This window comes from Talpa europaea (genome assembly GCF_964194135.1).
Source record: "Talpa europaea genome assembly, chromosome: 7".
Lineage (NCBI taxonomy): Eukaryota > Metazoa > Chordata > Mammalia > Eulipotyphla > Talpidae > Talpa > Talpa europaea.
Window position 1 is genome coordinate 96,621,626 of NC_140074.1, and position 144,179 is coordinate 96,765,804.

Genomic DNA, 144,179 nt, shown 5'->3' on the forward strand with positions numbered 1-144,179 from the left:
CCTGTGGTCGATTATAAACAAAAGGGAAGGTCTGTGATAGGGAGAGTCTAGGGCGAGGACCACCATCTCAGGTCTGAGCATAGGAGGGGCATAAAGACTCCTATTGTTTACAGTGGGCCTCTCTGATGCCTAGTCAGGAAGCCCCCTTCACAAACAGAGTCGCCTCTGCCAGCCCTTGGGGACCCAGGGAATACGTTCACCCGGTCTTTGGTCTCTGTGTTTAGACTCCTGCCACACCGAATTTCATCTGGGAGGAAAAGCTGTTTCAGATGACCATGAATAGCAGCTTTCATCAGCTGTCACTTCCCATTACAGCTAGCATGACATGGAAATGTACTGGAGGCTGCGAGAGTCCTGGAACGGGAGCAGCTCTTTCTTTTCTAAACATTTATTGACTTCATTTATCCTTTTTTAAAAAGTTAATCAGTTCATTTGGCTTCCCCTCCCCCACCAGCTCCTGTTCATCTGACTCTTTCAATCAGAAAAATTGAGTACTTTAGGCCAGCTCTAGGTGGAAGTGAGATACCAGTCTGGATTATTTCTGGAGCTCCAGTCAGTGTTTCTTCCCTTGATTCAATCAGCTGTGTGTCTCACTTTCCTCATATGGACTTGACCTCAGAGACACAGGTTATATTTTCTGTACGAGGAGAAATGAAATACCTCTGGGCAGATACTGTGTCTTCTATTTGCTGTTAGTGGTAGTGATGGGCTTACCAGCAAACCAGAGTGGTAAACCAGCTCTAAAAAAAGAGATAAATAAATACACAAACATAGGCCTGATTTCTAGTGTTTGCCAGTTTCTAGTGGAAATTCCCACTGTGTTCAATTTCAGGCTATCAGGCCATCACTGAACATGGAGTCCCAATCCTGAATGGATCATTTTGCCAATGAATGGTACCCCTATTGGGAGGTGGTTGGCCCCAAGCTTAGGCTTGGTCATTCTAAGGAGAAATGTACATCTTATTAATTCAGTCTTGAAAGAAATCGCCAGGTTCTATTGTGCTGGGCAGACAGGAGAAGGAATATAACGACCTCGGAAGTAAAATGATCCTCACTAGTCATTTCCTGTATAAACTGCTATGTCAAAGAAGACTCATTTGAAGCCCCCTGGACTCTTCTCCCCACCACTGACAGGCTTAAGGATTAGTGTTTGAATCAGGGCAACTCTATATGGATGCCAATGGTCTTTGGTTTGATGTGGGCCAAGCACCTCCCAGTAGCGGTAGCGCTTGGTGACAAAATGATCTGTTCAGGTTCGGGAAAATGTAACTGTAAACACAGAAGAATTGGGTTTGTCCACAGTCTGTTCTCTGTAAAGTGTGAGAAGCTGCTTTTCTGGTTCTTTGTGAAATGCAAGACATACCCAGAGCCCTAAAAGTGGGCCCCCGCTCTCCTTGCCCAAGTCCCACCCCACATTGTGATCCCTATGTCTGTGTCCATTTCTATCTCAGCATAAAAAAAAAAAAAAAAAAACACACACACACCCTTCCTGCACTCAAGAAAATTGCAATCTAGGAATAGAAGGAATATTTGCATATAAATAACTGGTACCTAAATAACAACGTGGAAATTGGCAAGTGTTACGAATGGGCTCTGACAAAGGACTCTGAGAAGGGAGAGAGTCCACGCTGTGGAGTGATTGTGGGGGGCAGCATGAATCACACTGCGTGGCAACTGAGCCTTGGAGGGTTCAGAGTGTGAAGACCTATGGAGAAGTTAGCATGTGGGGATAATGGAAGAACATTCCAGATAGTATGAGCCAGTGTATCAGAGTCAGGCAGGTATGGGCTGCAGAACGGGAAATAGGAAAGGAAGAAAAACAACATCAGAAAAAAAATTCAGATTAAACCTTGGGAAGGTTTTTTTTACTGGTTGATTGAGGGGCTGACTATGAGGTAGAAATAATAAGCTAATGAAAATTTTTGACCAGAAGGGAGACTCTCTTAGAATTTCTGGAAGATTACTCTGGTGATAGTGTGAAGTCAGGAACACAAAAGAAGCCAGATCCTATTTCACTGGTCCATCCAGAATAAATCCGACACTGAAACTCTTTTTGATCAGGGTGCCATTTGTATTAAAAGATGACAACTGATAAGATAGCTGGCATCAAGGAAAAGGATACAAGAGACTTGCAACACTAGCTCTGAAGTAAGTTAAGTCCGCCTGGAAGTCCTGCCAGGACTTGGGCAGCTGCCACAGGAAAGGTGGTTCCGACCCAGACTAACAACATTCATTCATACAACCGTGCAAATGAGATATGAATGACCAAAGAAAGCAGAGATAATAGGATTCATTCATTACACTTTTCTTTTGGTTTTTCTATCTAAAAGTGCAGTCTCTAGAAAAAAAAAAACAAAAACAATATCACTTGTAATTACAAACCCATTCTCCCGAGAACAAGGTTAGAAAGAAATGAAATAGATTCATCACAGGGTTGTTACAAAAAAAATAATATAAAACCATCTAGCAGCATGCTTAACACACAGGAACTGCTTGAAAATGTTTCCTGAATTTGACTCACTTGACTTTGAAATTCTCAAGTACAAAGTCCTGTGTGATGAGTGTCTGTCGTTCGCCAGCCGTGGTGGAGGAGCAGATGGGGGGCACTGGCTCCAGAGCCAGCCTGTCTAGTGTGTAATCTGCCCTCAGTCACTGGCCTCCCCTGGAAATGGAATGAAGCATTTAGCTACCCAGTGCCTCTGTTTCCTTTTCTATTAACGGATGTTGAGGTTGCTGGGGACAGCATGTGAACTTGGCTTAGTACTGAACATACTATAAGCACTTGGTGGATATTAGCCAGGAATACCTATCAGCTTCTCTTTGCGGAATGTTTACCTGCTTTTTGATCAGATGCAAGTTTGTTAACATCCTGTGACACAGAGAACAGAGTCTGGAGGTATCCGTGCTTCTGGAATCAACCTGCAGTAATGCATTCCTTGCTGCTTGTCAGAGAAATTGTCTCAACCAGTCCATGTTAGCCTGTGGATAGTAGGATTTTTTTTTAAATGTTTATTTATTTATTTATACAAGCACTGGGTAGAGTCAGAAGTGTGGGAGGGTGAGAGAATTCACCAGAGCCAGAGCGGAGAACAGAACAGGCAGACTGACGAAATACACTGCTGAGGGGAGCAGCGGGCATGGCAGGAGAGGTCTGCGCACCATGTGGGGCCGGGGATTGAACTGGCGCTGCAGAGGCTGCAGGCAGCTTTGCAGCCCAGCGCTCAACCACTGCGCCACTGGGGAGGCCCGGATAGTAGGATTTTAAAAAGCTCTCTATCAAAACCCTTGCACAACTTTCCAGAAACGTTATCTCCCGTAAGGTCTTCTGAATGCGCTGGTCTTCCTGGCATGCCCTTTCTTCCTCCCCATCCTGCGCTTGGTCAGAGTCTGCCCCTGGGGGATAGGAAGATGGAATGGGATTGCAGTTGGTGGTGCATTATTTAACGAGAGCATCTAAAATTCCCAAGTCTTTACTTCTTTTCTCCTAGGACACATTTCTTTCATTGTTGAAAACCTTTTAATGCAGCCATTTATCCTTCTAGAGTGTTCTGTTCTTGACTTTTTCTGTATACCTACCACCTCAGTCCAGCTTTCTTCCAAAGTGACATTCTCCCAGTTATAAGATAAATAAGTTCTGGGAATTAAATTTACCACACAGTAACTAAAGTTCACAATATCATACTGTATACTTGCAAGTTGCTAAGAGGCTAGGTTTTAAAAGTTTTCATCACAAGGAAAGACTTTGTAACTATGTGAGGTGATGGATGTGTGCAGTAATTACTTCACAATTTGTACATATATCAAATTATTATGTTATATACCTTAAACTAACAGAGTGTTACATGTCAATTATATATCAGTAAAATTGAAAGAAAACTAAATGCCACCCTCCCATCATAGGGAGAATAAGGTTGAGAATATCTTCTTTGTGAAATCCCTCTTAATCCAAAGTTAGTATTTTGGGGAAAAAAAAAAAAACAGTTAACAAATCCCTTTTCTCATATGGCCTCCAAAACATTTTATAGAAGACCAAGTCAATCTTTCATACTAAATTCACAAGAGGGTGGGAAGCAGGCTTGTGTCTATAGAATGCAGAAGCAAAGAGTTTCAGGGGTTCTCTTCTCCCCCTTACCCCTCCCTACCCCATGCAGGCAGCATTTCCAAAGAATTCAGAATTTTTGAGTTCTCCCTCTCAAATCCTCTCTGCATTCATTTGGCAGTTGTCCCTGGCAATTCATAGTGATGTGGATTCTTCACTATTGCAAGGTCTCACCATGGTCTCACACAACCACCACAGAATTGTTCCAGAAGCTGCCCCTCTTTGCCTTCTGTGGAGTTTAGACGGCCTTTCTGATTTCTATTATTACCCTTTGAAAAGTTCACTGGGGACTGGATGATATTTTCTAATGAATTAGATTCATGGTTATAAGCCAATTCTTGGGATGGGGCAGGAAGAGAAGGGAGGATTGTTTTTTCAAAGTTAGATCGAGGTTTTCCCAGGTTGAGAATAAGATGGGGATGCCGGGGGGAGGGGAAGAGTTGCTAGACAAGGGTTCAAGGACCCAGAAGCAGGGCACATCCAAAGAATGTTGACGGGAACAGGGAACATTTCCCTGTTCAAGTAGGGAGAGGCCCCCATAAATAGGGAGAGTAAACCCCACAGAGGTTTGCCTCCCCTAGCAGTGCAAGGGTATTGAGAGCTGAGCCATTGCTCAGAGATTGTTCCATGTACATTGAACACTGAGTAGAAAGTTGCATTGTATGCAGATTATGGTATGAGTAGTTCAATTTTACATTGTAGGAAAAAAGGGATTTAAAAGACTAACATCCAAAATTCAGGGAAGTTTCAATAAGAACCACAACCTTTCAAGTGATCACATGTGTTGTCACTTCCATCAAGTAGCAGTCTTACTTCTGCAAGCAGACATTCTTGACACCTTTTATCTATGCTGTTTAGAGTGTGGAGACTTGTGAGGTGATAGTGGTGAACTCTGTGCTACTGCTTTGCCTTCACAGCGAATATCATTTGAAATCCCTTTTATCTCAAGCGCTGTCATCCATGTGTTCATCACGTGGTGGTTCTCTTTCTGTACCAGAAATTGCACTTCAAATGCAGTAAGTTGGTGCACTGCTCTGATGAGTCCTAGGATACATCAGACAGTTCTTTAGAAAGAGAACTCTGCAAAATAGCAAAGACGTTACTGAAGGGAAAAAGCATTGAAACAAAATTGTTCTTTGAGAGCACAGATTTGTGGAGTCCAGAAATGTATCCCTCCTGCTTGTATGTGGTTTTAAAAACATGGTTTTTAAAAATGTTCTCCAAAAACGTGTCCTTTGTATCAAATACGGCTTCCTTGGATGAAACCTGAAATTTCTCATCCTGTCACTTCTCCACAAAAGGAACATTTACTAAACTCTAAGGCCTTTGCTTCATCCCTGGCTCCTCCTCATTCTTGCAATGTCCCATAACAACCACCAGCCCAAAGATTAGAGGGCCCTGGACACTGGAGGGAGGGAGGGTAATGGAAGTGCAGAAACCTTTCTCATGCACGCTTTGGTGGGAAAGGGCATTGAAGTGAACCATTTCAGAACCCCAAGTCTGCTGGTGGTTGTTAATAACTCTTCTCTACGCTGATGATAATAAAGGAATCAGTTCCATTTCTTCCTTCTTCCACTGTGATTGGGCCTCCCCTGGTGGCACAGCAGTTGAGCGCTGGGCTGTGAAGCTGCCCGCAGCCTCTGCAGCGCCGGTTCGATCCCCGGCTGCCAGCCAGGGTCCCACATGGCATGCAGACCTCTCCTGTCGTGCCCGCTGCTCCCCTCATCAGCGTATTTAGTCAGTCTGCCTGTTCTGATCCCCGCTCTGGCTCTTGTGAATTTACTCACCCTCCCACCCTTCTGACTGTACCCAGTGCTTGTATAAATAAATAAATAAATAAATCTTTAAAAAAACAAAAAACAAAAAACACTGTGATTGAGTTAGTTGAATTAAAAGTGTATCATTGCAAATCAAAGATAGGAATAAGTCTTCAAATTAAGATACTAACCAGAATGAAGATTAAGTCATCATACTGGAGAATGTGTTTGGCCATGTGGGAAAGCAAATGTGAAAAATCAGATACTGTGTCATCTCCCAAAAGATTTGCTGGTATTTTTCCATACAGTTTTCTGTGACATAGTAACTTGGGATTGAAGGTTTACATAAAGCAGTAGAGGTGGGATAGGCAAGTCACATTCCCTGGAACTGGAACACAGCCTCCTAGGCCTGTATCTGAGATGATAGCAGCCACCACCAAAGAGTGGCAGCCTTTCGGATAGGTGTCCCTTAGGCTGGCTTGAGCACAGAGCATGGACTGGAGCCAGAGATAAACCACTGAAGACTCACAGATAAAACAGGCATGTATCCACCAGGGCCAGAACTTGAGAGTACTAAAGAAAAGGATCAGGTTGGTAAATTGTTAATAGTCTCCCATCTACCAGGAAATACTGCCATTTGGAATACTTGTGTAGCTACATGAGAAAAAAATAATGCAACGCCATAATTTTCTCACTTATAGAATATTGTCCATGGATGACATTTTGCAGAGACTCTTCATCATTCTATTGACCAGGGACTCCCAGGATTGAGTGATATCCTTTGAATGGAGAGGATACCCTTGTGGTATAAACCAGGAGTTGAGGATTTGAGCCTTTCGCTGATCAGATTAGCTCACACCTCACAACCTCGACTTTCTCATCTCTTCCCAGACCCCTTTCGGCAGTGCTCTTTTTATAATTTCTGGTCTCCTTTTGTTCTTCGCTATTTCCCCTGACCCATGCCATCCCTCCAGCAGAGTGAGTTTGCCATGCAGTACGTTCTTTAAGCCTCTTAACTGCTATAACTAGGACTTTATTTGTACTGAATTCTGGCTCTCTGAATTGGATCAGACTCCTTTCTGTCCTCGCGCTCCCTGTGTTTGCAGTACTACCAGAAAGAGTGTCGCATGCCAACCCTTGCTAGAGCCCAGCATGCGACACCACACACGGTGTTCATTTCTTCCCCGACTCTGAAGCCCCAGTTTTTGCATGTGAATTTCCTGATGCTCTCTGTACCCAGGTAAGTGAGAAGAACAAACCTGGAACTAGGTAATTTGGCCTCTGGCTATAGGGGTTGTGATGAGGAGCACAGTCTGCTAGGATATGGGATAAAGAGGGGAAGGCGAGATGAGTCAGGAGCTGAAACCCAATAATGTTATTTTGGCAAATGAATAGGGTCCACAAAGGCAGGTCTAAAGTGACATCCAGGGTATAACTGAAGTATGGGATTTGTAGTGGCAACCAACAACTTCTAGTGAAAGTACTAGAGCCTTCCCTTATCATCTCAAGGGAATTGTATCAGTGTGCTCTCAGATGGTGTTTGAACTTGCAGAGATAAAGTTAAGATCTTTTCCCATTTAGGGCCGGTCTAGGAGCTCTCTTTGTTTCTGAGAGTAAGCAGAGTAAGAGGGGTTGGACGGGGTCTCCTCTTCAGTTCCCTTAGAATGTCAAGAAATCAGAATGTGACCTCCGGAGAAAAGCACTCAGGTGACCACTGGGGGCTTTGTCTGGGTTTCAAGGAAGCTGGAATGGTTTATGCCAAAGACCTCTTTGAATTCCAAGATTAAATTTAATGGAAAATTAACTAAGATTTTCTGCACAGCATTTGACATTTCACTGACAGTCCTGCGCGTTTGTTTATGCCCCTGGCCAATCATATTGAATTCTTGCATTTCGGTCCAGGGAATTGAGAAAGGATCAAATTGCCTTGCTGTCTTTTAACTCCTAGGTTGTTAGAAAACTTTTAAAACAAACGCATTTTCTATTTTTCATGAAAGGGTAATGTAGGCTGAGGATATAATTAGGTTTGAAACAAAACAATTTTAGTGGTATTATTTGAATCACTGATTTCATTGAGGAGTTGTTTTTTTTTTTTTTCTCATTCCTTTAAAAAAAAATATATATATATATTGGCTTGGCGCGTGGGGGGTAAAAAAGATCCTGTGATTTGCCAAATTCTTTAATACCATCCACCTTCCCTATTACAGCCCTTCAGAGTGCTGCAGTAGAGCGCCCAGGGGCACAGGGAGGAGGAAATGAGGTACATGGCAGGTCTGGGGTGGAGGTGGTAATCTCAGAACATTTTGTAAAATCGGGGAGCGCTTCCTGTGCCTATTGGCAAGCCCCTGGCCTCTGCCTCCTGGGTCAGGTGGACTAGCATCTTTTCACTGACTATCTCAGACACAAACTATGACCCAACGTCCAATGAGGAGGTCCCTCAGAGCCAGCAGCCTCCACCAGTCATTGCTCTATTGAAACAATGTCAGTGTGCTCATCCATTCTTTTTATTTTTACGTAGTAAAATAGAGACACAGAGAAGTGAAAAGGTTGCCACAAGGATCATCCTTAACTGCAACCTGAAAATGTGATAGAAACCCATGACCCGTTTTCGCTTCAAGGCTACAGCTTTCCCACTGAAATTGCTTTTATCACCCGAAGTGTGATGACAAAATCACTTTTCTTAATTGCTCTTGAATGTAATGAAGCAAAAAGGCGAAGGCAGGTCTTTCGATTCCTAGCCTCATCAGTAGCTAATGAATCAAGCATTCCATCCCTGGATACCACAGGTCTTAACAAGCAATAGGTGCAGGATTTATTGGGGCAGATGGCGATGATATAGGATGCTGGTAGAGGAACAATCCCCTGGAGCTGAGGGCCGTGTACCCACTGGGGCAGCCTAGTGCTGCGGAACAGATGTATTTCCTGCCCTGGATACTTCACTTGGGTTCTGTAACTAAAGAGGTCCCCCATGACAAATTCCTCCAACACTTTTAAAACCGCATTTCCCACGAAGGTCTTTCTGAGGTGAAGTGAAAGTTAACGGGAAGCACAGTGAGGGGCCGGGGTCAGGTTGCATTTGGGAAGTTTATTATGATTCACACAACACTGTGGACCCCGCAGACATATCCACTCTGCTGTGACATGGTAGATCTAGAGGAAAGTGAGTTTGCCAGTTTCTTCCCAGAGCCTGTCTCGGGAGCAGAGGGCAGAATCCTATTCAGCCCACACAGGCAAGGCTGTGTTGGTGGTAAAAGGTGTCTCCCAAGCCTCACCAAGAGGGTGACTGCTTGGGAGTCCTAACTAACATTAATATCCACGCTCACTAAAATTTATTGTGTACTTAGTGCATCCCAAGTACTATTCTAAGGACCTGCGGTCCATAATCTTATTGAATCTGTACAAACCTCTGAATTTGAGTCCACTATTATCTCTGTTTTATAAATGAAAATGAAGCAAACTGGAAACACAATAATCTGGTCTGTGATCTTAGCAAACCCAGATATCTTTGGGCACCTGTATTTCAGAGGAAAGACTAGGAAGTTGAAATGCAACAAAGTTGTTTAACTTTACTCTTAAAAGAGTAAGCTGTCATTGTGATCCCAGTGATCTTGTCCATTTTCCTTTCCAAGCCTCTTTTCCCAGTTTATCCTTTCATGTGCCCTGAACTCTAGGTCTCGTCCATCCCCACGGTGGGGCCAGTGTACCTCTGTCCCTCCTTCAGCAGTGATGTGAGGCAGTACATTCATTCATTAATTTCTGTATTCTCAGAAGCTTCTTTGTGCTGGCACGGTGCCCTCTCCTGCCACCACACCACCCCCAACAATACCACCCATCCTGTGCAGCTGTGGTCAAACACAGCCATGCTGAGCAATGTCTTCACTGTTATGAGGCTGGAGATTCAAATAAGGGTTTCAATGGATATTGACACACCAGTTAGAATTACTTTAATTGAATCCCAATATTGTTATACCCCAGGCTTGATCTTGCCGGGGGTAGGTAGAGTGAGGAGTGGAGTGTAGGGCAGGCTGAGGTGGAAAGAGGATACTGGTTGGCAGGGCTTTAGGACCTGCCCAGGAATTAGAGAACCCAGTGTCACAGGGACGGGGCCAGCAAGGGGAGGAGGAAGCCTAAACATGGGTATGGACAAGTGTGGGGTAGGGAAAAATGTCAGGCTTTTCTGCCCTCCCGCCATCAGGATAGATGAGGGAACCCTGTGATCCTGAATGCATGCCTGATGGCGGGCACCTGGAGTGGGTACACCTGGGCTAAGACTGTGCTTTTAAGGGTGGTGTCACGGGGATGCCAGAAGAAGCCGAAAGAGAAGAAGCCCGAAGCAGAAGCAGAGAAGGCCAGAGAGCCCAGATAGAGTGAGGATTTGCTGGGGCCTGGGAGGCCTGCCAGCCTCCCAGCCCCCCAGCACCCCTGCCTGCCACATACCCGCTGAACCCCCAAAAAAGACCTGCAAAAAACCACTGAGAACTCTGACTCCTCCTTTACCCGGTCTGTATGGGATCAGAAAACCTGCCCTGTGTCCAGTCCTGCCACTTACAACAAGCAATCAATAGTAGCTCATCAGGTAACTCTTCTCTCCTGAAGAGTGTCAATTTTACTGTAAATGATGCCAGGAAACGGCTGGAGGGCCATTGCTAGAAGCATAAAGGCTAGAACAGGAGGAAAAGGGGAATCCCCTGCAGGGATGCAGGAAATAGCAACAGAAACTTCACAGTCTTGTGTGCATTTTTTTTTTTTTTTATTTTGCTGTTGTTCTTTTAATTCTCTCCTTGTGGCGAAGTCAGTGTTGGTTGTAGGGTGACCAGGCTGAAGAAGAGAGAGGAAAGGAGGAAAGAAAAGAGAGGTGGTAAACAAGAGAATAGTGGGACAAGGACTATGAAACACGGTCTTCTAAATCTGATAAAAGCACCCAAGGAAATACAATAGGATGGGAAGCTTCTTTAGCAATTTAAGTAATAGTTCTATAATTCACCTTCTTGGAAGCAAAGGGTTTGATATCTTTAGAATAGCAGAGAAAGTGTTATTCTTCAAGAGACCAAACAAGAAAATAGATAAAGAAAAAAACAAATCAAGAGGGCTAAAATTCAAGTTATTCTACCCGGTCAAAGGAAAGTGAAGGCCTTGCTCTATGCAGGAATTAAAAGTCATTTAAAATTGATTAAAGAGTCTTCCTATGAGTGCTTACTAGTCTCAGCAAAGATGGAAGATAAGCATGAGTCTTTTAATTGATAAAAATATCGATAATATTACTGAAAGACTTTGTTCTTGCATGTTAACAATGGGATATGGATGCAGGGAGGGGTTGCCTGTAGATGTAAACTTGGAGGTAAAGGATCACCCTAGACACTGAAAGTCAGTGTGAAGGGGACTTTAGTGAGCACCTACTGTAGAACCCTCATTCATCAGGTGTGGAAACGTGGCAGAAAGAAGAAACTAAGCCCCCCTATATCCCTGCTTCCTGGTGTACATGCCTCTGTGTGACTGTGGTGGCAGGATTTGCTTATGATCAACAGAGTATGGCAAAGGTTATGAATGTCACTCCCATGTTACATGATGTAAAACCTCATCTTGCTGGCAGGCTTGTTCTAGACAATTTCTTTGCTGACTTAATGAAGTAAGTAGGTGTGTTAAAGAAATCTACAAGGCAAGGGACTGTCATGGCCTTCAGGAACTGCAGGCAACCTCTAGTTGCTGACAGCAGCCTCTGAAAGCTGAGAGTGGCTCCAAAGAACTGGCTCTTTAGTCTTTTAGCCTCAAAAAAAAACAAACAAACAAAAAAAAAAAACTGCCAACAACCTTGGAGGCAGATTCTTTCCCAGATAAGCCTCCAGATGAGAATGCAGCCTGATCAATTGCAGCTTTATGAGACCCTGATCTGGAGACCCAGCTAAGCTGTGCCGGGACTCCTGACCCACAGAAACTGTGAGATAATAAATTTTTGGCAATTTTTTTCTGCAGCAATAAATAACACAGACATGAAATTCAGGAAGGAGAAATAATTTGTCTATGGTGAATTAAGTGTAACTCAGTAAATGTTTATTTTATGCCTTCTGAGTTTAGGGTATACTGCTTGGGATTGAATTGTTTCCCTCTAAAAAGGATCCATTGAATTCCTAACACCATTTACCTGTGAATGTAACCCTATTTGGTCTTTGTAGATGTAATTAAGTTAAAGTAATATTAAATTAGGGTGCCCCCAAATCTAATAGGATTGGAAAGAGATTTGGAGACAGAGAGAATACAGACACACACGGAGGGAAAACGGTCATATGAAGACAAAGGCAGAAATTTTAGTTGTAAGTCAAGGAATGCCAAGGATTCTGGCAAACATCAGAAGCTAGGAGGAAGGCATGGAACAAATTCTTCCTCAGTCTAAAGAAGGAACCAACCTTGCTGATACCTGCATTTCAGACTTTTAGATCTAGGGGCTGTGAGAAAATAATTTTTTTAAAAGATTCATTTATTTATGCATACAAGAGCTGGGATACAGCCCAGAGATGCAGGGGATGAAAGGATTCACCAGAGACAGAGTGGGGAACAGATCAGGCAGATTGACTGAAATACACTGCTGAGGGCAGCAGCGGGCAAGACAGGAGAGGTCTGCTGCGCCATGTGGGTTTCTCTCTGGCTGGCCAGGGATCAAACTCGGGCTGCAGAAGGCTCCATAGTGTGGTGCTTAACCCCTTGTGCTACCAGGGAGGCCCAGAAAATAAATTTTTGTTTTAAGTCATATGATAATTTGTTAGAGTGGCTATAAGAAACTAAATATAGGTACCTTGGATAGTAAGTTTAGTGATAAAAATTCTCATATCTCCTAAATCTGAGTTCTTTAATGTAGTGAGTTAATAAAAGAGTTAGAAGTGTACAAGGCCAAACAAGAGCAGCAGAGAAAAAAAAGTGTGTGTGTGTGTGTTTGTGCATGTGTACATGCTCTTCAAGCCACATAGACCAACCATAACAATAAACAGGTAAGAGGTAGAATTTAATGCTTGGTGTTATTAGTGGAAGAAACAGTCTTTTTGTTTTTGTCATGGAACCATAAAGATTAGATATTGAGACAATCCCTTTTCCTTGGAACTTCATACAAAAACACAGAACTCAAATTTCAAAAACCCATTTTGATAGGCCAATGAAGATATACAGCAGAATCATCAGAAAGTCAATTAATCCAAAGAAGGGCATAAATAAAGAAATAATGAAGAGATGGACCAAACAGAAAACAAATGTCAAAATGGATTTAAAATTATATGTCCATATTCTTGATAAATGTAAATGGTCTAAATACCTAAATTAAAATGCAGAGGTTATCAACACAAAAGATAGGAAAGCAAATACATGCTGCTTTTAAGAGAAGAATTTCAAATATAAAGACAAAGTGGATTAAAAGTAAAAGGATGGAGTGCAAAGACTTATGCTAACTAAAGCTTGAATAACTCTTAATTCTAGAGAAAGCAGATTTCTGAGAAAAGGATATTACTAAAGATAAAGAAAACTCATAATGTTAAAGAGGTCAGTTTATCAAGGGCACATGATATTTCTAAGTGTGTATGTACCTAAAATATATGAAGCAAAACCTGTAAGAAATGGAAACCTTTTGGGGTATTTGGCACATTTGCTATTTGGAATATGGTGATGGTTTAATGGGTTTTTACATATATCAGACCTTATCAAGCCAGGTACTTTAAACATTTACAGTTTATTACATTCAATTGTATGTCAGTAGAGCAGTTTATAAAACTATATTGGAAATCCCAAAGAGGAAAATGAACAAACTGTTTAAATATTAAGTACGCTACCATTAATTTTTACTTTCTCAGAAAACCAAAATCTCTCCATATATTGCATATGGACCAAAAATAGTTTGGTAGAGTTGATCTTAAGAAAGAAAAAAAAAAATATGCAAGTTTAAAGTTTTGATAATTTTCATTTTAAAGAATAGAGGACTTTTATGTTGAAATACTGTTTATACCATCAGTAATAGGTCTCAGAGGATTATTTTTTACTAAAAAAGGTGTTAGTATATCACAGTAATTCATCCTATATTATATAAATGGGTTTCTTTTATTAATTTGACTTTAAAACACAAGCAAAATTAATAGTTTTAAACTGAAATAATGCTGAAGGGAAAATGTCCAGCATAAATTATGTGAAGACATATTTTAAATTCTTTAAGTCTTTATCAGAGAAAACACATATTTTCTGTTACATAGAAAGAGACCCAAAAAACCTGGGCTAATGACAGAATTTAACAGATACATTTTAAAATAGAATTTTCAAATTTTAAGTTAAAAACTTTATTTACTATTACTGTTTATAATTTTCCTGATAGTTTTGTCACAGGGAACTCACATTTACTAAACAACTTCCAGTTTAAATTACTATAGCAGAAGACTGAGAGAATTAAGAAATTCTCAGAGAAGCATTTTAAATGAAAGATCTTAGTAACTTTCGTTAGAAATAATAAAATCAACAGACAGAAAACAGAAGATGAAATTACATTTCTTCAGACAGAAAAACTGGTGAGTTCTCTCAGATGGGGAAAATTTGGGAAACTATGAATTCTAAGACTTGCAGCACATAAAATCTACTTTTTTGATGACTTATAGAAAAATAAGGGGAGTTTTGAAAGACTTTTTTTTTAATGTTGTGATCATCAAATATGGCCCCCAAACTTGGAACTTCAAGTGGAGTGCCTCTTTAATATAGCATAGATGTATATATAATCACCACCTCAGCAAAAATGAGAAAACAAATTGCGTCAAATCAACATCCCCACCTCGAATGCTTTCCATTTAGTTTGCTTTCCACTATAGTCAGAAAATAATAAGCAAGAATATACAATCAGATTACCTGAACCAAATATCAAAGGAAAGTATCAACTTGCCTGTTTTTTATAAACCTTAGTATATCTACAAAAATTGCTAGGAAGATCAGATTTAACTTTGAAAAATTACAACCTTTAAGAAAAAGGGAAGCTAAAACTGTTAACCAATTTGATAGACATTTAAAATGCTAATTATCTCAGTTTATAAAGCCAGGAGTCTTGTAAAGTTTCATTTCATAGCACAAAAGTCCTATTTCAGGGTAAATATCTTCATTTTATGGAACTGCTGCCAAACACCATATTCATCATGTTGAGGTTTGGTAACTACAAGCATGAATTAATTTTATGACTTCAAACATTCTGATAAACAAACTTCCCAGTTAGACTAACCTTTATTTATAGTTGTTGAGTTTGAACAACACTCTTGCCAATATATAAGTCATCTCTCATGACATTTTTTTTCCCTAAAACTTATCACTTGAAAAGTTGACGTATTTTTTTTAACTACCATGTCATCACCTTTCTTCCTCTTCTAATGAAAATATAAAATGTGAACATAAGTTGTATCTATACTAGGTGCTTGCAGAAGTCGTGGGGGTGGAGGGGTGATAGATTCCTTAATCTGCCCAATCACTGTGCCCCTCGTAGGGATTTCTTAATAAAGAAAATACTCTACCTTGTTGTTGCGAAGGTATTTCTGAGGAAGTGGCATTGAACTTAGATACTTTTAGGAGTGTTAAGTGAGGACCATGGAAATATCCATCTTTAGGGGTGCTGTTGGAAAAAGTTTTCTGTGGTATCAGAAGATTTGTGCAAACCATATAGTGTTCTACAGTGAGAAGTGCCATCACTAGGATTTATCAAGCAAAGCGTTTGATGAAACTTGCATTCATATTTTTTAGAGCTGATAAGAAGTTTTTGCCTACTCCCTGTTAAACATCCTGAGATTCATGAGAGCCACTCAAGATTTGGTCACAAGATAGTGGCAGGGTCAAATTCCAGATCCTACACTGTTAGGCACTGCTCCTTACAGACTCTTGCAGCCCTGCAAAGGGGGGGCCAAGGGCCACTTTACCAAGTGCCCTCAAGTGTGCACTTTTCAGTACATGACTTATGAAGAGGAAGCCTTGGTGTTCTCCCCCTTGACCATCCCTTGTTTCTTCAAAATAGGGAGATGTAACTATAACAAACACTGACTCCATTGGTGGGTTTAAATTATATTATTCCTATTTTGACTTACCTGGTAGAGAAGTTAGGGTTTGGAAACTTCCAGTGTGTAATTGAGTAGTCTTCTAATTTCAAGGTGAAACAATCTAAAATGGAATGCAGTTATCCCAATTGCATCATCTCGGTGCTAAAATGCCTGGATATACATAGTGTGAATCAAAAAATAAAAAAAAGAAAAGAAAAGAAAAAAGAGAGATAAAAGAAAATGCTATATTTTGCTCTTCTGGAGAAACCTGGGGTCAGAAACAAAGAGAACATCCAAAAAGCCACAGTCTGAGTCCACCCTACCATATTTACACGTTGCTGGGAGAAGGAGCATGATATAACAGCTGCACTCCCATAGGGGTCTACTCTAGAATAAGAGATTGAAATAACCTCGGACTGGGCCTCCCCTGGTGGCACAACGGTAGAGCGCTGGGCTGTGAAGCTGCCTGCAGCCTCTGCAGCACCGGTTCAATCCCCGGCCGCTGGTGAGGGTCCCACATGGCGCAGCAGACCTCTCCTGCTGCGCCCGCTGCTCCCCTCAGCAGTGTATTTCGTCGGTCTGCCTGTTCTGTTCCCCGCTCTGGCTCTGGTGAATCCTCTCACCCTCCTGCACTTCTGACTGTACCCTGGTTCTTGTATAAATAAATCTTTAAAAAAAAAAAAAAGAAAGAATCTTGGACCTTACATCTTCCCCTGCTGATAGCTCTGATTATGTTAATAAGCGATCACTTTGAAACTATAAATGGTGCTTCTTTTTAATCAGTAACTAAAAATATTCATCATTCATCAAAGAGGACCTAACCTCTTTTAGTTTACCTAAAATGTTAGAAGTTAACTAGATGTCTTCTTTTCTTTTTTTTTAAAGAATTATTTGTTTATACAAGAACTGGGGTACAGGCCAGAGGTGCGGGAGGGTGAGTCCTCACCAGAGACAGCAGAGATAGAGCAGGGAACAGAACAGCCAGACGGAACGAAGACACTGCTGAGGGGAGCAGTGGATGAGGCAGGAGAAGTCTGCCATGCCATGTGGTTTCTCTCCGGTCAGCCAGGAATCGAACCAGCACTTCAAAGGCTGCAGACAGATTCACGGTGCTGCACTCAACCCGCTGAGCCACTGGGGAGACCCTAGATGTCTTCTTTTCTAAAGAACAATTGTGTGTACTTTCTGTACATATAACCTATATAAACTGAGACCAAACCTATGAAGGCAGGTCAGGTTCTCAAAGAACTCTCTTAACTGTTCTCAGCACCTGGGTCCTCATCTTGGCTGAATAATCTCTTTAATAAACTCCTCTTTTAAACCTTGACTTTACTTCACAGTGGGGGTTATTTCAGTGGACAGTAGGAGGAGAGGGAGGCTACTGATATTTGGCAAAACCAACGGGTAGCCAAGGACCCCAGACTCATTGCCCAGTGTAAAGATTCATGCCATCCACACGCATCAGAGGAACATCATCATACCTTAAGGTGATCAAAGATTTTTAATCAGTGAGAACTTCAAAGGGCATAGCGAGAAAGGAGAGGAAGGGCTTCGTTACATGGGCTCCAGATCAAACTCTGAAATCATCCACCCCCTCATGGGCAGACACCCAGCCAAATAAGCTGGACCCAAAGCTGGGCACCCACGGCCCAGATGCAAAGCTGTCAGGAGGAGGGGCCTCCCTGGTGGCACAAGGGGTTAAGCAGCACACTGTGAAGCAGTCTGCAGCCTCTGCAGCAGGAGTTCGATCCCCGGCTGGCCAGAAAGCAATCCACATGGTGTAGCAGACCTCTCCTGCCTCGCCCGCTGCTCCCCTCAGCAGTGTGTTTCAGTCAATCTGCCTGTTCTGTTCCTCACTCTGTCTCTGCTGGATCCTCTCAGCCCTCCCACTCTGGCCTGTACCCCAGCTCTTGTATGCATAAATAAAAATCTTTAAAAAAAAGCTGTCAGAAAGAGGAGCCCAGTGCACCTTGCAGCAAGAAGGTTAAGCAGAGTCCTGTAGGCTGTGTCAGGAGAGGCAAAAGGGACCCCTGCACATACACGCTAAATTCGCCAGAGGACCAGGCAGTCATAGTTTCTGAAGAGAAGCAGGTCCAAAGAACTAAGGCAGCGTAAGAGCAAAGCCCAGGAGAACCCTGCCCAGGAGGCTTCCATGCCTCTTCCCATTCAGCAAGGCCTCGCAGCTGCAGCTCCTTCCTCCATCACCCGGCCCCTCCCCCCACTCATGAAGTCAGGGTCATACTAGTGGGGCATCTTGGTGCAAGGCCTGGAGGCAAAGAGGTGGTGGTGGAGCCCCTAGTGTCACTCACTGGCTAAGATTGTCAAGCCCTACTTCCCTCTCATATCACTGTTCTTTGTGTAGGTTTGGTCTCCCCAAAAAGGGTCAGGTGGTCTTTTCCCCATGTGTCCAGAGTAGGCATTTTCTACTGTATCACCTTGGTATACTTGGTGAAATTAAGGCCCTGTGAGCCTTGGGAGAAACTGTTATTTTTACTTAAAAAAAGGGCAGATTAGCCAGATTCAAGGATATATCCAGAAACAACCATTTTAGCAGAGAAACACTTTTTTTTTTTTTCAAAAGACAAACATCTAGAGCCAAGCTTATGTCATGTGAAGCCACCCCTTCCTCATCAGGGGCAACCCTCTCCTCTCTACTTGACATGCCAGGCCCCTTAGCACAGGATACAAACTCTAGGTTGTCCTATTAATTACTTTCGTGTTTATAAGCCACATAAATTCTCCACACTTGTATTATTAAATTTGGTCTTTTTCTCTTACTAACCTGTCTGATGATAATTGTTTTGTTTATCCAATCTGGAGAAAAGTCAGAGGGGTGAGAGAATTTTCTTCTGTACCTAACTTTCAAGTAAAGCTGAGAGAGCCGTCTCCCCTTCACTGCTTTGTCACTGCCTCTTACTCAGTGGGATCCATGCACCTTTCTGTGAGTTACAGCCATCAGCCATGCTGTCAGCAAATGATGAGGAGGAAGCAGCAGTGGAGCCTATAACTGAGGACTTGAGGAAGGATGGAATTTGGGATGTCCTCATCAACAAGCGATGAAAGGGGAAGAAACCACATGCTGCTGGTGTGGTCAATGTGCCTCCCCCAGAATACTCAGGCAGAAGGGAAAAAAAGGCTTAAGGGGCCTGAAGCTCAGACAAGATGAGGGGCTTCTTTATGAAAGGAGGACAAAGCTGCAAATGTGAGATGTGAAGGACCCTGGAAGGGGCTTGTGCCAATGAATTACCTGAAGTTTGAACTTTATTCCTTCCATTGTAATCCACCTGTTCGGGGGCAAAGGCAGGAGAGGATAGAAAGAACCCCTGCTAATGTTGTCACTGGGGAAGGCTGTAAGCCACTGTGTGTGGGGCCTTGTGTGTTTGATGCCCTGGCCATGTGCTGCCTGTGAGGAGAGGGGAGAAAATACAGATTGGTCAATGTCAGGAGTCTAAAGGGAAAAGCCAGGCTTTGGGCAAATCTAAATCCAACCAGAAGAAGCCGTGCATGCTCTTGGGATGGACCATGAGTGGGCTTCTAAGGTGTGGGAAGTTTGAAAGAAGACAAAGAAAGAAAAGAAGGAAGAGGTCTAGCTGGAAAGGAAAAAGCTGATTTCACCTCAGAAAGAGAGGGGAGAATAGAGGACAGGAAAAGGCAAGGAAAATAGAAAGCAAATCTGTATATTATTATTTTTTTAAAGTTTTAAGGAGAATTACAAGAAGATGGGAAAAGGCAGTCAGAAACAAAGACTTTGAGTTAAGGAATAAAAAAGGAAAAAAAAGCCCCCCTTTTTTTCCTACCTATTAAATGGGACAGCTATTGTTTAAAAGAGAATTGAAGAGAAAAGGAACAAAATACAAAGAAGAAGAAATAGAGAAATGTATTGCCACTGTAGGAAACTAACCATTCTTCAAAAGTTAAGCTTAGAATCCCATATGATCCAGAAATTTCATTTGAGGGTAAATACCCCCAAAAAATGAAAGCAAAGACTCTAACAGATATTTGTACACTGTGTCCATAGCAGCATTGTTCACATTAGCCAAGGTGAAAGCAACCCAGCATCCACAGACAGATGAATGTATGAACACACAATGGAATATTATTCAGCGATAAAAATGAGGGCTACTCTGACGTATGCACAACATCGATGATCCTTACAAACGCAAGTAAGTGAAATAATCCAGACACAAGAGGGCAAATACTCTATGATTTCACTTATATGAGATCCCTAGAGGAGGGAAGCATAAACACAGGAAGTAGAATAGAGGTTACCTGGGGCTGAAGGAGCAGGGAATGGGGAGCTTTAATGTGCCCTTTTCTGTTTAGGAGGATGAAAAAGTTCTGGAAATGGTTACTGGTGATGGTTGCAGAACAATAGTGTCATGCACTTAATGTCAATGAATTTTATACTTAGTGGTTAAGATGGTAAATTTTATGTGTACTTTATCAGAGATTTTAAAAGGACACTATATAAAAAGGGCATTCAAAGACACTTTGGAAACTAAGTAAACTTCCGCAAATCAAAGCTAGATTTAGTTGTAGGGACTATAGAGGCAAGGACACAAAGCAAGAAATAATGCCTTTTCTGATCATTAACAATAATCTTTCAGCAGTCTCTAAACTCGGATGGCACTGATATGGTTGATCAAGATACAAGAATGGTGATGAAGAGGTTATAAATTATACATTCTCTTGGTAGTAAAGGACTCAAAGAGTGAGGTCCCTACCTCCTTCTTTTGCAAAAACAGGGAGTCATACCAGAGGTAGGAAAAACCACAGTAAGAATATTCACAGGAAATGGCATATCTCAAAGGGAAAATATGGACTGTCTGGCCACAGATCAAAGCAGTGATGGAAGCAATGTTTAACAGAACAAGGAGTGAGTGTCTTTGTAGCTGTATTTAAGTGGTCAGCGTGAGGGGTAGTCTTTAAATTAAAGGGTCAGAAATGGAAGGTTCAAGATAGCTTCAATTTGGAAATTTATTAAGTTTGAAAAAATAACAGAATTTTTTTTTAATCCAGAAATGATAGGACCTCAGAGTCAAGGTAGAGGGGTGCACTCAGGGATTCAAGGGCAGTCACTACTTGGGCATTGACAAGTGAGACTGAATTATAAGGGAAGGAAAGGATTGATGACCAGATAGGACTGATTCTTATTAATAACAGCGAATTCTGATCATAACTTTCACTGTCCTATGAGAACTAGGTAAAGTGATTGATTTAAGATAATCACTGTAAGAGACACATGAAAATTAATTATTAGTGACAACCCCAATCATAGAAAGTTTCCAGACATTTCAATTGAAATGAGTTGGATAACACCATTTATCCTTTGCATTTTTTTTAATAAATGAGAAAACTGCAGTTCAGTGCTATTGAATAATGCATGCAAGATTTCCTCATTGGTGTTCAAATCAAGAGGGTGCACAAAATTTTCTACAAGACGTGGAGTTTTGTTGTTAAGATTAAGAACTGATGAAGCGATGTCATTTTTTTTTTCTTTTTTAAGGGAAGAGAGGTCGAGAAAATGGTTGGATTGGATCATGACTTCCTTTCAAGTTTTATGTAGGGATAAAGTACCAGGTAAGTCTAGTGACTGTGAAATCACATGAATCATGAGTATGGCTATGTCCCTGAGCTCAAGCAGTAAGTGGAGAGAGGCTTTAAATAATGTAAGAAATGAAGGAAGGCTGTTCATGAAGATGATCGAGTGTAAGGGAAAGAGACACTCAGCATAGTTTGGGATACCCAGAAATATATCAACTTGGCAACAGTAAACATGACAAAGATCAGGCTGGAGAAACTGGAACGAGGGTCAATTAAATAATGAAACCATCATAGGAGCAGACTGGTGAGAAACCTAGGGACAAACATTGAAGGATGGATGAGTTAAGACTGCTCTAGGCATTGTTACCATGTGGGAGATTTGCAACTTAAGTTAAAAAACAGAATGAAGCTGGTAAAAAAAAAATTGAGATCTGCTTTCAATTTTTCTCTGTATTCATTAAATATGGCTTGGGCTCGTAGAGTTTATCAGGCTGTTGATACAGAATTCTTATTAATGGCCTCCTCAAATAGCAGGGGCTGAAGAGTCTGAAAGGAGCTCATTATTTATGGCTAGATGGAAGAAGAGCGAGACGTGTTCAACAGGGAATCATTTTACAGTGGAAGCCAATGCCATTTGGTACTTCTGCATTTTAGTGGGTAAGAAGGGATAAGAAAGCTACATCCCCAAGAAAGTTTCAAATGCCATATGCTGGAAGACTTGTGGGAGTGGGATTTTTCTCTGAACTTTCCCTAAAATGGAAAAGCATGATCTGAGAAAAGGTAGAAAAGATCAAAGAAGATAGCATAGAGGTTAAATTTTGAAATGAAAAATAAGGTATAATGCTAGAGCCAGATGGTTACAAAAAGGAAACAGTAGGAACAATCTCATTGGGGAAAAAAAAGGGAGTAAAAATTTTAAAGATACAAGATGACTTTTAGCATAAGGATTATGATTCAGGAAAATAATAAAGGATAAAAGTTCACTCAGGAAAGAAATGATATGGAAGTTAGAAGGTAGAATAAGAGGTTTAAAGGATGCTTGCAGGAGGTCATTCAGTTGTGGGGAACCAGGTGGAGTTTGTTGCAAATGAGAAAGAGCTGGAATAGACCACATACTATTTACCTAAAGAGAGCAGAAAAAGGAAAAAATACCATTTAGGCCTAAATAGGGTGTAAAATTGTTTTCATTCATTCTATATAAATTTAGGTAAGTTATTATTGTGGAATATTTCCTTGGACATTATTATGAAATATTTATTTTTGAACAAAGAACAACTGATCTGGATTATTTAAAGAGTAAGATCAAGTAGTCTGAAGGATTTGGTTTGACTCTAATGGTATCAGTTGATGATAACTAATCAAGAACTCTTGTTCCCTCTGAAAAATTGCAGTGAAATAGCTCTAAGGTTGTCTTGCTTCCTACTGTTTCTGGTTGACCAGCTGTTGTAGTCTTGAAATAACGAAATTTGAGCTTAGATAAGGCTTTATGGGAAAACAGGTGGGAGAAACATGCCTGCCCAGACCAGAGGCAGATGACCTTTCAGAAGTGGAATGCCAAGTTGCTAGGCCAGGTTCTCAGGTCAGCGGCGAGGGGTGGGGCACTGCAAACCTGGTAAGTGCCTTCCAGCACCACCTCCATCTCTTGGCAAAATGGGCCCCCATTCTTCTGTATTCTGTTTCATCCATTTTCCTTCAGACCCTTTTTTTCCTAATGTAATACTTTTGGGGAAAGTTAAACCCACCTGCTCTTCATCTGTCTGGGTATCTACATAGATAATTGAATTGCTTTCCCTAGAGCTGAGGCAGAAAGGAGCATACCAGACTTTGAGGTTTCTCCCAGCAATCTGAAATAGGAAGCGAACACCGTGGAGTATGGCACATTTGAAGAGAGGGCAAAACTTAGGCCAGTAGAGACGGCGATATCAGGATTGCTGCACAGTCAGGGCACAGGGAGAGAAGGAGCTGGAAATGAGTAAAGAACCATGGAGGTAGGTGGTGGGTGGGGAAATGACTTATCAGTCTTTGCAATGAAGTCAAAACCCAGGGGTGGTAAACCCTTTAGGTTTAACATAAAATACCTGAAACACATGGACCATAGTTTGCCTGACAAGTACCCTAAAGCCCTCTTAGGCATTATCAGCTGACAACAGCTAGAGCTGGAGCGTAATCACACATCAGCCAGGCAGAGCTGATAACGGATGTTATCAATATTTCACATCGTATCTGATCCTTTGAGTGCACTGAAATATCAGACCCAGCAATTTTAGATTGAAAAGGAATACGACAGAAAAGGCATGTTCCCTATTTGTTGTTTCCTTTTGTTATCCAAAGGCAAAGGGAACTTGAACTTGAAAATTGGGGCCTTTGCCTGAAACACACGAACATTCCCCAAATATCCCACAGTGTATCCGTATGTTTCAGGAAGTTTCTCATTCCAGTTTTATTTCCTCCTGGCATAACTAAAATCTATTGTTTTATTACTCTGTGTATAAAGTTGCACTGTCTTGTAATTTTCCCCAAATTCACCCTTTTTTCAAGCTTGCAAGGGAAGATCAGCCTTTCCACCATCCCATGATCTGACAAACTTATTTCCCTATCTGTGTTCTCCATCCATAGAATTGAGACTCTGAACACAAAGCTGTTTGTATGTAGATGATGCTATTTCAAGGACCACGATTTTATAGTAACACTGATATTTCCATATCAGGGGTTGCGGTGTGGGATGAAGTCCCATTTTTCTTCAGGATTCAGTAGGATTCAGTAGGAAAGGTAGGTCTTTTTTATTCCTCCATGAACACTTTCGGTGGACTGATTCTCAGCCACACTGTTATAGTTGGGTAAATGAGTTACACAGCTGGCCTCTGTGGCTATCACTGATGGCCTTGAATGCAGAAGGCTCTTGGGAGCCTGGGCTCTGGTACGCAGGCCTGATGGTGAATACCTGGGGTATGGTGTGGGCATGCACAAGTGAGTACTCTTGTTCCTAGGAGGTCAGGGCTATAAGGGTGGCAGAGGGTGGCAAAAGGTGGCAGAGGAATGGCTATGAGAAGAAGCGACCACAAGAGAACGCCAGAGAGCCCAGAGAGAGTAAAGATTCACTGGGGACTGGGAGGGCTGACAGCCTCCAGGCCCTCTGGCCTCCCTGCCTGCTGGCACCTGGTTGCCTCTCTACAAATGGTGTAGAAAGATCATTAAAAGCCTGGAAAAGGCCACTGAGGAGCTCCAGTACTCTCATTTACCCATCTGCCCTGATCATAGAAAACTTGGTCTGTGCCTTGCTGGCACTACAGTAACTATATACTCTTCTCATCCCAAAGTTCTGGGATTTCTAGATAATCTAGCTGCAAGAATTTACCTTTCTTTGCTATTAGTCAGCAACTTGGGGACATTTGTAAACCGTGGCACATCCATCTGAATTTAGCTGTTGAACAAAAGAGGAGCCATTTACTGCTCTCTCTTGACACTTTGGTTGTGACAGGTGGCAAGAAATACTGTCACAGCACTGTTGTGGAGGCAAATTGAAACTGTAGGCTTGAACTTGAAAAAGCCTTTAGAAATGTTTTATTGAAAGGTTATTTTTCCACCTGAAGCTGATTGATTTCACTTCCCAAGTGCAATTATCCATTTGTTACAAGCTGCTCCCGTGTCTCAATAGTAAAAACTCAGTTGGGCGATGTTTCCCTTTAGTCTCCTCTTGGCAAAGCGCAGCATTTGATCTTACTATAATAGAGTCACTTCACAGAGTTAAAGAGAGAAAGAAAGGTTTTCTAGAGAAAAACTTAGTGGTAAGTGAAAGAAACACCAGTGAAGCATTCATTAGCATCTGGCTTTTAGGACTGGTGCAGACACACACTGGCTATGAATGGTTTGCTTTTTTTAAACCAGGAGCTTCAGCATTTACTGACATTTTGGGTGAGATGATTCTTTGTAAGTAGACTCTCCTGTGCCTTACATTTCACAGCAGCCCTGGCATCTACCCATTTGAAGCATCCCTTGTTCCACCATCCTTGGGACAGTCAAAATGCCCTCCAGACAGCCCCGGGAAGCAAAATCATCTTTTGTTAAGCACTGTCTTCCTAAGTGTTAGCTTCCTCATCTGTAAAGCAGAACTAAGGAGAGTGGAGACCTGCTGTTGGCTTAAGGTGAAATGATTCATTTGAAATGCTAATAGGCTACATGAATACAAACTATTGTTCTTTTGTAGACATATTTATTTATTCACACATTAAAATTTAGAGATCTTCCTATGTAACAACTTTGGCAGGTCACAGTGGACAGAATAGGATGGATGTGTTCAGGAGAAATTCTTTACAATTGCAGAATCAGGAGTTAGTATTTATAGGCACATCAGTGTTTTGAACATCAGCATAACCAGCTAAACAGTTTCAAGTGCCAAATGGGGATTTGATATAAATTTCCATTGAGGGTTATTCTAATTTGAAGATCTTTGACAATAAGGACATTGTAATGGGATTAATACTCCTAGAATCATAAATATCCATTTCCTAGAAGCTTATTAATTTCCAGTTATTGATTAATTAATTTCCCTTCATGTTTGTTAAGTTGCTGGAAATGTCAGACACAGTAGGCAAGACCTCAAAAGCATGCTGCTCAGAATGAAGCTGTAGACCTCTGGTAGGTCTTCTGGTAGAATTTTCCACCTATAAAAAGAGTTAAGGAGGTCAGAAGACATGGCTGTAGAGCAAACAGCCTAGAGGGAAGGATGGCTAAGGTGTTCAAATCAAGAGCAAAATCTATTTGGTATTGTTGAAAGGACAAAAGGAATCTCAGGTCAAGTCCATGCATAGCAGGAGCAAGTATGACACAGAGGCAGGAATGGAAAATTTCTGGAGGAAACCTAGAGTATCCTGATTTTTATGTATTTTGCTGGGATCTAGAACTCCTAACATGCTCATGAGATCTTAACAGCTAGAAGGTCTTCCTGGTGTACTCTTTATTCCTTCATTTTTTAAATAATGTGACCCCCCCCAAAAAAAATCATGCAAGAAGAGGTCCTTTGCACATAATTCTTTTTTATTTCCTAACACAAAAAGAAGGCTGCTGAATACAACTGTTAGGTGCATCTGTCTCCTTGTGCAAGCCACGGTTGCATAATGCCAAGCAAATGCTTATAAAAGAATCAGAAGCACAAACAAAATGAATTTTAAAAAGATGAAAAGAGTATAAGTATCTTGTTACTGGTAGTGACAACTCAAATAGACCAAAAACATGAGGTAACACTGGAAAACTGAGGGCACAGAAGTAAAGACAATCACCAGAAATGGGGACCTGGATTTGGGGTTTATTTAGTTCCCATAATAGGAGTTTAAAATATACAAATCCATAAATTTGGAGCAGTGGTGGAATATCTAAACTGAAATGATTTTTTTTCCTCCTCATTTAAATCCTGTATTATGCTTCTCAAGAAATACTTACTTCACCTGATGTAGCTTCTATAGCAAATGTGCAATTGTACTGTATATTTTAAAACAACTGTAGTGGTTTTTTTTTTTTTTTTTTTGATTGACAATATTGGAGAAGAAAAAGGATATTGCTTTAGAATCTGAGACTGTCTGGGACTTTAAATTTTAGCAGATAGAGAAAACTTCCGTGTGATAGGGGACATTTTCCTCTTGGGTTTAAACCTGTAATAAAATGTTGCTGACAGACTAATTATAAGTGTTTTATATATTTCCTGCATATGTGCTCCTCTCTAAACCAATTTAATTCCCATTAATGCTAATCTTGTTAATACCCTCTCAGAGAGTAAAGGGATACTCTTAATAAACTATAGATTTATCTGAGCTATTTAGATGGGGGATGGGCAGTTACAGAAGGGAGAAGAGGAAAAGCTACCATTTTATCCAAATCTGCATTTCTCAGAATATTTCCCAAATATGAATGAATATTAGGTTATTCATAGGTATAAATAAATAGGAAGTGGGGGGAAAATAAAGTGAAAAAGTAAGTCTTCCACCCATGAAAAATAGAGGCATTATAAATGAGTTGCTGATTGACTTTTTTTTTTTTAGTACGAGCTCCAAGGTTAGAAATGAGACATTACAATGAGCAGCAGATTTTCATTGCTAAAAAGAGGTAAAGAAAAATGAGCTTAATACTTGGAAACTCATTCTGAAGTGGATTTTTCTTTTAACAAAAGAAGTTAAAGAACGCCTAGCTGAGTTATGCTCCAGCCACATCTGTCCTGTTCTGAGCTGACAGTCCATGTGATCAATACAAGAATCCAGTAATTCCTCTCAACCTCAGTCAAGTTGATTTCCCTATCTCAGAGTATATCCCAAGCCAAGACTGAGTCTCACGTGATGTTTTGTCCAGATCTGAGTGGTTTCCAGGATCCCTTGTAACTCCTGTGGTGGAATGCCATAAGGATCACCGGGAGCCTAGATATCAATAGAAGACCCTCTCTGTCCATCTATATCATCCCCAAACTAGCTAATTGTTTCTAAAACATTCTATTTCTCTTTCTCTGTGAAAAAGTTACATGACAGAGGGAACAAATGGAAGATGGGGTTTTGTCCAGGGTCCACCATCTGGCCTAATGCTAAGCCATTTAACCTCCCTGAGGCTCAGTTTCCTTACCTGGAAAATGGGGAACATAAATTCTATGTACTATGTTCTTACACCACATAGTGTAAGGATAAAAAAAGATACTTTGTCATAACTCTGAAGTGGTAATTTAATAATAGAGACATTATTATTATTATTACTATTATTATTATTGGGGAAATTTAAGAAAAATGGCACAGGAGAAAATTACAGGGAGAAAAACATAAGTCTGAGTATCAATTTTATCTGTGCCTTGAGATGGAGATTGGTTGATTTACCCCTAGAATTTTCGTTGTTTTAATGGCAACAGATGCTCATACTGTGCAATTGTGTATATATAAATCATAAAAGTAAAACTGAAATATTTAGATGAGTGAAATTTTCTTTTCGTTTGGTGTTGGTTACACATGAAGACGGAGGTGAAGGTGAGAATAATCGCTTAACATTCATTAAAAAAAATACTGAAACAAATATTTTCAGCACAAATATTAAACTGCTTTTTCTCTACCGACTGATAAAAAAATATATTATATTTTCATATTTTTTTTTCTTTTTAAATTATATGATTATCCATCCCAGCCAAAGTCGTGCCCGGTCATCTGGTAGAACTTCAGGTTGAAGGGCCGGTAGAACTCCCGCAGTCTCTGCACCACCTCGCGGTCGATCTCGGGGTGGGTCCTGCCCTTGGTTTTGCCCAGGCAGTGGGGTTTGCTGCTGCCCTCGGCCTTCTTCAGGCAGGGGAAGCCCTTGGTCTTGTTGAAGTAGAAGTGCTTGTCGGTGATGATGCGCTTGAGGCCCAGGAAGTCCTGCACGCGGCCCAGCTCGCCGGCGGGGTCGCTGATGAGCCGCTCCCCGCTGACGAAGAGCATCTGGCCGAGCGGGAAGTGCCGCAGCCAGTGCTCCAGGTGCTTGGCGTAGATGCCGATCTGGATGGCGCTCCACGACGTGTCGATGAGGCCCGTAGTTCGGTTTTTGAACGTCAAGCTCTCGAAGGTGGGGATGTCGGGCCGCTTGGAGAGCGTCTGCGTGTAGTCCGAGATGGCCCTGGTCACCGGGTCGCGCACCACCACGATGAGCTTGGTGTCCTTGGACATGGCCGAGATGCGCGCGGGCGCTTCCCGGGTCACAAAGTAACTGGGCGTCTTCTCCATGGTGATCTGGCCGTCCAGGGTTCTGGGCATCAGGTCCCTGAGAAGAGCAAAAGGACTTGTTAGGGCCTGGAAAAGGAGCGAATTTTCCTGATTGACATCAAGGGGGAGTGCATGGAGAGGGGAGGACCCACATGGCCTACACCCACCTACATACTAGATGTGTAACTGCCACAAGTTGTGTGAACACTCTGCGCCTCTGGTTCTTCATCTGCTCAACTGGAAGTAAAAATCATGTCGATCGCATATGGTTATGGTAATGATTAAACGAGTTAGTATACCTCCATAGCCTTGAACAGTGCCTGGCACAGAATAAATGCTAAGTAGTTTGTATTTTTTTTTTGAATTACGGTAAGAAATAAACTTGATCAAATTCTTTAGATGAATTAGAAAACTATAATAAACAATTATACTGCTATGAGATATTAAGATACCCGGGGTCCTTTCTGTAGATTTTTATAACAAAACTATTATATTTAAAATAATATCATAGCATATTACACAAAACAATTACTGAATTTTCCTGTATCACACTACTTATTAAATAATGTATATTTTATCTGATAATTTGAAATGTCATCTTTACAATCGTCTAAATATCTTGGATCTCTCTACATCTAAATATCTTGTGTTATCATGTTATAGCATATTTTCATGGATGCCAAAGTAAATTTTGACACTTGTTCAAAATGTTCTTGATGATTCTTTTCTGTTTATTTTTCCTGATGAATGTTAGAATCACTTTGTCATCTTGAAAAACAATCTCCTTGGAGTCTGGATGGAGCAGATACTGTTACTAGATCAAGCATGTGATCTTCTGAGAACTGATGGTCTCAGCCAGTCAAAAAGTATGAGACAGAGAGATAAAACCAACTTATTCTTCCAACATAAGTGTATGGCCATTAAACCCACTATTTATTCACTGTCTAATTTCAAGTTTTATAAGAAATAGGTGGTATTAGCATACATGTATTTGGGGGCTTTATTGCAATGACTAAATATATTTTGATCCACAGATAAAAAGAATCAAATTTATAACTGTCCTTATATTGAGTTCACTTTTATTCTTAGAATGAACTGCCTTTGATCATGGTACACTACTCTTTTAGTATAATTCTAGATTTTGAGCATAATTATTTTGTTCTACATATTCATACTCATTAATGAGATGTTCCTATGGTTTGCCTTTTGCTCAAGAGCTTAATTGATTGTTAAAATATGAATTATTACACAAGTAAATGAATTGAGACATTATATATTATTTTATATCCTAGTGAAATTTAAGTAACATAATTTTTCATTTCTTCAAAATTTGATGGACGCCATCATTAACACTGGTGCTTTTGGGGGTAAGAGTAGAAAAAAGGTAAAATCATCATATATCTTTTTAGTTTCTTTTGTAGTGAAAAGTATTTTGAAATCCTTTGCTTTGGGGGTCTGTCAATTTTGGCAATTTACAATTTTTTAAAAATCACCCAGTAGAGTAGTTGAAATGTTAGCCCCAATCTCAACCATAATTCTGTGGTTTTCTGCCCCTTTTCTGTTTTATAGGTTAGATTATCTTTTTAAATTCACTGGTTTACATTTTATTTTTAACGCCCCCTTATTTTTTCTAGTTATGCTTTGTTGTTCTTCCAATTTATTTAACTTAATTCTTAGTTCATTTATTTTCCATCTTTTGAGTAATAATAACATTTTGAGGCTAATCTCTTGTCCTTTAAGTCAAATTCCAGAAGCTTTGACGTATACTTTTGTCATTTTCCTACTTCATAATTATTTAGTAATTGCAGTTTTTGGGGTAATCTGGTTATCAATTTCTATTTTGACTTTGTAATAATAAAAGCACTTTGTGTTATGTGAGTTTGCCTTTCTTGATGTCCTATAATTTTGTCCCACCTTCATTATTTGCTAACTGTATATTATAAACAATTTCAAATATGCACATAGAAAGAACCCAGAAAGAATTGTAACATAATTCCATGTACCTGATGTCCAGCTTTGAAAATTAATACTTGGTGGCTGATTTCATTTTATTCAGTACCTCCGTTTCTACTCCCCCACTACCTGAAATGGATCATTTTGAAGTCTTTCTCAGACATCCTATCAGTTGGCTCATAGACATTCAGATACTTATCTGCATTATATCTGATATAAATTCTTCAACATCTGTAACGTTAAACCACTGGGTTACCCATCCTGCCTTGGTTTAATGATTGCTTTTGCTTTCTTAATGTTTCAGTAAGATTAGCTTTACTTTTCTTTGAAAGCAGAAAATGCTAATTAGATGTCTGATTGGTGTTGATTTTTTAAAAAGAAATTTTCGATTCTTTTTTCAAAAGAACTTTTTTGTGCTCCATTCGTCACTCTTTAAGCATACCTTAAAGACTGGATAAGGTTAAGCAAAGGCCAAAGAGTTAGATGTTGACAGAAGAGACACAGATTGTCGTCACCACCTATCCAGTGCTATGTGACAGGAACTCAGGTTTTGTCCCTGTGTAACTCCCTTCATAGAATTGAGATATTAGCTAGGCCAACCTACTTTGGAAACTTAGCTTATGCTTTTAGATGAGCCAAGAAATCTCTCCAGAAGTTTTTGGACTAGGTCAATGAAAGAAATTTGATCAAATGTGTGAAAAGGTTTTTTACTGTAAAAGCAAATATTTAATATCACTGAAGTGATAAGGGGTTATTTGTTGATTAAAATGAAGCCAGCATAAAATAATCTTGCCTGCATTCTTATAATCTATGAGTTTTAGCTACTCTAGCTAATATTTTGGTCAGTAAAATAGAGATAACATACTTCACTCGGGAGCTACTGGCTGGTAATCTCAGCCTTTCTATTTTCTTGTCTCTGGGGGAATGCACAGGGCCCCAGCTGCCTTTCAGCAGAGATGAAAGTTGTAGATTGTGCTGGGCCAGAAGAAATACTGCTAATATCTCTACGGAAAGAAACCATATTTTAAATTATCTCAGCAGAGTAAGGGAAAGAGCTATCCAAGTAGGAGGAGTTTGAAGAGGAAATGGCTAAAATAGAATTTCAGAAGCAAAACACACTAATAACTGTCATCTATAGGATGAGGAACAGTGGCTTAGCATGGGGAAAGGTGGGGGGAGCAGGGTTAACTATTAGTTGCCTGCAAACTACTTTTTATGAAACAAAGAAGAGTCTAAATAAACAAGCTTCCATTGTAGAGAACAGATGCTCTGTTGAAGAACTCACAACGGGATTCTTTATAAAAAGTAGTCTTTTAAAATTTCCTTATTCGCTGTTTTATTGAAAGCTGAATTTTAATGTTCAAAAACGATCTCGCCTATCACATAAAGTCTCATGTAATTCAGAATATCATTGTTCGAACTGCTTAGGAGAGCTTAGAAGTTGTCCTTCCTTACCTGAGGGAGATATGTGCTGTGACTATGTTGTGTGCAAGGGCTAGGGCCTGGGATGGGCCAGGAAAGAGCATCCAAGTATCCTGAAAGCTTGGAGAAATGCCAGTCAGGCTATGGGAGCAGAAGGCTGTGCGCAATGAAAAGATATATGAGGTTTGCCTGAAGATGGGAGAAGCTGGGATGAGGAGTGAGGCATTCAACTGGCCAGTGGGCGAGAGCGGTCCTGGGAGGCACTGATTCCCAGGCTAACAGTGTAGCTACTCCACCTTCCTCTCTAAATAGTAAAAAGGATTTGGAGATATGTACAGTAGGTATGGGATGGGGAAATGGGTAGTACTCTAAATTGCAAGGGAAAATAGGATAAACATAAAAAATTATGTTTTCTCCTGAAAACCAGGATAAGAATGGGCTTCTCAGACAAATTAAGGATTATCTCAAGGTGGGTTGCACACATTTGCACTTTTCTCTCAAAGGATGCAGCAGGAATTCACAACAGCCAAAGAGAGAAGCAATCCCAAGTGTGCATTGATAAATAAGTTAATAAAAAGGTGAACAGTGGGCCTCCCTGGTGGCACAAGGGGTTAAGCACCACACTGTGAAACTATCCGCAGCCTCTGCAGCATGAGTTTGATCCCCGGCCGGCCAGGGAGCAACCCACATGGCAAGGCAGACCACTCCTGACTCACCTGCTGCTCCCCTCAGCATTGTACTTCAGTCAGTCTGCCTGTTCTGCTCCCCTCTGTCTCTGGTGAATCCTCTCACCCCCCACATCTCTGGCCTGTACCCCAGCTGTTGAATGCATAAATAAATAAATCTTAAAAAAAAAAAAAGGTGAACAGAGAACATTATTCTAAATGAAATACTTTAGTCACAGAAGAAGAAATCTGTATGGTTACACTTAGAGGAGATACCAAGGAGTCAAATTCATAGAGAAACTAGAATGGTAATTTCCAGGAGCTGGAGAAGGGGATTGGAGAGTTGTTTATTGGGTATAGTTTTAATTTAGCAAGATTTTAGTTCCAGAGAGTAATTGCTCAACAGTGTAAATGTACTTAACTCTTGCGAACTGTACTCTTACAATTAAGATGGTAAGTTTTATTTTTGTCTATTTTACCATAATTTATTTCAAAAAATCACCAAGAGGACAATGACTTCAGTTTCATCAATAGAATTTAATTAGACAAAGGAGCCTTTTTAGCTTGCATATCATTAAACATTAGAACAAATACTAATGTTTGACAAGGAGGTTGTGGCTTTGCTTTCCTCTTGCTAGACCAAAGGGGAATATAACGATGGATGAGATTTTGTGGAAATAACTAAAAACAGAAAAGTGGCCAGTCTCTGCCCACTTTCAGTGACATGACCATGGGATGGCCATTTAATCTCTTAATCTCAGTTTCTTCACCTCACCAGAAAAATCTGGCCAGCATCTGGGAAATCTGTAAATGGGGTGTTGGCATGACCATGGCTGCCGGAGACACACTAACTACTGTTGTTAAGACACCCCATGTGGGCCTCCCTGGTGGCACAGCAGTTGAGCGCTGGGCTGAGAAGCTGCCCACAGCCTCTGCAGTGACGGTTCAATCCCCGGCCGCTGGCGAGGGTCCCACATGGTGTGCAGACCTCTCCTGCTGCGCTCGCTGCTCCCCTCAGCAGTGTACTTTGTCACTCTGCCTGTTCTGCTCCCCGCCCTGGCTCTGGTGAGTTCTCTTACCCTCCCGCACTTCTTACTGTACCCAGTGCTTGTATAAATAAATAAATAAATCTTAAAAAAAAAAAAAAAAAAAGACACCTCATGTTGGGAATTTCCACCTGCCAGGAGAACTTAATCTAGTGCAGTAACCAGGGTCCAGAGGCGATTAGAGACCTTCTGGCATGTCCCTGGGACATCAGCAAACAGGTCCACTTGAGTCATCCTACATAGAACCTTTGGGAAGTTGGAGGTGCCGAGATGGCAAAGTCAAATTCCTTGGAAGGGCAGAGATTGGCAAGTTAATGGTGTGAGAGAGAGGGGCTCAGTTTTAAAGGAAATCAATTTCCTGCCATGTTAAATGGTACGGTTGAACCAAGAGGAAAACTGGTCATACTTCCATTGATTCACGATGCCCTGGCCACTCAGTATTTAGGGCTTCATTTGGGGTTTGCTGAGTCATCCTGGGATAAGTCCTTATGGACCTAGGATTATTTGAGTGGTTGTTTATGCTGTGGGAAATGTTATGGCTAAGTGGAAGCCATGATAGACCTGCTACATAGTTTGCTTTTCTCTCCTCAAGCCTTGAATCAAGTGAGTAGTCTGTGGGAGAGATACTAAAATGACCCAGAAGGTTCTCTTAATGCTGCACTTCTGATAGGACAGGCCTCCTCCAGGCTGGTCCTCATTGACAGCCCCTGAGGCACGGTCTTCCCTGGAATAAAATGCTCACCACTCCAGCACTGTCTGCACCCCACAACCTCATGGTCAGGGGCACCCAGTAGTAGTCCTCACAGCACTCAGCAGCCATTGTGCATACAAGTAACTCAAGAAAGTATGAAAAAGGGATTCCACCTCATGTGTTTTACCCTTCTTACCCATTCAGACCATCTTCCCAGAATTCCTTCTGTCCAGCTGCTGTCTTCCTACTCCCCTGTCCTCCCACTGGTACTACTACTGATCCCCCCTAGAGGTACTTTCTCCTAAAAACAGTACCTTTCCCCGTATTTTTTTTTAATTACTGTTTTGTGTGTATGTTTCTTTTTTTTTTTTAATATTTATTTATTTATTTATACAAGGCACTGGGTACAGCCAGAAGCACGGGAGGGTGAGAGAATTCACCAGAGCCAGAGCGGGGAGCAGAACAGGCAGAAGGACCGAAGCACACTGCTGAGGGGAGCAGCGGGCGGCAGGAGAGGTCTGCGCGCCATGTGGCACCCTCCTCTGGTGGCCGGGGAGCAGTCGGGGATCAAACCGGTGCTGCAGAGGCTGGGGGCAGCTTCACAACCCAGCGCTCAACTGCTGTGCTACCGGGGAGGCCCCCCCATATTATTTTTAATAAATGGTTTTGGGCAGTTGGTTATCCATGTGGAAAAAAGAAATCTTGATCTCTTACCATGTACAAAAAGCAATTCCAGGTAGCCTGCAGATATAAATATGAATAAGAATACTAACTTCTGGAATAAAACCTAGGAGAACATATTAATGATTTTGAGGGAGGCAAACATTTCTTAAAGGAGTAATCATAAAGAAAATAATGAATTGGACTGAATTAAAAGAATAGGAACTTTATTGTCACCAAATTCTATCATTAAATCAGTAAAAAGGCAAGTTTCAGAGTGAGAGAAAATATTTAAAATACCTATGTCTGATAAAAGATTCATATTTAATATATACTATAGGGGCTCCTATAAATAGATGAGTTTTAAAAAACTATAGCATAAAAGAAAAATGCAGCAATGTATTTCAGTCATTTTGCCTGTTCTGTTCCCCATTCCGTCTCTGGTGAGTCCTCTCACCCCCTGCATCTCTGGCCTGTACGCCAGCTCTTGTATGCATAAATGAATAAATCTTTAAAAAAAAAAATGGACTTGAAATCACAGTATCCAAATAATAAATAAATGTATGAGAAGTTGCCAAAGTTTCTTCATCAAATAGAAATACAAATTAAAGTTACACACCTGAATGGTTAAAATTTACCACAAAGAATTCTGAGTGTGGGCAAGTGGGGGGGAAACTTGCTCTCTGTTGGTGTGAGTATAAATTGAAATAATGACTTTGGAAAACTGTCTGGTACTGCCTACCCAAGCTCAATATGTACAGAGACTATAATCTAGAAATTTCACTCTGAGGACTATACTCAATAGAAATCAGGTAAATGTTCACCAACATTCATAGTTACCATGACTGCTGAAATGCAAGCTACCTAGACCCACCTAGCCTTCTATTTTTGCTGTTCTATACATATATAAAAATGCATATCTATGTTCAAAAATATGTTTGTATGTATATGAAATACTAGGCGGAATTGACATGAATGACTGAAATATGAGATGAATTTCATAAATACAATGTTAATAAATATACCCATTACCAAAAATGTATGTGCTATATGATTCTATGATTCCCTTATAAAAACTTCAGAAATAAGCAAAGCCAATACCTAGATTGTTAGATGTTCAGACAGTGGTTGCCCTTCGGGAAATTAGCAGTGAATGAAGGGAGTTCTAGGGGCTCCTGGACAAAAATATCCCAGTGTGTGACCAGGGTGCTGGGTACATGAGTGTATGGTCTTTGTGAAAGTCATTCAGCTGTATCCCAGGATCTGTGTTCTTGAATGGATCCGTGTCCTTGAATTTCCATCGGACTTCAACAAAATGTTTACCATGTTGATTAAAAAAATAAAACAAGTGGACCCATTTTCCATAATTCTCCACAGAAAACATGCCTTTCAAAGGACTGACATTTGCTTAAACCCACTGTGAGTCCAATTGTGTGGAAATTCAGATCTTAAGAAAAAGGAGGGCCTCCCCTGGTGGCACAGTGGTTGAGCGCTGGGCTGCGAAGCTGCCCGCAGCCTCTGCAGTGCCAGTTCCATCCCCAGCTGCCAGCGAGGGTCCCACATGGCACGCAGACCTCTCCTGCTGCCCGCTGCTCCCCTCAGCAGTGTACTTCGTCAGTCTGCCTGCTCTGCTCTCCCCTCTGGCTCTGGTGAATTCTCTCACCCTCCCACGCTTCTGACTGTACCCAGTGCTTGTATGAATAAACAAATATTTTAAAAAAAAGAGAGAGAAAAAAAGGAGTTGAGTTCTTGTAGTGAGGAAACTGTGGACCCTCAGTGACCACTTCTTCATTCCAGGTAAGGTGTCAGCCCAGGATCTGCCTGGCCTCTTCCCACCCATGGGTCACCAACTCCCAAGGTGCCATGGACACAGGCTGTGTGCTTGCGTGGTCACAGAGGGTGTGTTCAGAGTGTGCATGTGAGTCCAGCAGCTGCTTTTACCTATAATCTTTACACACCCATAGGATAGATGAAGTAGGCATTTCAATCCATAATTCCTCTGATGAGGAAGCTGAGGCTCCAAGAGGCTATGCAGTACATACAAACCCCCACCGTCAGGATGCAGACGGTGAAGGGTAACCTAGTGCCACATTACATCTCTTGCATCAATAAGAGAAAGTCAGCAGACAAGGTGGATAGGAAAATACATGGAAGATGGCTTGGATGAAACCAATTTGACAGATGGAGAACATGAGAACATAAGAAAGTTATTTGGACACTAGTCATGATGATCCTGAAAGACTCAAACTCTGAATTGAATACAGATGAAGAAATTTGTCTGCTTGAACAGGGGAATTGTATGAAATTAGACTGAAAAGTCGATGGTATGATTAATGTCAGCGATAAATTAAATCTGAGGCAGTTCACACATTACAATAGGGCAAGAAAAGAACGCAGGCGGTCCAGTGCTTAGGGGGTCCTTCCAATATAATACAAGCCTGAGGAGCTGAAGACCTGGCTGAGACTGCTGACCATGGGGGAAAGGTGGGGGGCAACTGCAGAAACACTGAAGAGAGAACTGAGGAGGCTGCACAGCTGATTTATGAAGGGAACAAAGAAGAGTTTTCAGAGAAGATCCCCAAGTTTTAACAGTGAAAAATGACAGAAAATTTACTTTAAAAAAAGTTATTTTGAAGAACAAAGTAGATTCCTCTCCCTAAGGAAAAAAAAAATTGTAAGTTTCTCTTTTAGGAGAGTTGAGGCTCATTTTAGAAAGGTAAGATTTCTGCCTAAGAAATCTAATGGAGACAAAAATAGTCTAGGTTTTATTCTAAAGTAGGGTAACGAAAGAAAACCTATCTTCCGGGAGACAACATAGTTTTATAGGAAACTCAAAATGGGCCAGCACTGCGGAATGGATCTTAATTCTGCTATCAAAAAGCTGTGAGATCTAAACCAGATCACTTTAGTTCTGTGATCTCTTTAGTTTTTGGTTTCTTCTTAAGCAAAATGAGATGATTGCCCTCCACGTCTCTAAGGTCTTTTCTCCACAGAGAGCCCATGAACTTTAAGCCGTTCAAAGTTTCGCACAACCTTAAACTGCTAAGTTCTGAAGTGTGACCCCACCAATCAAGTGAAGAGATTTGTGTAAATCATCAGGCAGGCAATTCTGCATCAACAGAATTGATTTCCAAATCAATGAAGTTTGAATGAATGCAGTTCAAATAATTGATGCCAAGAGAAAGTGCTGAAGTTAGTTCAAATGAAAGCTCAGTTGGCATTTCCCTAGCTCCTGGAGGCACAAAAGACAGAAAGTCAAGTCAGTGAGTTGGGGGTTTCCTTGCACTGGCTAAGCAATGGCGTGGAAGCCCTGCTGCTACCCATGCTTCTGCTGTGCCTGAAACATCACAATACAATGTCACAGCAAGCAGGTGAGGTTCAGAGAGGGCTGCATTAAAAATAACAGATGCAGGGCATACAAGAACTCGAGTTCCGGTGTCTTAGGAAGAACATGAACAAAATAGAAGCACACGAACACTTACTAAGCAGCACCACATCCAAGATCTGATGTATTATTTCCTGCATCCTGTTATTGGCCATCTTTGTCAAAACATGAGTATTAAATGTGCTGCTTCCTTATTCATCTCAGAGTGCAAATCATCGTTCATGGAATGTTGCAAACAGGTAAATGCATGACATGTTTTTCATCAGCTTTCTTCCACAAGGGAAGACATGCTGCAGGGAAACTCCCAGAGTTGCAATGGGAAGGTAATTTACCTTGAGGAATAAATAAATCTGGCCCATATGCATATATCTTCTTAGTCTATACAACCAAACAGAACCACGTGTCTGGACTTGAAAGCCTCTGGCAGCAGAAAATTCTAGGAAAAATACACTCTGGCCGTGGCCTTGGTGTGGAGGTGGTGCCTGTGGGCCCCAGGCTGAGCAGCGGCAGGGTAGCTGCTGCAGGCTCAGTGCTGTCAGCCGCCCACCCCCAGGTCAAGCCCCATCACATCAATATTTCGTTTCCTGCTGTTATGTGGAGCCTCACTCAAAACGTGACTTGTAAGGCTGGAAAGAAAATTCCCCTTCGTAGTTGTTTGAATTGGCTTCTGTAGGAGCGGAAGACTTATGTGTTTGAACTGGCTCCCGCTGACCGATCTAGACATGAAACTCTCATAATCAAACTGTCATCAAGATAAGTCAAACAGCAGAATTAGCAATTGGTGCACTGCCTGATGCCGTTGATAGCAGGGTCCTTCTAGAACTCTGGGCAGTCAGGGAAAGGAGAAAGAGGTGGTTCTTGTTCTCACCATGCTTTATGACAAAGACCAGTTAGAAGTTTGTTTAAGTTATGCTTACTGAATTTGTCTTTTCGTTATTTTTTTTTTAATTATGTTTATCGAGATAACAATTTACAACACTGTCTAGCTTTCAGGGGTCTGCAGTCACTCTCTACAAATGTATGTTCATGTTCATAGGATGCCCAGCACCAAAACACCAACCACCTTCCACTAGAGTCCTCGAACCCTTTGCCCCCCCCCCTTTTTTCCCTTCTGGTATAGAAATAAATGTTAATAATGATTCTAAATCTAAAAAGTGACTGTAAATAGCAGACATGAAATTTAGTTAAATTTATCGGGGTCTAAAACCTGATAAATATTTACAAAAATATTTACAAGGGGGCCTCCCCGGTGGTGCAGCGGTTGAACACTGGGTTGCAGGGCTGCCCGCAGCCTCTGCAGCACTGGTTCGATCCCCGGCTGCTCCCCGGCCACCGGAGGAGGGTCCCACATGGCGCGCAGACCTCTCCTGCTGCCCGCTGCTCCCCTCAGCAGTGTGCTTCCGTCCTTCTGCCTGCTCTGCTCCCCGCTCTGGCTCTGGTGAATTCTCTCACCCTCCCACGCTTCTGACTGTGCCCAGTGCTAGTATAAATAAATAAATAAATAAATCTTTAAAAAAAATTACACGGTCTTGGGGATGTGTGTGTGTGTTTGTGGGGCATGGTGGGAGGGGGGAGATGAGAGAGAGATTACAGGGAAGAAGAGGAGACCAAAAAGATGGGAGAAAACATGAGAAGAATGTGCTAGAGAAAACAAAGTAAGAGGACTATGTTCTCCTAAGAGTAGCACCCCTGAAAGTTGAAACAGGGAGGAATTTTAGAAATCCAGTAACCAGCCTCCTTCATCTTTCAGATCTGGAAAGGTCTCAGAGTGATTTATCCTTGTGCTTTGTCATGTAGCCAAATGGACCCGAAGTGTCTTACATTCTGTGTCTCCTGACCCTTGGTTCACTGTTCTTTCCATGATAAATCATTCTACCTTAATTCTTGAAATATAATATGCACAGGGGTTGACCACCTTGAAGTCTCAAATTCCTGAAAAATAATGTTCCTCCGTGGAGGGGAAAGTCCCTTGTGCTTCTCAAGCAGGAAAGTTACATTAAATCCCCATCCTGATTGAAGGGGGAATTGGTTTCTCTTTGGCCTCCCTGGAACTTTTAATACCAGCAGTCGAGAAGGGGAATATGGAAATCCTACTTAAAGGGAGCAGAGCACGGGCCACGGGCAGGCACCTTCCTGGCTTGGTGGCAGCTGCCACCGCAAACCCCCCATCTCGGCTCCTTTTGGCTCCTGACAGTTTTATAAATGATTAGTTTGAGAGCTGTGCTATCAGCGTTTGTGCTACTGTGGACAGCTGCTTCCAAACAGAGCTCTCATCAGCCTGGAATTATCAGGTCTTTGCATATGGGCTGCGGGAGATAAGGGAAGAGATCCTTTCCTTGCCTGGAAATCAGCAATCCAAGGAGCATGTGGAAGCTGAGTGGGAAACATGCTGAGAGCACCATCAGGAAAAATCTGAAATTTTAGAACGGTTCTTTATCACATGATAGTTTTTTTGTTTGTTTTGTTTCCTTGATTTTTTTTTTCTATTAGCTTCTGGACACAGAGTACATGCTAAATTTAAACTTAAAATAGGAATATCAAGGAGAAGCTATGAATTTGCATGATCTGGGATCTTGAACTGCTAGGGTATGCTTTCTCAAATTCACTAGCAGTATCCTGCCATGAGCTTCCCTGATTTTAAATAGTATATACATTGTCTCGCTAACATCCAAACAGAACTTCCAGCATATTCTCACTCAAATGGCATAAAACAAACCTCCAAAATAATGACATTGTGAAATGAGGGATGCAGACAAAAGAAACTCCATGAAGTCAATTAATGAGCATCCCCCAGACACAACCTCGCACAAAGCTGGACCATTCCCCACTCTGAAGGAGAAAACTATTGCTCCAGCCGGGACAAGGTAGAAAGCACCAGCAGGACGAGTCTCAGTGCTAAGTCCCACATAGCACATGGTCATGGTCACACTCAGATTTATTAAAGAAACCATCACTCCAGAAAATGTCAACAGTGCAATCCAGAGCCCTAAACATACACTTCCATGCCTACTGTTGCTCAGGCCCCAGATAGAGGTTTCTCTAGCCTCTGGCCCTGTTTCTTCAAAACAAAAGATCTGCATGCTGAACATGCATGGATTCGTGTTGCTGTCAGCCCCAAAGATGGGCATGGCTTATGATTTGAGGAAGGAGTGAGCAAGGGAAAAAGCCAGCTGAGAACTTATGAAACAGCTTCTTCAGATAAAATGAGCACTTGTTGCTTTTTGTGTGTTGATTTTGTATGCTGCTACTTTACTAAACTGGTTTATTATTTTAATTAGTTTTTCTGTGAATTTTTTAGGGTTCTCTATGTATATTATCATATCATCTGCAAATAATTTTATTTCTTTCCCTATTTGGATTCCTTATATGTCTTCCTCTTGTCTTATTGCTCTGGCTAGGAATTCCAATATTATATTGAAAAGCAGTGGCGTGAATGGACATCCTTGTCTTGTTCCTGATCTTAATGGGAAGCTTTTCACCATTGAGAATAATACTGGCTGTGGGTTTGTCGTAGATGGCTTTTATTATTTTAAGGTATTTTCCTTCTATCCCAAGAATTCTGAGGGCCTTTATCATAAATGGGTGTTAAACTTTGTCAAATGCTTTCTCAGCATTTAGTGATATGATCATATGGTTTTTATTTTTCTTTTTGTTGATGTGTTGGATTATATTAATTGATTTTTGGATGTTGAACCATCCTTGTGCCCTGGAATAAATCCCACAGGTTGTGGTGTATTATCCTTTCATGCATTGTTGGATTCTGTTGGTGAGGATATTATTGAGGATTTTTGTATCGGTGTTCATTAGGGAGACAGTTCTCCAAAGAGGAAATGCAAATGTCCAACAGGTATATGAAAAAATGTTCAACATCACTAATCATCAGGGAAATGCAAATCAAAACCATAATCAGATACCACCTTACACAAGAGAGAATGACGTGTATTAAAAAGAACTAGCAACAACAAATGTTAATAAGGATATGGAGAAAAAGGAACTGTCCTACACTGCTGGTGGGAATGCAAATTGGTATAAGTTGGGAAAGCTTATGGAAAGCTGTGTGGAGGTTCATCAAAGTACTAAAAATGGAACTACCATATGACCCAGCAATTCCACTCTTAGGAATCTACCTAAAGGACACCAACATTAATCCAAAAAAATACCCGCATCCCCATGTTTACTGCAGCACTATTTGCAATAGATAAGATATGGAAACAATCCAAATGCCCAAAAATAGATTACCAGATCAAGAAAATGTAGTATATATGCACACAGTGGAATATTACTCATCAATCAAAAATGATAAACTCATGCCATTTGCGGCAACATGGATCAAGCTGGAAAGGATTATGCTTAGTGAAATAAGCCAGAAGGAAAAAGAAAAATACTGAATGGATTCACTTATAGGAGGAATATAGGGAAAACAAATAAGGGATCAGGAAAAAATAATAATTATAATAAATAAAAAAAATTAACAGGCAACTATAAATCAGAGACATTATGCAGGGGAGGGAGAGGGATCAAAAAAAGGGGAGGGAAGAGCACAAGGGACTATGGTGATGGTGCACAGGTGAATTTGTGGTGGGAATATTATGGGGACTACATCTAAGAGGAGAAACACACATTGTATACAAAAATAAAGATGTGAAATATATATAAATAAAATAAATTAAAAAAAAATGATCATTTGCTGGTATTACTAAATACTTATTTCTTGGCTTCTTCTCCTGTTCCCATCCATTGTCCTGGAGCTGCTGGGTATTAGTGAGCTATTCACAAAAGTTGCACTTGTAAGTGGAGGGACACTTTGTCTTATTAAGCAAATGATGTTACTCAGATACTGACAAATTTGTAGATCTAGGTGAAGAATGAGACTCAATCTTTCCATTGACAACCAGATGGACACTGAAAGCTATAACTGAGAATAGCTCCAATTTCAAAAAACTGTTCAATAAGATTTACTTACAGGGGCCTCCCGGTGGCACAGGGGTTAAAAACAGCAATATTACCAGCCACTGTAACACAAGTTCTATCCCCAGCCAGGGAGCAACCCACATGGCGCAGCAGACCTCTCCTGACTCGCCTGCTGCTCCCCTTAGCAGTGCATTTCAGTAGATCTGCCTGTTCTGCTCCCGACTCTGTCTCTGGTGAATCTTTTAACCCCCCACACCTCTGGCTTACACCCTAGTTCTTGTATGCATAAATAAATAAATCTTTAAAAAAAATTTAAAGATTTACTTACAACTTAAAAAATTACTTACAAATTAAAAAGCACTTACTTACAAATTAAAAAAAGTCAATTTAAATTTTGATATGTGCAGCTCTGCCCACCTGTGACTATGCAGGTGCCTCTCATTGTCTCCTTTTCCTAAGAAACCTTTTAAAAAGCAGAAAAAAAAAATGCTATCAACTATGATTTATGTTGTATCTTTCGATTTTGGTAGATAATTTAGAATACATTAGAAGAAAAATAACTTCAAAACAGGAATATGATTTCAATTTTTATATTTGCTTTCATTTACATTTTGGATCAAGATATATCCAAATTTGTACACTTTTGATCACAGGCCACTAAACTAGGGTCACGGGTCAAGTCCAACTATTTTTAAAAGTAAGGTTTGATTGAGACATAGTCTTCCTGTTGACTTACACATTGTCCTTGTGCTTTTGAATGTCAGTGTCAGACTTAAACTGTTGTGACTCAGACCATAAGGCCCACAGTCTAAAATATTATCTATTTTCAGGAAATGTTTGCCACCCCCCACTTTAGATAATTATTGTCAATAGAACAAAATTAATATAAAAATCTGGACTATAACATAATTTGTATTTTGCTGAAATTAAGCATAAAAAGTGGATTGGGCAGCATAAATCTACAATAACTCATGATTTGCAAATGTCTTTATTTTATTACTCATCCAAACATCGCTGGCTCATCAGTAGAATACCCAGCTGAGCAGTAGTCATTAAACTGAGTCATCTTTGGTATTTTGCCAACTTCCAGACATGTAAAAACAACGAGTTCAAACATTTTTTCTGTTTTGTTGTGAAGGACTATCTGTCCAAATAGGAGAAAGAATATGCATTCACTTAGCAGTTTATTAACTTGATTTATAACATTTTAAATGTTTAGACAAATCGGATGTGGGGCAACCATTTGTACTAGTGTGCAGGGCTCTGACAGTGGGAGGGAGGGAGGGACCAGGCTCAAGGATGTCATTAGAAAGGAAGAGGCAGACAGACGGGGCTCGGACACACACCAGCAAGTGGGACCCCAAAACTGGGCTTTCCAGATGAAGTGGTTCTCATGCACCTACTGCTCCTCCAATCACAGAGATGTCACAGAGGTGCTCCGCTACATTAATGGGATGAGACAGGAGTTTCTCTTCTCTCTACACAGGGAAACAAAACATCAGGGGCTCCAGGATGAGACCATGTGGAAAAGACCTACTTTTCAAATGGATATTTTTTTCCTGTTATATTTTTCAAAAATTTCAAAGTTGCACAAGTCAAAAGGGGTCCATTAAAGAAAAATTAGATAATTTAGAGAAGCACAAAATTCTAAAAAGGAAAATCATCCACTCATTGCTTAGATGGAGCATTTTAAAATATACCCATTGGTACTATTCTATGCAGATCTTTATAACTTATTTATAAAATGAGATCATATTGTGCAGACACCATTCTAAATTGCTTTTTGCACTTAAGAATAAATAGGAGAGCCTATTCTGGATGTTAAACACACATCTACTTCATTTTAAATGATTATGCAGTATCCCATCATATGAATTGTCATAAAATGTTCAGTGAATCCCTTGCTGTTGGATACTTAGGTTGTTTCTGAAGTTAAATGACTTTATTCACATGTTTATTTCCTTGAAGTAGAAATGAAGGCATGCAAATTTTAAAGGTTTTTGACTATATTGCAAACTTGCTTTCTGTAAAGGTATTTATATTTTGTTTTTGAATTTTAATACTTCATTTTAAATATTTTATTTCTTTTTAGTACAGTAAGCTATGTTTTCTTATGCACTCATTAATATTGTGTATTACGATATTGCACAATGACTGCCGATAAATGCAGGGAAATGATTTTTCAATATTTTATTATTTATGCTTTAAGTTAGTAAACATTCCCACAGATTTTTATTAGGTATATGATTTTAAAGTCATTTCTTTGTTATGTATTTTTTACTGGGATGTCCTTTTTAAATTTTTCAGTATTTTTTATATTAGTTGTATTTATTCCTTTTCCTTTCTGTAGCAAACATTCGGGTTTATCATTTCTCATTTCCCTTTTGGTTTTGGTTCTTTCAATATTTTTTAATTTTCAATATGTGGATCTTTTTCTCCATGACCTTTGTTTTTCCCTCATGCTTTCTAAGTAAGGTCTATCTTACTTTAATATTAAATAAATAATCCTGAGTTTAATTTTACTCATTTTAGAATTTACTCTAAATTATTGCTGAGTTTGAACTCTAAATCCTTTTCTTTTTCAAGAATGACAGTTATTTAGTTATTATAAAGTTATGTCTCATATCTAATACAAAATTGTCTATTCTATACTTGATTTTTTTAATTGAATGTGTTTTCTTCCAAATGGACTAAAAAATTGTGAAATATTTATTTCAATTCCCCTTCCCCTCCTCATTGCCATTGGAATTGAGATTTTATGAAATGTTGGGTGTTGTTTAGGAATAAATGACATTTTTCTATATTGAGTTTGCTACTCTAGGAAGATAATATGGCTTTCATTATACAAACTTTCTTTCACTTTTCTCAGTAAAGATTTTATATTAAAGTTAACATATACGTAGTAAAATTAACATTTTGGAATAGAATTTTATGAAATTTAATATGCATATAGATTTGTAAAATCATATCACATGACCTCAATCACACACTCCACTGTTAAAAAAAGTCTCCAACCCAGCTAACTTGTCCATCATCAGGGAAATGGATAAAAAACTTGTGGTAGCCACATAATGGAACATTCTTCAAGGTTAAAAATTGAGCTATGTTTGTTTCAGAAGACATAGAGAATTCTTCAAAACAGCATTAGATTACAAAATAAATCATAAAATGATAGCATGTAATCTCTTATTTGTAAAAACAGCAATGCAAAAACAATGCTTACGCATTGTAATACACTTCAGTGAGTGTTAGGGCGAGTGTGTTGATGGCTCCAATTTTTCAGCCCCTCTTTATCCCCCTTTGCCATGGACTTTGCAGCTTTTTCTTTTTTTCTTTTTCTTTTTTTTTTTTTAAGATTTACTTATTTTTATGCATACACAGCTGGGGTACAGGCCAGAGGTGCAGGGGATGAGAGGATTCACCAGAGACAGAGTGGGGAACAGAACAGGCAGACTGACCGAAATACACAGCTGAAGGGAGCAGTGGGCAAGACAGGAGAGATCTGCTGCGCTGTGTGGGTTGCTACCTGGCCGGCTGGGGATCAAACTCTTGCTGCAGAGGCTGCGGATTGCTTCACAGTGCTGTGCTTAACCCCTTGCACCACCAGGGAGGCCCATTTTGCAGCTTTTTCTTGATGAGTGGCTCTTTCTCATTCTTTAATTCTGATTTCAGCCACGTGACTTGCTTTGGCCAATGGGGTGTTAGCAGTTATGATAGAAGAGTCTTGACAGCCTCCTGTAAATATATTGTTCATGCTTGGTGCCTGGTCACCACTGTGAGGACAAGTCTAGACAAGCCTTCTTGAGATGAAAGACAGATGGAGCAAAGCCGAGTCATCCAAATTCTTCCAGCAAAGGCCCCTCTAGATCCGCCTACAGCCAGTTGATTCCCCAGACATGTGGTCAGACGCAGCAGCCCCAAGGTCGAGGAACCAGCTGGCTGACTCACAGCTGGCCACAGACACATGAGCAAGGCCCATCGAGATCTCAAACCAGCCCGGATCAGGTTGACCCCGCAGACTTGTCAAATAAATATTACTGAATGTTTCTGAGGTTTTGTGGTAATGTTACAAAACATTATTTCAGTCATCGATAGATAATATGCTGTATATGATACAGACTTGTGAAAATAAGGACAGATACATACCAAGCTTATATTGATTCTGTTAGTCTAGAAAGACAATATGGCTTTCATTATAAAAACTTTCACTTTCCTCAGTAAGGATTCTATATTAAAATTAACATATTCATAGTAAAATTAACATCTGGGATTTGAATTCTATGAAATTTGGAAGAAAACACATTCAGTTTGTATATGATACAGAATTTTAAAAATAAGGACAGATACATACCAAACTATTAATATTGGTTACCTCTAGGGAACGCAATTGTTGGTCAACAGTGAAAGAACTGAACTAAAAGCATTGCTGTACCCTCTAAGAAATGAATTACTGTTTCTGATTTGATCTGTTTTCTTTTATAGCTTGTTTTTAAAATGCCAAAAATAGATTAGATAAGAAAATAGTTTCCAATCCCAGCCTCTGCCTAAGGTCCTCACATTAAGTCTAACCGGTTACAGAACTGACTTTGTCAAAAGTTCTAGATGGGCCAGCAGCTTTTCTTCCTGTCTGCCATGCTAATAGTTTGAAGGTCAGTGAAAGAGCCATAAGACATCAACATTAGTCCATTTTTCTTTCGTAAAAATGTAAGTGGTTCCTGCAAGGTAACGATTGTGTTTAACTGTGAATAGGAAAGCCAAGATCAGATACTGTTGAAGCTACCAAAATACTGCACAAATGAGCAATTAAACTGTAGGTGCATAGTGTGGTGGTGGTGGTGTATTTATTTTTTGTCACGGTAACAGCCAGCTGCCACATGCTCTCTTAAGCACCACCAGGTTGACGCAGTGTGAACTTTCAGATGTGTGAAAGGCATGTAAAAGAGAAATCCAAAATATCAGAGGACTATCTCTTGGTGTGGAGTACAGAACTTGGAGTTGGATAGGAAAATGTCATGAAATGGATGAGAAAGTGTCTGGATCCATTTCCTAATAACTATGTAACCAGTAACCATCTTGATTTCTGTCTTGGTTTCTTCATTGATTTAATGAAAATAACAAAGTTGCCCTTGCTATAAAAATTCAATCCAGTCATTTGCTACCCCCTCCTTACTGCTCCCTTCAAATTAGTAAGAAGCCTGGCAAAGGATCAATGTAGAACTGATTGCTATTGGCGCTCTCCATATCTCTAATAATCAAAACATTTACACTCATTATTAACTTCCCTTTTCCCCCGTATGCTTTTATTTTCTAATGTCTGCTTGAGTGGAGATATAAAACAGGATCTGCTGTACTTTACTTATGATAGTCTCATTATTACCCTGCCCTCATAAATCTTTAGTTCAAGGGAAAATAGGCTTTTAAATATCAGACCAGTCCAACCACTCATTTAAATGAAGCCTGGTCAGGAGACTGAAAGCAAAATACCCAATATTATTACTGATGCGATGGAAAGAAAAATCTAGAACAACCTCCAGGTCAACATGACCTCAAAAACGTTTTCCAGCTAGTGTATGTTACAGAAACAATCCATAGTAATTGCATGTAAGAATGTTGAAGAATAAGTAAAATAATTTCATTTAGATAAATGAAATGTACTGCTTATTCATAAGAAAAGCAGAACAACATCCCTATATCTGAATTTGATGAGAGCTTGCTGAGAGAACCTTAAACCTTCCAGACCCAAAGCAACTTCATCTGCTTCCTCCAAATTCCCTATCATTCACACATATTTTACTGAGTTTCCACTGCCACCATTTTGTTCCACACAGTAGCAACTGTCTGCAGGGAACACCTCCCAAGCCCATGCTGCTGAGTCTTAGTCACAACAACCTGTTTCTTTGCACTTTGGCCTACAGATGCCATTAGAAGTCCATCCACTTTGTGCTCTGCTTTTAGATTCTTTGCTAATCGCCTGTTTCTTTGGAGGGACACAAAAACTGCCTTTGCTTCTCTGCCCTGGTAGGCAGGATGTTCTCTGCTTTCAGATGCCTCAGCCCTTCAAAAATATAGTCTTGATCTTGGGAAAAGAAGTAATTAGCTTGATGGGGAATAAACTGCCATTTCAGCAGTTTTCTCACTACTGGGTTTTGAAATAATAGAGGCCCAGGCAGGTCAGAAAGAAGTTGAGTGCTGTTGGGTCTTAATGCCCCACTAAGCTCAAATACCAACTACTGGCACCCGAAGCTCATTAGTTCTAACCCAACACTGCTAATCGCCGCGAGTGCTGAATCAGCTTTCATGGACACTTAGAGAGGCAGTCATTAATGTTTTAACCTCACAGTGGCCTGGATGGCCTCAAAGTCCTAAGTCTCACAAGCTGACATCAAGTTGAAGAAAGAGTACACCATTCGTGAGGGGTCCCTAAAGGCAAAAACTGCTCTTCGTAGTTCTCTTGGAAGAACTTTAGAGTATCATTATGAGCAATGTTCTTTTCTTTTGGGAACTGCAGCATAGAAGTGTGTTTTTGTTTTTGTTTTTTTTTTTTTAGAGATCTATGGATAAGCTTTAGATTAGGGTTTATCAACATTAACACTATTAGCATTTCAGGATAATCCCTTGTTAGGGGAATGCCCTGGGTATCCAAAGTATTGTGGACTTTGAGCTGCATCCCTGGCCTCTGCTTACTAGATGTCAGCAGCATAGCCCTCCTACCTTCAGGGTGTGACAACTAAAAGTATCTCCAAACATTTCCCAATGTCCTGTGGGGGCAAAATCACCACCCCTAGAGAACCACTGCTTTAGAAGATTGCAATCTGCATTGAAGGAAAGAACAGGAAAAACAGAGGATAGAATTCAAATAACCAGATAGCATCACTAAAGAGAAATAAAACATTCTCCCATACCATGAACGCATATTTCATACTGCTCTGTCTGTATGTATACACACATAAATAACATGGGTTAGAGTAAAAAATAGTTTGAAAAATACTGATAGAGTATCTTGACTTTGAAAAAAACCAATTATTCATATGTGTTATTGCTAAGAGATGGGTATTAGTCTCCCATTTAGAAATCTCTTTTTCCTCAATATTTATTGCGTGCTTTTGTTTGGTTGTTTTTAATTTAATATAGTTTTTTTTCCATTTCTTAATAGCTAATGGGCACTTTGTCTTCTACCTTATAAAGACAATTGTAGCGATTTATCTTTAGCTTAGATATACAAATTATCAAAACAGAACATTATGGGTTATCCTGAAGCTTAGTCAGTCTTCATTATGTGCTAAAGCAAATTGAAGCTAAATTCCTCTATTTAAAGGCTTGTCATCTCTTCATCTACCTCAGGACATAATCCATTAAACAACATCTATTTAAGTCTCTCTTTGTAGACAGATCACTCAAGACTTAGTTGGTGAATGTCAAGCCAAGCAGACAGGAAACAGTACCTGCTTAGTTAGGAACATATGACATTAATACACAACAACTGAAATAAATGTAGAATGGTAAAATAATGTCCTAGAGTACCAAAGTTGTTTCAAGTCAAGCTTCATAGGGGAAAAAAAGATGAGTATAGAAAATGATGCTTCATTTTGGCCATGTCACCATGGAGCACAGAGGCGAAGTCTGGTACTGAATGGCGGGAAGGCTTGCAGGCTGAAATAGACATCTGGAGTGAGCTAGAAATGCTGAGTGTTTGGAAATGAAACAGAAAGGGGTCCAGAGAGGAATCAGAGTTAGAGGATATGGTTAGAAGAGAAAAGTGATGCAAGCTAGGAGGTTCCCAATAGAGAGAGAGCCTCAAGGCTCTAGCAGCTGACACCCCAGAATCAAGCAAAAGATCTAGCTGAGTTTTGTCCATTTTCTTCTTATATCATTCCTTCCTAGGAAAAGACTGATCTCAAGATCTGACCCTGTAGTTGTGTGGCAAGTGGATGAAATAAAGCTGCAAAGACACAAGTAAAGATGGGGTGGGGGGGGTTTGGTAGACTGGGCAACACAGTCATTACCCTTGGAAAGAACAGTTTCTCTAGAATTTATGCCCTCTGTGCTGAGGCAGGATTTTTCAGAGCTCTAGATGCGAATTAGTTTAAAGATGGAGGTTTCTCTTTCTCTCCATCTTCTTATTTTGTTTTTCCTCACATTATACCTGTTTCAATTTTTTCTATTTATTGAGGTAACACTGGTTTAAAGCATTGTTTGTTTTAGAAGTACCCCCTTTCAGGCATTGCTGCTGAAACTCACCCCCAACCCAAGCACCCAAGGTCCAGACCACTGAGCTCCCTCCCCATGATTTCCTCTCAGTCAGTTCTGGTCTGCTTTTTCTTTTCTTTTTTCTTTCAGTTTCATTGGATTGCTTTCAATACTGAGGTCCCTTTTGTTTCCATGACTTATGCCTCTTGGTAGATAATCATTTATGTCAAGTATATTTTAAGTTCACAATTAAGTATAGATGTGTTTTTTTAATTTCTTTGACATATTTGGTTATAGATGTGTTCATTGTTTCACTGTTTTTCGCTTTTTTTCTAGTTCTTAGATTTGAATGTTCACCATAATCACTTGGTTCTTTGTAGCTTGATATTAAGTTATAGAAGGACATAAAATTCCTTCTGCTTCCATCACTGACTGCACAGGTGTGACAGGTATGTAATGACATCCTTTGGGTCTTATCTAGATGGCTATTAACTGTAGATTTTTTTTCTTCCTTAATTCAAGGATCTTTCAGAAAATAGTTTTTAATCTTATGGTAGGTTTATTAATTTTATTTTCCATTTATTATTACATTTCACTTGTAATTAAAGGTGAGTTTAATATTATTTAAATTTCAGAAAATTTAATGCTTTTTGTGGCCAAGTATATAAACATTTTACAAATATTTCATTGGCCCTTGAAAAAAAACTGTACCGTTATAAGTTTAAGCAACTTCTGATGCCTAATTTTTAATCAGAATTACATATATTTTCAAAGAGTTCTGTATGTTTGTTCATATTTTTCCAATTGTTCTGGGAAGGATTCAAATGGGTGTGATAGAATATTCCACTTGTGTTATGATATTTTATGAAGTCTCTGCTTGTTCTGCGGATCATATCAATACATTTTCTGGTTTTGATAAAACACTATTTATACAAGATGTTCATATCGAAGGAAGTTGAGTAAAAGGCACACAGCAATTTTCTGTACATTTATTTGAAATCCTGTAAATCTATAATTATTTCAAAATAAAAAGTAAAAAGTCTTTAAATCTTCTGCATTTTTTGGAACTTTTACTTAATGTATTTTGATGCTAAATGATTGTCATGGGAACATAAGAGTATGAATACTAAGCTATAGGATTTACTCTTGATTATTAAAAAAAGTCTGTTTCATTTTAAAGTCTTATCTTGAATTTTATATTTTCTGATGCCAATTTTGTCACCCCAGCTTACTTTATTTCCTCCTTTTTTTCTCCTTGAGTGTGTCTATATGAATATGTGTGAATGTGTGTGTGTGTGTGTGTACACGTGGCCACACATCTGATAAGTCAGCTTTAATCATTTCTGCTTTTGTAAGTATTATTTCATATTGTTTTAGTACACCTTTTGTAAGTAATGAGTTATTATCACAAAAAGTATATGCTGCTTTTTACTATACAATTTCAGTTCACTCATTTTATTATGAAGTTTTAACTTTCCTCACCTTAACTGTTTGAAATAATTTGGATCGTCAAAATTTTTTTTAAGTCTCAATATTTTTTCCCTTAAAACTCCCTGATACTAGGCTAATACTTTCTGAAATTTTGAGCAAGACATATAATGCCAACTTCATATTTCTTCTTTTGAGGGAAGCTGCCTTTGTCATCTGTAAAACTAGAATTTTGTTTTGTCCTCCCTCCCTACCCTTTGATTAACTTTTCTCTTTGGAATTAGGATACTTTTAGACCATTATCATTACTTTTGCATGGTGTTCGGTTAACCTTTTCAATTGAAGACTCAACTCTTGTTGAGAAAACAAATGAGAGATTTTTCTCAAGTTTTCTCCTGTTTCATCCTGAAACTCTATATCATGGAGGCACAGGAAGGGAGGATATCCACTCTGATTCCACTGATAGGTTATGTTCTTTTAGACGACTGGGTCTTATGTTTGATCTGTTTCTGCCTGTTGACCTTATAGGACCCCAGAGGTGAGGCTATTTGTCCATATTTAGGACTGACATAGCTTCTGTTTTTCTGAGTTCCTGATGAAATCTATCAGGGTCAGAGGAAAGGAGAAATGTTACCTATTTTCTGGGATTTACTTTGTCAAATTAAAGGTCAAGTACCCATGTTGGGGGAAGGGGAGAGGTAGTGAGCAAATACTGGCGCAGCTATGCCAAGGATGAGACCTGAAATGAGTTATGCTGAGTGCCCACCTGCCTCTACCCACAGGGCTGTTCCTGGGGGTATTGGTGTTCCAGGTCCCATCTCACATCTGAAGGTATGGAGGCTGCTTGTCCATCCTGGCATGTGGTGTCACCACATAGAATGGGGTCTGCCCTCAGTCACCCCATGGCAACCACCTGCCCTAAGGCCCTGGTGTCCACCTTAGGTCCCTTCTACTTCCCTCCCAGACTGGGACTTCTCTCCTCCACTGGCTCCTGGTGGGACTGCCCCATCTTCCATCTAGATTTCCCTGCATTATCTCTTCAAGAAAGTGTTGGTATGTGGATGGTGACTTGCTCTTTTTCCATTACTGATACGAGTTTTTCCTTCTGCTCCTATTGATAATTCTCTGGTCATTTTGCTGGGGATTTGGGAGAGAGGAGACTTAGATACGTAGGTTCATGTTACTCTATTCAACTAGGATGCATCTTTGAATTTTATACTTTCCATATTATCTGGCCTCTGGTTGATTTTCATTTCCTCCAAGTAGGAAAAAATGGATTCTCTTCACCACAGGACACAGGATGAAACAGAGTGAAGTGATAAGAACTGACCAGTCACTAGTAGAAATAATTTCCCATATATGGGTCCCCCTTTGGGACCACTGCACACGATGCTTCTTGCTACACACTCACTCTCCTAATCACTGAGACCCTACTCCCAGAGACCTTCTGCACTGCTGCCTGGACAGCCCATAAGTGCCCACCCTGTAAGGTAAGTAAATGATATCAGGCTTTCCTGCCCTCCCGCCATCAGGATTGATGATGGATCCTTGCAGTCCTGAACGCATGCCTGATGGCGGGCACCTGGAATAGGGTGTGGGCATACGTAGAAGGGATTCACCTGGGCTCATACTGTGCTTATAAGGGCAGCGTCCTGGGGACACCAGCAGAAGAAGAACCATGAGGAAGAAGCAGAAGCATACCCACAAGAAGAGCAGAGAGAGACCACCAGAGAATGCCGGAGAGTCCAGAAAGAGTGAAGACTTGCTGGGGGCTGGGAGGCCTGCCAGCCTCCCGGCCCCCCAGCACCCCTGCCTGCCATGTGCCTGGTAAATCCCAATAAAAGCCTACAAAAGCCACTAAGGGCTCCAGGACTCTCTCCTCCTTTACCCCGTCTGCTCGGGTCACGAGAACCTGCACTGTGCCCTTCCTGCCATTACACACCCCTTTCTAACTCTCAAGCCCTAAGAGTTGAGATTGATCATAAAAAGGAAATGGCAAGTCCCAAGAACTGAAACTGGGCAGTCTGGGTCTCCAGTTACCTTCCTCTCATCGCCTTCATCCTTTTCAATTGATTTTTCCCCCCTTTTCTGCCTGGGTTTTCAAAATATGGAAAGAGGCTTCCTCCATCCACAAAATGACACTTTAGGGAAGGACAGGGAGGCAATGGAGCATGAAAAGGAAGAAGAGAGAGAATGCTCTGGGGACACAGAGTTGATTCTGTCTAATTATACTTTTTAAATCCCTCTAATTGCTCTGTTTAATTATTGATGTGGAAAGTGTTTCCTTTTAGGGAGTTGAGTAATCAAGAGCCCTCAGGACCGAGAAGACAGACATCACCTGCTTAGGGTTTGGTAATTAAGGCATCATCAGTCACCATTAGAGTAGAGCAGACCCCTATGGGAGGGTGGGAAACCCATCCCCAGCACAGAGTCTGAAAGCAGAGTCTTGGGAAGTGCATCTAAGACAGTCTTGGATTCTTCTAGGAAGAGCAATTGATAAACAGAAAGGAAAACAAACATTCTGTTGCAATTTACTCCTACTCTACTCATTGATTTTCTTGCTTCTACAAACAAAATTTGCTTCCAGATGCCAACTCTCGCTGCTGTTGATCTGGCTTTGTGAGTTTCAACTCCCCTTAATTATTTCTAATTGTTTGGGGACTTCAAGCCACAAAAGTCTATTATTTAAAGTGTCAATATGGTGGTTTTTTTTTTAAGAAAATGTATGATTGAACTAATATGGCCTAGTGCAAATTGCTAATAAGTTTTCCTTTTCTTACCTGACATCCATCAACATTCATTCCTCTTGGCCCTGGGAAAAGGAAGTGTCTCCTGGGGTGGCCAGATAAATGGATACTTGGATATCACTGGAATGAGGGAGTACATATGGAAATGGTTGACTTGAGCTACTTGATTCTGATTTGGTATTCAATTCAGTATGGATCAGACAATGAAGAAAGCTATAATCCAGTGTGGCGAGCAATGTCTTCCTTTCCTTGTCTGTAAAATGTGGAGGCTGTGATGCATGATCTCTAATGTAACTTCTAATCCTAATATTTGTGGTGAGTCAAGGTATAAAAACTCCAGTAGGCAGAAAAATAGTGGAAGAAGCAGAGATGAGCTACTCTGATACCCTTCATGAAAGGACTTGCAGCCAGCGTGTGTACAGTATTGTCAGCAGACAGGTTCCAGCAGCTAGGGTACTTAGGGTTCATCTCAGCTATCCAGCACACACATGTTTCAGGCAACTCTTGGTCAATTACTAAACAAGGAGGTGGCACAGGGGTTTGGCCCAATCCCCCATGTTGGGACTCTTTTGATGAGTTGTCTTTGCTCCAGATGTCCAGTGGGACTGCATGGCTTCTGCCGAATCCAACTTCCTTCCCTTTTTCTTTACAAGTGGTCCTCACCAAGACAACTTTATATGCCCAACTCCTCAGGATCTGCTTTCTAGAGCACCCAAATGGTGACAGAAAATGAATGAATTGTAAAGAAAGTAGCAGGCAATTCAAAAAGGTGTGGTGAATCCAACCACTGGAACCACAGGGGAAAACAGTTATGAAGAAAGTCCCATTTGGTTCATTTTTGAAGGATGAATCGGGGGTGAGTGGGCATAAAAGAGGAAAATAGACATTTCAAGAAGAGGAATAGATAGACGTGTGAAGGCACAATGACAAAGATGCACATTGGTGTCTAGATGCAGGGGAGGTGCATGGGATTGGGGTGCAGGTGTCGATGGTGGAGGGGGGAGCATAGGAGCATAGACAAGAGAGGTAGGCTGGAAAATACCAGATCCAAGATATATAGTGTCACATACCCTAGAGATATATCTCTGTTAGTTTGTAGACTCTGATATAGAAAATGTTAATGCTGGGAGAACAATGAGCTCCCCAAAGCAATAAAATATAGAAAACTCTGTAGCATCGCACTTTTGACAGCCCTAAAAAGAAGATATTTTACTTCTATGTAGGTGGTTTCCTTGAACAAGTAGCACCTGCTATTTGTTAGAGAGAAAATGAATTGCTTGTCCCATGGTACAGTAAAATCAATCATATCATAATACCAATCTATCATGTAAAATTCAGTCTCCAGGCCCATCTTTTCAGGAGAGAAGCTGGCAGCTAATATTTTGATCACCAGGAACTTATTCAGAAGAAGGAAAAAGTCCTGCCAATTATCAAATTCTGAAAATGAGCTACATCTGCCCTAATGAAGCTTTGATTATATAAATCACAATCTTCTTTAATGCGGAAAAAAATCTCCCAAGCTCTCTTCCAAGGAGCACATAATCTTATTTCATGACATATGTTTCCAAGGTCATTGTCATGTGGGAAACAGGACATATGACAAATCTCATGGGACAGTCATAATGAACCTTAGAAAGATAACTCTTAAAAGTCCACTGTGAAAAAAAAACCCATTTAAGCTTGTTTAATTTATTTGCTATTCATATTTGACCCCCCCCCCAAAAAAAAAAAAACCTCTTACTTCCCAAACATTATAGAAGTAACTTTATCGGGAATACATTTTATGGGCTGACTCTGAGAAATTAAAAAAAACATTTCATATGAAAGTTTATTAGTAGTGAATGAAAGAAATGCCTTCTAATTTTGCAAAGTTTTGTCTCTTATTCTTGAATTTGCTGCCTCTAGACTCAAGAATAATGTTAAAGAAGGGGATTTATTGCCAGCCAGGCATGTGGATGGTCCTTCCAGCTAGTCGTGCTGTGGAGAGTCCAGTTAATAGTGTGATTGGGGAATATTCATTTTACTGTTTCTGTGATAGAAAGAGAAAAGCTCACAGCTAGAAACATACTTTGAAGGTATAAATGAGAAGTTAAAGGACTGTGGCTTGCTGAGTTGCCAATCGTCTAAGGAAAGATCTTCCTATTCGGCAAAATTAAGAACATTTGTATGAGGCTATGTTAGCGTTTATGACCACAGTGCAACAGTCTTGTGTTCATTTTAAGTTTCAGTGATGTGATCAAAATTGTACATTGCTGAAACAATGATGCAAACCTGCCCATCACAGCTAGAGAAAATGCAAAGTCATGAGCTGTGCCTTCAGATCAGGCTAAATGAAATTCTAGAGTTCCTTGCAAATGCTTTATGATCTGAGAGGGTGGACTAAGCAGGTGGGTTCTTGGCATCTCTCTTCTTATTCAATTAGCCCAGGTTCTATTATACAGTAAGAGTTGGCAACAGGATGTTTTTAATTTAAAAAAAAAAAAGTCCTAAGGCCAACAAGCACATGAGAACATGCCCAGCACTTACCATTATGGAAAGGCAAAGAAAAACCACAGTGATACCACCTCATACCTGCGAGAATGGCTGATACAAAAAAGAACAAAAACAACAAGTGCTGGAGAAGTCATGGGGGAAAAGGACCCCTCGTATCTTGTTGGTGGGTATGTAGACTCATCCACCCCCCAAAACAGCATGGAAGCTCCTCAAAATATTAAAAATAGATGGAATGCTAAGTTAAATAAGTGAGAGGAGAAAGACAAATACCAGGTGATGTCACATACCTGTGGAATATAGAGAAACAAAACAAAGGGTAAGATAAAACCAAGCCAGTAACAAACCCTAGAATCCGACTGTAGAACTGAGGTTAGCAAAGGGGGAAAACTGGACTGTGAGGAGGGAGAAAAGGACTGTGGTGGAGGATTGTGGGTGCATTGTGGTAACATACATCTGCAGGTCTAAATCACATACAGTGTTGTACCTTAATAAAAAAAAATGAATAATAGTAATAAAAAAGAATGAGTCTCAGTGGTATAGACATTTGAAACCATCCATACACATGTATACTCACAAGCACTTTAAGAAAGGGCCAGGAGCTTGAACGCAGGGAATTAAATGCTTCCTTTTCATTGCTCTGAATAGACGCAACACTATGTTCCCAAGGGCTTTTACTGGGTCCCACCTAAAATACAGTTCTTATTTTTAGTTTTGAAAGTGAAGCGGAAATTGCAGGGTCCAATGTCTTTAATCATTTTCAATCATTTCGTGTCCCACAAATATGGGGTCCAAAAATATGGCTTCATGAAATCATGGGACAAATGATAAAAATCACAATAATAACAAGATAATTCACATGCACCATTTCCACTCCTCACAAAAAAAAATAAGGGAAACATGATTTCCGTTTTTCTAGATGACAAAACTAAAGTGCAGAGAGAGGTTAAGCAACTTGTCCAAGATCACCCAGGAGATAAGGAGAAGTGCTGGGATTTGAACCAAGAATTGTCAGATTTCAAAGGCATTAACTACACTTTAAAAACCCTCTGTAACAGTCTATTTGGATATGGGTAACATAGATTATTCTCATCGCTTCTCAAGTTTAGCTCACTGAGTAGACGGGGTCGGGGGGTAACTGCCACCACCCAAAATTTAAATGGTGCTGAATCATGGTCTTTCTTTGCTAATCTTCCCAATGGTTACAGGCAGTACAATGTAATCACTGAATGTGGAAACACCTCAATCTCTGTTTTGGACATGTAATTTCTCATTTTGTAGTGTGATAAGCAAGTATGAGGTACGCATTTTCTCTCTTCCACCCAGTGGTTTTATAGCATTGACTCAAGTCCCTATGTCTTCCTGAGACCTCTTTGAGCTAAGCCAGTGACTTGCTATGCCAGTCTGCCCCTATGAGCCAGTGGTGTTCACATTCTCATAAGCAGAATCAAGATGCTATTGAGGGCTTCTTTTGTGGCACAGGGGTTAAAGTCTCCGTGTTATCAAGCTAACACCAGCCACTGCAGCATGAGTTCGATCCCCGGCCGGGGAGATAACCCACATGGCTCAGCAGACCTCTCCTATCTTGCTCGCTGCAACTCTCAGCAGTGTATTTCAGTAGATCTGCCTGTTCTGCTCCCCACTCTGTCTCTGGTGAATCCTCACCCCCTGCACGTCTGGCCTGCATCCTAGTTCTTGTATGCAAAAATAAATAAAATAATTCTTTAAAAAAAAGATGCAATTAAGTGTTTCCATTGGATCTGGTCAACAACCAACTATTCCTAAGGTCACTTCAGTGTCATCAAGAATTCCTGAGAATCCATTTATTACATGAGCCTGAGACTGAAATTCCTGGTTAATTCCATCAGAAGCTCTGGGAATAAAGCATAAAAAGGTGGCTGTGTAATTTTTATCATGATTCCTAAGTGCATTCAAAGCAAAGCATGGGTTAAATTTTTCAAAGAATGGCCAACTCCTTAGACATACTTGTAAGTAAATAACTTACTCTTTTAAATACAGAACCTGGGTGGATTTTCATCAGTTTCTGTGACAGGTAAAATTCTTGAGTCACTAGCTACCGTCACACTTGACATTCCCTCTCAAGGAGTTTGCAAATGGAAGCATGTGCCTGTGTGAGGGGTGAGCAGAGCTGAGCAGAGCCCTGATCTTACCACACCCCATATCTGAGAGCAAAAAGCAAAATAGGTTTTGTCCCCTTTAAGAGTGTTTCAGAAAGGAGAGCCCTCCTTGAATGTTATAAACTTGAATAGGAAAAATATCCATTCTCCTTCCCCACCCCCACTCTGTTCCCAGCATCTTTGTTTGAAACTAGTCTCAAAAAACATGTAAATCTTGACCCAGACTAAGCAAATCACCTTAGAAAGGAAGGTTAGAGAACTGTTTATTATTTGAAATGTCTCTCCCTAGACCTTATTTTTGATAAATTGGCTTCAGCTTCATTACTTCATGATATATCTCCCTTGACATTTAATTATACTTACTCCAAACACATTAAGCGAATCAGTCTGAACAGCTTCTTATTAATATGCAAATTTCTCCTTTGAAAACCCATGAATCTGTGAAAAATCTCTTTAGGCTTCCATTAAACCCACTCAGGAAGTTGTATACCTCACACAGACACTTGCTTCATTCACTGACTCAATGATTCAGCATTTACTAATTGTCTGAGTTAACTATTCTGGCCACATCAAGGGGAGGTGGTAGGAAAGGGAGGGCCCGGGGAACCAAATGGGATTCAGAAGCTGAACACTTAAAAGATGAATGATCAGAAGGCCAGGCCTGCATTAGTGGCTGTAATTAGAGTTGAAAATCAAGCCTCTTTGCAAGCACAATCAACCAGAGGCGTTGAAACAGCCCACTCTGAGGGGAGAAGCCTCGGACACAGCTTACCAGTGAGTGACTTTTCTGGCAATGGCTGTGAAGAATGGTGTGGGGGCAGCTGCACCAGGCTGTGGGCTCTGGTGATCTCACCACAAGGAGATCTCCTGGGCACTCACCAGAGCAACCTGCACCTGAGTTTATTTGCATCTGCATTGGCCAAAGACTAGACTGTCACATAACATGGGGATCGCGGATGGAGTAGAACAAGGAGATGACCAAGAATTGAGCACCAGCTGACTCCAATCTGGCAAGCAAGTGGTGGAAGTCTGTCAGAAGTTGCAGAAGAAAATCTGTTGTTTAGAAATTTAAAAAACCAAGGCTAACATTTTCAGAGCAACCTGAAGACTGGACATCAAGGAGATGGAGGCAAAATAGTGGGAAGTGAGTTTTCCAGGAGAATCCAAAGCCACTGGGGGTGAGAATGAAAGTGGAGCAAGATAGAAATCCACATAGGGAAGGAAGCTGGATACTCGGAATTTGAGAGAGAATGAAGAAATTCTTCTGGTATCTGTTGATGGATAGCCAAGAGAGGGGAGGACAGCCACTCTCCACTATTCTTAGACAAAAATTTGAAATTAGGGATGTCTGGGCAACCAAAGATAAGAGCATCAAAAAGCAGCATATTGCAGGCAGGTTCTGGTGGTTTGATGATTTTGGTGGTTTTGAATATTTCTAAGAAATATGTGCAGCTATTGAGCCAGATGGTGACATAGCTTATCTCATGATGAAAATCGAAGAAATACTGCAGGTTAATTTCAGTGACATCTGTGATCTTACCCTGAATAAGCTCATTTGTTATAGACCCCAGTCTCATCTTCTTACATATATATATAATATTATATTATATTATATTATATTATATTATATTATATTATATTATATTATATTATATTATACATAATATATATAATATATAATGGCAACTGTACCATCCTTTTCACAGAATTGTTGTAGGATTATGCAGAATATAATATGTACAGGCAAAGGGGGGCTCTGTAAACTGTAGAGAATTCTACACATGTAAAGTTATTGTGCATATTAATACCTGAATAAGTTAGGCATTCTCATTGACACACTAGACTTATAAATGGCCTCATTGACAAACTAGCCTTGTAAATGGCCCTAAATTGAACTGTTTAATAAGTGGGTTAGGAAAGGAACTAATATTTGATGAGTTCTACTAAAACTCAGGTACTACTTAAAGTGATTTTTGTAAGTCATCTCACTTTATCATGACAGCTAGCTTGAAGGAACAGGAATAAATTTATTGTCTTAAGTCCTGTTTGGAAGGGAAATGTTTGGGAAACAGACCTTGCTTTTAAAGAATCCCTAGACATTTAACAAGGAGATAAGACAAAAATAGTAAAAAAGCTCTCATAATTTGACCATTATTTAACATTTTATAAAGAAAAAAACACTCTGTATGTATCTGTTGTTTGAGATTGGTTACATCCGTTGCAAAAAAGTTAAGTTGGCATTTAAAAAAATGCTACTTTAATGGAAACAACTTCCTAAGATTTCATATACAGTCTCTAAGTTGATCAAACATACAATAATCAAAAGCACTAAATGATGCTTATTATAGAGGGACATAGAGTGTAAAGTTCTCCTCTTGCTTATTTAAAATTCTTGGCTTAAATTTAATGCAACAAATTTGAAGAAAAACAACTTGTATTAAGGACTAAATTCTGGATGAGCTTCTCTGAGAACATTTTTATAGATATCTCAAAGCAAGTTGGAGGGGGATTTTAAAATGAACTTGAAGTTTTTTTTTCCCCATCCAATAGTAACAGCATGCAAGTTTTCTTTTTGACTAGATAGATACATAGAAGAGTGTGGAAAGATGGATGTGTAATTTGGGGAGTCAATGAATTGGGTCCAAATCCTGGCTGTGCCGATTAGAAGCTGTGCCAACTCATTGGCACAGCTGAGTCTTTGTTCCTTTGAATGGTTCAAAGCCCAACTTGTAGTACTACTGACAGAATTTAAGAAGATGCTGTGCTCAAAGTGTTTGGTACAGTCAAAAATGGTCACCATAATCATCAAACACTAGGAGAAAGAACACATTCTGTTGCACTTTGCATCTTTCAGGCCACTTGAACAGGACAGGCTCTCAACAGTGCAATCTGGTTTTGGTACTCAGTGTAATTATGTCTGATAAAGTCCTTCTGAGCACTGACTTAGCCAATACTGAACTGTTGTTCCTGGGGAAACATAGGCTCAGGACCCAGGAAGCTTCCTCACAACATTTTCATCAACTAATCAACATGTAGGCTTATTTCATGTTTCAAGACACTTAATTTATATATATCATTGATGCATTAACATTGAACCCATGGCCTTCAGCAACATAACTCATACCTGAACTAAGCTTATCTACCACACATTTTCCCAGAGGGCATGTCAAAGCTTCCCTTCACGTAGTGGACTTCAGCATACACTGGGAACAATAAAGTCACCAACAGAAACACAACAATATGAAAAGCCTGGTACTAAATAGGCCTCATCAAGGACACTGTAACAGAATGAGAACTGAAACAGGCAGGCAGAGTGGCACCTTGTTTGACCTCAAGGGAACAAGTGTGCCATGGGAATTAAATTTTTTGTTGCTCTGTGCATGTCTACAAATGGCCAGGCACATATTGCTTTGGGGATTATAAATAATTTTCAGTAGATAGGTGAATTGGCAAACACAAATATGTGAATGGCAAAAACCAACCATTTGTTCAGTAGATGAATAAAAAATAAAAAAGGAAAATTGACTTGATCTTCTAATTTGGATTTACAAACTTACAGGCCTATAAAGATAGGCAAATCATACCACAGGTCTTTTTCTCTTCCAAATCAGGTTCCCCCTTTGACCAAATAAAGCAAAGGAACTATAGCTTAGAGAGATGCCTGTTCATACAAACTGGCAAGTTGATGTCAAATTGTTTTTTCTATGTTAATGAATGGCTTTCTGACCCATTGTCTACTCTCTGGGGCATGAAAAGGTGATAAAGAACAGATCTGTAAAATTATATTAGATTCTTTCATCATGATCAAAAACTAAAATACCAACATGTTTTTCTGGCTACTTCTGAACCTTCCGGAAATGGGGTATCCCTGAATTACTCATTCTGCAGCTGCTGGACACAATGTGAAGTTTCTTAGAACTCAAAGCCAAATTTGTATGCTCAGGTCTAGTAATCCTTTTATAGTTAAATAAAAAAAAAAAAGTTATACTTCATCTCAATCTCATTCATCATCTCCCAGAAGTTCAACCTCAGAGCCCACGCTTTAAAGAAGGCACTTGGCTTCAAGGTCTCTTTTCAAATAGATAAACCAGCCACTGTTGCCTGAAAAGTCAGTTTCAAGATAAATGAGCTTATGCGAGTCTTTAAGATGTCTGAGGACAAACAGAGGCTTAAGTTGTTGTAGAAGAAAGGCAAGGATTTTTAATGGAACTGAATAGCCAAGTTCACTTTATAGAGACACGACAATATTCTCTTTATTTTTTTTTAATGTACATCTCTTTTGCTCCCGACCTCCTGGGTACAAAAGAAGGTCCACAGACCTCTCTGCATAGACACCCACTTTAAGAAACAAGATGGGGAGAGTTTCTCTGGAATTGAACTTGAATTCCACTTAGAGAGAAGATCTAACTTAATGCTGTTGCTAACTGATCCAACCACTGTTTCACATCCCCAAAGGGAAAGCTGCTGTTCATGACCCATCAGTTTATTTTCACACATGCAACTGACAATGCCAGACTGGAAGCCTCTCCTGACAAAGTCATGGAGACTGGGTGAGTTTACTGGTATGAACCTGAGCAACCTCGCAAGCCCCCTTTAGAAGGGCTCTGTCCAGTGTTCAGTGCTTTGAGGTCACAATCCCAAAGTTCTCAATGCTATTTATTTGTTTGTTTGTTTTCTTACATCATTGTTCATTTTTTGGACAGTATTTCTCTCCTCAGGTGTAGTCCCTGTAGTTCCCCTGCCACCATAGCACCTGTGAACCTTTACTATGGTCCCTTGTGCTCTTCCCTTCCCTGTTTTGATCCCCTCTCCCTCCCTCACCCCTGCTGTATGCCTCAGCTCTATGGTCAGTTGCAAGTTTTGTCTTCTTAAACAAGAAGTCCTACAGTTTCATTTTAAACCTGACCTTACAAGTTAGGAACCTGGTTGCACATGGAGGTAATTAGTAACATGGGAGGACTCCACAGACTCCCAGCCCAGTGCTGCTCCCATTTATGCTCAGTGACAGACATTAAGTCTGAGAGACAGCCACATAGACTTATATGTGACATCCACTTTGGGTCTCAAGAACCTATCCATCTGCCAAGGAATTGGCTATGAGTCAATCTCTCTCATGATACCAGACTCAAACACACTGGATTCAGTGTCTCAGCCCTGCAACACACAGACCCAGTTTATCTTTTTTAAAGCAATGAGCTAACAGACAGGCAGGTTAGGAATACAGTTGCTTCTTGGATAACCAGTGAGACACGCCCTCTCTCAGGCTGCATCAGGTGTCCTGTTTTATGCATGTGTATTTTCGTGAAACAGAGAAATAAAGTGATCTTATATCATCTAAGAACAACAATCTGAGTTTCGACTTGGCAGGCTGCCCTGCAACCCTTTCTCCATGCTCTTCCATCTCTCCTGCAGGTTCCTGGAGGGGTCTCTCCCCCGAATGCATTAGTTTGCACAAAGGTGAATAAATCAACCTGAAAGTTATTATCTTATTTTTTCTATGCTTCTTCCTATTCTGCCCTCCCAATCTTGAATGGGTTGAGAAAAATTCATGCCCATATCTCTGGCAAATGTATTGCATCTATAATTCAGTTTCAAAACAAACACACCAACAGTGGCCAAACCTTGGGTGGAAGGTTCATTTTTCACAGGGGTAATTGAACCCTTCCCTTAAATTTTTTTCCAGCTATTAAAGACAACTGATGCCTCACTGCTTATAAAATTTCCACCAGACACTTGTCAACTGAAGGTAGAGTGGGGGAGGGGAGACGATCACCGAAACAAAATTTTCTGTCCCTCACAGGTAAAAGGTTTTTCCACGGTATTGAAAGTAATGAGACACCTTTATTTTGACAGCCTCTTGATGTCATTGAAATTTCTGTAAGGTTCAAAGCTGTATTTGAGTGTTTTCTTAGATGACAGTGTTGCTGAATTTAAGGGAGTTTTCACTGTATATAATAAACATTCTTTAGCAGCTGCTTCACCCTGCCAAAGCTGATATTTCTGTCAAGAAATATCTGCTTGGGCTATAAGTACTACTTCTGTGTATTTTAAGAGACATCTGAATTTTATAGTGTTTTTTGGATCCAACAGGAGTGACACGTCTTATTTCATGGATCAGTCACCCTTCATGCTTGCAGATGGTGATCCCAGCTTCTTTTCAGACACATTTCTTTTACACTTGACTAAGACACACTCCATGTTTCTCACTGACTCCCAGCCACCCAGATGGAGTAACCAGGACTAACAGACTCGTTATTTTTCAAGTCATTAAGGTAGCTTCTTAATATGTCCTTGGTAGCCCTTTCTTTTCCTAGAAATCCACTTCCCTAGCCCTAAAATTGTCTAATTTCCCACTTCTATCCTTATCACTTTAGAAAGTAACTGAGCACTGCCTGTTACTGTTTTCCTTTGCCATGAGACTTACAACCAAGCACCAGTAAAATAATAAGGATGTGGAATTTATGGAATCATGACCTGTGTGGGTGACCACTCTTATAAAGCCACCTCAAGACACTGCAGCCAGATGCTCTATCACATATTTGGGTGCAAAGGAAAACCTGCAGGGTCTGCCCCTGAGGAAGTCCCTCATGTTTTATTTCTATTTTGCTTTTCTTCACCAAGAGTCTGGGCAGAATTAGAGGCCGTGAAATTCTAAGAGTCTCTCTGGAGGGAGGGAAACTATCAGGGAATAGTCTATGAAACAAAATCTACTAGAAGTCTCCTTCTCAGCTGTTTTAGTAATCTACAATTGAACAAAGCACTCAAACTTAATTCTTAAAGCAATACAGTTTTTCTCATGACCCTGTATTTTAGGGAAGGATTGGCTAAGGATTCTTTTGTTTTATGTGACCTCGGCGGGTCTCATTTGGCTTTATTCATTCAGCTTTATTCATTCAAGAACTCAGCTGGGGCCAGGATGACCAAGATGGCGCCACTCACATGTTGGATTCCCAGCTGTAGCAGATGAAAAACTGCAGCCTGGGCCTCCCTGGTGGCGCAGCGGTTGAGCACTGGGTTGTGAAGCTGCCCGCAGCCTCTGCAGCGCTGGTTCGATCACAGGAGGAGGGTCCCACATGGCGCGCAGACCTCTCCTGCCGCCCGCTGCTCCCCTCAGCAGTGTACTTCGGTCCTTCTGCCTGCTCTGCTCCCCGCTCTGGCTCTGGTGAATTCTCTCACCCTCCCGCACTTCTGACTGTACCCAGTGGTTGTATAAATAAAATAAATAAATAAATCTTAAAAAAAAAAAAAAACTGCAGGCTGACTGGCCTCTTTCTTCAGCAGGGTGGGTGACCCCCTTATATGGTTACTTGGGGCTCCGAGTAAAGGGAGTAAAGGGCATAAAGGTAGAAGTTGTAAGGCCTCTCTACATGTAATTCTGGACCTGGCACTCTAGCACTTTTGCCTCATTCTCCTGGTTACTGCAAGTCACAAAGCTAGATCAAAACCAAGGGGAGAAGAGAGCTCAGTTCAGTTCCACCTCTTGGTGGGGGAAGTGGAATGCACAGATATGGATGGGGGGACTTGTTAGTGGCCTTCGCTGGAGAAAATTCCTTACCAACTTCTAACAGCCTTCCAAACCCAGGTCCTAGCTCAGAAGAGTGAACTAACGGTCATTTGGGGGAGTTTGTGGTCGCCCTCCATAATTTCACTTCACTGGTTAGAGATATTGCAAAAGAATAGCTTTATTCCTAAATATCACTGTATTTGCTGTTATATCCTCACTTCAAATTTATTTGAGTTACAAGTTAGTTCCATTACCACAAGTCATTTGTGGGTGAGGCAGGAAACTTGTTCAGTGGCATAGATTATGTGCAATTCAACCAAGCAAGCTCAAAGAGAGTAGAACATATAACATACTTATGCTGCCTTGCTCAGCTCATACGTGACCGTGGTCTCCAACATAACAGGAAAAGTCTCATCTCAGCCAAATTTCCAGAGACAAAATAATGTATGGTTCGTGTTTGAGTTTCTAAGAGTCCAGAGGATTCTCAGAGGTAATTTTGATTTTGTAGGTTCTCTGACTTCTACACAGATTTTAGAAGCTCATCACTAACCATATAACACATTCCAAAATTATTACTGCTGAGCTATAAAGAGGGTCTCCCATCTGCCCCCTAGTTTGGGCTTAGGTAAATAAGCCTAAATTTCCTCCATGAACATGTTTTAGTTTTGCAGATTCAGACTGACAGGCATATTTTTGGTTCCCATGAATGGTAGCTCCTTGGAATCTATCCCAGGTATAGATGAAATGCATTTTTAATACAAGAGGAAGTAAATTGATTCATTTCCATTTATGGTTGACCTCTGGTTACTAGGCTTTAATGACTGACTGGAATGTCCTCTAGCAACAATCTGTAATGTTCTGGTTTTATCTGTGTCACAGCTAGCTGCTGGACACTCACAAGCTGTTTCCTTTTTCTGAACTTTAGCTATAGCTTTCAGGTTGACTAACAAAGGAATATTAAAACTTCAGTTAAAGGAAGGGGATAAACATCACCATCATCACACTTAAAAGTTTTATTTGTTACAACAAATTTTTATGTAACTATCTCATTTGATTCCAGTTTCTAGGATCCCTTCCATATTTAATAGTATATGATGTGATAGATTAAAAAAATGCATGCTCAATGGCTAAAATACCCCCTTTTTTCAGCCATTCTGTGTTAAGCAGAGTTTTAAATGTTCCTGTTGTGGGTAAAAATCTGCTTCTGCAGTTATATTGGATGAGCACATACCGGTTTCAAAACATCTTTAATAAAACTTATAGATGTGACTTACTATTTAATGATCACCTTTCACTCACACATGTTGTATAGTTCATTGGGAGAAATTCACTGTAGGTTAAGAATCTCCTGGAGCAAAGGCATTCACTCTATCTTCTTGGAAGAACTTGGCATTTGTTCTCATTAGGGGTTACCCAAAAAAGCCAAGTGGAAAGGCAGGGGCCTCTGAGACCTCACCACCTTATATAAGCAGAACAACTTCTCCTCTATCAGTTTTACTCCATTTTACATCAGAGTAAAATTACATTCCAACCCAGAGTTCTAAGGTCATCAAATACTTGAAAACTACTGCTTAAGGGAATATGTGAACCTGTAAATCTCACAAAATCTACTTATGTATTGTGATATAATTCTCCCAACTGATGCTCTAAAAGATTTTTTTTGTTTTACTGAAAGCTATGATATAAACTATTCAAACGGACCTTGCATATTCCCCAAGACCTCCTTTATAGTTCTACTCTGTGGTTTGAATGAGTTCTGAATGGATGCCAACATTTCCTATTTCCCTGGATAAAGAGAATAAAACTACAAAAGAAGTCAAACCAGGGGGAAAAAATCTGGCCATAAAGTTTTAAAGAATTATCAGATGTTAATTCTGACCTAAGTGCCAGAGTGATTCACGGGTGGGGGATGCTGAGTAATCTTACCTCGGCCTTCGTAATCCATGTTCTATTAATGGGTTTTAGCCACAGCTCAAAAGGTTAGGAATTAAAGACCCCATTTCCACCTCTTTTTATTAAATTATTCTAACCTCATCCTGGGTAATTCATCACTGTCTCACTCATTCTTGGTATACATGTTGGGAATGGAAGGGCCAGTTTATATAATTACCCTCTCCACCTTCCCAAACATATTATTAAAAAAAAAAACAAGGCCTGAGTCTAGATTTTTGAAATTTAAAAGGGTGATAGGGCAATTCTCCCAGTTTTACACCCCATGCAACAGAACAGCCATTTCCAAAATGCTCATGTTCCTGGCGGACTCTCCTCCTCACTGGAAGCACATCCCTTGCCACAATCTTGATCACTCTCCATGTTGATTAGGTTCTTTGGGGACAGTGGCCAATTGGCCATCTGTTGGGTTCATGCAGCACTTGTTCAGCGGGCACAATTCTGAAGGCTACTTACAGAAAGGAGCTGGAAATCAGATCCTTTCCACACTCCAGACACCTCCTCCACCTGTGCGTGGTGCTGGTTTTCTGTCTCCTGTGCAAGTCAAGTTTGCTGAAGTAATAGAGGCCTTGGCTTAATTGTACCTGTTATGGATTGAATTGTGTTCTGAATTCATGTGTTGAAGTCATAAATGCCAGTGTGTCTGTATTTGAAAACAGGGTATTTATGAAGGAAATTAAGGTTACATGACATACAGGGTCATCCATCATCTACTATAAGGAGAGGGGAGCACTTGCACAGAGGCAAGACCATGTGAGCACACAGAGGAAGGCCAAGGCAAGGCCATCGGGAAAATCAACCCTGCCAACACCTTGATCTTGGACTTCCAGGCTCCTTTGCTGTGAGAGAACACATGCGTCTCGTTGAAGCCACCTAATGTATAGTACTCTGTTTTGGAAGTCCTAGAAGACAAATACAGTATCATATAAACTTGATACCTAGAATAGCATAATAAGGAGAAGTTTCTGGGAGACAATATGGATGTCTTAGGTGTCTGAGGGGTTACTATATGGAAAATCAGACCTAGGAGCACATCTAGAATCAGCCGGAAATGATAGTGATTTTGTCTCAAATGTTAAAGCATGTTTAAGTGTTAAAACTGTAACAACAGAAAGTTAGATTCCCTCAAACAAACACTTGTAAGGATTTGGAAGCATCAGAGATTGTAGCACGACTCAGAGATTGTAGCATGACTTTATGATGCCATTAGGGTGGGTAGAGTCAGGTTGAAGGGACCTCTCCTAAAGGGGTACCACTATCTGGCCTGTGATCTTGAACAGGCTGCAAAGTGTCTCTTACTCTCAATTTTCAGATTTTTTTAAAAAATCCAGTCCAATTGTAGTGAAAGTCACAAAAGACTTTAAGTGAAACATTTCATGTCATCATCCTCATCATCATTTTGTACGTGACATTCAGTGAAGCTGCATATTACACATGTGCACACACGCATTTCTTGCACTGAATATGTTTAAAAGATACTAATGTTTATTGAGATGGTAATCATCTAGGATCATTAAGAAACCAAACTCTGGTTTGGTTACATTAGAAGAACAACAAAATGTCTACGTGAAATTGTTCAGGGGGCTCATCTTCTCAAATAGGTGAGATGGGATGAGAACAAGCTGTGAATGTAGAGAAACAAACAACAGTCCTTCGTCATAAGGGTCAAGGATGACTCTAACTCAGGCAAAATTGTTTATTCTGGGATTCAGCCTTTGAAAGTAAGGGCGCTCTGCCTGGCTGCAGCTGGAGCTGTCTCCCATTGCTTTTGGTCACCACTTCTGACCCTGCACATCCCGGGCAGCCCCAGCCCTTGGGTACCCCTTTATCAGCTCCATTTGGCTCATGTGGCTGGGGGGCAGTGACATCAAGTGGCCCTGGCTCAGGTGAGCAATAAGGAGCAGATGGTGCCTCCACAGCCCAGAGTCTCTCCTTGAACTCTGCTCCTTGGGAACAAGAGTAATTATTATAAATGGGCGGGTGATAGGATGCACAGAGATGCAGGTTTTCCAAGGGGATCTGCAAAGCAGCATCCCCTGAAAAGAAATGCAGTCGCCACCAGGGCCAACACAAAGGCACCCTGATTGGTTATTGTTTACGAACATAGTGCTCACTCGGTGGGGTATTGTCCTAATCTGATTAATGAAATGATGATGCTAACAGGGTGTTCAGCTTGCTGCACCTCCTGGCTGACCCACGTTGGGCAATTCCCCTCCCATCAATTCTCCGCACCCTTGTCACATAACTGTTTATAAAAAGATGAATGTGTGTGACAATCTCGGGTGAAGGAGGCTGATGCATGTGTTGTTAATGATTGAAATAATCAGTTGGGCAATAACTGGCATGTGTGTTTGTTAAGTGGCAAGCCGAGGAGCGTTAGCATTCCCCCGGCACCTCATCTTTATCTCCATGCTCTTGTCTGACAACTACCCAAGATCACCCATGAATAAAGACCGAGCCTTCCCCAGATGTAATTAAACTACCAATGCAGATATACCTAAATAACACTGATATCTTAATGACACCAGATAGTGTTCAAGTAATGAAAGCTGAGCGAGAGGGAGGCACACAATGAATGGAGACCTCAGGCTCGGTTCATTCCACAGAGAATGTCGCAAATAACTTGTCCCAGGGTTCTTATCATCACAGCAGGGCATTCACTGCTGAGTTTTCTTCTCTTCTGTTGGTTTGTCTTTACCATCTGAGCAACCTTTTCCCCTCTTCCTATCTAGACTTGGGTTCGAAGCGTCTCTCGGCACAGGAGAGGTGTTTATGTTCCCTGTGATACTTGGCTGAGCCCCAGAGGTTGTGGCAGATGTGGCGTCTGAGCTAACCCAGCTGTGGTTGGGACACGTGTGATGTTGATCCTGGATCTGAGGCTGCATGCTACCCTCCATGAGGTCAGAGAAGAGTCCTCTCCTCTGGGCAAGGCACCCTCTCTTGCGCCAGTCTGCATTACCCAGAGCACCCAGCACACTAACTCAAAATATATCAGCTGAATCTTCCTCTCCCACTCCTTGCTGGATTGCATGTTGCTTGAGTTTGGGATTATGTGTGTCTATTTCTCTACTTAATTTCCACTAGACCTTCCTCTCCCATTTTGTGAAATTGACAGTTTCCAGGAAGACCATCTCCTAACCACCAACACATGTGCAATTTCATTTCGCATCCCTCCTTCATCTTCATTTGCCACCCCCCAGGAAAAATAGGTATCTGCCTCCCAAACTTCATTCCTACCAGCTCCATATCACTCTTCTCAATTTCCAAGATTTGTTCCAGTTACCTCTTCATGGAAATTGCGCCACTTCCTCAGCCCCTCTCTTTATCTCCTACCTTTACTGAAACTGACTATACATAGGATTCATTCCCACATCTAAAAAGTAAAGAGGTTGGACAAAATCACCATTTCTCAAACTGTGTTCTCTAGAACATCAATTTTTTATAACACAGTGCCAAAGTACAGTTCAATAAATGTTTGTTGATTGAACAAAAATAAATATACCATTGGGAAATGGATTTCATAGACAAATGAGTGTGGGGAGAGTTAAGACAAATGTGTTTAATTTTTACTCTAGGATTTTTCAGACCCTTTAATGTGCTAATAAGCAGTATTGAACTCCAAAATCATACGGTGTGCAACGTTTAGTAAACATATTGAAGTGTGGAATTCATGTTTTACAGGTTGCCTAGGAACCCATTGAAACACAGAAACACATTGATTCAATGATTACCAAATTTTTCCCATTCTATTAAGTATTCTATGACATTAAATTCTATGACCATATCTCTTATAAAAAAGACCCACCCTCCACTCCCATTTATCTCATGGGAAGAAAAGGAATCGTCAACTAGATCCCTCTCTTCAGTATGTAACACTATATCTTGCCCTTCAAATGCTCATTATTTAATTATACTAACAAGTCTAAGTCTTACTTTCATACTCCAATGCTTTCCAATAGCCATTTCCATCCGCTTTAATGACTCTGTAACTATATTGCTTTTCTGTAATGTCTTAATCAGTTCATGCTGCTATAACAAAATATCACAAGCAGAGAGGCTTAAACAACATTTTAATCTCACAGTCCTGGAGGAGGTTCGAAATCCAGGTGCTTGCAGATAAAGTGTTTGTTGAAAGCTCGCTTCCTTGTTTGCAGATATCCACTGGACACTGCATCCTTACATGGCAGAGGGAGGGAGGAAAGGCTTTAGTCTCTCTCTTCCCACTGGGACACACATTCCATCATGGTGCCCCCCCCTACTGTCCTCATTTAAACCTGATCACCTCCCAAAGCCCCACCTCCATCACATAAGAATTTTGAGGGGACACAGACATTCAGTGATAGCATAGATCCACCAAGTTTTATAACATTCCAGATAATATTCAAGTTAATGACTTGCTATGACCTTGGGTCTGTCATGTGCCAAGACTTCAGAGATAGTCTTCATTCCACATCTGTCACCCAGGAACAAAGCAGAAACTTAATTATCACTTAGCTCCACTCAGCCTCTGGGCTCTCAAATCCTTCCTGCCTTTTATGTGAACATTTCCTCCTGCTACATTCCTTTCGCTCACCACTATTCCACAATTCTGACTTCAGGATAATTTCCTGAACAATCCCTATGAGCCAACAATTTGTCCCCTCTCATAGTAGTTGCTCCTCATTCTGTTGGTTTCTATACTTGAACTCTTCACTACCTTATGCAAATCCCCTCAACTATCACACAAACCCAACAATTTGTTGTACCAGTTGTCACACTTGGAAATCCAACTCATGTGCTTTTTCCACTCTAGCCTCTAGGAAAATTATTGAGAAAAGTGATAAAACTAGCTATCTTAGTTCACCATAAATTGTTGCCAACGAATATAATTGAACTGTTAATGGTGAATGGTACTCAGAGGACCTCTTATTCATTTCTTATTGATTGTCTTAAAACTTCCCTTCCTAAGGTAGTTTCTCAGAGCCTTAAAATGTCACCAAGAATTGTGAATCTGCTAGAGGGTACAACAGCATGAGACATTTACAAATTCATGTGATAACTCAACCTATTTATGGTGAGTAGAATATTTAAAACAAAATTTTAAGAATACATAGACCCAAATTGCAATAGCTTCAGCTTAAATTAATTTTCAAGTTTGTGACAGAGGGGCCTATTAGCTGTTCACCCAGTCTATTCCTTTCCTTCTTGAGAACAAAGCTACATTTCATTTGCCAACCTCATTTCCAGTCTGGTGTAAGTATGACAGTTCTAGTCAATAGACTGAAAAAGCCTCCCTTCCACAACCCTCCATGGTCTTTTCCATGTCTTCCTGCCCCAGATGATCCCCAGAGCAAGCTTGAGGGCATGTGTGTATTAGAACCCTGGGTCCCTGAATCATCACTTGGAGCAGATTTGGCCATAAACATCTGCATCACAGGTTATCTGAGTGAAAAATAAACTTTGGTTTATGCAGACATTCAAATTTGGGAATTTGTTCAGATCAAGACTAGGATGAGATAAGTGATTCTTTATCCAGGTGTTCAGTTTAAGGGGGCACCAAAAATTTCAGTAATCAAGATAAATAAGAATTTAGTGCAATAATCTAAAAAACTTCACATTAATAGAAAAAAACCTCATGAACAAACTATCAACATTTTAAATAAATACAGGATCACCATTTATTTGTTTCAGCAGCCATATTTCCCTAATTGATAAAAGCTTCCACCACGCACACATAGTACCACTTTGAAAATATCTCTGTCCTGTTTGAAGGATACTTGATAACGCCAAGCTGTTTAGCCACTTTCAGGCTCCAAACTATTTTCCCAGCTTAAATGGACCTGATTCTCTGAAAAAAAAAAAAATTAAACTTTCTTCTGAGGGGCCTCCCTGATGACGGAAGGGATTAAGCACAGCCTCTGCAGCACAGAGTTCGATTCCTGGCCAGCCTCAGGGCAACCCATATGGCGCAGCAGACCTTTCCTGTCTTGCCAGCTGCTCCCCTCAGCAGTGTATTTCAGTCAGTCTGCCTGTTCTGTTCCCAGCTCTGTCTCTTGTGAATCCTCTCACCACCACCACCCCCCCCCACGCACCTCTGGCCTGTACCCCAGTTCTTGTATGCATAAATAAATAAATCTTAAAAAAAACTTTCTTCTGAATAAATTATATTTTCTTCTTTCTTTATACTTGTGATTCTCATTCCTAGAATTTCATTCTTTACCTTCTTCTCATACTAAGCCTGTCTCAGCTAAGCTCCAGTGATCCCCTTCATGCAACTTTACCATCATGATCCATTTTCCTTTGGCATTTCCTTTGGCTTTTTATGCTTTTCATATATTATTTAACTTGGGAATGATTGTTTAACATTTACAGTCTTGCTCTATTCTATCCAAATCAGCTGCCTGCTTTATGAAAGTAAAACTCCTGCTCAATCTTCTTTTTATCCCCACATGCAGAGGAGCAAACTGATGGGCACTTACTGATTTGATTTAGAGCTGACTTTACTGCTGTCTGACTGGCAATTGTGGTGTTTGGTTCTTGAACACTTTAATTTTCCCTTGGCTGACCACAGTACTTATGATTTGAGTGCCAGGTATGTCGGGGCAAAATACGATTGCTGCATTGATCAATACAGCTCCCCAGGAAAGTATTCTCAAAGGTAATGTCAATGAGGATGCTTGAAAGAAGGTGGGGAGAAAAGGGGGCTACTCTTGTTGTCTCGTCATAGGTGGTTGGCTTGGCTCTGTCACCTTATTTGTAAATTTATTTATAAAAGCAGTCCCCAATCTGTACTGAAATGGTTTTTCTTCCGAACTCTGCTTACTGGCTTGTGGGACTCCTCAAATCTACCTGCATGAACATTCAGCACTGCATTAGTTATTAACAGTTCAGGTAGATTTGGGGATCTTTTTCAAATATAAATTAAGACAAAGAAAGGTACAGCTAAAACTCTTCCTCCTCTGCAGTCCTGTGCCTGGGTAGGGGGACTGGAGCAGTAGTCTGGGGATAAGGTCTAATCACTCCTTACCTTTTCCACAGCAAGCAAATAATCTGAACCTTGAGAAAATGCAGTCAAGAAGTCTTACCTATTTGCTTACTGATTCATACATAATCCTTCATCTTTACCAAGGAGAATTGCAATTGATTGCCCAGAAAAGTGGCCTTTTCGAGTCATTGGGTTCTAGTTCCCTGGATCTAAGGTTTCCTGGGTTTTCCACAATCAAGTTAACTTAAATTCCCTTTCAGTTTTCATGGGGCACATTGACACAATAAGCAAGAATTCCTGTGGTCTAAAGGCATGTACAAAATCCAGAGCCCTGGTAACAAGAGGTTGGATTGTGTCCTTAAGGGGGATTGGTGAGCTGGAGCCAGTTAGTTCCTCCTTCAGCTTCCTGTTAGCACAGGGTGCAGGGCTGGGAGAGCAGGGGGGGGGGCGGGGGGGGGGTTGTGGGGGGAGGGTACTGTAAGTGTACAGGGAGCCTGCCCCGCCTTGCAGGTGCAGCATAGGGATGTCAGGGAGGTACTCCCACGATCTCCATGGGGGACAAGCTGTGTGAAGAAAGAAGCACCCCCATGCTCACCCACCCATGCCAAAGCCTTGTAGGTCATGGAAGAGAATTCACAGCAGCACGGAGAGGGACTTCTTGATGATGACATTGTGCTGTCTCTTAGTTGAAAAAACTAAGATCCCTACCTGTAGTTCCTTCAGAGTCCTTACGACCTGTGTAGATCAGATTTTTAAAGAAACATCCTTGTACCAAAATTCTTAACTGCATTTCAGATCTCTCTTAACATCTGTGTAATGTGGGCTCATCAATAAAGTTCCCAACCACAACACTTCCTGCTTTAAAGACTTTTCTTATGTGCTGCCCCTACCTTGCTAACAAGCTCCTTTCTTAAAGCCCCTAGACACGTGGAATCATACATATATGATACAATATATATGCAATATAATCAGCATGATTTATTAATATATTCTATTATATCAATATAACATTACCATATTTTAAATAGTTGATGTACTTAATTTATTTCAAGTTCATCATTCCTAAACCCCATTTTTATCCTTTCAGATACTTCCTTTGAAACCTAAGTATTGGGCCTCCTTGGTGGTGCAGGGGTTAAAGACAGTGCTGTCAAGCTATCACTAGCCACTGCGGCATGAGTTTGATCCCTGGCCAGCCAAGGAGCAACCCACATGGTGCAGTAGACCTCTCTTGTCTCACCCACTGCTCCCCTCAGCAGTGGATTTGTCAGTCTGCCTGTTCTGCTCCCCACTCTGTCTCTGGTGAATGCTCTCACCCCACCCCCACACACACCTCTGGCTTACACCCTAGTTCTTGTATACATAAATAAATAAATCTTTTAAAAAAAAAAAGTACGCTCATGGCCTCACTATTCACATATTTATCAAAGGCATTTTATTCCTTGGACACTCTTTTCAGATACGGACTTTAGAGCAATGGATAGTCTGCTCATTTCCCTATCAAAAACTCTGGGCAGGAATCGGCAAGAGAAACCAGATGCCATGATAAAGGAACAGTGTCATCGATATGTTCCCCAGCAAGTATGAAGGCTGGAGAGTCCCAGGAAAATCAGAGTTACAAAAAAAGGAGTTTCTTGGTGAACTCTGCTGGGGAGTTAGTCTCTGTTGCAGACAGGACTGCAATTCGGTGCCTGTATCGGTCTGATGCAGAGCCCACACTGAAGTCCAGAGGCTTGAGGAGCCCTGAGCTTTCACTGATTGCAGAAAAGTAGCAGAGAAATTCGCAGCATTCACAGAGGTAATTGCCAGTTATTGCTCTACTGGTTCCAATTTTAGTAGCAAATGAGCAATGTATAATGTATCAAGCTTATTAAAAAATAAAAATGAGAAATGAAAGTGCTCACAAGGGGAATGGCAATTCCATGAAGTTTTCCCAGACACTCCGTGACCAGAGCTGGCTTCTGACAGCAGGAGCCCGTGTGGGGCTGTGTCCCAGATGTGGTGCCCCGCTGAGCACCCAGACAGGACTTTGACCCACACAGCCTTCTCCCTGAGCTCTGGTGACTTAGGAACTGTCACATCGCAAAAATTCAGAGGGAGTCTAGTTAGAAGTTGGGTCAGCCTTCCTTCAATGAAAGGCAAAGGTTTTGTCTTTCAAGTTGGAAGAGGAAAGTTCATCCAGAATTTTAAAACCTGCCAGGTGGAATCAGATGCCACCCCTGAGGTTGTAACAGATGCCACTTTCTTCCTCCATCCACCCACCCCCAACTCCACGAGATTTTATTATCCTGAAATGAACCTATGGCAATATCCTCAGAATTTATCTTCCTTCAGGCAGGCTGCCCATCTTTCTAGTCCATCCTGCACCCTGGTGCTGCCAGATGACTAATCCTTTACCCCCCAAGGATGGTGTTACTAAAAATCGATCATTGGGTGGCACTCGACTGATTAGCAAATAATGAATGACATTTTAGTCTGGAATTCCCAGTTGTTCCTAAGGAGTCCCAGACAACCTACCTTTGTAACATCACCACGATCTCCCCCCAGTCTGTGACCACATGTTTGCCGAGGGGAAACAATGATGGCTCCCCCTGCACATGTGGAACATTCACACTTCTGCTGAGCCCCCTGTCTGCCCAGAGCTCACCTTTTTGCCAGTCTGCTCTGGGAGGCCTCCCCCAAACCTTTGCACTTATAAACCTGCCACACAGTTCTTGCAGTATGGGGAGGAGAACAGGCAGACAGAGGAGAAGCAGGACCCACCCTATGTAAAGGGGTTTCATATTAAATACCCACTGCACTCACCCGGATTCATCTTGGAAATGCAGAGAACTCAGCTCAACTAGCACAGGGTCTTGGACATGGTGATGGGCTTGGGGCATATGACCTAGAGAGTAAGGATGGGGTGTGGAGACTCCCCAGGCCTCCTTGGCGGATCACGCTCCTCCAGATCTCTCACCTTGCAGCCCTCTGTGCTCAATTAAAGGGTTTCTTAGGTACATGACTAAAAGAACTTACTCCATGTGGGGGCAAGACCTAACATCCAAACAAGACTTGATTCCCCTATGACATAGATGTAGTACTTTTAAATAAAATAATAAAAATTGAAAAGGTTTCATATTCAGCAGATGTTGCTGGGACAAATATTTTTTTTAAAAAAGATTTTATTTATTTATTTATACAAGCACTGGGTACAGTCAGAAGCACGGGAGGGTGAGAGAATTCACCAGAGCCAGAGCGGGGAGCAGAACAGGCAGAAGGACCGAAGCACACTGCTGAGGGGAGCAGCAGGCATGGCAGAAGAGGTCTGTGCGCCATGTGGGACCCTAGCAGGTGGCCAGGAATCGAACTGGTGCTGCAGAGGCTGCAGGCAGATTCGCAGCCCAGTGCTCAACCACTGCGCCACTGGGGAGGCCCTGGGACAACTATTTATCTCTTTGAGATAAGAAATAAGGTTTTTTTCTGCAACCGAAACTACGTTAAGAAATTCCAGATATATTGAGTTCAATGTGCATATGAACAGACGATATAAAAGATTCTGAAAACAGATGACTGTGCAGTTGATCACTCTTGGAGAAGTGACTTCTAAGCATGACAGCAAGGAACAAATCATAAAGATAAAAGATACCTTTGACATCATTTAAATCCCTCCTTATCATGTTCTTTGTGCAGTCATAGGCAAAATGACCAAAGGAAGATAAAATGTGAGAAACCCTCCTTCAGAACTGAAACTAGAGAGGGTAAGCCCCGCTCCCACTTCCTGGTATTTGTGGAATCAAGTTAAGGGGTGGTGCTGGTGCCTTTTCCAAAGCAGTAGTATGTGTTGCTATGAGCAGTAAATGGGGGTGACTCGAGAAGGGCTTCTGGCATCTTGGTAGACTTAGGGAACATTAGAAAACAGGGAGAAATCATAGAAGTGGAGAAACATTTGGACAGCCAAGCTTTCCTCCAAAAAGCTTTCCTCCTCACAGCCTAGAAGCAGATGGGACACAGTCATATCCAGAGAGAGGACCCCAAGAACCAAATTTAAACAAAGAAAACCACTGCCAACAAACAAAAGCCCACATAGATAGCAGTCACCAACCCAGCAGGTTCATAAAAACTAGCAGAGGTCAGGGGACAGCCAGAAATGGCTCCCTGTGGGCACAGTAAGATGTACCCTCTTTTCCCCTCCTTATAGTGCTGAATCACATAATTAGGATGGATTTTTCATGAACTGAACCTCCTGTTTATCAAAGGTGAATCATGCACCCTATTTTTTGAGCAAATTAAAGACTTGAATAAAACCTTAAGCATAACTGCAATTCAGGTGCCTAATGAAGAACCTGATTTGGAACTAAAATGTACTTCAAGCAAACCTTTTTAAATGTGCTGTTTTAAATGATAAAGAGAGTAAAGTTTGAGAAATTTAAGTGGCATTACTCAAGTTAATGGACTAAGGAAAGGCTAGTTAAATTTAGACTTCAGTTCCAGCAAGAGTGTGTAGAAAAACACAAAATCTTAAAATGCTTAGCCTAGGGAGGATACGGGTTAAAAATCACTAAGAGACCAGAAATGAACTGCTTCTGCCCCTCATTTCTGTTCAGATCCAAGCAGCAGTCCCCATGCCTCATGCACATTAGAATCATCTCGGGATCTTTTAAACAAAGCAGATGCCATGGAGCCCACTTCAGACCAATTAAATACGAGTCTCTGGGGACAGAACTAGGGCATCAGTATTTCCAGCCTCCCCAGGTGACTATAATAAGCAGGCAGCACCAGGACCCAGTGCCCCCGCAGGACTGGAAGGGCAAACACTGGCAGCAGCTGTGTATTTGAGTCCACCTCCAACAAGTGGTGAGTGTTTTGGACTGGGAAGTAATGACAGACGGCCTTTTTCTCTCCCTGCTGTTGATTTTCTTGTAAACGTTCTCCCGATTTCTAAATGTTCTGGCCACAGACTTCCCACCAGGCTAGGGACACTGGGGAATTCCAGCAGGAGCAGACACAGCAGCAAAGGGCAGCCCTTTTGCTCCCAGGAGCATCACAAAGTCCAAGCTCTCCATTCTGCCAGCACAATGTCCAGATCACAGGGGCAAGGAGAGGAGGAACTGAGAGCATGAGAGTGTGTTATGCAGGGCTGCACAGCGCTAAAGGCAGCTTCTGCCTAAGTTTTTGGCGGTGATGGGACGGTCACGGGCCAGAGAGCTCAGCTATAGAAATCCAGAGCTGACGAATCGTGCTGCAAATGTCCCTTATAGACAGTTGGATTCTCAACCAAAAGCCAATGTTTGTGTTGTGTTGTCTCCCTACAAATGGGAGCAAGCCACAGGTCTGACTCCACCCCTTTTTTTTCTGCTGGCCATGGCCATTACCACCCTGTCTTTTTGGGAAGAGGCAGGTAGTAACCAGCTCTGTCTCTAGGAAAGGGGGGTTCACAGCCTGCAAGTTGACCTGGCTCCTTCCACGTGCCAGGAGATGAATCAGACACAGGAGGGCCCAGAGGAGTCCCTGTGACTCAGTCTGCAGAGGCAGGGATAGACTTGTCTGCTCTGGACAGGCAGCCCGGTCAGTCCGTGAAGACGTCACATGCTGTCACCAGTGTGGCAGCCAGGGCACGCGCGGAGAAACAGCGGGTCAGGGACAGTAACCCTATCCGATTCCTGACATTGCAGCCCCCTCCCGCCCCCTCTGATCTCCCTTACATCCTGGGATTGAATGGCCCTATAAAAATGTCCAGCATAAAAGACAGACTCAAAAAGCAAAGAAACATTATCCTGATGGAAGTTCTTTAACATCCTCCATGCTCTGTCTCGAGGCCCTGCCCCCAGGCCTCCCCACCCCACCCGACCCCCGCCCCCCCACCAGCCCCTGACCAGGCAGAGAATTTATGGGCTGTAAGTCCTGTTTTTCTACATTGATGGAAATCACTGGCAAACATTTCTGGGCCAAGCTCCCTCCAAAGAGTCAAATATCAAGGCACCCAGCTGAGCTCCAAGAGTCAGGAATTAGGAAGCCAAACAACGTGCCTGAGACCGTAAAGCATCTTATATTCACTATGGCAGGACAGCATTCGAGTTCATAAAAAAGATGATTTTTGTCTAACTGTAGTTGTCTGGAAGGCCCAAGCTTCCTTTACAAGGGGATTGGGTATCAGGAGCCGATGCAGGGCCTGCAAAGCCAAGTCTGCCAGCTGTCGTGCGTTCACTTTGTTGAATAAAGGAGTCGCCTCTGACTAATAGGCCCTCAACAAGATCCCAGATTCTCAGGGTGCCCTGAAAAGGGAAAGAATGCTTCCCTTTTAGGCTGGGTAGGCCTCAGACAGATGGGAGAGTGAAGGAAACCCATTTCCCCAATCCCCTAGACCCTGTTTTCCAGCAGGGATGCCTAGAGCCCCTAGGGTTCTAGAACAAAGGCTGATGTGTCTAATGTGCCACCAGACCCCTGCAGAAGGTGAGATTCACATGTCCCCTCTTCAGGCTGGCAATGGCTTTGGAAGAAATGAGTCGGAGAGGAGGTAAGCAGTGGTATAGGAAGGGCACCCCAAGTGCTGCAGAAGGGAGAGACGGATGTTCCCTCCATCACCCAAGGGGTGGTGTGCAGGTCATAGTCACTGTTACCTGGCACTCAAATCTTCATGCACAAGGACACTAAGTCAACCGGAGCCAGGGCAACCAGACTAGGATTTTTGTAGGCAATCTTAGGGATCTAAGCAAACTAAAAACAAATGTCAGAAATGTCCCCAGTGTACTACTGACCCCAATGGGGGCTGGGAGGAGCTTTCAGTTGTCTTCATCTCTAGAACAGTTTGATGGGTGGAAATTTGGAAGGTTCTTTTTTTAAAATATTTATTTATTTATGCATACAAGAACTGGGGTACAGGCCAGAGGTGTGGGGGGTGAGAGGATTCACCAGAGACAGAGTGGGGAACAGAACTGGCGGATTGACTGAAATACACTGCTGAGGGGAGCAGCAAGTGAGACAGGTCAGCTGCACCATGTGGGTAGCTCCCTGGCCAGGGATCGCACTCTTGCTGCAGTGGCTGCAGATAGCTTCATAGGTTACATCTTAACTCCTTGCGCCACCAGCGAGGCAAGGGAATTAGGAAAGTTTTTCCAGCTCAGAAAAGCTCTGCCCCTAGGAATCACTAACAGTCTAGGAGACTTTAGCCCAGTGAAGCCCTGGAAGCAGCCTTCCCTCAAGACACTGGTCCTGGGTGCTGGAGTCTGGACTGCTGTTCTCGCTCTTTCTGACTGTGGAAATTTGTGCCCAGAGAACACAGCTGGAGCGCCTTCCTTTCCTGAATATAAGTTTCTGAGCTCCTTGCATGCTTTTAATGAATAGTGAAAAGGCAACTTAAGCTGACAAAATTATGACCATTAGCACTGGTACCAGGCATATAGTGTTTCTTTTCCTTTTAAAAAAAAAAAATCATTGAGGTAATAATGCATTATAACATTACATAAGTTTCAGGTGTGTATCATTATAAATCATTTTATACATATATATATGACATTAACTTCACCACAGTCTAGTTTTTTTGTTTTTTGTTTTTTTTTAATTATTGTTGAATGAATGCCCCAATCCACAGAGAGACATAGGGACTCGGCCCATTGACCCAAAAGTTGCATTACCATTTCTCTCTAGGAAGCTAAGGAATTTAGGATTGGTTTTAGGAACTTTTCAATGATCATCCAAGAAAAGCAAAGCATCCATCAGCAGCACCTTAGGTCCTGTGTTAATGATGTTTTTGTATAGGCACTGATCTTTATTCTGCCCATGCTATGGATACTTTTATCCCATTGATGTAGAAAATACTAGAAGTGAAGTAAATTGAGGCAGTCTAAAGGGAGTTTTCCAAAGATTCAGCCTCTTTTTGACAGAGACTTCTTTTTCTTGGGAAATTTTTCAATCTGAGAATCTGTTCATGTTTGACTTTAATTCATTTACATTAATTTTGATGACATAAATTTGGACTTGCTTTCTACTGTATTATTTGATACACTCTATTTACCATGTTTATTTTGTTACTCTTGATTTCTATTGATTAAGTTTATTTTCATTTTGCCTTTATCACCTCTCCAGTGTGATGTTATTTTAATTGTTTTAGTGGTAACATTAAAATGGTCTGCATGATGATTAACTTAAAACGTAAAGTTATCACTGCTATATTTTTTCTGTCTACTCCAAGACTTCAAAATATGTTAATTGTGACTCCACTTCACATTTTTTTCATTCTCATTAATAATCCAACCAATTTACTACTTTTACTAAATCATTATAGTTGATTATTTAGATGTGTTAGCATGTTTACCAATTTCTTGGGTCAACTTTGCTTTTATTACATCATGTTTTCCATGTGGACTCAGCCTTGCTAAAGGATGTCATTTAGTAGTGGTTTTATTGACATGACATGTAAGTCTGCATATAGCTAATTCTCTTTTAGTTTATCTGAAAATACTCCATGTCACACCCTCTGGAAGTCCAATTAAATGTATTGGGCCTATTTAGTCTGTTCTCCATGTCTCTAAACCATTCTTTTTTTTTAATCTGCCATCTCTTTACCTCTTGGCAATTTAATCAAGTCTTTTAGTTATGAATATTTTTCAGCCATTTTTGTTCTGCTGTAAATTTCTCACCATAAATGCATTTATCAGACAGATCTTTTAGTTGTCACTATGTTTTTCTGCTATTTTAATCTGCAGTTTTATCCTATCCATTGAATTTTCATTTTCAAGTCTTTTTTATTTCATATTCTATTTGGCTATTTTTAAACTATTTTTTATGCCGGCATATTTTTTCATTATATTTATATTTTATTATCTATTTAATAATTTGAAGCAAATAAGTATGTATCTTTCAGAGTATTCTATTTCTGAAATAGGTCTTAGGGTTTGTTGGGTGTCCTACCTCTTTTGGCAAGTGACTGAAATTGCTCATTGCACTAGTCCTCAACGGTGGTTATTCATTCTGGGGGAGCCTCTTGGGAACCAAGTTATGGAAAGTCATTGTGAGAAGTTTCAGTTTTTCTTCAGCCAAAGATACCAAAGGTTTTAATGGTCCTGAGACCAGTCCTTATGCTGATTTCTTGGCTTGGGGGCCTCACATTTCCCAGGAAGTATAAACTCAGACCACATGCAAACACACAGTGTGGAGCTGTGGTTTTCCTCTCTTGTGGGTGGCTTTTTACCTTTGTCCCCTTCAGAGGTAAGCTTCCTCACCACTGTTTGCTGAAACTGCAGTGAGGTATTTTAATCCAGGAGGTCAAGACACGGGGTTGGTCAGAGCAGAGAGCATGACATAAGGACACTGTCTCACCCCTCCCGGCAAACGCAGCCAAGTCCAGAACTGACCTTCCATCTGCAGGTCCTCTGTCCTGTTCACCCTCTTGGTGACTGCAGCCTCAGCCCCCACTTACTATTCTGGCAGAATTTCCTTCCTTTGAACTCTGGCTGGGCACTTTTGTTTTTGTTGGGGTTGTTATATTTTATGCAGCATTCCTATGTGTTTATCATTAGTGGGTTGAAGGAAATAGATCCCATCTTTGCTCAGCTCAGTCCATCTCATTGCTGGAGGTGTTCCTGAGATAAATGGTTTATTTTATTTTATTTTTTTAAGATTTGTTTGTGCACACAAAAACTGGGTATAGGCAGAGGTGCAGGGGCTGGGTATAGGCAGAGGTGAGAGGATTCACCAGAGACAGAGTTGGGAACAGAACAGGCAGGCTGACTGAAATACACTGCTGAGGGGATTTTTAAGGTGCTCATTTTCACAGTTAATCAACTTCCAAAACTTTAATGCAGGCAACTAGTGTAGAAGTATAATTCTGATGAAAATTCAATGCCTTAGGAAAGATAGTAGGAAAAAAAAAAAAGATAAACTAGAACTGGGACTAGCACACCCGAAGAATCCAATGCCACTTCCCCTGGCATCCTCCGTCACTTTCACATTCTCTGTTCTAAAATTCTAAAGTGGGCCTTTAGCCATTCCATACTCCTCCCACCTTCCTGCTCGTATAACTGTGTCCTAGATGGGTAGAATGCAAGTTCTATTTTGGGAATTGCCACTAATCTGGCTTGAAAGTGGCACAGTACAGAAGACAGGAGGTAGCAGGTTAACTAACGGTTAATCTAACCTCCCCAAATACATAACTCAAAAATGTAAAGGCTTCTACAGTTATTGACATTCAAATATTCTCAGCACACCTGAGAGATTCTAGCCATTACCCAGGGGTGAGAAATAAAGAAATGCTCTTAGGACAGACACATCAGTGTTACCCTTGGGAGAAGAAAGTTCACCTCTACATTTCACTCTCTCCATTTGACTGCTCATTTCCTCCTCCTTCAACTATCTGTAACAAAAATCGTTCCTCGTTTCATCCTAAAATTATAAGAATGATAGATACTTCCTCCTGAAATACTTTTTCATGATAAAGGTAATATCACAGTTTAAACAATCTTGGAAGCAAGAAGAAATAATGCCTCATCCACAGCTGCAGTAAGTTGGATGCATGGTCTTGGTGCATTTTCCATTTGGTCTTCCCCACCTCCCATAAGACTTTAAACGTAATAGAGTTAGAATCATAATCGTCCATGTTTTACAGAAGTCTTAGGTTTCCAAACATATCATTTCTGTTTTTTTCCCCTTCATCACAACAACCTTAGCAATTCTTAGTTATATTTTATAGAGAGGGGACTTGAGACTCAGGCCTTTGATGGAGCTTCTCACATCACAGAGAGACAGAGAAGCCATTACCATAGCTCTTTTCCTGGACACCTGCTACCCTCAAGAAGTCCTGTGTGCTACTCTAGTCCACAAAAGCCTGTGTAGTGAGATCAGGAGCCAGAGATGGGATTAAAGGGAGGCCATCATTGAGAAGTAGGCTTACACATCTAATTATGGTGCTTTTTCAGCAGCAAAAACCAAAAACCAGTTTTCTGGTGAGATGCTTAGTTCTGAGGAGAATTCCAAAAGAAAAATTTCCCCAAAATACCCTGTGATTGATATATTGTGATAGGTATATAGGCTCTGCTGGAGACGGCCTTGGTAAACTTCACTCATGTGGAGCTACAAGTTCTGTGTCTAAAAAAATTTGTCTTCTTATTCTCATATTTTATATTGTGCAGTTCATGCATTATTTTAGCAAATGTTCTACCCCCTGCAAATGCAGGAAGTAAGTCTCTCTCAGCGGCCATTTAAGATGGCATTAGACTAATTTGCCAACTTCAGTTTGTCTCCATCACTAACTGGCAACTTCCTCTAACTTTCCCACAGCCCTGTGGTGTGTGAGGAGTCATTGTGCCCTGAGGGATCATGAAAACAAAAGCAAATTCACAGTGGATGGAGGGTAAACAGATGGGAAAGAATGTGATAAGAGGGGTGAAATGTTAAGAGCAGCATCTAGCCGGTGAGGAGATAAGTGCTCAATGTCAAATCCTTTGAGCTGTGCTGTCTACTGAAATTTTTCATAAAATGTTATTAAAAAATTGGAAACAAAACAAATGAGAAAGACACCACAGATGCTCTCCGAAGGAAAAATGGGCTGGATCAATGTTTTTTCATCTTTTTACTTGTCCCCCTCGCACTGTCCCTTTTGCCTCTAGGGATTACTTGGGAACATTTCTCTAAAGAGAGCAAATATGGTCATAAAGAATTGGGTCAAACTGAGTCCTAAAGAGGACATTGGGGCCTCCCCTGGTGGCGCAGCAGTTGAGCGCTGGACTGTGAAGCTGCCCGCAGCCTCTGCAGCGCCGGTTTGATCCTCGGCCGCTGGGGAGGGTCCCACATGGCGCGCAGACCTCTCCTGCCGCACCCGCTGCTCCCTTCAGCAGTGTATTTCATCAGTCTGCCTGCTCTGCTTCCCACTCCGGCTCTGGTGAATTCTCTCACCCTCCCGCACTTCTGACTATACCCAGTGCTTGTATAAATAAATATATAAATCTTTAAAAAAAAAATAAAGAGAACATTGAACTTGCCCCCATTCAAGTTATCTCGCAGCACAGAAGGCAGCCTGGTCTCCCGGACCACACTGCCTCCCCCCTACCGCTACACGTTCCTCCCTAGGGAGTAAGCAGTTGAACTCCTTCTTGTGGGGCTTTTTATCTGGAGGGGAAAGAAACCATTATATTTGGAAATTTTTATGGCTGCTAGGACAACACAGGAGCTGCAGAGGGAATGGGGGCTGCTGGAATGATTTGATTCTGCAGTTGATACAGGGCCCATGAATGAATTGGGTAATACCGAACTCTGGCTTCTTTTCTCGGAGGTTAGCAGTCCTCCTTCTCCCTGGAGCAGAGGCCCTGCTATGTTTTAATCTGCCAAGATCATTCCACCTACCTGAGCTATGGACCCATCTCTTACTTTACAGGATCAAGGAGAAGGAGAACTAAACAGTTATTTTCTGAGTTATGAGCTGTGGACCAGAAACCACAGGAAAATTAAAAATGGAGCAAAAAAGACTCAAGGAGCCTGCCCATCCTATTACAGATCTAAAAGGTAGGGGGGAGAATAAGTTAAAAGTTTATGTATTGAATGGCAGAAGAGCAGTGACCCTTGTCCACCTTAATACCCTGCTAATTTAACAGCCTGATCCCAGTGGACAGAAAGGGGTGAGAGAGAGAGAGAGAGAAAGAGAGAGAGAGAGAGAGAGTGTGTGTGTGCGTGTGTGTAGTCCTGGACTTCAGGACATCTTGGAGAAATAGTGGGACCCACTCCATTAAAGTGTCCCATCATATCTCAATTTCAATCAAAATATTGAATGTCCATGACATTGCTCATCCTGACCTCCTAATTGGCAAATTCATTTGCTCTTTTGTGTTCTTGGTTTTCCCTGTCTTCCTTCCTGTCTGCATTTAAGCTGACACTGGGCCTCCATGACCTTACGTGGTCCTGTGTCTCATTCTACCTCTCTAAGGCATTACAAAAATATCCTTCCATAACCCACTATCCCTAGAAAGGCTTTTCTAAGGCTAACTACACTCTGTCTTTTACAAGTTTCGTTCATCCATGGTTTCTCCTCTCACTTCTAAACATATCGTTCCAAGTTTGTATTTTTAGCGTTATACTTCTTTCTGATGGAAGGTTCTCTCTGGGATGCAAAGTCCCACTCTTGACTTCTCTGTCTCTAGAACCAGAGTCCTTTGGCTATATTCATTCAGTTTTCCCCATTTTCATTCTACTATGATGAAAATGTAGGAATGGTCATTTTTGTTTATTGAGGTAACGTTGGTTTTCAACACTGTGTAAGTTTTAGGAGCTCAGCTTCACACCTTTACAAATGTATGATACACACCAAGCCCATCACCTAAGGTCTAGTTATCATCTACAACAATCCAATCAGCCCCCAAACGCACTCCCTCCACCCCCAACTCCTTCCCCTTTGGTAATCATAGAAAAAATATCAAAATGTTTAAACTGACTTTGAGGATCCTCCACAATGATCTGCCACACTTTTTCTTTCTCATATTATCTTGAAATCCTTCATAAGCAAAAAATCCACTCTAGTTAAATTAGTCTTCTTACTTCTGCCCTGCAATAGCACCCAAATATACTTCCCTCTTTCACTTTGCAGTTGTCTGTCCTGGGATCTCTTCCCCATCTCTCTGCTTATCTAAATCCTCTCCACATTATATGATCCCATCTCCTTCGGGAAGCTTTCTCTCAATACCCCAGCATACAACAGTTTCTCCTGCTCTTTTACCTCTGAAATTCTCTTGCACTGATCACCTGCACCCCTACCTGACATAGCACATGCTACTCTACACTGGGAATCTTCCCTATTCCCCCACCAAGTTTGTGAGCTTCTGCACTAAGGGGGGAAAGTTTCTTCTAGAGACTCAAAAAAGTTGGATAATGATGCTTGATACCAGAAAGTACTAAAATGTATAGCCTCCATTTTGATGTCATAAATTCATAAGATATCATAAATAAAAATACATTGGTTAGATAAAGGCAGAGTTGAGCTTTGAAGATAGAACGAGAGATACAAGCATGAGTCAGCATGAGTGAGCTTCTAGTCCCAACCAGGGAGTTTTTGCTTTCTCTCTTCTAATTATAGTGATTTGTGTGAGAGGGGAAAAACCATTCTTAACCTTCAACTCCCACTATTTCAACGTACAGCTTATTCTAAGGGTCATGCAGTGATGTTAGATCCTTTCCCCATTTGTCTAAGAGATTTCCAGACAGCACCAGATCATGCCATGGCTTAGTAAGAAGTCTAGCAATAGAAGCTAAGACAGGAGGAAAATTGTACGGAAAGGAGGAAAAAGGAAGGAGTGAGCAGAAAAACAGAAAATTTTCTAGAATGGATACCAACAGATCAGCAAGTGCAGAAACCTCAAAAGCCTTCATCATGATTATTGAGCTTCATTCCCTTCAATAGGGACAGTAGATGGAGACTCTAGTTGGACTGGGAAGACTAGAAGAATTTCCTAGGATAGTGCCATGGGAAAGCTCTCCCGGCTGTGGATGGCTGATCCACAGCCAGGTTTTCCAGGCAGCAGACTAATGCCCAAGCACTTGAAGGCTGGTCCCCAAACGACATTAGCATCACTAAAGAACTTGTTAGAAATGCACTTTCACAGGTCTGACAGGCCCAGGAATCTGTATTTTAACCAGCTCTCCAGGTGGTCCTGGTACCCACGTAGGTTTGAGAAGCACTGCCACAACCACTGGAGCTGGTGCTTGTGTTAGCGACTACCGCCTAACAAATGACTCCAGATCTGTGTATCTCACACAGTTTCTAAGGGTGGGGAAACCTGGGGTAGATTATATGGGTGGTCCTGGCTCAGGGTTTCTCTTGAGATTACAGTCAAGTTGTCAACTGAGGCTGCAGTCACAGGGGGCTCATTTAGGCTGGAAGATCCGTTGTAAATGGCCTAATATGGCAGGACACTTCAGTCCCCTGCTGTGTGGGCCTCTGGACAAAGCAAAGCATGATGCTAATTTTCCCAAATCGGGTCACCTGAGACAAGAACTACACCCAAATGGGGAACACAATCTCCTGAGGACTGACCCCCAGAAGTAGCATTCTGTCGCTTCTGCTGTGTTCTACTTGTTATAAGTGAGTAGCTAAGTTCAGCCCACACTGAACAGGAGAAGGATGAAGCGCCACCTCTGAAACTAAAGGGTATTAAAGAATTTGAGAACCTATCTTCTAACCCACTAGAGCAGTATTGGGGGTGTCCACAAACATTTAATGTCCATAGTAGCTGAAGCACCCTATTTGAATTAAGACCTCCCCAGCATATGAGCTGAAGGGTCATCCTAAGAATTAGTTACTCCTAGAACCATGTTCCTAAAGTTGTTTACACACTATACATTTTCTCAAAATTAGTCACATAAATAAAGACTTAATAGATGTGATGAATCTGTTCAGCAGCAAGTAAGCAAATGAAAGCAATGAACTGATTAAATATTTTTGTCTTCAAAAATGTTATATTAGTATTTTGAAGACATAATATAGACGCATTATTAGATAACTGAAAAAGCTCGGAATTTTTTAAATAAGCCTGGCCTATCAGCTAAGCATTGAGCGACATGGCCCCAAATGAGATTTTATGATTGTGCACTTCTCTCTTAATAATAAGGTCTTTCATTTTCAAGAAGAATAAACAAATTCAGTTCATGGAGGGTTAAAATTCAGTATAAATTCCATGAATTTCAAACAAAATTGAATAAAAGTAAAACAAATCATTCCGAGCTGGTGTATTTCAAATTTTGCCCAAAAATTTTTAAAATACAGTTTTTTTGTTATTAAAAATCTGCAAGTAGGTAAAAAAAAAAAAACCTTTTATTTCTGTCATTTTTTATGTGAACATACGCTGTTTATCCTCTGATAGTGGATGACACTTACTTCCTTTAACTACCATCTTAGCATATCTGTGCCAATACGCTCAAAACTTTTCATTTCCTAGATGTCACCTGAGAACAATATGAAGTTTTCCTCTGACTTTAAAATTACCTTAACTTAAGCAAACAAACACACACAAAAGGCCTGTCCTGGGAAGCAGTTTTTCCAACTAAGCACTTCCTCTTCTCTGATGGATGTTATAAAAGGGGAAACAACTCATTTGGCAAAGTATAGGACATCATTACTCAAATCTGAGTTCAATAGTTCAGAATTTTAGAGGCCTTGGGGAGAAAGAAAAAAGAACTTTCTGTTTTCAATGAAAATGATTTTGCCCAAGCATTCAAAACCGAGCTAGCATATTCTATAAACTTCTGATATCAGGCACACATAAATCAGATGTGCAAATCAATATATTAAAAAGCTTCCACATTTAATTATTATTCGATTTGTAAGAACTTTCTGTCTCGAAGGGCAATGATTTTGCCCAAATCTTTAAAATTGTGCTGCCGTATGATGGTAATAGGTATACATAGGTCATATGTCCAAGGCAATACACTAATAGAGAGGTTTGAATGAACTGTTAATTTGGTTTTTTAATAAATGGAGAGAAAACATAGCTGCAGGAACACAGCCAAAATATAATCTATCTATTGACATAGTTTGCAAATGACCAAGGGGTTGCACATAGAATGAAACATTGAGTGTCTAATGTATTTCTGAGCATTTCGTAATAATCACCTTTTATATTTGCATAGCACTGCCCTTACAGCATGTCATTTGGTTGATGGTTTCAGTGCTTTCTCTTCCCAAGAAATCAAAAACCTATTATAAGAAACCATATTTGAAATACTGTCCTGGCTTTCCAAATGCCTTATTATTGAACTAGCATTGTCATAGACAGTAACCCACACACACTCTTTGATGATGTGTAAGTAGAGTGCATAGGTCATGAGATTCAGTCATTTGTTAATTTTGTAGAGGCAGATGATTTGAATTCCTGTGTTGATGGTATTCACCTCCAGAAATGGAAGGAAGTATTCAGAAATGGAGGGGAAGGTCAAATGAATGAAATTATGGTGGAGACTGAAAAGGCAGTACACTTAGGGGCTGAGGAAACTTACTGGAAGCCCAGGACCACAGAGAAGCATGTGACCATAGAGACAGATGAGGATGAGCAGTCTCAGCATTTCCACATCTGGCAACTTCAGAACTCACAGGTCTCCAGAGGCCTTCACAAAAATATCCAGGTTGACCACCACAAGATCTGAAACTGCTTTTAAATCCCAAATTAGACCTATTTATCTACTAGAAACTTCAGTCCAGATAATGAGTAATTATGATTTTATTTTTCTGTAATCCAGTGAACATTTACTTAAGTCATAATCTAGCATGTTCCAGGATATTTAAGGTTGATCTTAAAAATTACAATTTCTAAGATGTTTGCTCTAAGGTGATTCTCCTTATAGAGTTTATTTTGTACATTGTGTTCAAAACCAACTATTGTAGAAAATGAACAATCTACTAGAGAAACTTTATTTACTTTCATGTTTAATTTTCCCTTTAGTTGTGATTTTTAATATTAGTTTTTGTGCAAACATGAAAATAGCAATTATTTGATTCTAAAAACAAAAGTTTTCAGACCAAGGTAACAAATACTTGAAAACAAATTTACAGGTAATAAATTTAGTCAGAACTCAAAACAGTTAGTGTAGTTATCACAGTTAACATGTAGCAAAATGTACACTTGATATTCCTGAACTGTTGTTAATTTTTCTACTTTATTCCAACTGACTAGGCCAATGTTAGGAATGCAACTTTATAGATGATTGCTAATTGATAATGGAAATAATCAAGTGCTGGGTTTCCCAAAACACCAACAATGAATCCATATATTTTTGTCTGGATTTAAAATTTGTAAACAGTCATTTACAAAGTCATTTTCTCTACCTTGAAGATATAAACTGTTGTTTCAGTTATACAAATCACCAAGATCTAATCGATGGAAAGAAATAATTCTGTTGAAATGTTGCTCTCTAATGTGGGAATATGTAAATCATTTCATGGTTTCCAACATTGTGAAATAAAATTCAATTCTGACTTAAAAAAATAAATAAATCCCATTCCCAAATCTGTCACTTTGCCCCTTCATTGGTGGCCCTTGAAATACGTGTTGCCAGAGTGCTTTCACTTTCTCTTCTCTCCTGCTGCAGTTACACAGAGTTTCTGGTCAGGCAATGAAAAGTCTTAAAAGTTCTATTGATTGAGGGCAGCTCTGGCCAGTATTGTCTGTCCCATGTAGGCAGACATGGTGTCCGGCTTTATCTTAATTAGGATTTCGGATGAGTAAAGATTTTATGAAGTTATTTGTTTAGATTTGAGCTCACTGTCTTGTTAATTCTTCAGTCCTCTGGACTCCCCACCCTCTTCTCTCTTCCCTCCTCCTTCATCCTCTCTATGTAACTACCCTTTATTACCAGGTTGCGAAAGGACAATCTTTAGATTTCTGCATATATGTTCACAGTGACATGTTATTTATAATATTCCAATAGCAAATCTAGTTGGATGCCATGAAAATAGTTTCTGAATTTTAGTATATGTGCTGCTGAAACAGGCACAAAATTCAGCCTCTGAAGTTTAGATACAGAAAGGTCCCTTATTTTCAGCAATTTTCAGCTTGCAATGTCCCCAAAGTTCTTTCTCTATGAATGTCTATGAGTTGCAGGAAAACAGTTGCCACCAATTAAGAAATGAAACCTTTTTTTTTTTTTGCCATGAGCAACAAATTTGTGTCTCAGACAGTAAAGCAATAAATTGGTTTCATTTTCTCTGGTTTTTCTTTTTTTATGTCTTCTCATCATCACCCAGATTTCCAGAGAGGAGAAAGTATTGGGAGTATAATAAAGAATGTCTTATTCTTGGTATTAATAGTGGAGAAACAAGAATAAGTCACAGATGAAAGAAAATCTGATGGCTGGAGCTTTTCAGCAAAATTTCAATGTTGGTGAGAGGAAACACCAAGCATTTACATTTCTTCATTCTTTCATGGACCGTTCAAGCAAGTGTCCAAAAAGATGGAGATTCTTAAAGCAGTTTGTTTTCCTTCCTACACTTGCAATGGAGTTTGCAACAGACTGATGGAGCACTGCCTTGAAAAATAGCCAGTATGCTCTTACCAGAAAATTCAAGGACACAGGCATAGCAGATGCCACTTGAGTTCAGCAGTTAGATCTAAAGAGAAAAATCTACAATTTAAAAAACCAGACCAAGGGTTTGCGCCCTGGTGGCACAAGTGGTTAAACACAGCACTATGAAGCAATCCACAGCCACTGCAGCACAAGTTTGATCCCCAGCCAGGGAGGTGACTCACGTGGCACAGCAGACCTCTCTTGTCTCGCCCACTGCTCCCCTCAGCAGTGTATTTCAGTTGAACTGCCTGTTCTGTTCCCCACTCTGTCTCTGGTGAATCCTCTTGCCTCCACACCTCTGGCCTGTACCCCAATTCTTGTATGCATAAATAAATATATCTTTAAAATACAAATAAAAAAACAGACCCAGGTAAAACCCTCTGATAAAAATCATTGATCATGTCACCACACATAAACCACTAGGTCAGTGCAGAAAGCAGGAGATACAGAATAAGCAACTAAGACAAAAGCACAAGTGACCCATTAAAACCCTCCTTTCATAAAGGAATACGGTTTATTTACATAGATGGTTAGCCACACTGGCTGTAAGCCAAGTGTGAGGATTCCACTGGTCAAGCCCAGGAAAGAAAGGAAGATGGCAGATTGGATACATGGGTGAAGTTCATTACTGTCTCTTTGAGGTTTTTCCATTTACTCATCAACTCATTGCTGACTGGCTTCAGTCACAGCGTAACTGCCCACATAGTCTCAAGTTCTTCCTAACTGATGAGACACCTTTTTTTTTGAACTTCTATTCACCTTTTCAAGAGCATTTGATACCACCAACCTTGAAACTGTCTCCTCCCCTGTGCTACCAACATTTCATTCTGAAATATTACATGTGGCAAAAACTTGAAAGAATTGCATGACAAATACTCATTTACCCATTAACTAAATTCTAAAAATATATTTTCCATAGTTTCATTATCCCATATCCATCCATCAACTTAAAGTATCATTTTTAATGCATTTCAAAGTAAATTATAGTCATCACTTCAGTTCCTCTGAAGGTACAGCAACGACCTCCTTATAGATAGAAACATATCTAAACAAGAATACAAATGTCTTTTCCGCGTCCTGCTCTCTTTCCCCCTTCCGCTTGTGGTGTGTGACACACTTTATTTACCTTTCTGTTCTGCTGACAGCTGACACCATCTCAACAACCTTCCCTGACAATGGCTCCCAAGTCTGCTTTACACAAGAGCTCCAGCTTACCCAGAAACACTTTCCAACTCACATGTCTGAGTCAAACTTGCTTGTTTTCCTGGAAAGCTGTTGCTTCTGTTTTCCTTATCACAGAGTTGCCAATAAGTATGCTTTACCTAGAAATCTTTAAATACAGTAGTCCCTCCTTATGCATGGGGGATACATCCCCAGAACCCTGGAGGAAGCCTAAAGCCAAGGATAATACCAAGCCCTCCCTATATAATGTTTTTTTTTTTCCCCTTTACATACACACCTATGATACACTTTAACTTAGAAATTAGGCACTGTCAGATATCAGGAACAATAACTCAAATTAGGACGATTAGAATGATATACAGTAATAAAAGCTATGCAAATGTAGTCTTTCCCTCAAAATATTTATTGCATGTAATAGTATCAGGCTCCAGCTGACCTGGGGTAGCTGAAACCATAAAAAAGGGGAGGGTGACTACAGTATCAGCCAACTTTACCTGCTTTCGTCATTGCTAGAATTCCATGCTAAGTTTTAAAATTCCTAACATTAAAAACACCTAGCAAATCCTTCACCCACTTTCCACGTCCATCCTGTGGCTCTGCTTCAGACCTCCATCATCTGAGGAATCCTCTAGATTCTTCATCAGCCACCTCACTCAGTGTGCATCCCCTATCTTTCATAGGCCACCAGGATTAGGTTTCCACAGCAGAACCAGCACAGCAGGCTGGCACAATCAGTCCTCTATTAAAAGCCTTCACTATCTACTCCCCTGCCCATGCTTCAGGGCCATGCTGTCCAAGACGGTAGCCACTGGTGTCCTAAGACTACGGAAATGTGGCTCATTGGAATCAAGCTGTGCTGCAAGCATAAAATGCATACTAAATTTGGAAGATTTCATATGAAAATGCTGCATTAATTAGTTTTATTTTTGATTGCATGTTGAAATTATAATATTTCAGACATACTGGCTTACATCAAAATGTTTTTGAAATTAGTTTCACCTCTTCATTCTTACTTTTTAAAATGACATATGAGGTTTGCAACACATTACTATTGGACAGAGATAATCTAAATAAAGTCCAACCTCCTCCAAACATCTTCAAGCATTTTTCTTTCCCAATCCTTTGCTCCCAACTGATGTCTCACTATTTACCCAGAAACACAGAATGTTGAATTAAATGACATGGTGGAATTGTTTCTCAGTACAGAGGGCGGGTGCTAAAGTATTCCTTTGCTGTGTCCCCCATGACTCCCTCCGAGCCTCACAGCATTCTCTGGCATCCAAAAGGCAGGAGGGAAAACAGAGAAGCAGGGGAATATGTATACATTTAACATACACTGAAGTACAAAGTCAAGGAAACATCAAAATGCATTATGAGTTTCAAAAAATGGCCAAAGACTACTTCAATTTGTGTTTAGATGATGTCTTTGCCAAGAGAGAATGTTTGTAGTTGAGTATATAATCAGCTTTACAATGAAATATCACCACTCCAAATAATTCTGCATATTTCACAAAATTCCCTTGGACCAAGGTCATAGACATGCAGCTCCCGGATGTGCTATTCTATTCTCACACAGTCACAGGGGGGTCTGTTATCTTCTGAGTTGTATCTCCACTGGGAGGTTAATCACCCTCAGCATGCATTCACAACATTGCAGAAGAATGTCAGGGGTGGGGACTTGCCTGAAAGTAACAAGATAAGTAGAGGAAGGGACGATCAAAGGACATATTGGAAGACTTCAGCCAGGCCTAAGGGTCTGTAAACTATGGCCAGTGGGTCAGACTCTTCTGGTAAATACAGTTTTACTGGAACATAGACACACCATGCATTTTGTTATCATTTAAGGCTGCTTTCCTGCTGTAAAAGAAAACATGGGCCCACAAAGCTTAAAATATTTTTTATTCCTTTCTAGGAAAAAAAATGTTAACCTCTGGCCTAAGGGTCATTTTTTTTTTTTTCATTTAATGAATAGTGAATCAATTATATGACAGGTTACAGACCCTGGAGATACTGGGTTGACAAAGACTGTGGTTTATAATCCATAGCCTAGACCCTTCATACTTAGCTTCTCAGGGCTCCTCAGTCTCATTTTAGTCTTTTCAAACAGGACTTTTATTTACACTAGTCACTAAACTTTTTTTACTGTTGAGATTTGTTATAGTATTTGTATTTGTAACAAATACACTTCCTATCCAACCCTTTCTACACACAAACCAAGTTTGTAGAGATAATGTGTGTCTAGTTTAGTTTACTACATGGGTTACACTTTCTTATTTCATCCTATTCTAGTCCTTCCCTTTCACTAAAAAAAAAAAAATGAGTGGTATGATTACATATTAATATCTCGTGATTGACAGTATGAAAAACTTTTGGTATACACCAGTTTTTTATTGTCTAACTCTGGTCTTCACCATAAGCCATAGGTCGAACACTAACAGCCATTCGCCTTCAGATGAGATTGATTTGCTCCATCTATACCGAATTTTGCTTTGTTTTGAGTTTTGGTTTTGAATATGTGAATTATTTCCCATTGTGTTTTTTAAAAAAATTCAGTATTCCAAGATCCTTTTGAAAAGTCTGAGGGTATGGCAATAATGAGACCATTTTCTTACTTATAATAATCAGCTGGAGCTGAGAAGTTTCTCCAGTGCTTATTTTCAACTTGCCACCCTTTGCCACAGGGCAAATGCACCTGAAAATTCCAAGAATTTTCATCACAAGCATTAGCTCCCCATGACCTCCCCCCATACAAATATAAAACAGATCCAATTTGTTTTCTTTCCATCATTAAAGCCTAGCAGGGCATTCTAGTAGCCCCTCTGGATTTGGTGAAAGCCTTTTTAACAGATACTGTTGTGATCCCAACTCCTCCTACAGCAAGAAGAAAGAGTACAACCTCATTAGAAAGAAAAACAAGTGGCTTTTATTTCTTAAAAAAAAAAAAAAAAAAAAAAAAAACCCACCACATTTGATGAAAGAAACTACAAGAATAGTTAGTCTACCAGGAAATTAAAAAAAAAATTGCCAATTTTTGTTTACTTTTAAAGCTTTGTTTGCGAAATGAAATCACTTCATTGTTGCAGTATTTTCCTACTGCCAGAGCAAATATCTAGTTAGAGCAAACATGGTTTCCGCTAAGAAAGGTGATGAGGGGAGCAGTTAGTTCTGGGATGTAACTTTAGTTGCAGCTTAATCCAGTTCCCTTTTTAAATACCTGAATTTAATGAGAATCTGCAAAGATTTATGACCATGACAAACACATCATTTCTGACTCTGTCATTCAAACCAATCCCCACAACTTTGATATTTCCTACTGAGAGGAGAGATCCAATCCAAGAAAGAACTCTGAAAAAGGGAAAAGAAGTTTTATTCCCATAATTTGATTGATTACTTCCTACTCTGAACACTCAAGAGAGAAAAGGCAAATTTTTCCTGTCTGTACTCAGATTTCTGCTACTAATCTTTTACAAGCAGGCAACAACCATAAAACACAAATTACTGACAAGGATCCACAGGCCAATCATACTAGTTTAAGATCTATGTGCATCAAAACATTGGGGAAAACATCTGAGATGAAAAACAGAAATTTAAAGATGAATGGGCCACTCACTCATTTCAATTCAATGCTTTAATTCATCCATTCTAGGAGGGGGAAAAAATAATTCTATAATATAATCCAGTCACTGGAATTTTGTTTTGTTTTGTTTTGTTGCAAGCCCTGTTTTGTTGGAAACCCTCCAAAACTGAATTTATATAATTCAGAGCATGCAATTGTGTCCAATGTATTCTCCAGAATTGTACCTGAGGAATTAGTTGGCCAAGTCCTTTAGCTTAATCTTGGTAAAGACACCTCTGTTTCTTCACATGCAAAAGATAAACTTCATGTCTAACATACCCTCATACTCCAATATCCTTTCCAATTTGTGATTCTATCTGGCTGGAATGAAAGGACATTCTAATCAAGAAACATATCTTATGTGGCAATGAGCTGACTGCTACAGTAAAGGGCGTGGCACTAATACTGACCAGTTGGCGGGAAATCAATTAGATGAACATTATTAATAACAACAATAGCCAAATAGTCCTTGGGGTAACAACTGGGATGGACCCTGACTGGGAATATATTAACATACATAAAGTATATATATAAAAAAAAAGGAGGTGTCAATCAAAATATGCAAATACAGAAAAGAACAAGAACGTTGGACTTTGTCAGTGACTCAGCCATATTCAGGGGAAGTGCTTGCTTGGGGAGAACCAGGTTAAAAGAGAACATGAGGTTGTGTGGTGTTATCAGCAAATGGGCACAGTCAACAACTCACTGGCCCCAATTCCAAGAGCAATAAGCAGGGTTCTGATTACATTTGGACAATATTTTGGATTCCCTGAGCAGCAATTTAAAAGAGGAAACATGCTCATTTGCACTGTGTAACAATTTTTTCATGGTTTTACTTTTTAGTGGACTCAGGATTTCAGATATGCTCAATAGGATGAATTCTGTGATCATATTACTTCTAAAAAAAGAGATTGACAAAAAATAAGTGGTTTTAGTTATTTCATATAAGCCAAAAGACTCACAAGGATATTTAAATATTTATTAAAATTCAATTTTTCAATAATATGTTGATATGCTGCCCAGTTTTCTAACTAATTCTGGTTTATGACCAGAATCAAATATATCAAATCAAATAAGAAAGGTTTTCAATGCCCACAATCTCTGAGCTACTAAGGGCTTGCTGAAACAATAACACGTTGGAGGTGAATGAATGAGTCTGGTACAGTACCAGTTTTAACATTTACTTGGCCATATGACCTTGGGGAAATTACTTCAACTTTATGAGGCTCTGTCATGACCTACAGAAGGCAGAAAGTGACAGAACCTACCTAACAATATTAATCATATTAATAAAACATCCAGCTTACAGGCAGCAGACCATTCAGTATCAACCAGCACATAGTGAGGGGTCAACAAATATAGCTATTATTGCCCTACATTTAAAGTGATAGCTAGATCATCCAAACAGAAAATCAACAAGGAAACACTGGACTTGAACTATAGACCAGATGAAGTTAAACACATGCACAGAACATTCCATCCAAGAGCAGCAGAATACACATTCTTCTCAAGTGTTCACAGAACAATTCCTGGGACATAGCATACGTTAAGTCTCAAAACAAGACTTAACAAACTTAAGAAGATTGAAATTACATTAAATATCTTTTCCAGCCACAGTGGCATGAAACTAGAAATCAGTAACAAAAGGAATAATTCATCAATATTACATTGAACAAACAATGGGTCAAAGGAGAGATCAAAAAATTACTTCTGATGAAGAAAAATGGAGCCACAACATATCAAAACATATGCGATGCATAAAAGCAGCCAGTCCTAACAGGAAAGTTTATGCAGACAAATGCCTACATTAAGAAAAAAAGAAAGATGTCAAATAAAATCCCTAACTTTATATCTGAAAGGAACTAGAATAGAAGAAAAAACTAAATCCAAAAATAACATAGGGGGAAAAATAACAGAGATGGGAACAGTAATAAATGAAACAGAGACTAAAATGATAAATTTCATGAAATGTACATTGTAGGGTTCAAATATTTTGCTGTATTTCAATACTCAAAATTGTTGAAGAAAGTGTATACCAATGAATATGGAAAAATACCCAATGATAAATATGGAATGGTATTAAATCACAGAAATTATTTTTCTCTATCTAAGCATCAGTAGTCTGCCTTTTACATGAAACAGGTTTATAAAATGGATCCAACAAAGACAAGTGAGTCAATGGTTAAGAAGAAATACCATTAGCTTCTTTTAGTCTCGAGATGCAGTCAGTATTGTTTTGTTTTACTTAAGTAAAAATGTGTTGTGGACAGACACTATTTTTATAGTTGTTAAAAACATTAAAGAAAATGTTCGTGGGAGGTTTTCATTACTTTATTAAACCAAAATCTCAGATGCACAACTGTGTACTTAAAACAAGCAGAAGATGTTAGCAAGTCACCTTTATAGGAATGTTAAGTCTGATAACCCTGGCAGTTGTGCTGCTAGGTGCCAGATCTAACAGTCCCAGCAGGACAAACTACCTATGATGCCCAGGTTCTGGTACTCCAGTGCTCTGGGAGTTTGGATTTTTTCCTCTTCTTTCTTTGACCTTGAAATCTACCATTGTTTCAGGCCTATGTTACTCCTATGACTGGTCTCGTAAGTCATGGTCTCAAAGCCAAAGGTTAAAGCGCCAAGTCCAGTAAGCAGTTAGACTATTTAAACTGGCCCATAAAATCCAGACTATACTCTCAACTTAGCCAGATGGCACGTCCAGAGCCCTAATCCCATCTCTTCACCCCATAACTAGCTTCCTGACCTGACAACTGCTCCTCCTGTGTTTGTCGCAATAAAAGCCAGATTCTCAAGTCAGATTTTCCTCTGATCCCTGCTTTAGTTCTTTGTATTCTCAAAAGTCTGTCATTTACATCAATGTTTTTTGATCCCCAGCACAAGAAGGGTTCAGTCAGGGGTGGGTGACTTTTTATACCTTCTTTACTTTACATTTCCCAGCCATAACAAAGAGAAAGAAAAACAAAACTGTCTCTGTGATTATTTCAGGGGACAAGAGAGTAGGAGGGGAGCCATGAGCCAATTTTATTATGAAATAAGCTGAGGGAAAGATCAGCATGTCTGGAAGCAACAGGTGCTGGCAGTGAGGGGAAGCTGGCAGGCCTGTGCCTGGAGCCTTCAGAAGGAAGGAAAGAAGCAACATGGAGTATTTCGGCGTGAGTTCCCATCCTTGATGCCCATTAGGCATCACCTGCCTTCTTTGTGGATGGTGCTGTTTTTTCTTTTTATGTTAGAATAATTTTAGATATTAAAATTGTAAGGGGGGAAAAAAAAAGACTACAGAGAGTTCTCATATACCCCTCCATGCAGATTTCCCTAAGATTATCATCTTACGTACCGTCATCAAAAACCAAGAAATTTGCCTTGGTCTAATACTATTAACTAAACCACACACATTATTCAAATTTCCTCAATTTTACCAAATACTCTTTTCTGCTCTGAGTCAATCAAGGGTACTTACTTAATAGTAATTCGTCTCTTTTGTCTCTTCCACTTGTGACAATTTACCAGTCTTCCTTTGTTTCATGATCTTGACATTCTTTCAGAGTATGGATCAGGTATTTTGCAGATGCCCTTCTATTCAGACTGGTTTAATGTTTTCTCATGATTAGATGGGGACTGTGGATTGAGGGGGAGAACACCTCATAGAGGAAAGGCTCTCCTTGCATTATACCAGTGGGTACATGAACCATGAACGCAGACAACATTCACCTTTAGCATTAGGTTAATCTGACATCTGTCTGGTTGCTCCATGATAGCAATCCCATTTTCCCCTTTCCTCCTGCCTTACTATTAACCTGACCACCTGCCGTCCCCCTCAGCCTGCACTCCTAATGCAGGCATTGGCTTGCAACACAGGCCCTCTCTCCTGCAGGAACTCAGGCAGCACCTTCCTGTGAATCTTTCCATCCTGGGCAGGATATTCAACAGTATAACTTGGGTGTGGTAAGGGTTAAACAAGCTTCTGTGTGCTGCCTGTTAAGAATCAGGGAACGCTCCTCCGGAGCCTGTGCAACACAGGAGAAGGAACAAGGCTGCATTACTGATGTTGAAAAGAATCATCTGGAAGTATTTTCATTTGAAGCTGGCTTTCAGAAACAGAGGCAAAACACACCAACAAAACTAATCTGGGGCATATGGCATTCCTTTCAGTCATGCACATTTCTAATATAAATCTCCTAATCATTTATATCTTGTTTTTCAGGTTTATTGTGAAGGCAAGTCTCTTTTATTTCTCTCCAAAGAATAAATTCCCTGCCTAAAAGAAGAGAGCTCAGGCAGAGAGGCAAAGTACAGGTCAGACACGCTAAGCAGATCATACTTGCTGTAAGTGCTACCTAACATGATTTTGCACTCCCCCTTTTTTCACTGAGAAAGGTAAATATACGTGATAATGACAAGGTTTTCAAAATCATCTTTTGGGTTCCCTGCTGATGCTTCCTCCCACTAGGTGGCGCTACACATCACATTCAGAGCTGACTGGTGTCGAAAATTTATGAAGAGGATTTTTTAACCTTTGCAAGAATATCCCATGTGTGCTGGCAAGAACTATACTTCATTCTCAATAAACATACCGCCCACCCTCTTTTTACATTTACTGTCATCTGACAGCTTCTGAAATAGGCCAAAACTGAGCTGCTGGAATTAGTCCTCCAGTGATGGTAAGATAAATGCAAATATTAGCTGTGCTGCAGTCTTGACCTCCTAAGTAATGCAAAAAATAACAAAGTTGCATCACTGGAGGCAAGCAACTGCAGAGTTGCTTCAATTCACTGAACTCAGCACTTCCTCATTTTCTAAAATCTGATTTCACATAAGTTTATTTATTAACTGTACCAACATCCCCCACAGAGAGTTTTAAATGATAACAAATTAGTAAACATTTTAAAGTGCTGGCAAGCATTTTTAGGACATTCTCATAGATGCAAATACTAGGGAGCTAAAATAATACTTCGATGCAATTTCCTCTGATTACATATTAAAGGCCTTGTATTTAATAAGAAACCACAGTTTAATAATTTTAACACACCACTTAAGCAGAAACAAATTTTCTGGAAGCTTTCTAATATCATTGGGATACATATCAAGAAATGATGCTCTTTATCAGTCAAGTTGCTATTACTTGGTGGAGGAAGATGTTCCCCTAAGGAAAATCGCTGAGTATGTAAAGTCCCCCGACTGGGCGTAGCCATTTGACTAATGGTAATTATAATTTCCAATTGTTCAAATGTGTCCCTTAGAGATACGAGCCTTTTTGTTGTTTACATCAAGTAGATTTGTTTGTTCTGTGACCCTCTTCTTCTGATGTGAGCATCTGGTCTATGTAAGGTTAGCTCCTGTCTTCATTAATTGCACAGGCTTATTTCATTCCCACGACCCCTTCAAGATGCAGATTTGGCACTTATTCCTTTCTGGCCAATCAACTTATTTATAGGAGACAAATATTTTGGCCAGAGCATTTCCTTTGTAAGGGGAGGGCAGGAGATTAGAATATTGTCAAAGGTTTTCACTTAGAGATGGCTGTGCATTTCACATGAAGTCTATGAGCACAGTATAAGTCTCATTACTATAAAGGAATACTTACTCACATAAAGGCATTCCAAGTTCAGGCTATACCTGGAATAATAGTGTTTTTTGTTGTTAACGGTTGTTTGTAATGAATGCCTGGACTCAACAGTACCAAAGTCTGTTCCTACCCTGGGTGTCTGAGAATGCTCAGAAGTCTCCCAACCACTTAATAATTCCTCTTATCAATCCATTACTTTCCCCACCTACTTCAAGTCTGCTCCATACACAAGAACCAGGCTGTGTGACTTGTACTGCTGGAGTCGTCCACTGGGAAGATGAGCCCGGGGACCAAACATTCTGCAAACAAAATGACAGCCCTGTGGCTTCTCCTAAGGGGCTGCTTGCAACCTCTCACTAGATGGGAAGTGTCCAGTCACTCCTGGGAGCTCTTGGGAACTATATGCATGAAAGAAATCATACCCTCTCCCTCTGTACACATGTAACATAGACTCAGGGTCCAAAACAACTTCTTTCCTCTTTCCTCCTAGCCTTCATCGCTTCCCAACATTATTAACTCTGCTCTAATGACAGGCAGTTCTTTGGACTTCAGTCCATATGACCTTGCATGGGTGGCCAGACTCTGCAGCTCCCTTGGCTCAAATTTCATTTCCAACCCTTCATGCAAAATGGACTTGTGGCTCAGGAGGGTGGGAAACTGCACATGGAGGTACTTTGCAGCTGCTCCCAGCTGCTATGAAATGCCGATTTCTCCCGAAAGTTCCTCTGTGAGTTCGTCTCTCCCATGTCCTCAAAATACAAGGCAATGATCACTAGAGGCCACAAAACTTCCATCTTGATGAAGTCAGGAGAAAACTAACTTCTAAACTCCAAGTTGTGTAATCTTTCATTTTTCTAGAAGCTACAGGGTAAAATAATTTTAGCAATATTTTCCCCTGCTGAAATTGTCCAGTTCTACTAAATATAGGAAATAGAAGTAGTAATAAAAGATTAGATAATGACCATTCACTAACTTTTACAAAAAAATAAAGTGTTACAGAAGTCAAACACTTATTTATGTATATATGATGTGTACATGTGTTTATGTGGGTATACACACATTCATTCATAGCTTTAAATATTTTATAGTAGGTATATTTTGTTTTAAGAAAAATAAACACACTTTGAGTTGGCACAGAATACACAGGCGGAGAGGAGGTCTTCATATTAAATTCTAAGCTCATGTCCCCTTGAATTACCAGATAGGCATTTGGTTTTGACTTCCAGAAAAGATCTCAATGTTTCGAAGCTGTTTTCCTTTATGAACCCACCACACATTCAATGAAAATGGAGACTATTCATTGCAAAGGATTGCTTTCCCATGACATGTAAGCCACAGACATTTGTTGTACTGATATCATGTCTGCTAAATTAAGTAATGTGGAATGTTTTTAAACCCCAACAGGGTGGAGTTCCATATTCAGAGAACTCCACTGAATTGTTCTAAATTATCAATAATAAATTTCCTGGTATACTCTCTGTTTCATTTATTTTAGAGTAATGTTAGGACCTTTTAAATCAATAAGAATGATTTCCTTTTTAGAGATCTTGAATAAATTCTCTTTCTTAGCATTTACTGTAAATTTGCTCAAATGAAGAGACTGATGATTATACTATTCTTGAAAAGCAGCTTTTTTAAGTACTTATTTTTTTCCAGTGGGAGAAAGTTATGGAAACATCCTAGCAGTAGTCATTTTTAATTCTCAAACTCATCCTCCAAGGGATTTTCTTCAAACTTCCTAATAGCAGGACAGTAGGGGGCACTGCCACTATAAACTATTATGGCAAACTGAGCTAAAAAAACAAGCCTAGGCAGTTATGATTCTGTCATGCAAATATACAGATTTTCTTCTTTCATAAATCACTTTGGGTGCAAATACCGGAAATGTCTTTCTGAGTGTGTGTGTGTGTGTGTGTGTGTGTGTGTGAGAGAGAGAGAGAGAGACAGAAATCCTATATTGCAAGTTTGGGACTGATTAAGGAAGTTCTACCTGAATCCCCCATCCTAAAATACTGGCTAAAAACAATCAGCTAAAACACACTTATAATCATATGACATTCTGTGTAGGATTTCTTTTTCATAGTTAAGTCTTCAGCCTTTCTTCCAAACATCAAACTCTAAGTTCAGAACCAAGATGAAAGACAGTGCTAAAATTTCATTAAATAATCACATAATCCAGGCTCCATAGGTTGGATTTTTTTTTTGTAATTGAGTTAAACTTAAATTTATGTATCCAATAAAAATCATTGCAAATGGTAAAACAAAGACATTGCTCCAACACTTAGAAAATTAAATTCACCAAACCATGAAGTCTACTCTGCAGTTATTTTTGTAACCACCATAAATTGCTTTATAGAACTCCTCTGCTGAAGTAAACAATCCACAGAGAGATTTACTTTACAGCATGCACCCACTTTCCAAGCAAGAGAGTGGCCTAAACGTTTATGACTCTTTCTCTTTTTTAAAAAAAAAATACTTGTGTTTCTAGTTACCTTGAAAGCTTCCTTCCCTTATACGAGCTCAGAAAGGTCCATAGAAAAATAAGAGCCGGATTTGTAGATAGACTGTGCTCTCAAATACTCATTTCTGGATTATGAAGAAACAATCCTACTTTGTGGAAATAAAGTCTAATCGCAAAATGAAAATAAAGGACTTAATACTAAATATTTCACCATATTTTAATAGTACCTCAGAGTCAAACATTGTCTGAAATATTTCAGGCAGTCGGCTTGAAATGCGTTCACTTATAACACTGTACGAGAACAAATTCAATGCAAACTGCTATAGATAAGACTTTTAGGGGTCTTTAATCACTCGGTTCTTGTGTCCTTGATGGAAAAAACAGAGCTACCTTTGTGCTAAAAAGAAGGACCTGTTGTTTCCAGATTCAACAGGTCATTTTTGTAAGAACTTCCCAGAGGATACAACATAAATGACAGAAACACAAGGGGATTTTTAAGTGGCTCATGATTTTAAATGATATATATTATATATTAAGGAAAGGGTGTTTGTTTTTCTTTCCAACAAATGGAAAGTTGCTGTTTTAAGTGTTTTATGTTTGAATTCGACTTTTCCAAATGTTTTCTCCTGAGTTGGATTACTGTAAATTTGGTTCCTGAACTCAATCTGCGGGTGTGCTTGACCTCTGGAGTAAATAAACTGGTCAGATCAAGTCCATTTCTATTGGGGGATGAATGGCTAATTTAGTGGATTTTTGAAATTTGTATAAATTGTGTTGTAACCTTTGTAACATTGCCACAGTTAAAATAACCAGGAGAATACATATTTAATGAAGCAGATAAAACTTTATAAAAATGAAAATTCCGGCAACAGTGTATTCAGAGGCAAGAAAAAAGGCCAATTTTTTTTATGGCCAACAAAATCCAGGTGACACTAGGATTTATTAGACTTTGGCTGGTTCTATTCTATTATTTAAGGTGGTCTGAATTTGAGAAGACTGGCAGATTTAAGATTAAGATCTAAAACTGCATTTAGGAGGGTTTTCACAAAGTAAAACCACTTTTCTTCCTTTTTAAAAAAAAAAAAAAATTGGCTACATCATTTGTAAAGACAATTGTATGAAGATCTTTAGAAAAGTTTCTGCCAACCCAGAGACAAATGGCACTCTTTCCTATAAACAGAGAAAGCACTTGACAAAATTCATTCTTGGTCCCAAACAAAAGTTATTGCCAGGGAAGCACTGTTTAAAACAGGGTGACTGGTTGCTGATACTTGTCTGGACAGATATTTCCCAACTACCTAGTTTCTGTTTCTTGCACTTTTACTAAATATCGGTATTACCTACTGCAGTGATCTGGCAAAGGGTCAAGGTAAATAAATACCTGAGGGCAAAGCCTGCGGTAACCACAGGGGATTGCCCAGAAGATAAAAAAGAAATAAAAACAGGCTTCCTGGGGGAAAGGACTGACTAGGTTACCTATCCAGTAATTGATGAACAGGTTTTGAACTTAGGAGGGATTTTTCCTTTAGCCAACAACTTGAATACTTCCAGAGAGCAGGAGGAAAATGGAGATTGGTTACATGGGGCGTAGGGGGAATCCCAAGGACTAAGGAAAAAAGCTTTAAGGCCAATATTTCCCTCCCACCCTCTGCTTCAACACCCACTTGCCTGGAAAGAGAAAGCATGGTGGATAAAACAGTCCTCAACGTAAGGTCAGTTGATGACCCGTGGCCTTCTGCATAAAATGGGGAGGGAGGCGACTCTCTCCAGCTTCCCCTCCACCTAGACTCCCCACCCCCACCCGAGCTCTAGCTGACCCGGGCTGTGCCCCGCACCAGCTCACCGGTACCAGGCGAGGCCTTTGTGGTAGCTGCGGTCGAAGAAGTGGGGTTCCGCGCCCACGGCGCGCACGTCGGGGTGCACGCGCAGGAACTCGAGCAGCGCCCGCGTGCCGCCCTTCTTCACGCCGATGATGATGGCCTGCGGCAGCTGCTTACTGCCCTCGTCCAGCAGCAAGGCCAGGGTCCCCGGCGGGGCCTCGGTCACACTGCTCCCCGCCCCGGAGCCACCGGGACTCCCGGCCAGGCCAGGGGTCTCCTCTTCCCAGGCCGCCTCCTCACCCTCGCCGCGCGGCGCGGACGGTCTGCGCCTCCGCCAATGCTGCACTTGCAGGAGGCGCTTTCTCTGTGCCGCCGGCCACACCGCCAGCTCCCTCGGGCCTCCGGCCAGGACGCCGCGACCCCGGGCCCCCGCCTCCTCGCTGCCGCCTGACAGCCCCACGACGGGGCTCGATAGGGTCTGGCAGCGCTCGGCGAGGCAGTAGAAGACGTAAAGGGACGTGAGCAGGGAGCAGAGCATCAGCAAGAACCTCCGGAAGATGCTGCGGGACAGCGGCTCTGCCGAGGTGGGGTGGGCGCCGGCGGGGCCCGGAGGGGTCATCCTAGCCGGAGGCGACGTCTGGCAGCGCGCGGGCCATGCTAGGCCGGGACTCCGCCAGGTGCCATGACATCCTCCAGGAGGCCTGAGCGCTGGACGGAGGCTACCTCGCCTGTGCGTCCCCGCGGCCGTGCGAACTGCCTCGAGAGACGGCAGCCGGGGCTCCTCGGGGACACCGATCCCCGGGAGCCCCGCGCGCGCGGGATCCCTGCCTCCGGTCGAGGAACGGGGAGGGGAACGTGGTGCCGTGCTTAAGAAACCATCGTCTTAGACTCGCCCAAGTCTTGAGCCTCGGGGCAGCATTCGGCGCCCCAGTTCCCCGAGAATAGCCGGAATGGGGGGTCTTGGCGGCGGTGGCGCAAGCGTGTCTCCCAGTCGGGCCGGGCTGTCCTCGGCGCGCAGGTCTCCGCTCAGCGGTCGTGCATCCCTCGCTCGGATCGGATGAAGGGGTCGTGCGGCTCTGGCTCGGGGACGGCCGGCCCGCAGGCAGCGGGAGCGACCGCGTCGCCCAGCCCCTGCTTCTCGGGCGCCCTGGCCCGCCCGCGCGCGCCCTCTCCGCCCGCGCTCAGGTCCTTGACGCCCCGGAGCGGGGTTCCCCCGAGTGGCCCTGCCCGAGCGGGAGCCAGAAGACCCGCGCCGAGCGGCTCACCCCTCCAGGTGCGCGCGGGGCTGCCTCAAACTGCTCTCGCGCCCCACCTGCGAGCGGCGTGGCGAGGTCGGGCTGGCGGGACCTGTCAGCTCTGCCACCACTGTGCTCGCAGACGCTCCCCCGCCGCCTCCCCGGCCGCGGCCGCCGCCACACGTGGGGCGCCGAGGGCAGCAAACTTGGCGGTGACGTCAGCGGCCCGGCCGGACCAGCCCCCGGACGCCGACCGCGGCGCAGGGGCAGGGCCAGCACCCCGGGCGCGGGGGGGTGGAGAAAAGGTGGTGCCGACCCGCAGAGGCGGCCCAATGACATCCGAGAGGGCGGGGAGGGGCTGGTCTACGCCCCTTCCCCACTCCACCCCGCGCCCCTGTCCCCTGCTCCCCGCCCCCCGCGTGGCCAGCCTCGCCCCCTCGGAGCGGAGCTGGGGGCTGCGGCGACTCCTGGGTCGTCTGGCTGACGGCGAGGGCCAGCGGGATCCCCGGGGGCGCGGCTCCCAGCCAGCCAGACCTCGCTCCTATGGGGACCTCCAGGGCCCTCCGACTCGGCTCAGACCCAGACCCTCCAAGTCCGGGTGCTCTGCTCCCCACGCGCCTCTCTCGCTCACGCTCCCCCCACCCCCGGCCCCGGCCCCGGCCCCGGCCCCGGCCCCGGCCCCGGCCCGCGCCACCTCCCGGAACCTGAGGAAGTTTTGTTCGCCGCAGTTCCCCGCACGGCGCGGGGCGCCACGCCCCCATTCGCCCGGGGCGCGCGGAATTCCTCCGCTGCAGCCGGGAGGCCGCCTGCTCCGCGGCCCTCCGCGGGTCCTGGAGCCCGGCCTTGCTCCCCGCGACGGTTTTCCACTTTTGACTCTTTCGCCTTGTATTAGTTTAGGGTGCTCAGGAGATGCGCAGAATCAGAAAGGACCAACTTTTTAGGAAACCAGCCAACGCATAAATCAAAGATCAAGGGGAGAAAGTTAGGATTACATAGATTTAATATATAGCAATATGTAATTGTCAACTCCGATTCCAAATTCATTTGCCCAGGAATTCTTTTTTTTTTTTTAAGATTTATTTGTTTATGCATGCAAGAGCTAGGTTACAGGTCAGAGATGGGGGTGGGGGGTGTGTGTGAGAGGATTCACCAGAGACAGAGTGGGGAACAGAACAGGCAGACTGACCGAAATACACTGCTGAGGGGCGCAGCGGGCGAGACAGGAGAGGTCTGCTGCGCCATGTGGGTTGCTCCCTGGCTGGCCGGGGGTCGAATTAGTGCTGCAGAGGTGGTTTGCTTCATAGTGCCCTGCTTAACCCCTTGCGCCACCAGGGAGACCCATGCCCAGGACTGTTTGATGTTTGTACTGAGTGTGTCTGTGTGTGTGTGTGTGTGTGTGTGAGAGAGAGAGAGAGAGAGAGAGAGAGTCAGAATCTTTTCTTAAACAGTAATTTCCTAATGCTCTTGCCTCCCCTGACCCTATATCCTTTTCATGTGCTTCCCTGGAGAGTAGATTAGGAGGGGATACAATTCGCCTTGCTGTTTAATGGAGGGAGGTGGCCCGTGGAACCTGTGTGATGTGGTGTTTTTTTTACTCTTTCCCCAAAGCGATTTGTTCCTCATTTCTTGGCTTCCTTGTCCCAGCAGGATGCCCTCCACTGTGGGCAGTAGCCTGGTGGGTTGTCGCCAACTCCTGTAAGTGCGGAGGTAACAATCTGGGTTCATTCTTGGTGCCACTCAGGGCTTGCAACAGACAGTGTCCATGTTGAGCAAGAAACTCAAGAATTCTTGCTGTCAGGTGTTGAGACTAGGCGACATTCCTCTCTCTCCTGCCTTCCTGCACTCTATTTACCTATGGATTTAAAAGTTAGGGAAGGCCTTGTTAAATTTTCAAAAGGGACCTAGTGGTGCTAACTCTGTGTTGGACAAACTGGCGTATTAATACCCTGATGAATACACACTGCTTGCTGGGAGTGATTTTAGGAAGTATCAGTCCCAATCTACTCTCCAAACCAGAGAAAAGACCTAATTAGATTTTGATGCCATAAAACTGGGCTTTTACGAGGATGGACAGCAGGTCCTGCCAACTTTAAATGCCTCTTTGTGTCCTAAAATTCATTAGGATATTGACAAACCAATTGAGGTTTAATACTAACTTGAACTTTAAGATATTCTAAAACTTTTCTCTAGGTATTCCAGTCTGATTTGCAGTAAAAAAGACAACAGCCATTTTGAAGTTATTTTGAAATCATATACAATCCCATAAATACTTTGGTTTCCTCATCTGGAAAATGATCTCCAGGTTCCCTTCCAGGGGACAAAACTAGGATATTCTGCATTTATGCTGTCACTAACAGTAAGTCATTTCCTTTAAGTGAATGTTAAAGACCCATGCGTAGTGGAACATTCACACAACATCTAGAGGTACTCTGTATGGTAAAAATAAAATGTAAACCATAAATGCAAGCCTCAAAGTCACTTAAAATTTCTAAATGCCACCTTTAAAATGTAAAGAGAAACGGATGAAATTCATTTTAGTAATTGATCTCTTATAGCTAAAAATGTGATTTTAACATGTTGTTAGTATAGACATCATTGAGGTCTTCGGTGTTCTTTCTTTTCATCCCAAGTCTTCAAAATACAGTGAGTATTTTACTCTTCAGCAACTCTTTATAGGCACATGCAAACACTCAAATGCTCAATACCCACGTGCAGCTAGAGGCTACTGAAACAGGCAATACATATGGGAAGATTGTCTTTGGGGAGAGGGTTGTATCTGTTACAGAAGAGGGGGAAAGGACCTGGGGAAAGTGTAGTGCAATCACCCTGGGATAAGCTCCCCTGGTGGTGCAGGCAGCTGAGCACGGTGTGGGGCTGTCCGCAGCCTCTGCAGCACAGGTTCGATCCCAGCTGGCCAGGGAGATACCCACATGGCGCAGCAGACCTCTCCTGTCTCACCCGCCGCTCCCCTCAGTGTATTTCAGTCTGTCTGCCTGTTCTGTTCCCCACTCTGTCTCTGGTGAATCTTCTCACCGTCCCGCACATCTGGGCTGTACCCCAGTTCTGTATGCATAAATAAATAAATCTTAAAAAAAAAAAACAAAAAACCCTGGGATAGCAGCATCGGGTTGTTACCACCCTTATGTGTAAAGGATTGAGGTGAAGGAGAGGATCTCAAAAATCTAGAAAGAAAAAATCATCTAAAGGGGTATCTTGAGAGAATTGGCAAGTTTTATTGATGGGACACAATACAACCTGTGCTAACTCTTAGGGAAAGAGGCAGGGGAAAAAGATCTTGACAAAGCAAGAGGGGATAGGGATGTGACATTATGTCTAATCATGAAAAATATTAAGCCTGATAAGCCTCTTGATAACATCAGTTACAGTCATAGTCCACAGTCCTCTAGAAAATGTTTCCTTCCACTCATTGTGTTTATTAGAATGAAAACTTGTTATAGTTAATCATCATTATGATACTTTGAAGGGAAACATGACTACCAAAATACCAATAAGCACTGTAAATTTTATTGTAGTTACTGCTTTCCCCCCCCCTCTCTTTTCCCTTCCTTATGAAAGCAGAAAGCCACTCTTTAAAGTGATTAGTTCCTGCCAGGTGGGACTCCTGCTGTGACAGAAGTTGGGCATGTGCTCAGGGATAGAGTAGGTGAGGTTGGCATCTAGCAACTTCCAGCTTGTTTGTCTCTACCCTTCTCTTGCCTCACTGGGTGTCTGCCCCTGCTGATGTCACCCAGGACCTTCTGAAGTTCTGCTCTTGGGTCCTTCCTAGTCCTGATCTCATAAGCCCATTCACTCTGCTATACCAGGGTCACCTGTTTTCCCTTATGCCCTACTCACAGAGGGCATACATTTGGAAGTAAGAGATATTTTTTAAAATTTTTTATTTTTTACATCAATTGTTCATTTTTTTAAAAGATTTGTTTTTTATTTATACACTAGCTGGGGTACAGGCCAGAGGCACAGGAGGGTGAGAGGATTCACCAGAGACAGAGTGGGAAGCAGAACAGGCAGACGGACTGAAAGCACTGCTGAGGGAAGCAGCAGGCGCCACAGGAGAGGTCTGCTGCGCCATGTGGGTTTCTCACTGGCCGGCTAGGAATCGAACCAGCTCTGCAGAGGATGTGGACAGATTCACAGCGCTGTGCTCAACCTGCTGCGCCACCAAGGAGACCCCCATTGTTCATTTTTAAACAATATTTGCTTCCTCCCATTTTTAAACAATATTTTCTTCCCTCTTCACTAATGCACCCGTGCACCATCACCATAGTGCCCTGTTCTCTCTCCTCCCTCTGATCCCTCTCTCTCCTCCTCCCCTGCAGTATGTCTCTGATTTATAATTTTTAAAATGGCTTTCACTTGGGGCCTCCCTCGTGGCAGTGCATAGTCTCAGCACTATGAAGATATCAGGAGCCACTGCAGCACGAGTTCCATCCCCTGCCAGGGAGCTGACCCACATAGCACAGCAGACCTCTCCTGTTTCGCCTGCTGCTCCCCTCACCAGTGTGTTCTGCAGTGTGATCTGCCTGTTCTGCCCCCCACTCTGTCTCTGTCTCCCCACTCTGTCTCACTCCCTGCACCTCTGGCCTACACCCCAGCTCTTATATGCATAAATAAATAAATCTTTAAAAAATGGCTTTCTCTTACAGGTCCTACAAATAATAGTTGACTCTTATTTTAAAACTCAATAGATGATAAAGTATAAAGAATAAAATAAAATAAATTATACCTGAAATTTCAAATTTCATTGCTGAAAGATGACCATGATTAATATACTGGTTAGTTCCCTTTAAAATTTGATATATGTATATATCAAATAATATGCAATAGTATAAAAGATTTTGTTACATATTATATAGCATTATATAATATATTATAATCATATAATTATACAAATATTTTATATGCAATTTTATAAATAAAACTAATATAATAGGTGTATTATATAAACTATCATTTTATATGAAATAACAAATTTATATATAATTTATTATATTAAATATATTTGTGTTTATAATATATAATATATACATCACATGTAATATTATATACAAATAATTTATAATATGCAATTTTTGTATATTATATAAAATTCTATACATATATGAAATTATATCATCAATTGATAGATAAAAAGATTCTTTTGAAGAAAAGCTAAGACTTTCTAGCAGTGTAGAGAATATGGAGCAATCCTTTGGCCACCTGTGATAATGAGTATAATCGATATGTACAGACTCAGGCATGGTTCTGCTCAAATAATTTAGTAGTCGAGTTCTTACTGAAAGAGAAACACTAATGAGGCAGTCTCAAAGAGTCAGTCAATAGATGTTGAATAAATCACTGTGACCAAATCTTAATTTAGCCTTATTTTAGCCCGAAGAAAATGTTTTCTGTTATTCCTGTTAACTTAAGAAAGGCTCCTGGAGGCAGAAGTTTGGTTTTGGCGGCCTGTAGCACTGGTCTCAGGCTTTGGCATTACATTGTGATGGCTCAGTTTACCTACAAAGTCTTGGTCTTTTCTCCAGGTTATTGACCAAACCAGCATGGAAGCAAGAGAGCACAGCAGCCATTTGATGTAATATATCCTGGGGCAGGAGCAGAGGTGAAATGGCTCTGGGAGAGCAAACAGACTCTGGTGTGTGGAAAAACATAGGTCCTGGGAGCTTATAGTCTTAATGAGATAAAACAGAAACACACTCTGCAGAACTGCATTTTGTCTCATTAAACTACCAGACAGGGCCTCCCTGGTGGCGCAAGGGGTTGAACACTGCACTATGAAGCAGTCCGCAGCCTCTGCAGGACGAGTTCGATCCCCGGCTGGCCAGGGAGAAGCCCACATGGCACAGTGGACCTCTCCTGATTCACCCGCTGCTCCCCTCAGCAGTGTACTTCAGTCAGTCTGCCTGTTTCTGTTCCCCGCTCTGTCTCTGGTGGATCCTCTCACCTGCCGCATCTCTGGCCTGTACCCTAGCTCTTGTATACATAAATAAATAAATAATTTTTAAAAATAAAATAAACTACCAGACATTGGTGCTCCACAATCAACCAGTTCGCCTTCATTTCCCAGTTGTGCCCTGTCCTTTCCTGATTTTTCTATGGAATTTCTATAGAGAATGTGGGTTCCCTTCACCTTTCATATACAAACTCAAAATACATCTTCAAGGATGCTTTCCCTTGTCCACTCCATGCTCCTGGTTTGGTCAAGTCTTCTGACACAGCCTCAAAATTCCCAAATGTGTTCCTCACAGACTTTAGAGGTGTGCAGCTATGTCTGTGACGTAGTAGCTTTAAGATGTAGTAGCTTAAGCTTTAAGGGCTCCAGGAAGCCCAGGACAAGTGCTCAGCTGTCACATTAACTGGTGCAAGGAGATGCCTGGTAACCATTTGCTGCTGAACTGATGAACCTAGAGAAGATTTGGGGGCTGGGCTTTCCAGTCCCAGAGAGCACCACATGGAAAGGCCTACAGACAAAGGAGGACGCCGTGATTGTAAGCTGTTTGTGGGAATGAAGAGTGGTTTGGGCTGGGGAAGGCACTGATGGGAGCTTGAACTCGCACAAAACCAAGAATAGAGGAGAAAGGGGGAGTTGGATTTTTAAAAATCACTAGAATGATTTTTCTTGTGAGTCTCTACTTTTGTTGGAGCTCTGTGAAGACTGACCTGACAATGTTTGCTTTTTTAGGAAGTTTTCCCCTAAATATAGCTTTTTTCCTTGCAATGTCAAGACAGAGGGTGGGAATTCCAGCTCAGTGACCAATTCCTTTTAAAACAGAGCAGGCTGACAATCAACAACTAGCTAGAATTTAGGAGAGATATTTGGTAGAAATGGTGAATTTGAAAATCGGTTTTGAGGAATTGACTTGGGGTGACATCATGATATTTTGGGTCATGGGAATAAGCACCAATGAATCAGTCACAAAGCGTCAGTAAATGTTGAATAAATTACTTTGACCAAATCTTCATTTAGACTTATTTTAGCCCTAGGAAAGTATTTCTATTATTCCTTTATTGACTTATGGAAAATTCCCGGAAGCAGAAGTTTGATTTTAGCAGCCCTTAGTGTAACAGTGTGATAGCCATAGGAAGGGGAGGTTCCAAGTTTCCTGCCTCACCCACAGGAGGGTGGAGCTGGGCAGCCAGGAGAAGCTGAGCAGCCAGAATGGGAGAAGGACTTGGGGAAAGGAGGGTGGAAAAAGGGGATGAAGAGAGGAGCTGGTGGAGGCACGTGGAGCAGAGAACATGTGAAGAAGCAGCTACATATGTTTCTTGGCCTTGGGTTTGTACCAGGGACTTGGGGGACATGGAAGAACACACTTGAAAAAGATAGAGACATGGGTGAGAGACCTGTGGGGTGCCTGATAACGGCAGCCTTCATCTTGTCCTGTATTTTTATATTGCTCTTTTCCTTCCAGACTTGCCTGGCCCCTTCTGCTCCTTTCCTATGGTTCCCCACCAGAAGGTGCTTTAGTCTTGTGGCAAGTTTTCAGGCCTCAGTGGCCCTGCTTTGAGCCAACCCTGTTTGGCTGGACATTTACCCATGAGAGTATGTGGAACTTTGGCTGCTTCATGGGGAAACTATCTTAACTATGATCTTTCTCTTCTTTTCTCTCTGTTGCACACTAATTGTATTAAAGTTCTTTTCTATTAGAGGCTTTACACACTAGGCATATGTTTCTCTTTATGTGGCAAATGGCAGAACCCATTAGGGCAGGCAGGTTTGGGGTCCTGGGTTTCCCCTCATTCTGTCCACTAACTTTAGGGCTTATCTCAGGTTTTCACCTTATATTGCAATGCCCCTGTTTACCTAAGAAGTCCTGGCCTTTTCTCCAGTTTACCCACCATTCCAGAGAAGGAAGTTATCAGCTGATAGACCTTTTTCCTCAGTTTTCTCACCAACACTTCTGCTTCCATCAGTTTTCTCCCTGTCAACACTTAGTTTTGTTTTGTTTTGTTTTTTAAATTTATTTATTTATACAAGAGTGGGGGTACAGGACAGATGTGCCGGAGGGTGAGAGAATTCACCAGAGACAGAGTGGAGAACAGAACAGGCAGACTGACAAAATACACTGCTGAGGGGAGCAGTGGGTGAGACAGGAGAGGTCTGCTGCACCAGGTGAGATTTTTGCCGACTGGGCAGGAGCGAACCCTCACTGCAGAGGCTGAGGACAGCTTCACAGTGAGGTGCTCAACCACCTGCGACACCAGGGAGGCACTAAACATTTGTATCAGACATTTTGCTACCAGGAACTATCTTGAGGATCCAAAAGAATAAATTACATCCAAGAAATAACCAAGGTGCTTGGCAAAAATGCCCTTGTTCATCTTAAAAAGGAATGAGAGGACCAGGGGAAGATCTACCCTAAGGACACACTCTGGTGGTTAATCCCAGGGACCCTGTCATCTGGCAGCCACTGCAGATGAGAAACTTATGACCATTTTCTTTCAGATGGAGGTACAGCATTTCAAAGAAAACTTTATGTATGTCATGCAGTCTCACATAAGGCTAAAATTCTCTAGAATCAAGTTTGACTTGGACACAAGGGAGGCCCAGGAAAGAGGCACTTTCTGCCACAGTGTTGAGAAGCCAGACTCAAGATGGGAAGTTACTGCCACAATTTTCTATACTTCTTTGTCTGCCCTTCTTCTATCAACAGCATCTGGAGTCTTCTATCAACAGCATCTGGATTTTCCTCTGCGCAAACATTTATTTTTATACTCACACCATAAATTGTTGATCAAGTTAAACTCAACCATTTTCTTAAGTGTCAAGTCATCCTTCTTCCAGTCCATAGGTATGGATTAGAAAATACAAGTAAATTAAGTTAGGTGCAGAGATTCGATTGTAGGAGTTTTCTTGCTTTACTGGGAAAGGCATGCCCTTTGCCAGAGGTGTGCCAGGTGGACTGAGCTCCCAGTGACTGCACTTTCCTCTGTGAAGGACCTGCCTGAGGATAAGGCCAACACAGGAATGCAGAGGTGAAGGAGGGAGAGAGGGAGATACTGGGAAACTTGGTTTGAGACCCAGATTCATCTTCACCCTGAAATAAATTCTATTGTTGTTATTTTCAATGTTCAATGGGATTTTAGAGCAGACTGCCTGGATTTTATCTGACCTGGTTTGCTGCTCCAACAAACAGGCTTTCTTGCCACCTGTGCAGACAATTCCACTGATGATCTTATCAATGACTCCAGCCTGGACTGCTCATATTCACCAGCTAAGTGCTACAGGAGCTCCTGCTGTCACCTGTCTGATCATACCTGCCCCCAGGACACCAGCCAAACCCAACCTGTGCTAACTGGCCTCACTTCAGAGAGCCTAATTCAAATGTTACAAGATAATTTTGACATTTTAAACTGTATTTTTATTTATCCAATGATAGGTTTAAAATGTTACTAAATTTTTTTACATAAAGCAGGGATGTTTGCTTTATACAATAGATACACCTATTGTTTTGGATTACATGTGCATATCATTCCAATATGGTTTGTTTTAAAGCTTTATTATCATGAAGGGAACCCATTTGCTTCTTTGAACTTATTTCAATCACAATAATCTTAGGAGAATAGAATGTTGAGTCCCCCCTGAATGGCATTTAAAACTACCTTGTTCAGGTTTCTTTATAATCAAAGTAAAGAAAGACAGAGACAATACAAAGAGGTCTAGGATCTTGAGATTTCAAATTCAAGTGTCTGATTTCCTATTCTTAGCCCTCTGAGAATAATGAAAGTAGCATTTTAGAAAATTACTTTCAGATCTGAATGTTGATAGGTTGGGAAAGCTCTAAGTAGACGACCCAGGGAAAAGGCTATAGATAGATGCCAGCCATGAAATCTTATCATCCCAATCTGCAGTGTTGGTAGAGGGTACAAATGGAAAGAGAAAATCTAAAATATCTCACAAAGAAAGAAACATAAGACTTTCTGATAGAATAAATGTAGCAGATGAAGGAAAGTGAAAAGCACTCCAAATATTGCCTTTGAGTTGTTCCTTCACAGTGGCTCTGGTGTTTGTTTGCTAATTGGTTTTCTTCCATCTATCTTTGGATAAATTGTTGTTCTAAAATGACTTGGAGATGTCTCCATAGAATGGAGAGATGGAGTTGAGAGAATAGCAGTCAAGTGCCCAAGCAGGAATGGAGACTCGATGAAGTTACCCTAGAATGGAAGAGATAGCCTTGGTCACAGCCAGTTCTCACCAAAGGATGAAGCAGCTTTACATAAATATCCAGTGAGTATTTTGATAGCTATCCAGGTCACACATGATTCTTGCTCATCTCATATTAGGGGAAAATTGTTCTCTTAATCTCAAATGAGATAATTTAAAAAAACTTGCTAGGCTGTGAGTTATAAAGAATTCAAATAAAATAGAATTTTCAAAGTAAGTAAAACTTAAGGAGGCTCTTGTTGAAGAAAGAGTAAGGATTTTCTGCAGATGGAAATGAGCAAAGTGATTGTTCCAGACTGAGGAACAAAACAAAAAAACCGAAACCACCATGTGACAGTTTTTAGAAGAGTTCTTACTAATATCAGTGAGCATGATATTAGTTTTCAAAATGATGAGAGAGAGAGAGGGAGACTAAATAAATGTCGATGGTTCACTGAAGGTCAGGCACTGTGATGGGCACTGAGGGCTTTTCCTAGCCAGGTCTTATTCTCGGGGATGCTTGGGTTTTTTTCTTGTTGTATTCAATGTTGGAAGAAAGTGAATTTCCTCCAAATATAAACTGACTTCTGGGAAATGTTCCATAATCATGTATTCTGTGATTAAAAAATTTGGGAAAACATAGTCTCCTTTGAGCATTCCTGCATATTATAGGCTCTGAGATGACTTTTCAGTAAAGAAACCAGTTAAATTTTGTGTAATCTGATGTTTTCCAAGCTTTTTGGACTATGGACACATTTTACCCAGGCCCTATCCAGTAACATTCATTGTTCTAAGGAACACGTGTCAAGAAATATAATCCTAAGCTTTACGGGGCTGGCTATTGTCAGGAACCTCAGAGAACAAATGTTTTCTGAACATACTGGGGCCTCAGCTGCATGTAGGGAGGACTTGGTTTACTTTGAGACCAGGTGGGGGACATTTCACCAAGTATCTGGGATTTTCTTTGTTCTATTATTTCTCCAGGGGCCCACCTCCCCCAAGGGGTAGGGTTTTAACTAAGGTCTTGACAAATGGTAATTTTCATGAATTATTGATTTGACCAAAAATAATTGGAAAGGTTGATAATTACATAGAGATTTTCTCTTGCTTTTTGCTTCAGTACTGGGTTACTTCTTTAAGATTCTGTGACATATGAAAGAAATGGTGAAGGTTTTATCATGAAATGAATTAGTATCAATATTTATTTTTCAGTAGACCATACATGTTTTCAAAATCTCCTGGCTACAATAAACATAAAGCATTAGAAGAAATAAGAACAGTTAGCTGAGTAATGGAACCTATTTAAATATGTAGCAGAGTGAAATGTTGATTCCAAAAGATTTTATGGTTATTTTATTTTTTTTCTTTTCTCAGTCTCTTTTTTGAAGGTAGAGGACACTGAGTGCACAATTTTCTTTGCTCTATGATAACATTGGTACTTTCATTTTAAAGATATAATATACTTTTTTATAGTATATAAAATATAGGTTAATCTTTTAGATGAACTTTAGAAGGATGTGAGGCACAAATAAAGGGAGTCAGAGAGACTTTCCCATTTTGTAGGAGAGGGAGACAAATCTGAGGGAAAGAATGACATGCTGAAGTCAACATCCTGTCGCTCCCACCCTGGAGTCAGAGGTAGAGGAGAGACACAGACCCCTAAATGAGCCTGTGATGGGATCTGCTAGCCAAGACTTAAGTTTCAGTCCCCAGGGAGGATCCATGGAAGGGGCAAGCCTCAAAGAGATCCCCTACCTCACAGCACCATGAGTGGAAGAACAGGGACTTGGTGTTCTTTAGCAAAAAACAGTGACAACAACCTCCTAGGGGTTCCTCAAAACTCCAGAGGTAAGGGAACAAGATCTAGGGCCAACTGAGAAGAAATAGGCTCTGGAGGAGGAAATAGAGATTGAAAAAACTTATGGTCTCAACAAGGTATGACACAGTTGTGACAAGCAAGGGCTGGTGACTGAAGATAGGTAGGACAAACTCAAGCTTATCCCATGCCCTGTGGATGAACAGTAGTGGTCAAACCCCAGTCCTCTATGATGTCTTAGTAGTCTCTAAAACAAGGGTGGGAGGGCCTCTCCGGTGGTACAGCGGTTGAGGGCTGGGTTGCAAAGCTGCCTGCAGCCTCTGTGGCGCCGGTTCCATCCACGGCCACCGGGTGAAGGCCCCACATGGCGCGAAGACCTCTCCTGCCATTCCATGCTCCTTTGGTCCTTCTGCCATTCTGCTCCCTGCTCTGGCCCTGGTGAATTCTCTCACCCTCCTGGGCTTCTGACTGTACCCTGTGCTTGTATAAATAAATAAATCTTAAATAAAAAAATTAAAAAATCAAACAAGGGTGGGAGGGGAAGAATTGATAAGAATATTGGGAGGTGGGGAGACCCCGAGGTTACCCAGAATTGATTGAGATTATACTTCTGCCACTTAAAAAATGGGGCACTCAAAACAGAAATTTCCCAGCTTGAAATTATGCAACTGTAACGCTAATTGAATTACGTATGAATCCCTTCACTTAGTTTACTCATGGAAACATATAATACATGCTTGAATTATCTATGGATACCACCTTTCAATAAATGGTCGTTATTTCTCTCACAATTGTGATTACAATTTTCTACATAATATAGTTTTCCTGTCATTATTAAGCAACTAAGCATGCAAGATTAATTGCTACTAATTTTTTTAATTGCACATTGACTTAAAGTTGAATATTCACAGGTTTAAAATTTGGACCATTAGCCTAGTTGAACTAGCTCAAAGTCGATCAAGTTATTAAATAATGCTAACAAAATTTTCAAAATTTTATATTTTCAATTCAAAATAAGAGATTTCTCCTAATGTGTTTTCCAAAGTGACTTCCTCATTAGTCTTTGAAATACCTGGCTAAGGCATGTGCATATCATATATAAACATATAGACATGAACACAAATAACTTCATATTTCTCGCAAGAGGGCAAGAGGTTTGAAGTGACTGTCCTTTTGAGACCTATCCTATTCCCCCTGCTAGCAACTTTTTCTAATATAGAAAAAAAGAGACTAATACAGATGAGCAGGATGGATAACTGAAATTAGAATAATCATTGTAGTTGTTCTCCAGATTATGCAATATTCCACTGAAATAAAGCTTGCCTTCAGCAAGTTAGTTCATAAAGCCAATAGAACTCACAGAGAGATGGTGGAAAACCAATAAAACATAGATGATGGAAAATAATCCATTACCTTAAAAATCACACACAGAAAGTATAATACACAGTTGGGTAATTGAAAAGGAAACAGACAGTGGTTACCAAGAGGAGTTTGTTTTTTTTTTTTTAAACTGTTTTACTATTTTTTTATTTATAAATTTTATTTTTATATTCCCCATACAATTGCACCCCCTTATTTTGACCCCAATCCCTCCCCTTCCCTCCCCCCACTCCCCATAGAGTGTCTCTGGTTCACAGTTGTTTGTTGATTTTGATTTTTACTTTCTTATAATTATTCATTTTCCTGGTCCCTTATTTAAGTTTGCTAGATTCCTGCTATGAGTGAGACCATCCGGTATTTTTCTTTTTCTTTCTGGCTTATTTCGCTGAGCATGATCCCTTCCAGCGCCATCCATGTAGCTGAAAATTGCATGTGTTTATCTTTTTTTGAATGCTGAGTAATATTCCATGGTGTATATGTACCACATCTTCTTGATCCTGTCATCTATTTTTGGGCATTGGGGTTGTTTCCAAAGCTTGTAAACAGTGCTGCTGTAAACATAGGGGTGCAGGTGCTCTTTGGAATTGATGTTTCTGTGCCCTTTGGGTAAATACCTAGGAGTGGAATTGCTGGATCATATGGAAGCTCTATGTTGAGTAGGTCCAGAAATCTCCACACAGCTCTCCATAGTGGTTGGACCAGTTTACATTCCCACCAACAGTGCAGGGGAGTTCCTTTTTCTCCACAACCTCGCCAACATTTGTTGTTGCTAGTTTTTTTTAATATGTGCCATTCTCACTGGTGTAAGATGGTATCTCATGGTAGTTTTGATTTGCATTTCCCTGATTACAAGTGATGTTGAACATTTTTTCATATGCCTGTTGGCCATTTGCATTTCCTCTTCAGAGAAGTTTCTTTTTAGCTCTTCTGCCCATATTTTGACAGGATTATTTTCTTTGTTGTTGAGTCTCATCAGCTCTTTGCAGATTTTTGTGATAAGTCCTTTATCATTAGTGTTGTGTGCAAAAATGTTCTCCCATTCGGTGGGGTTTCTCTTTGTTTTTGTTATTGTCTCTTTTGCTGTGCAGAAGCTCTTTAATTTGATGTAGTCCCAGCTGTTTATCTTTGCCTTCACTATCACTGCTTTGGGTGATGTGTCTGTAAAGATGTCTTTGATGTGCATATCATGTAGTGTTTCACCTATATTTCCTTCTATGTATTTTATGATTTCAGGTCTTATGTCTAGTTCTTTAATCCATTTTGAGTTGGTTTTTGTGTATGGTGTGAGGACCAAGAGGAGTTTTTTTGTATTTTTTTCTGTCCTTTTGGAGTTTCTATTCCAGGTGAGATATTTACCTGGATGCTTACAGGGTTATTTTCAGGCACTCCCTCCTTTACTGATTTCTCCTTTGCTGCATTTTTACTAAGGGAGAAGAAGATCTTCAAAGAAAGCCACCGCAAAGCTTCCTATACCCAATGCTTCCCAAAACACTGCAGGAGAAAACAATCATCAAGATGAGAGTGGCCCCATTTAGTTTCAAAGCCATAATCAACAGGTAGGTTCAAAAGTGAATAGACATTTCATCTGGATGCACAAATGGGGAGTGAGGCTTAACCAATTTCTTCCACCTGCCTACCGCCCTTTTCAATCACACTGCCTACTCCATGACCCAGCAATAACAAACCTATAGAGGTTCTGGTTTACAAAGAGCCAGGTAACAGCTCCTAAACCTTATCAGGACCAAAGTACACTAAAAAACATAGACAGAGAAACAGATTCTTACAAGACATGCCAAATATTTTATAGGCTACAAAATAGTCCAACATCAGTATGACATTTGGCTCAACCTGATGTGAATCACAAGAAAAGATTGACAATTAACCGGTTACAAGAAGCAATAACATATAGATAAAATGGTTAAGAGAAAAAAATAGCAACAATAAGAACAATTTTCAATATCATCTGTGAGCATCAAGAGACTATTTCATTCATGGAAAATAATCCACAAGACTCCTGTTTTTTTTTTTTATTTTTTTCCACGAGAATCTTGTTTCCAATATTTAAAGAAATGAAGAAACAATTAACCTTGGTCCTATTCCAAAATTCCAATTTATAAAAGGAATTCCAATTTATAAAAGGAATTCTAACTCCATCAGAGCAGAGTTAGGGGATAAACCTCAAGTCTGCCTTCATATCTGCCTTCGATTCCCAGAAACCATTTTGGGAAATGGACATAATCTTGAGAGATTTTACTGTACTCAAGTCTGGAGATATAAAAACTCTCTCCAGAGGGAGTACCTTTATCTTTTGACTATTCTGATCAATTAGTGGTAGAGATAACCGCTGGGGAGTTGTGAAATGAATGAAATGAATTACTGGATGGCAATGTCCTTATCAAATTGGCAGAATAAAAACAAAGTTGCCAAAAATGTTTTTGTTTTATTTTTTAAATGCGCACACGCACACAAAAAGGAACGAGAATCTAAAAGAATTAATGTGCAAAGTATTTTGGTGTTGACTTTTAGGAAGGCAAATTGTCATTACCAAAATAGAAGTGATAAATACTTCTAGGAATTTATTATGCAAAAATACTTGCCCAAAGATATAGTTAAAGATATGTTTGATTTGCATAATTTTGTAATAGCGAAATTGCTAAAATTCTAAATGTCCATCAATAGAGAAGCAGCTAAATAATTAAAGAGGCAAACTTCCTAAGGAGCACTCTGAGACTTTAAAATTGGATGAGCTAGATCTATATGTCAACATGATTTATAATTAACTCATTTGCTTAAGCAAAAAAAACCCTAGAGCAGGATAGATAATATTATCTCTAAGGTAGATTTTCCCACGACATAGTACACACACACACACACACACACACAAATGTGTCAATGAGGAAAACGAAGTAATTCCCTAACTTCTGTCAGTGGTTGTTTCTAAGAAGAAAAGGACAGTGCAAGAAAATGGATACAAGTATGAGAGTGTTCTGTTTTGCTCTACTTAATTATTGATTTCTTTTTAAAAATACAGTCATGTTTCATTTGTGTTATATTTGCTTAATACACATCAAAAATGTGCTAAAACCCTGCTTCTCATCAAGTCATTCAACTTGCTTGGCTTCAATTGCAATTAAACAATATTATACCTTTACATCATAGTTCTAATTCTTATTTATAATACCTGAGATTCAGCCCACCTTTTTTATTAAGCATTTCGCAGTTGTGTGCATTTACTTATTTTGCTTGAAAAAGCAATGGATAAGTAAAACTACCATTTTCTATTTTCTGATTCATTGGTTTTTGTTTATAAGTTTATTATTTCCTTCTTTCTTTCCTTGGCTGCATTTTATTGTGCTGTTATAGAATCTTGAGAAAGAACAGAGGTCATTTTATTTTCCGTTTTTCTTCATTTTCATTTTTTCTTGTATGGTAATGATGTTTTTAGCATTATAAATTTTTATCTGAGTAGAACTTTGTCCACATCCTAAAGGTTTTCTATGTGTTGTTTAACTATGTGTTGTCTTATTTTACATGGAGGGACCCAACATATCTCTTTGGGGAACTGGCATTTCCCCATTCTTAGTCCATGTGGTTTGGGAAGCATGGATCCAGTCTAACTTAGAAGGGTGGGCACATGAGCCAGGACTTGGCTACTGTACTTGGTTTCAGGCAAATGACCCAAGCCCAATTAGTGTTCTTCTCAGACTTTTGCTAAAATTCTCAAAAAATAATCTCTTCCATGAAATCTTTAGTTATATAACACAATTAAAACAGATCTCTTTTCGGGCCTCCCCTGGTAGAGCAGCGGTTGAGCGCTGGGCTGTGAAGCTGCCTGCAGCCTCTGCAGTGCGGGTTCCATCCCCGGCAGGGTCCCACATGATGCGCACACCTCTCCTGCCGTGTCCACTGCTCCCCTCAGCAGTGTACTTCGGTCCTTCTGCTTGTTCTGCTCCCCGCTCTGGCTCTGGTGAATTCTCTCACCCTTCAGCGCTTCTGACTGTACCCAGTGCTTATATAAATAAATGAATAAATCTTTAAAAAAAAAGTTAAAAAAAAAAACAACACAGATCTCTTTTCCCCATTGCGGAGAGTTTGTCTGAAGTTGGAGACAAACCCTAGGATACTCTGATGATTTGTGAAGGAAATGAAACAAATTCCTAATGATATCATTTGAACATTTACAGTCAACTATATCTGAGGCCCAAATCACCCCAATGAATTTCCTGGTTAAATGAGTCAAGGAATTTTGATTTTTGTTACTTGAGATGACTTTGTATCACTTAGAATCAAAACAGTCCTTTGAGAGTTAAATCCCCCAGATCCAATAAGTATTACTCATTGAATCCAAAATATAACCACAGGTAATCTAATACCAGAGTGCCTGCTCATAACCACAAACTCTTGCTTTTATTTATTCATGCATTTATTCATTGAACACACATGACATTGAAGAGATTTGGGCTAGATAATTTAGTCTTTTAAAGAGAGAAAGGAATATAGAGATTTTTCTAGTTGTGAGAGAGAAACCACTGAAGAACATTGAAAAAAGATAAGTGATATGATTTACATATTTAAAAGATCTAGTGATGCATGGACAATGAACGAGGTGGGCCAGAGAAGGAGCAGGCATGAAAATGAGGAGACCATTGAAGTTTTTCAGTAAAGAAAGCATACTCTCTTGAAGTAGAATGTTATTTATGAAGATAATAATAACAAAGGACATTTGCAATGTATTTTTGAGGCTGAGTCAATAGTATCTGCTGCTAGACTCAATGTGTGCTATAAGGGAAAGAGGAGTCAAGAATTGTTGCTTGCTGATGGAGAATAAATATGTCATCTATTGGTACATAAATGGATGATGTTTAGGGAAACCACAGATTAGATTATGACCCAGAAACAGGAATCACAAGTACAGTTTTGGTTGTTGGGTTTGGGGTGCATATTAGACATCCAAGTGGAGATGGATATTAATAGATACATTTATATTTATTTATTTTTAAAGATTTATTTCTTTTTATACAAGAGCTGGGGTACAGGTCAGAGGCGTGGGAGGGTGAGATGACTCACCAGAGACAGAGTGGGGAGCAGAACAGGCAGATGAACTGAAATACACTGCTGAGGAGAACAGCGGGAGTGACAGGAAAGGTCTGCCGTGCCATGTGTGACTCTCCCTGGCGCTGCAGAGGCTGCAGACAGCTTCACACCACTGTGCTCAACCTGCTGCGCCACAGGGGAACAGGGGGGGCACATTTGTATTTAATAGATACAAATCTGGAACCCTGTGAAGACATTGGACTAAAGATATCTATATAGGAGCTGCCATCTTTTGAATGCATTTAAAATCATGAAAATAGATTTGATCACAGCCCAAGGAAAGAGCATAAACAGAAAAATGAAAAATACCAAGCTCAGACCTGCATTGTTCTACATGCAAAGACTAAGAAAAGAGAAAGGAGGGCCTCCCCGGTGGCGCAGCAGTTGAGCGCTGGGTTGCGAAGCTACCCGCAGCCTCTGCAGCGGTTTGGTCCCCGGCCGCCTGGCAAGGGTCCTACCTGGTGCGCAGACCTCTCCTGCCGCCCGCTGCTCCCCTCAGCAGAGTATTTCATCAGCCTGCCTGCTTTGCTCCCGGCTCTGGCTCTGGTGAATTCACTCACCCTCCCGCGCTTCTGACCATACCCAGTACTTGTATAAATAAATAAATAAATCTTAAAAAAAAAAAAAAAAAGAAAAGAAAAGAGAAAGGAGTCAGAAAAGAAATGTAAGAAGCAATAGCCAATTAGAGGAATTTAACCTGATGAAGTGAAGGAAGAATTTGTTTAAAGATACATTGTGTCAACTGGATGGACTCTTCCTATTGATCAACTAGAATTAGGAGTAGGAATTGTCCAGAGTTTGGCAAGATATAATTTATTCGTGAACTTGACAAGATTGATTTCATTAGATTGCTGGAGCTCTAGGTATGGTTTCACCTTTTTTAGGAAATTTTATAAAGTATATTTCTTGATGAATTTCATCTAATACAGAGGAGAGACACAGATAATCTTTGAAAGAGGCTTGACAGAGTAAGCGGACCAGAGAAATGATCTGTGAACTAAGAGAAATGTGGGGAAAATTTTTGGAGAGATATATTTTATGTTACTTAGGCCTTTGGAAAGTGAGGTAATTATTGATACTAAGTCCTGAATGAGAAGTGAGAGGATTTGGTTCCCAATTAGAAGAAATAACCTTGGACAGAAGCAGAAGTTAAGGCAAAGTGTATGGGTACAGCTCAGGTGGATCAATTATTCAGTGGTGAAAGAGTGAAGCAGAACACTCTTCCAAGTATCTCATATTTCGATCACCAACACTTTTTTTTTTCTTTTTTAAGATTTATTTATTTATTTATACAAGCACTGGGTACAGTCAGAAGGGCGGGAGGGAGAGAGAATTCATCAGAGCCAGAGTGGGGAACAGAACAGGCAGACTGACGAAATACACTGCTGAGGGGAGCAGCGGGTGCGGCAGGAGAGGTATGCCAGGGATTGAACCAGCACTGCAGAGGCTGCAGCTCAACCACTGCGCCACCAGGGGAGGCCTCCACCAACACTTTCTGTAGTTCATACTCAAGTAATTTCATTTCAGTCCTTCTCTTTTCTCATCAAAATCACCAATGCATTGTTCTTTTACCAATTTTCACTGCTCGTTTCTATTTTCTCGTGGTAGAATGAGGGGTTGATGGCAGAAACTTGAAGACAGGAGAGAAGCTATGAAGTTGTGTTCTCTAAGAGCAGAAGAGTAAGCTCACTGGGGCACATCGTACAGATGGCCATTTGGCTTTTGTGTTCATAAACTTAAAATACAATGAATTGGCACAGTCGCATTTTCTTGAGCCACATTCAGTTTCCTGGGTGCAAGCTGACATGGACCAAGTTTTGGACCAACCAAAGTGGAATTTGTTAAACAACTACTGTGAAGTCAAAGAAAAATGAGTTAAGAGGGGATAGATGAGGTTGGGGAATGGGATGAAAAGCCATGGAACCAAAGCTTAGCGGAAGAAAAAACAAGGAATGAGAGGGTATAAAACAGTGTCAACGGTGCATCAATGATTTGAGATGAAGATGAGTAATTAGTAAATAAGGATGTCTTGGTTAGAGGGCTTTTGGAGATGGCTCAATTATTGGTAATGATCTGAGCAGTGCTTTTAAAACTTTTCTCGCCATGACCTAGAGCAAAAAATATATCTTATATTGCAACTTAATACACATAAGCTTACCTGTGTCTCTGTACATGAGAATTGACAAAAATAGTGTTGTTCCATACTAATGACATGGATGAAGATACCAGAGATAGGCTGGTATCTTCTAGTCTGTTCTATTTTATTAAAAATTGCAGGCTGCCACCTACTAAAATAAATGCAAGGCATATTAATGGGTTATGGCTTATAGTTTGTAAAACATCAGTTTAAGGTCTAACTGTAGGTACTAGTGGTGGAGGTGAGATGAATGAAAGAGTTCATAGGAATGAGGAGTCAAAACGAAGGGAGAATCTAGGTTTGAGATGGTTGCCTACATGATACTGAAACCAAAACAAATGAAGATGAGCTATCATTTTTCTATCTAGGTCAGTAGCCACTATCCACATGTAACTCTGTTTTCAATTTTTTTAAAGATTAATTTATTTTATGTATACAAGAAATGGAGTGTAGGTCAAAGAAGCAGGGGCTAAGAAGATTCAGCAGAGACAGAGTAGGGAGAAGAACAGGTGGATATACTGAAATACACTGCTGAGGGGAACAGCGGGTAAGAGACAGGAGAGGTCTGCTGTGCCATGTGGCTTTGCTCCCTGGCTGGGGATTGAACCCATGCAGCAGTGGCTGGTGATAGCTTGATAGCACTGAGACTTTAACCCCTGTGCCATCAGGGAGTCCTCACATGTGGCTCTTTAAATGAAAAGATTTACAGGCTTTATTGAAGTATAATTGACATACAATAAACTACACTTGCTTTAAGTGTACAATTTGATAGCTTCAGACACACACACACGCACACACACACACACACACGTCCATGGCACCATCATTGCAATCAAGATAATGAACATATCCATTACCCGCTTCCCACACTTCTCCACCCCACTAGTAACCATGTCCACAGGCATCTGCTCTTTCAGCATTATTGTAGATTCACCTATGCTGTTGTTTCAGTTGTTTCTTTTTATTGCTGAATATGAATCCATGGCATGAATACAACACAATCTGCTTATCCATTCACCTACTATGGACATTTAGGTTGTTTACAGATTTGGGTTGCTATAAAAAAAAATTGAAATGAGCATTCAAATGCGTGACTTCCTGGAGACACATGATTTTGTTTCTCTAGGTAAGTATATGGGAGTGAATTGAGGATTAATACAGTGATTTCTGGTTTATTCATTGTATTAGTCAGTTTTCTCCAGATATAAATATATCTATACGTTATGTCTATATATTATATATATTCGGTTTTATATCATCTATTTGTATATATTTATATCTAGCTATATACACACATGTGTGTTTGTGTGTGTGTATAGAGACAGAAAGAGGGAGAGAGAGAGAGAGAAATTTATTTTCTGGAATTGGCTCACAGGACTGTGTGACAATCCAAAATATGCAGTAGGTCAGCAAGCAAAAGACCCAGGGGAAAGCCAATGTTGCAATTCAAGACTAAAGATCCATGTGCTGGTGGAATTCCCTCTTGTTCAAAGAAGGTCAGTTTTTTGTTCCATTCAGGCCATTAACTGATAGGATGCGGTCCACCCACATTAAGGAAGATAATTTGTTTTACTCAAAGTGCACAGATTTAAATGCTAATTTCATCCAAAGCCACTCTCACAGAAATATCTAAGATGTTTGACCAGTCAAGTGGACATATAAAATTAATCATCACATTCATTTATTTTCTATTTTAAACAGATGTCAACATCCTTTTCTCCCCGTGAAAATATTATAACACAAATAACACAAATAAGCTGCTCTTCTGCTTAGACTATGTAAGTCAAATTTGAAATCTGTTTGATTGCATCTTTGTCTGTTGGCAAACTTAAATGAAGGTTTAAAGACCTGCCTTCTACTATGACAGTTAAATTGCTTGAAGTCTACAATTTAAACCCATGTATTTCCAACTCCAAAAGCTTTCTAAGAATTCTTTTTTTGAAAGCCCAACTACCTCTAACTCCTGGAACTATTACTTTTCTTCATATGAATATTTTTGCAATGGATATTGGAATGCTTTATTTTTAGCATGATTATCTCAGTGATTTACATAAGCTGGATTAGGTTTTATCCAAAGATGGACACAGATTTGAGAAGATAGTAAACAAATTCAAGCCATATTGGTGGATAAATAGCAAAGACAAATTTTGATTATATAGATTCAAAAGAGAAGAAAATAAAAATGTGGTTCTCAAACATCAGTCTGGCTTAGAATCACATGGAAGACTTGTTAAAATATAGATTGCTGGTCTCAGCCTGAGTTTCTAATTCAGTAGGCTTAAGCTGAGTAGGAGAATGTTCATCCCTAACCAGTTTTAGCTAGGGCTGCTGGTTAAAGACCATAGTTTGAGAACCACTGCAGAAACACATATACCTGTGGACTCACCAGTGTTCAAATCCGAGCACTACTATCCAGCACCTGTGAGATCCAGGCACATTACTCTAAACCTAGAGTATATATTTAAAGTAACTTGTCCAAATCCCCCACCTAGAAAATGGGACAGCTGGATACCTTAAATCTCAAGACAGCATGAGGCCTGATTTTTGTTGTTATTATTATTCACTATTGCACATTAGTTTTAACACAAATTATTTATTTTTTGCCGAATGTGGAGCTGGTATTTAGCTTTATGCTAGATGTTTTATCTCATCAATGCTAAACCTTACAGTTCTCCCCTGGGATCTTAGAAATAGTGGACTAGATTCAGAAAGCTAGAAGGTGTAAGTTTGGGTGCATTGTGATGTCTTTCCTCTTTCTACTCTATTGTACTTAACAGTGGTCTGAGTGCCGAAGGGATGCTCAAATGTTTTTTTTTTTTTTTTTTTTATCAAATGTTTATCAAGTTGGCTAGTAGATGTGATTTCACAGGGCAGTCAGCATTTGTTACTAATCTGCCACCCCTGTTGGAGAACTACCTTTGCTAGGTGTGACTCTAGCATAGTAGAATCAAGTAACAATTATAACCTAAGTGCAATATCAGTTTTAAGCTGAAGTTTAACTCCATTAAATTTACATCACCAAACAGAAACGATGAAGGGTTGCTGACAGAAGAAAAATAGATGTAACGTATACCTTTGTGTACATTTGAATCATGTGTGAGTAATATCTACTCAACCACAAGTGCAGACACTCTTAACTGAGTGAAGTTATCATTTAAAAAATCTTGAAACGGAGACACAGATTAATTTCTGATCAATGTGCATTGCAGAAACAAAATGGGAAATATCAGAATCTAACATTCCTATTTGACAGTTGAGGAAGTGAGGGTTGAAAGAGTAGTGAACATTTATATAGTACTGTTTTAGAGTCCTTACAAACTCTATGAAATAAATGACCATTCTCATTTTAAGATTAGGAAACTGAAGATTAAGAGGTATAGGGGGTAGTCAGGATTTGAATCCCAAAACTGGCTCTGGTGTTCATGACCCTAAACGCTACATGAGATTGTTCTCCCATCCAGAACTCTGCAGAGTGGAAATAACCATTAATGTTGATGTGACTTAGGCTGGTGAGCAAGTTCTCTTTTCTCTGTCTTTCCTCCTTCCTGGTATTGTCCTTCGATTTACTTGTGTGAGTCCTTCCTCAAAGGAGAAAGGGGAAAGATGGGAAGAAATGATAATGTTGCCAGACTGGACAAGTTCTTTGTTTTAATAAATGAGTTTGAAATTTAAACATCTTTCTGTTGTTTAACATTTTCTTATTTGTTTGGACGAAAAAGATATTTCTTATTAATACAAAGGCCACTTAAAAAAAAGAGCAAATTCATGTACTAAAGAAGTCATGTATCTGGGAAATCTAGTAAAGCCATGGAGTTCTGAGGGAAAGAAAAAGAGAGAGAACAATTGATGTGTGTTAGCAAATTTTTAAAACAGAAAATTGAAATACATTTTTGAAACGTTGGCAGCTCAGAAAGAAATGCAACATGGTCTTTTCTAAGCAAAATTATGTTGGAAATGTAATCTATACAAATAACCCAAATTGAGACAAGGCAGGTGGTGAGTATCTGGGGAATGTGATCCCCAGAAAGAAAGGGGAAGGCGATTGCTGGAGTGAGCTAGAATTTTCACTGAGCCTGGGTGTCACCATAGACTCTCTAGCACTCCAGGTTCTTTCCAACACTGGGGCAGCTGGGCAGCCCTGATTAAGAGACCTCTAGAAAGCGGCAAGTGTGGAAGTTTGAGGTTTGGTCACTTAGCATGTAGGAGCTATTGACACAGCAGAACTGTTAGAGTGAGTGATGCTGGCTGCTGGAACACAGAGGACATTTGGGTGAGAGTTGTAAACAATTTTGAGTTGGCATGTTTTGCAGATGTCAGCCTGTATCTGTGGCAGGCAGTAAATAGGCCACAAATCCTGAGCAAGAGGGACAGTCTGCCATCAGCAAATGTATCATAAGTCTTTCTCCCTAAGAATTTTCCTGATGACAGTGTAGGAAACAAATCTAGATATTCTACTGAATCAATGTTGCCATTAACAGATTTATAATTTAATCAATAATATAGGCACTTTAGTCAAATGAACCACATAGGAGTAAGAATATTAAATGCCTGGCAGTTTTAGAATTTATTTATCTGTTCCTCTCTCTATAAATCTATATCTATATGTTTCTATCAATAGAAAAAAAGAAATACATATAGAATTATAGATATATTCCAATAACCAGCTTCCCCTTAAACTTATCTCAAATTTCTAATGACATTCTAAATATAAAATAATTAAAGTGGGCCATAAGTTTGCCCAGCAAATCTTTGGGAACTGGTATAAAGTTCCCCAGAAGATGAGGCATTTTTCCATAAGGTAGAGGGAAAGAGACATGGTTGCTCACTGCAGTTCTTGGCCTTTCTGCCTCCGCATTCTATAAATGTCACCTGCATTGCAAGTAGGAGGTATCCCACCACCCTAATATTAATTGGTGTTTCTGTCTTGTATTGATTTGGCTGAAGTTCACATAAACTGTAGCGCTTTGCCCACCAAGAAGGGAAGTCATTCAAGTGTCCTTTTATTTCTTTCTGGAATTCACCCTGCTCCCCTCCATTTCTCTCTCCCCCTTCACCTTCACCCTTTCTCAGCCCAACTCTGCCCTTCCCTTTAAAAAAGTTGCATTAGTTCTTTACAAGTGAGCAAGAACAGAACCAAATGTTTCACATCTGCTCTCTGAGTTCACAGATTAGCATGAGAATGAGTAGCCAGTGTTTCAATGATGCACAGTCCAGTGGATGAGAATGGGGGCTCAGGCCCAGTATCAGAGAGCTCTCTGGCTCCTGCCAGATGTCCTAGGCCCAGGACACAAAAGCAGTGAACCCAGGGCTTTAACAAATCACCTTTCTCCGGGGCTAATCACTCAAGAAAAGGTTTTGTTGTGGGTTTGGAGAGGGTCAGGTTGGTATTTCTCCAGTGATCTGTAGCCTTGCCCAACCCCTCCAGCCTTCGTCCTTCGAGGCTTTCAAAAGAGACCTCTCATTTCTTTCCTCCCAGTGCAGGGCTCCGAGGGCAAAAGCTGCATGCTAGAGTCTCCCAAAGGCACAAGGGCAGCAGGGGGCTCATTAATCAATGGTGGCCACGTTGCTGGTCTAGCATTCACTCTCTTTCTGAACAATAAAGACTTTAGAGAGGATAAAATGGCTCAATGGGCATGCACAAGGTCAGGCTTAGTGGCAAGATGGTTCCGATGGAGCCCTGGTCAGAGGAATCCTGCGCTTTCCACAGGGAAGGTCCATAAACTATACGGAAGTGGTTCTCAATGCTGGTTCCTGCAGCAACAGCAGCAGCAGCAGCATCTGGGAACTTGTTTACAAATGCAATCAATCTCTTTGCTCCACCCTGACCCCTGATTCAGGAACTCTAAAGTGCCCCCAGGGATCTGTGTGTAACATAGCCTCCAGGAGGTTCTGGCCTATAGGTGGTTTTCTGATTCCAAAGAAAATGTAAATGCTTTTTAGTTTTGTAACTGATTTTACTTCCAGATACATTATTTTCATCCCAGTGAGTGACCAACAATCCTCATTTGTCCGATTGTAGGGTTTCCTAGGATGCAGGAGTTTCTGGAAAATTTTCTGAAAAATTCCCCAGGGTGACCTGGGACAAGTTGGTCAATCTAACAGAGGAGCAGGACGGGTTTAGGTCCTCCTGGGCTGAGGATCTCATACCTTCCCCAACTATGATTTGAGAGCAGAAAGGCAAAGAGATTAAAGAGATTGTCGAAGGTGAGAATTTTAATCACAGAAATTTTATTAATAAACTTAAATAACAAACTGAAAAAAAAAAAAAAAAACTATGGATTTTAAATGAAAAGCACCTCCAGGTATTTTATACTGCCTTTAGTGAAAAGACTCGGAAACTGTTTTCTAGACTCAAAATTAGAAGGACATTCTTTGGTGACTTCTATAATCTCTCAGAAGAAAATCATTAAAACATTTTAATTCTTTTTCCTGTGACTATGCATTCTACCTATTGCAGTTAGGCTGCTTTACTATTTTGTATGATTTATCTCCTCTGCTTCTCTGTAGGAAGTTATGTCATAATGGGTCCTGAGTTTAAAAGGAAGATTTTAGCCAGAGAGAGAGTTTTGGGGGAGTTCCTGGAATATATGTGGTAAGGGAAGTGTTGCCTTTGAATGTCAGGTATCTGGAAGCAAAGTGGATCTACAACAGATGCAGATCAATAGGTGGTGGGAGTCTTGGTTTCATTTTGGACTGGAGTTGTATTTATGGGAAAAGGTATACAAAAGGCACAGCATAGCCCAAGTTATTTGATCTAGAAAACTTATATCACAGGAAGTGACTTGTCTGCCAGCTTTGCAGGGTTAGAGAGGTAGTATTTGGTCTTTAAGATAAGAAGAAAAGCTTTGATCATGAGGAATATGCAATTTTTTTGCATAGATGGCAATCTACTATTAATCGCCTGATGAAATTAGAGGATGTTTTATTTTAAACGTTTTAGAAAAAAGAGAAAGGGAAAATTAAGGTGAAGCAAAAAGAGTATAGACAAAGTTGGGTTCAAATTTTGCCTCTTTATTATTTTATGTCCTTGGGGAAGTTACATAAGCCTCCTTTCACAGAAATCAGGACTAGTCCCATCTATTTCAAAAGAGAGATTTAGGAATAAATAAGATCATGTATTCACGATGCTGGCAGTGTACTTGCACATGGTAGGTATGCCATAAGCGCTGGGAAGCAATGTCGTAGAGTGGCAAGGGTTTGGATTTTTGCTTCAATACATTCTCAGGTTCCCCTTCTAACTCTGACCCTTTAGAAATATGCTTTTGATCATTTAAAGTCCATCTGTGAAATTTGTTTAACCGTACTTATGTTTTTGAGAGTAGTTTAGAGATTAAAGGAGATTACATACATGAAGTGCTCAACAATTTACTGAATGTCATTCTCCTTCCCCAAACTGTGTTAACCACACCCTTCTCTGAACCCCATACCACTGTGTTTGAATTTCTCCCTCCATCTGCGGTATGACTATTGTGTACTCCTGGGCTTCCCAGACTCTGAGTTCCCTGCATTCATCTGTGTTCCTCTAGCACATCATCGGGCAATGAACTGAGATGAACAGAGATTTAGTGGACATCTGGTAATTACAGGACCCATTTAGCCTGAGTGCTGGATCTGGAAAAGGTAGTCTTTGAAAGCCTCCAAGTCCACTGATTTCTCAGTCCTCAGAGTCCAGATTCGATGGGGTGGGGCTTGGACTTATATTCCACCTCCCAATGAGTGCTTTTTCAGTTTTAAAGTGATTTTACTGATTTTGCTTCCTTATCTTTTTTTTTTAAATTCTCATCCCAATGAGAGAGTAACTAACTATCCTCATTTATCCAAGACGGGAGTGAAGGGGGTGATTCCCAGGGTGTAGGCATTTCTGGACTTTCTGAAGTTTCACCCCAGGGTGAACTGGGGCAAGCTGGTCAGCCTAACAGAAGAGGAGATAGGTTTAGATCCCCCTGGCTGACTCTCCGTCTAGTCTGCTCAACATACCACAGCGGTACCAGCTGTGTGTGATTTTGTAAAGGACAGAGTCAAGTTTAGACTTCAGCAGTCCTCTGGTTTTGCTTTTCTGTGTTTCTGCAGTTCAGAAAGCAGACGGAATGCAATGAATCCTAGAATCGAAGAGTGTCTTTGAGCCAGACCTCCAGGTTCTACCACTTAGTTGCAGAAAATTGTGTAAGAATGGCTGCCACTCTGGATGTGCAAAGAACGTGCTATGCTGAGCTTATCATCCCAGGTGATCCTCCTGGCTGCCTTGAGAGGCCTCTGTGGGACTCTGGACTGTGGGATCATGCTAAGAGGCAACTTAGAAAAGCTAACTGGGCTGTGTGGGTCACTTACCTGGTGTGGGGCACTGTTAGGACCCCCAGTAATTTCTCTTTGATTTCAGGCTGTCCTACTCCACTGCCTCATCCAAAACTTCACTTCATCCTCAGTTCCCTCCTCTGCAATATGACAGAGTTCCATGTAGGAGCTCTAGAAAGTAAATTAAAGAGCAGACTCTCTCTAGTGCTAGGACAGAATTTTTTCATACTTCTGAGTGGCAGATGGTGGCATGGTTAAGAGCACTCAGAATTAGTCTTCAGCATCAGAAGAATAGCTGTGACTTGGGGAGTTAATGTCTATGTAGCTTAGTCAATTTATATGTGAAATGAGGAGAATGATAAAAGTAGTGACAATCTCATAGAATTGTGATCTAGACATGGAAATTGATAGCCTGTACTTAGGGCTCCTTGCATATCGGAATGGATTTTATCTCTTTACCGATTTGAATAGATTTAGCTATGTGCCAGGTACTGCTTAAAATCATTGCATTTAACACAATAGCCGTAGAATGAGGCTGAGAAAAGAGAGGCACAGAAATGTTAAATCCCCTCTGGTGGCAAGTAAGTGCTCAAGGCTGATGTGAGACCAGGAAGATAAAACAAGCAGGGGTTTGTTGTTTGGAAGCCACTGAAGGAATGATGGAATCGAAGTAGAGTTGATTTCTTAGCCTTCGAATTCTGTGACTCCCAGAGGTTGTTGCAGCCGCCTCCAGGGAAGGGAAGGCGGTGGACTTCAGACTGATCTCTCAACATCCATTGCTTAACAACCATTTTCCCTTGTAGTTCAGATGTTCTTGTAATCCCGGTAGTGACATCTGCTGGCTCCGCCTTCTGCTTAGAAGGAGTCTAGTGAGCATGCAGCCTCTTTGGCTGATTCCATTTCCAGCCCTGAGTATTCCAAGCAGCATCGCTGAGGGAGGCGAGCACAGGCTCTTTCCTTGTGCATTTTTGTTACAGCTTGGCAAGCAGATGGCAGCATGTGTCCTGCTGCGGTTGGGACAAATTGAGCAAGTACTGAGCAGCAGCTTACTAGAGGCTCCCTTCACGCCGTAAATCAGGGCATAAAGCAGCCTGAGGCCCCAGTAAGCTGAACGTGGGGCAGCCCCATCTGATCTAATTGCCCATAAGCACAGCGTCAAGAGGAAGTGGGACAAAAGGCAGACCCCTTGAAGAATGGAGCCAAGAAGAAGAGCAGCCCAGGCCGACTTCCACAGCCCTTGGACTCTAAATCTTGAATCGAGATTCAAGTGCTATTTAGCATCAGTGAATTGGGACTTGAAGCAGAATTAATTGCCTCCAAATTGTATCTTTCCTCCCAGCCATCCATTAGTTTGCTCTGGCAGAAGGATAATGACACGTCATGAAATATAGCTGCAAAATTGAGCCTTGTTCGTGGCATCCCTGGAAAAAGCTCAAAAAAGTAAAAACTTTCAAATAATATATTTCCCTCCAGGGTGAGAATGAATATAAAACCATCAGATGACTGCTGTTTTCTCTTAAAATAAAAATGTTTTTGTTAGTTTTTAAATAATGGCGTTTCAGAAGCTTTCTAATAAAATACTATAAAGCAATGTGTGAAGGTCACAGCACAGAGAGGGAATTGATGACAACCGAAGTGGAGATGCGCTGTCACACATTTCTCCTGTAGGAGTCTTTTTAGTCACTTTGGGGAATTGGTAGTGAAAGTCAAAGCTAAAATCTGGATTTAAATAGATGCTGGGAGTTGCACTCAAGAAGTCACTGACTCCATTACAGACATGGTTATGCCAACATATTTAAATCCCTTTGAAGGTTTCCAGTCTTCAAAACAAGTTGCAGGAAGATGGCAATGAAGTATTTAAATCCTATATTCCAATCAGCAACCAAATAGAAGGTGAAGAGCACCAGGGGCAGTGACATCCAAGTGCACTTCAAGGATCTCGCGGTAGTGTGAGCATATGTGTGCATCTGCAGTTGCTTATGTGTATGCTCTATAGATGCAAATCTATCTATCTATCTATCTATCTATCTATCTATCTATCATCTATCATCTATCTATCTATCTATCACATAAAGGTTTTTTTTTTTTAATTTCAGGACATGTTGTGCTTGTAAGCATAAAATAATATAATCTATTATACCATTGTCTGAAAAGGACACCTGAATCAATTGCTCACACAAGAGACTTCAGTGACGTGATCGAGCAAAGCTGTGGATGGGAGAAGTCAAATTCATCTCAGTATGTTGTGGCCAAGTCAACATGCTAATTCAGTTTTGTCATTTATGTTGATTCTTCAAGAGTATCTAGAAGTTTTGTGTTTTTATTTTAAATATGAACCTTTAAAAAATGGCTTACTTGTTACATATTCATATGACCGCCTTTATGGGTTTTATTCAGACCAGTGGCTTTCCATTTGAAACCTCTGGTTTAAATAAATACTTTTGCCTTAAGAAAAGATAAAGCAATTGCTTCAATAATCACTGATATTCATAGAATATCTATGTCTGAAATAAGTAGAAGCAGAGGAAACAAGTGTGAACTAACATGAGTTGCCTGGAAGAAATCAAAAGTCATTTTCAAAATTGATTTTAAACATGCAAATCTTTAAGTGAAGACAATGTTATGCAAGGTCAACATTTTTTTCTATTCCTCTTTGTTCTCCAACCCTCCCAGAAAGTTTATGATATTTTAATTTCTTGCTGGTTGGCTCTTAGTAATTCAACAGAGAGAAATAATAACTGCAGAACTCTTTTGTTTACATGTTGAATCATCAGTGAAGCAACCTAACAGCTGAAACTCATGTGGATTCCTTAAAAACAGCCCTTGGTTTTTCAGGAGAATTTGAGATGTGGGAAAGATTCATGGACAGGAAAGCAGGAGTCCTGGGCTCAAATCTTGGCCCAGCTGCTAACAATGTGTGTGATCCAGGTAAGTCTGATATGAATACTTAGCTAGGGCTATGATGTTTAAGGCTTCTGCCAGTTGTGGTCATCTGTGATATTTACTCTGCTTCTCTTTTCTTTTCTTTGGCTGGAGGGCAGAAGATGAACTTGAGTAGCAAATAAATACAACTTTTTAAAGATATTTATGGCATGCACTAGGCACTGAACTTGGCATTGTAGTGGTTGC

General features: G+C 40.8%; 1 protein-coding gene across 1 annotated transcript; it reads right to left on the minus strand.

Moving 5' to 3' along the window:
* Positions 1–28,561: 28,561 nt before the first annotated feature.
* LOC311174271 (heparan sulfate glucosamine 3-O-sulfotransferase 3A1) lies at positions 28,562–111,556 on the minus strand (the record flags this gene model as incomplete). The annotated part of the gene is made up of 2 exons (XM_084238515.1): positions 28,562–29,183; positions 110,961–111,556. The coding sequence occupies 2 exons, from the start codon at positions 111,554–111,556 to the stop codon at positions 28,562–28,564; spliced, it is 1,218 nt and encodes a 405-aa protein (XP_084094641.1).
* Positions 111,557–144,179: the final 32,623 nt, after the last annotated feature.